The 144,179-nt window shown below is 37.1% G+C and overlaps 7 protein-coding genes across 13 annotated transcripts in view; 4 read left to right on the plus strand and 3 right to left on the minus strand.

Moving 5' to 3' along the window:
- Positions 1 to 547: 547 nt before the first annotated feature.
- On the plus strand, positions 548 to 38,425 carry LOC128007472 (protein FAM102A-like). Of its 2 annotated transcripts, none has more exons than XM_052592811.1 (12): positions 548 to 1,019; positions 1,390 to 1,680; positions 27,237 to 27,357; positions 28,104 to 28,133; positions 31,858 to 31,974; positions 32,475 to 32,521; positions 33,444 to 33,598; positions 33,796 to 33,936; positions 34,436 to 34,637; positions 34,791 to 34,912; positions 35,067 to 35,136; positions 35,689 to 38,425. In XM_052592811.1, exons 2-12 carry the CDS (start codon positions 1,535 to 1,537, stop codon positions 35,732 to 35,734), a joined length of 1,197 nt encoding a protein of 398 aa, XP_052448771.1. In that variant the 5' UTR covers positions 548 to 1,019; positions 1,390 to 1,534; the 3' UTR covers positions 35,735 to 38,425. The 2 variants fall into 2 exon arrangements, with proteins under 2 accessions (XP_052448771.1, XP_052448772.1); XM_052592812.1 differs by having other exon boundaries at positions 549 to 1,019; positions 33,796 to 33,903.
- Positions 38,426 to 38,821: 396 nt separating this feature from the next.
- LOC128007736 (dolichol phosphate-mannose biosynthesis regulatory protein) lies at positions 38,822 to 40,715 on the plus strand. Of its 2 annotated transcripts, none has more exons than XM_052592831.1 (4): positions 38,822 to 38,880; positions 39,414 to 39,503; positions 39,651 to 39,753; positions 40,172 to 40,715. In XM_052592831.1, the coding sequence occupies exons 1-4, from the start codon at positions 38,878 to 38,880 to the stop codon at positions 40,225 to 40,227; spliced, it is 252 nt and encodes an 83-aa protein (XP_052448791.1). In that variant the 5' UTR covers positions 38,822 to 38,877; the 3' UTR covers positions 40,228 to 40,715. The 2 variants fall into 2 exon arrangements, with proteins under 2 accessions (XP_052448791.1, XP_052448790.1); XM_052592830.1 differs by lacking the exon at positions 38,822 to 38,880 and adding an exon at positions 39,225 to 39,279.
- A 43-nt stretch (positions 40,716 to 40,758) lies between these two features.
- Positions 40,759 to 49,024, plus strand: LOC128007384 (phosphatidylinositol 4-phosphate 5-kinase-like protein 1). Its single transcript, XM_052592804.1, has 10 exons — positions 40,759 to 41,385; positions 42,271 to 42,465; positions 44,602 to 44,652; positions 44,830 to 44,984; positions 45,664 to 45,788; positions 45,948 to 45,982; positions 46,081 to 46,136; positions 46,441 to 46,553; positions 46,632 to 46,794; positions 48,252 to 49,024. Exons 2-10 carry the CDS (start codon positions 42,271 to 42,273, stop codon positions 48,709 to 48,711), a joined length of 1,353 nt encoding a protein of 450 aa, XP_052448764.1. The 5' UTR covers positions 40,759 to 41,385; the 3' UTR covers positions 48,712 to 49,024.
- A 688-nt stretch (positions 49,025 to 49,712) lies between these two features.
- LOC128007416 (endophilin-B2) lies at positions 49,713 to 79,586 on the plus strand. Of its 5 annotated transcripts, XM_052592806.1 has the most exons (13): positions 49,713 to 49,880; positions 51,969 to 52,110; positions 53,652 to 53,780; positions 54,827 to 54,960; positions 56,426 to 56,518; positions 61,158 to 61,220; positions 61,619 to 61,663; positions 62,773 to 62,796; positions 76,624 to 76,713; positions 77,122 to 77,222; positions 77,505 to 77,519; positions 77,728 to 77,974; positions 78,619 to 79,586. In XM_052592806.1, exons 1-13 carry the CDS (start codon positions 49,818 to 49,820, stop codon positions 78,724 to 78,726), a joined length of 1,254 nt encoding a protein of 417 aa, XP_052448766.1. In that variant the 5' UTR covers positions 49,713 to 49,817; the 3' UTR covers positions 78,727 to 79,586. The 5 variants fall into 5 exon arrangements, with proteins under 5 accessions (XP_052448766.1, XP_052448767.1, XP_052448768.1 ...); XM_052592807.1 differs by lacking the exon at positions 61,619 to 61,663 and having other exon boundaries at positions 49,714 to 49,880; XM_052592808.1 differs by lacking the exons at positions 61,619 to 61,663; positions 62,773 to 62,796 and having other exon boundaries at positions 49,714 to 49,880.
- A 7,876-nt stretch (positions 79,587 to 87,462) lies between these two features.
- LOC128007603 (uncharacterized) lies at positions 87,463 to 89,491 on the minus strand. Its single transcript, XM_052592821.1, has 3 exons — positions 89,082 to 89,491; positions 88,845 to 88,920; positions 87,463 to 88,635 (listed from the first exon to the last, which is right to left on the minus strand). The coding sequence occupies exons 1-3, from the start codon at positions 89,259 to 89,261 to the stop codon at positions 88,196 to 88,198; spliced, it is 696 nt and encodes a 231-aa protein (XP_052448781.1). The 5' UTR covers positions 89,262 to 89,491; the 3' UTR covers positions 87,463 to 88,195.
- An 18,698-nt stretch (positions 89,492 to 108,189) lies between these two features.
- On the minus strand, positions 108,190 to 112,798 carry LOC128007687 (uncharacterized). The gene is made up of 4 exons (XM_052592827.1): positions 112,205 to 112,798; positions 111,726 to 111,759; positions 110,105 to 110,167; positions 108,190 to 109,972 (listed from the first exon to the last, which is right to left on the minus strand). The coding sequence occupies exons 1-4, from the start codon at positions 112,304 to 112,306 to the stop codon at positions 109,542 to 109,544; spliced, it is 630 nt and encodes a 209-aa protein (XP_052448787.1). The 5' UTR covers positions 112,307 to 112,798; the 3' UTR covers positions 108,190 to 109,541.
- Positions 112,799 to 117,780: 4,982 nt separating this feature from the next.
- LOC128007270 (multiple epidermal growth factor-like domains protein 9) overlaps positions 117,781 to 144,179 on the minus strand; it is a 58,603-nt gene continuing 32,204 nt past the window's right edge. The window contains exons 3-6 of the mRNA XM_052592795.1: positions 138,499 to 138,638; positions 128,832 to 128,981; positions 122,914 to 123,183; positions 117,781 to 119,894 (exon numbers count right to left, since the gene is read on the minus strand). Coding sequence (XP_052448755.1) covers positions 119,446 to 119,894; positions 122,914 to 123,183; positions 128,832 to 128,981; positions 138,499 to 138,638 — 1,009 coding nt within the window. The 3' untranslated portion in view covers positions 117,781 to 119,445. The remainder of the gene's footprint in view (positions 119,895 to 122,913; positions 123,184 to 128,831; positions 128,982 to 138,498; positions 138,639 to 144,179) is intronic.

Consider the following 144,179-nt stretch of genomic DNA (forward strand, 5'->3'; position numbering starts at 1 on the left):
GCACATGTGCACATAAGTTAAACGTAACAAATTTGTCACTTTTAAAGACACTGTTAAATTGTAAATATACAAAAAATAATATTCTAATAATAATGTGTTAGTTATGAGGTTTACTACAATAATAATAGAAGTTTCTTAATATTTTTTTTTTTAGATTAATATATATATATATTATTGTATGAATAAGAAGTCTTTAACATTGGTTAAAGTATACTAATGATTTACCTTATTATATTCTACTTCTGGGGCCAGTTGCATTAGCTTAACTATTTATGTATTTATTTAATTATTTGGATTCAACTAATTCGACTAATCGACATTTTTATGTAAACGAATTTAAAGTCTTAAAGAAAAAAAAATAGATGACTAACTGTTAAGACTAATCTAAAATTGTATGCAACTGGGCCCTGAACACCATGCATTAAATGCTTTTCGAATATGCTTGGCAGTATCTGGCCACGAGATGACGCTAAAGTCTTTTTTAGAACAAATCTCAAGCATCGATTCTTCTGCAAGTTCTCCACATTCGCGCGAAATCCTCCTGATTACTGTCTACTTTAGAGATTCTCCTTGACAGCAGGAGCGTTTGTTTTCTGCCTCTGTTGAAACCGTGGTTTGTATTTATGGTGTTGATGAGTATCTCAATATAGTATCATAATAACCTACATATTAGTAAACCTTAACGACACGTCTGCGCTCGGAATGTCACGGTTTTTGTCGGCGTTTAAGTCTGAAGTACTGTTGCGCTCTTCTTGTGGTTGTAACGGAGTTTCAGACACTCTCTCGGTGAACTGCTCGGCTGAATCCACGCGTCCGTGGAGGCGGCGCTTACCGGAGTTCACTAAAGAGCAAACGTTACGTTAGTAAGCTTCAGTCCCGAGCAGTCAGTCCACCTTTGACTCAACGCCAAACAGTTGATACGATTTACATCTAGTTACTAATTCTATTATGGTTCGCTTTCTAATTGGTTCCGTCCAGTGATTTCTGTCCTGGCTGTCATGTGAAAACTGTTCGCCGTCGTAAGTATTCAACTGTCTCTATTCAAATTTTCAGTTACGACACTGAAAACAACGGGCTACTACTTTAGATTATTAGAGAGAAACTATGATGCAAATTTTGCTAGAAATTGTCATTAATTCTCAAAAAACATGCATGTTTCCTTGGTTTTATGCCAGAGTGGAGTAACTTAAGTTACCAGGGATCTTCACATCTGAATATAATGGACGTCTTCAAGCTAAACTAACTCTCCAGGGAACGTTTGCTTTTCTGTAGAGAATGTAACCATCCCACGATACCTTTGAGTGTTTACTTGATGTAGTTTCTTTAAGTTTATATTATGTCATAATTATTATTTTTCTCTCCCCTGTCACTCGGTGTTCCTCTGGACAGTCTCAATCTTCAGAGATGCTGAGCTTTCAAAGCACTTACATTGAGATTGAGAAGGACTTCCAAGCACCAGATTAAAAAACAGCAACATCTCCCTGTCTCCATCTACCTCTGCCTTCAGACATCCAGAGTCCGGTCTCAAAAGAGTATGGCGTTTTTAATTAAAAAGAAGAAGTTCAAGTTTCAGATACACTTCACCCTGGAGGAGCTCACGGCTGTGCCGTTTGTCAATGGGATGCTCTTCTGCAAAATCAGACTGTTGGATGGTGGAGACTTTTCCATTTCTTCATCCAGGTAAGATTTGGGATTCTCTCTGACTGTATTGGGTCATGGTAACTATGGTTTCTGCTAAATAAAATAGTTGCTAGGGCAGTAACGCTGTGGTAACATTTTCTATTAGACTTCACTTTTATAAAAATGAATTTCAAATTACTGTAAATCCTGAATTCACACTCATTTCACTAACTGTGGCAACTGGTGTTATTTTAGATTAACTGTGAATAGAAATTGGTCTGATTGTTGATGAATGATGGTAGGCATTGAAAAATGTTCTGCAGAGCTCTAGGATGGGTGGAAAGTCATTATTTGTGTATTTTATTATAGGTGTTGATGTTGTCTTTGACATAGGTTTCATTAAGAGCACTTGCTCAGCCCTTCAGTTTTTGCTCAGCCCGGCCTGTGGCTCTGCACAATTTTTCAGTCCATTTAAAATGCACTTAGAAGACCACACAGGTTGCTTCAGGGGTGTCATCACAAGTTAAGACATATTTTAAGGGTCAGGGTCAAACCACTGCCATTCTTTAAACTCTGTACCAAGGTGAAGGATTTGCTCTTTTAATCATTGCACACAGATGGCCTGAATTGCTCAATCAAGTCCATTTTCATGATTTCTGCGCATGGACTGTGGTTTAAGATATTAGCACACAGATGTCAGCGGTATGGTTGTTTATAAATAGCCCTAATAAGCCCTAAGTTAGACTCACAGTTGGGCAAGTCTGATCAGACTCGGCCCAATAAGAAGAATAAAGGTGCATTAGTAAATCTGAGTGAATCAGCAGTCATATATGTTGACCAGCGGGTTATGATTCCAACATGTGAATATTAAAATGTCTCGGGTGATTGTATGAATCTTGCATCTGATGTGTTCAGTGCAGTGTGTTGTCATTTTTTTATGTTTTACTTTTTTTTGGACTTTGCAGCCATGTGATATAGAATAAGGATGGTCACAATTAGATATAATCTGTTTTATGTTTTTATTTATTTTTATGATTTTTACCAATATTCACACTTTTCAATATCTCTCTTTTGTAAAGCTCTCTTTCTTTCTCTCTATATATTTATCATGGATGCATTCTGTTGATCAAAACTGACAGTAAAAAAAAATTTATTGTAGAAAAGTTTTCTGTTTGAACTTTGAACTTTCTATTTTCAGTTTCCACAGAAATATTAAACGGTACAACTATTTTCAAATTTGATAATAAAAAGAAATGTTTCTTGAGCAGCAAATCAGCATGTTAGAATGTTTTTTAAAGGATAATGTAACACTGAAAACTGGAGTAATGGCTCCTGAAAATTCAGCTTTGCCATCACAGGATTTGCAACATTTCACAATATTGCAGTTAAAATAAATTCAGGCTAAATCACAGAGAGCACGAGAAATAGCAGTTGTTTTAGTGGCACATGACTAGTGGTGCCAGACACAGAGAGAGCCCTCGTTCTGTTTCAGTGAGACGACCTCCGCATTCATTCTGCACAATGCCTTGTGTATCATACATGAGGAGGTAGAAGAGGGCCTTGTCATGAATTTCCCAACACCACACTTTCTCAGATGGACCAATAGAGAGATTTGATTGCATCGACAGCAGGGACAGAGTGTGTAGTAACTTCAAAGAATAGAAAGTGACAAAACAAGACAAGAGAAAGATAGGAACCAAAAATGGAATGCAAGATTGATAAGAAGAGTAGTGCACGAAGAAGAAAAAGAGGGTGAGAGAGAATGCGAAAAACAGGACAGAGACTTCAGTGATAGTCCAAACAGAGAACCACTTGTCTGACTAAGCCACGGTCCTGTTTCCCTCTGCCCTACTCCCCTCGCTCTTTCTTATCTCTCTTTCTCTCACGTTTCTTCATCCTTCTGTCCTCTTTATCAGTGTGGACTGAGTTCATGCAGTACTTCATTGACAAGAGTAAACTCATGGCAGACCAAGGATACCCCATGTTATTACTAGAATCTATCAGTAGCATCAGTATCATTAAGATCTTGCATCTTAAAGCTGATCTCAGACTTGTTCTGCAGCTTCAGTTCCACAGTTCAGTTTTTCATAAGGTATAGATGAAATTGGATCAACGTGATGATGATAAAACTTTGTGAGCTGGTTGATGAGGATGTGGACACAGAAGTCATTAGTTTCCAGGGGCTGTCCAGAGGGCAATGAAGCTTGAAAGAAGAGAGAGTGCTGATAGGGCTGCTCTTTAATAGTTTGTCTGCGTGGAGGTAGTAGGCACATGCAGTTATAGATCCCATTCAGACATTCACAGTCATGATACATGAAATACATCAACTTATGTAAACCATTATCATCTTATTATCATAACCATCTTTTCTTTTCTTTTTTGTGCTCCCTGTTTGTGATTAGCATTCAGACCCTGAAGGATCTCGCTGAAAGATTGTAGACTTAGTTATATATCATTCTTGTCACAGATTTTCCTAAGGTGTATCATTATTGTGGTAGAGATTATACAGAAGCAGTAGTTGCTAAGGCAACAGTGGTGTGTGTGCACACATGCCCTCGCCTCAGTTCAGTTGTTCATGAAATTTCTCTGTAAGTGTAATCATGGATGCTCATCTCTCTTCCATCCTGTTCTGTTCGTCTGCTTCCACAGACGATAAATACTAAGAAGCCGAGTGCTTTTGATTCACAAAATTTCTGCACAAGCTTTAAGCCCTGTTCACACCAAAGCTAAATAACTATAATGATAACTGCAGCTACAAAGTTTAAGTAATCATTCTACTTTTGTGAGAATGGGGAAGGCCTCATCACCAGACCATTCATCCAATGATAACCACACCTGTCTGACCAGTTAAAGGAAGTTGTCTAGTTTCCTTAATTGATAATAGATATTTCACTTTTTTTTTGAATGAATATTATGTAGAATATTGCAAAAATTCTGAAATTAAGTGCTGAACAAAATATGTACTCAAAATGTTATCAAATAAAATCTGCATGATTCCATATCCATAATGGAAATCAATACAAATTCTGTCCAGTAGTAGTACTCCATATTTATAAAGTGTTACAAACGATTTCAAATAAATGATGTTCTTTTGAAGAATCTTGGGGAAAATCCTAGTTTCTACAGAGATGTTAAATAGCACAATTGTTTTCAACACTGATGATAAATGAGTTTTTCTTGAACACCAGATAAGCATATCATATCAGAATGATTTATGAAGGTTGTGACACTGAGGACTGGAGTGGTTGGATTTTCAGCGGCTGCTGAAAATGCAGCTTTAAAAATATTTTCAAAACTTTTGAATAGTAGTATACACATGCTGGATATATGTAGACTTTGACAGTGTAGATATTAGCATAATTCACTGAAAAAGTCAATATCATTGACCACTATTCTAAAGCTGTTTTTATTCTATATTGAATCTTTTTGGTGCTGTTCTTAAAGAAACAAAGAGAAAGCTGAAGGAAGAAAGAGGATCCAGTTTCTCTCTGCTCACTGTGTGTTATTGGGACCATGTCGGCTTTGACAAATCGAGCAGAACCTCATTCTTGAGATTCCACTGGAAGAGTTACACCCCGGAACCGACACACAGACTATGCTAAAGGACAATGTGAGATTAGGAAAATAAATCATTCCCTACAACCTATTCATGTGATTTACGGCTGTTTGTGTTCAGTATCTTAGCAACCAGAGATCAAACGAAACCTTTGAAAATACAGCACTCACAAAAACACAGCCACGAGGATCGTACAAGTACCTTGCACAAGTTTAATGGGCATGTAAGTTGAGATGAGCATCTTATATGGTTAAATTAAAACTAGAGCCCAATAAACAGAGGATATAGGCTGGGATATGGTTATTATGCATTTATTATTGTTAGTAAATGATTGATAAATCTTTTTATGGCTGTTTTTCTAGCTTTCTCATACAGTCAGAGATACATTAATGTCAATTCTATTTAGTGTTGACAATCTACACAATAGTGCACTCATAGCCGAAAGTGATTAATCTGCAATTATGAATGCGATATTGTGTATCTTGTCAGTGAATTTTGGCTCCGAGTATTAAATGTTGCTCCATCTGAATGCATGTGATGGAGATTTACTACTAATTACAGCTTTACTGATGAGATGAGCATGACAATCACATGCAATTTATCGTGCAGCCCAATTCATGTCATATATTATACATCTTATCTGAAACTCCAGATGCAGTCCATTCATACACATATGGCATAATGTTGAAATGAGGTTCTTATCTCTCTCCCACTATGCATGCACAATAATTTATGTCTTTGGTCCCTGGGCTTATTACGATCACAAATGGTGATTTTTTTTTTTCCTCACCTGCTTGCCTTATTTCTTTTTTTCACAGACATAAATAAGATCAGTATCAGGGTGTCTCAGAGTTCAGGAGTTCAATTCTTCTGGTGACTGTGCACACCATAAGGTTGCTAGTTCAGATCATGGCATGTGCCGTTGGATTGCTAATGCAGCAAAAGCGGGCAGAGGGACAAGGGTCTCATCCCATTCTGGCCGTCATGTTTTTGTCTCAATGAGATTAGCAGCTGAGTCTCAGCAGTGCACCTGTTCTCAGCGTGGACAGACTGAGGCTCCTAAACCGCCTTCTGTAAACACTTCATGAAACAGATTGCTGTGAAGTAAACAGATGTTGGTAAACAGTTGGGGTGTCTTGCATGTACAGTAAACAACTGGACTTTGCACCGTCTGACCTTTTGACATCAGCTACTGTTTCCCAGAGTTCCATTGGTAAATTATTACTGGTGCTTGCTGTGACACATCCAAACTTTGGCACATGAGTCATCCCTAATCTCATCTGCTTCTAATTTAAATTATACCCTAAAATTGTGCTACAACTTGGATTTATGATTCACATGACAGATGATAAAACTGGCAAAAAATCACTTCAGATTACATTGTGTGTTTACACATACAACAATACAGTGATAACTGTAAAAAAATGCTTATTATAAAAATGAAAGAATATCAGGTGAATAGGTGTAATAAGAAATGCATAATAAGATCCCTCTTGCCATACCAGTACTCCTTACAATCTCTAACAGAAAAATTCCACTTCTGTTTTCATGATTTTAAAATAAGAAAATGATTATATTAGTACTAGAGAATTTTTTTTGTTACAGTTGCAACACTTTATCACTCCTGTTGCTCAAACAGTAGAGCATGAAGCTAGTCACAGCAAGAGTTCGATTTCCAGAGAATGCATGAACCTTTATATGTGCAATGTGAGTCACTTTGGAGAAAAACATCAGCCAAATGCATTAATGTAAGTTCACATTTTAAGGCCCTATTCTCACTGTTAACAAGTTGCTTATTAGCATGCATATTACTACAGCATAGTGACTGTTTATTAGTATTTCTAAATTATTCCTGCATGACCATATTTTAGATCCCTTAAACCTACTACCTGAAAAGAAATGCATTGAGGGGGAAATCATAGTTAATAGTGAATATGTGTTCCCTATTCTAAAGTGTTTAGATAGCAAAAATACATTTTCATCCGCCATTACTCCAGTCTTCTGCATCACATGATCTCTTTGTGTTATGGTGGTTTGTCAACATTATAGGAATAGTTCACCCAAAACAAAAAATACTTTCAGCTGTCTGTCAATCAATTTTATTTTTATACCATCATTCACTAACTCAAAACTGAATGAGTTTCTTTTTTCTTTTGACCATTAATGCTATTTTGAGGAACAGTTGCTGGTCCACAGTGACTTCTGTGACCACAGTATTTTTTGCTACTATCAAATTCAGTGTGGACCAGCAACTGTTTGGTTACCCACATTCTTCAAAATATCTTCTTTTTGTGTTCAGCACAAGGAAGAAATTAATATAGGTTTGGGAAAACGTGACAGTGAGTAAATAATGACAGAAATGCAATTTTAGGATGATCTATCCCTTGACAGTAATGACTGTAGGCTGCATGTTTAATAGGCCTACTGCACGCATCTTATATACAGGCACACATATGTTTTTCTCTCCACTGTTTACTTTAATTTTAAGCATAACCAACTGAGTCTTCATGTAAACATTGTGTGTTTTCACAGTATTAGAATGTCATGGAAAAGTTCATTATGTTTCAGGAATTTAACTCAAATTGTGAAACGTGTATTAATTAAATTCAATACACACAGACTGAAGTAGTTTAAGTCTTTGGTTCTATTAATTGCGATGAGTTTGCATCATATTTAACAAAATAAAAAAACATTCTAATTTATTGAGATGCACCTGTACTAGGGTAGAAAATTGAACAGAGATAGCTAAGTGTCATTAATGTAGATGTATTAAACACTGCATATAAATCATGCTCTCATAGAGTAATGGCAGTGGGAAGAAAGGAGTTTCTGTGGCTCTCAGTGGTGCACCAAAACATAAGTCAAGAACTAGCTCTCACTTTCTCATGAATTCATATGTCTGTGGGCATATTGTGGGAAAATATGGAGAAAGTGGAGGACGGATAAAAAGTGAGCTCCATCTGGAAGTGAGTTTCACACAGAAGTAGGTTAAATGAAGTCCTGGGGGAACAGAAGGGTGGAGGGACAGAGAACGAGGACAAGCGTTACTTCTCAAAACATGACTTTTCCTTTTGCTTCTGTCACAAGAAATAGTTTTAGATTAGTTTCGTTTTTTAGGTTTTTGCTTGTTTTGCGGCAGACCTTATTTCTAATATTGTGTATATTGTTGAAGTGTATATGTGAGAGTTAATCTCTCGCAGCTCTTTCACAGCTGTGTCTTATGTGCCCTGGTTTTGCTTAGTCACAGGTTTGCAGGGGTCAAAGATCAGTTGCCGGATGTGTCGCAGGGTTTCACAGACAACATAGCTGGGAATGTACACTTAATTTACCTCCCTTCCCTTCATGCCATACTCCTTTCCTCACACCTCTATGTGCAAACACTCCAGTGCAGTGTCTTGACGGCTTAAATCTTCAGTCAGCCTGTTTAAAACCCACTAAAAACTGTATTCTGTATTCAAGTATGTCCACACTTGTTAAAAAGTAACCTTATATAAATCACAAGCCTTGATATTGTATAGCCTGTTATTATGAAAATACAGCTACACCAACCAACTGCTTTGTATTTTTGTAAGCTTGGGGCAAAACTCATACAATACGTACAGTTCCAACTTCCAAAACAGGGCGAAACATGATATTGTTACCATTCTAGTGATTCTAGTACATTCTTCAATCATTTGAGTGTCAGATTCTTTATATCACTGTACATTTATGGCTATTTTGTTGCTGTACAGTGTGGGAGTTATACTGTCTGATAGATTTGGGGTTATATTAAATTAACATGTTTTGGTACACTTGCACCATCAAAGCCCAGCACTTACATCTGGATACATAATTACACACTCCAAGCCTAAATCAACGCCTTTGTTCAGAGACAACTTGCCACAGAAAGAAAGAAAACTCCCCGGGTGAATAATGACTGAAATTAAGCTTGCTGTAATGTTCCACCAGTACTTTATCATTGCTGTTTCTGTTGGCTTGAAGTGCCCATTTAAAGGGGTCATATGACGTTGCTAAAAAATAAAAATTTGTATTTGGTGTAATGCAATGTTTTTACACTTTTTAAGGTTCAAAAAACATTATTTTCCACATACTGTACTTTATTGTTTCTCCTGTATGGCCCGCCTTTCTGAAACGAGTCGATTTTTACAAAGCTAATTGTTCTGAAAAGCGAGGTGTGCTCTAATTTGCAAGCTATCCAGTGATTTGTAATTGGCCGAATACCTCAAGTGTATAATGGAAATGTCACGCCCCTTAACATACTTTGATGCCGTGCCCTGGTGCAGTGAGGCAAAAATAATAAAAACCCATTACAAACTAGGCATTTGTTGCCTCCAGTGGGGACGTAATTACTGATTATAATGACTTATAGTGACTTTTCATGCGCTGGGTTGCATCGTACCATGTAAACATAAAACCATGTCTGCATTTGTGATCAGAGAAACGACAACCAACAAGTGGTACTCTACACTGCTCAAAACTCGCGTTTGAATCATCAGTGGCAAATTCTTTGAATTTGAAAACATACTTACATGCTGTGAGTCAAAACAGCCAGCATTGTAGTCTACTCTATCAGGATCAGGAAATATTCTTCTGTAAAATGTGTTGCACACCCACAAATATTTGGTTTGAACTGTTCTGGAACAGTGTTGTAAATACAGCTTAACCACAACTTAACCATGCAATTAGCATGCTGACTGCAGGAATGTCCCCCAGAGCTGTTGCCTGTGAATTGAATGTTAATTACTCTACCATAAGCCGTCTCTAAAGGCATTTCAGAGAATTTGGCAGGACATCCAACCAGCCTCACAACCACAGACCACATGTAACCACACCTGCCCAGGATCTCCACATCCAGCATCATCACCTCCAAGATCGTCTGAGACCAGCCACCCGCACAGCTGTTTCAACAGCCTGTCAGTGCAACAATTTCTGTGCGAACTTTCAGAAAGCCATGAGAACCGTCTCAGCGAAGCTCATCTGCATATCATCTGCAGGGCAGATGGCAGACAGCGTGTATGGCAACATGTGGGTGAGTGGTTTGCTGATGTCAACGTTGTGGATCGAGTGGCCCATGGTGGCGGTGGGGTTATAGTATGGGCAGGTGTATGTTATGGACAACAAACACAGGTGCATTTTACTGATGGCATTTTGAATGCACAGAGATACCGTGACGAGATGCTGAGGCCCATTGTTGTGCCATTCATCCAAGACCATCACCCCATTTTTCTCATTGTGATGTATATACGAGGGAAGCTTCTCAAATGAGAAGGGCAGGACTTGATTTTGTCCGTCTGAAATCTCCCTCGTCTTTCATGCTAAATGTTAAGCATCCTTGCGATTTAGAGATAGTGATATGCTGTTCAGAATTCCTGATAACACACAGATTTCTAAATGAATCTAATCACTAAATTGCGTAGCCCCTTGTCTACATGGAGAATGTTACTGCTAGAGTACAGGTAAGTTTACTCTCTAAATAGGTTTGGGCTGACAAGTGGCAAAAACACACTTGGATTTTATCTCTTGGTCAGTAACAACAACAGTGTCTTCTGTCCTACAGAAAGCTCCACAATTCCCCAGAACTATTAAGATCAGTTGAGAATAATCAACCAGTGGCTTAAAGTACAAAATAGTTTGCATCTGTCAATCCCACAGCAGCACTCTTCTCTCCACACCTTCATTTTCTTGCTTGTTTTCTTTTTGGGTCTCTCCCTCTATGTCAGCTGAGAGAACCTGAGTCAGACTGTCAATTGTACAGCTCCTCCAAACACAAACACATGAGAGAAAGAAGAAAAGGAAAAATAGGTATAGGGTGATATAAATCAAATGTGACTAGCATCAGGAAATAGTGTACATGCTGGAATCTAGGGCTGGGCGATATGGCCTAAAAAAAAAATATTCCGATGACAAAGAAATTTTTTAGAAGAAGTTTTAACTATTTTGTTTTGATTTTACCTTCTGGTATTTGATCAGGATTTCCCCCGTGGGGTTAAAGTGCAATTTAGAAAGCCAAAAAACAAGATGACAAGCGCTGCCATTGTAAACAGCAAAGTATCAAAAGTTTGAGCTAGTCACCAATAGCATGTCTTTTTATCAATCTGTTATCCCTGATATGCAATGCAATACAAAAGGGGGATATCATTCTTTATCATTTACCAGTTAAATTTATAAGTGAGACGAGATGATAAAAAAAAAGAAACAGTATTACCTTAATGCTGGAAAGACCTTAATTTTTTTTTTTTTTTTATACTAGCCCATCATGTATCTAACCATCCAAATGCAAACTTGGCGGTAAGAGCTGTTCAGATTAAAACTGATAACTCCGCAGTGAGTCGTAGGACAGAGCAAGTGTAAACATATTTTCTAGTCTATATTTCCATCTTGTAATACCGCTGGTTTAGGTTTTTATTATTATTATTATTATTAAATATAAATTATTTGTAAATAGAGCAGACAGTGTTTAACTGTGTCTCCACCGGACGCGTGAGTTGTCGTGCTGCGCCTGCTGCGCTAAAAGTCTGTCTAAACTTTGACACCACACTACAGTTGCAAATCATCTGATGATGAAGTAGCACTGTAAGATTACATTCGTTTGAATGCATTATTGTGAAAACGATTGCATGTGAATGTGCGGTATCTGTTAAAATCATTCTTTAACCCAAAAATATTGAGTGGAGCATCGGCAGATGTTAAAAAGAAAACCAATTTTAATTCAAACAAATCGATTGTAGATGTAATCTACAAAAAATCGATTTATCGCCCAGTCCTACTAGAATCTCTGGGTGAAATAAAGATTTGAAGTTGATTTCAAACTGTATCAAAGATATCAGTTGTGTTTCCTTCAGTTTTGATATCGTTGTTGTTTTAAGTTGATCTTATATTTGTTTTCATGCAACCAGAGCTCCCACAGCAGCAGCGTTTCATATCGTTTGGCTCTTCATGTAATAGTTATTGGCAATATGCCACTCTCACAAAGAGTGAACTAGATTTTCTCATCTACATTGGTCTGTGTGTTGTTTTGGCTCTTTCTCTTATGGGCTGGCCTCTCCCATGTGTTCTGATCCATTCCAGTGGAAAGAGAGCCTGGAGCCTCTGAAAACAGTTCTCCATTTTGACCTCCAGATTTCAGCTCAAAGTTGAGAGAGCAATGTTCAACTGATTACTGATTGAGAGTGTTTAATCATGCTCTTTAATGGCAATTTGTGTCTCTCTGTCACCAGACCTCCTCCACACCAGCCATTCCAATAACTCTGACCTTCTGGACGCTTTCAATCAGTAATCAATTAAAGTGAGGTTTTGTTGGGAAATGCAGTCCACAGGGTCCACTTACAGCTTTAAAGAGGCTCTGACCTCAAAACCTATTGATTAGTGCCTCTGTTCCATAGATATCAAGAGTTAGTCGTACTGCAAGGTTGGCTACATGTCTATAAATAATTTAGGACTGGTCTCCAGGTTACATAAGAGCTAACATTGATATATTATCAAAATGGCCCCTGGTTGTTATTTGCATGATTTATCAGAGAGGAAAAATGTTATGATCCAGATTTTAGTGTGTCAGGGATAGGGTCTTTGTGGCTATTTCTGTTGTTTCTGTGGTAGTGATTCTGAAGATCTCACATCTGTAGTCTGTAGATGTAACCAAGTGAGATCTCTGCAACACCAAAATGGACCGATACACAATGCTGCATGCTGCATTACATCTAATATTTAGCTTGTCTATAGAAGATTTTGGACAAGTCATCTCTTTAAGAGAGCTCAAAAAGAGAATATTTGAATACCTGTTGAGCTGCATGGAGATTTTTAAGGCAGCATAGGAGCATCCCTATATACATTGTTTCTATCCCAAAATGCACTGATAAAAATAATTAAATATCAGATGGTGTGCAAAGTGACAGAAATGTTGACTGTACAAAACTTAAATGCCTACCCATTGAATCACCAATAATCGAAAAAATATAATTTCAAACATACTGATAAACTATCATTAACTATACAAATACTGTATTTAAAACAGCTAGTTCATATGTTGTCATACGCAGCTGTCATATCCCGCTACCTGTGACAGCGGGATATGACATCTGTGCACAGAAGTTATCAGTCTACATGTTCTGCAAGTCAGTCAAAGGTGAAAATCAATAGTAGATTTCATTTAAAGTCTAACAGTTTAACACTAATATTGGACATAAACGAACAAGCAAAATATAAAGTATTCAATACAGATAAGTTCATATATTTGGAGTAAAGTTAAATTGAACTGATGCTTCAGTCATACATCGCTCTGGACCGCGCACCTCATGACGAGACCGACGCACCGCCAAAGAAACAAGAATGAGATGCGTTTGTATTTTGGCATTAAACTCCATTAGTGAGGGCTCGTTTAAAATATTGCACATATATAGGCCATTCAGATTACTTGTTAAAGTGCAATGAAATAGCTTATATCTGCATGGGGTGGGCGATATCTCGATATTTAAAATATATCGAGATATTTATTAAACATATATTGACATATTGTATATATCGATATATTGTTTATATTTAATTCTGATTCCACCACTCCTTGCTTTTGTCCACCCTCCCCTCGCGTGTACAGAACTAGTCTAAAAAAAAAGTAAAAAAAAAAAAAAGGAGAACTGGGTCCATTATATGGAGATACTTTGGGTTTTAAGGCGTCGGGCAAACAGCAGGCAGATGTTTACTGTAGGGCCCTATGATTTCCGCGATGCAGAAAACCGCATTCAAATTTTGAATGAATTAATAAGAAGTAAATCACAAATTTGTTACAAAAGATTTCAATTTAAAATAAATGCTGTTCTTTTGAGCTTCCTATTCATAAAATAATGTGTTATGTGTATTAAGGTTTCTTCAAAAATATTAAGCACAAGTTTGGCATTATGGAAAAAATTACCTCTTATTTTTCAGTTAACTCTGGGTTCTTCAGAGAAATGCAAATCTGTTGAGTAGCGATGTCTGTGATTGTTACATAGGCCTACAGTTTTCCCTCCTACAAAATGCTTCTCATTAAATTTGACCTTTGTCAAATACTCTCACTAAAGGTAAAAGATAAAGCTAAAGGCCTAAAGACTGTCTAAAAGATAAAGACTGTCTGTCTAAATGGGCTCAGATTAGTTCCAGGGCTGGAATTTAGGCTACAGCTGAGTCTGCAGAAAGTACACAACAAATATGCATTATTTGGATGAATTTCAAAAGTATTTGATTTGTTTAAACTACAAAAATGTACAGACATTTGAGAGATTTCAGAACAAACACTCATTTTAAAAAACACTGGAATATGCTCCATACTGAATCAATGTTTTATTCAATCTGCCAGCAAGCAACAACAGCAATGCTCTTCTGACCCAACAGAGTGTTTGCGGAGAGAGGTGAAGAGTCACAATGTTTGCGAGGGATGAACTTGCATCTAGCATGGCAGTCTTTGCTCTGGGAGAAGATTAATCTCTCACTGGAAGCTCTGGAATGCTGTTATTGTGTTTACGCCAAGACAACATCATACCTCACCCTTACTAACAATTTGAGGTTTATACCTTTTTTTATGAGGGCATGTAGAAAAATGTAAAGAATTATGAATAGGTGCCAAAAGGGGCTCTTTACGAAATACATTTTTATGTGTTATATTCAACCCTTGACCACAAAAGCAATCATAAGGGTACATTTTTCAAAATTGAGATAGGTACTGTACATCATATGAAGGCTGAATAAATAAGCTTTCCACTGATGTATGGTTTGTTAGCATATGATAATATTTGCCCAAGATACATGTACCTATTTGAAAATTTGGAATCCGAGGTTGCCTTTTAAAGTTGTCCATATTAAGTTCTTAGCAACACATATTACTAACCAAATTAGGTTTTGATATATTTACAGTAGGAAACGTACAAAATATCTTCATGGAACATAATCTCTAGAACTCAGAATTCGTGCTCTGCATTTAACTCATACAAAGTGCACACACACAGTAGTGAACACACACCTGGAGCAGTGGACAGCCGTTTATGCTGCGGTGCCCAGGGAGCAGTTGGGGGTTCGGTGCCTTGCTCAAGGACACCTCAGTTGTGGTATTGCTGGCCCAAGACTCGAACCCACAGCCCTAGGGTTAGGAGTCGAACTCTCTAACCCCTAGGCTACGACTTCCCCAAACATTTTTGGCATTAAAGAAAAATCTATAATTTTGACCCAAACACTGTATTTTTGGCTATTGCTATAAATATAACCCAGCGACTTAAAGGGATAGTTCACTCAAAAATGAAAATTAGATGTTTTTCTGCTTACCCCCAGGGCATCCAAGATGTAGGTGACTTTGTTTCTTCAGTAGAACACAAAATTGAGATTTTTAACTCAAACTGTTGCAGACTATCACTCTTATAATGGACTTGGATGGCAATCATGGCTAAAACGTACAAAAAAAAAACATAAACAAAATCAAACTAAACCTTGTAGCTTGTGACGATACATTGATGTGTAAAGACGTAAAACAATCGGTCTGTGCAGGAAACTGAAAAGTATTTATATAGTTCTTTTACCAATTTCGGAACTGTTAGAACTGTCCTGAGGACGTTCTAAGCAGCAGACGCATGAGGTGTCATCTTCTTCTTACTTTACAATGGATACAGACCTATAAGTGCATTACCGCCACCTATCGCTCAAGTGGATCATTGACACTCCTAATTGAGATTGTCAATGTTTTTTTACTTGAAACTTTTCCCTTTAATCATCCTGGCTGTGTGTTTGACAGTGCTGCACTATATGCTCCACTAATATAATGAGCTCTTCAGAGATATCAGATATCAGCCTTTCCAGTTCCTCACATTGCTTTCTCTTTCAGTTTTAAAACATGATGGAAAGAACTGTGAATAATTCATTAGGGTTGATTATGAGTTAGTCACATGTTAAGGTGCAGCGGTTGTCTGTATCCCACAAGCTGCCATTAAACTCACTGTTTTTGGATGTTGTGCTAAAGTGTCAGTGTGCAGTGTACCCCAGCCACAGCTAATAAAGCAGGTAGAGCCTCATTGACCTGTGGCCGGAAAACTTTACACAAAAACTGACACGTCTAAATCCTGGAAATTTCTTTTCACCTCATTAAATCTCAAGCCAACTCCTAACCATGTGTGACTGGATTAAAAAGACAAGTGATAAAAGTTACATCTTTTCCATGTAATTGCAAGCTTTAGACAAGTCAGTGTACCATACCAAGTAGCCCTGGCCAACTGTGAAGTCTCATTGGTCCATATTCCAGCTCCTCCTGTAAATTAAACAGTAGCTTCTAGGTTGTGCTAGTGTTACGTTGCACTCCGTGTTATTACCCAGAGCGCTGTGCTTCCATGTATGGAGAGTGTGTTTCTTCTCAATAAATCCATCTATTGTGCTCAGTATAGATCCTAGTGAGCTCACCTTGTAAGTGATCGCCTCACATCCACGTCACATCCATTGTTCTTTTTCAGCAGCCAGCATGACTTCAGTACAACTTAATGTGGTGTATATCACTGAAGTAGGTCATGTGGTTTATTTTCCTTTAAATTCATGTTACAATATTCTCATCCCAAAAGATCTGCGTTTCATTTGTGCGTACATGTGCATGTGACTCTTTGTTCTGTATGACTCATATTTTCATTCCTCTCTCCAACTTGAATCCCTCCTTCATCATTCCTGTTCTCCCCGATCCAGATGAGGAATGTGATCTGTTACAGATTTTACACAGATGTGAATGATGAGTGTGAATGTTCTTTGCATTCAGTTAAATGGGACATATCATGGAAAGAAGGATTATTCTGGCTGTTTTATATAGATAAAAAAAGTGATAAATGTACACTATTAAACTTTTAGAACTCCCTGCTAAGTCACTTCGATGATTCATTGAAAATTAAAGCCTAATTACGAAATCTTCATGACAATCATGAACTCCGTATAATTTTTTAACCTTGGAAAAAATTTGAGATAGAAGGAAAAGTTGCATTTCAGTGCTTGTGTGTTTGCTCCGAAATTGTTTGCATTCTTCAAGAAGCGATAAAATTGTTTGCTCGTTGTTGTTTGTTTTACTGTTTTTTGTTGTTGTTTGTTTTTTTTTTCTAGATCCTTTGCTTTTGATCTCAAACATTTGCATTGCCTTAAGAAACTGCGTTTGTACACAAAAGTTTTGTGTTTCTCTGAGAAACGTTGTGTTGTCTTAAACAACTTTTGTTTAAGCATTTCTACTTTGCGTTTGTTTGCAAAATTTTTGTTTTCCTTAAAACTCCTTTGTGTCCAATTGCTAAGATTTTATGTTCCTCTGGAATTTTGCGTTTGCTCGCAAAAGTTTTGCGTTCCTCCATTTGCCAAAGTTTTCTGTTCTTTGGAGATACTTTTCATCTGCTTCAAAGAATGCTAATTTTTGTTTTATTTTTTTATTTTTTTTATCATGTCCCTTTGGGGACTGTTAGCATATCAACATTTATTTATTATTCAGAAATGTATTTCTTATTGCAAAGAGATAATCTAGTCTTGTCACTATTACTGGAAAACAGCCTATGTAATTCTAGTGGTCAGAGAGGGTGGGAAAACAAAATACTTACTGATTTTTGCTGCTGAAAATTTTGACTCATTTTATAATTGGACTCCAGGGAAACACAAAATGCTGAAACTGTAGATGGCTCATTTTACCACTCTGTTATGAAAGCAAAAACTTCTAGAGTTTACTGAATAAGGATGCACAAAACTAAGGTTTCAAAACTGACATACCAGAATGACTAATCAACCAATCCTCCTTTGGGAGCCCTATGTAGGACTAATTGTTGGGTTTCAGGTTCACCTAACCCAAATCAGATGTATTTCTTACGGGGTTTCTTTGCACATGATGTGTTCAAACACAACTAAACAGGGACCACAGGGGTTCAAAAGTTTGTGTGTTAAAAATGCAAACCTTGTGGTACAAGAGCCTGTAATAGCTGCAAGGTTTTATTTACATTTTGTTTACATTCACATGCTCTTCACATGCATGTGTCTTTGACTTCCTCTGTCTTGTCTCCTCATGTCATCAGAGCTTGTTTGCACCTGTCAGCATGCTTTGAATTTTTTTTACAAGTTTGACATGCAAGAGAGGCTGAGTTTCTGTTTGCTTTCAGTTGAATGTCTTTCACTGGCACACACACGAGAGAGCTTTAGTATAATGAGCTATCCCTCATGAGCAACAGGTGAGTTGTTTGACAGAGGAACCAGAAGTCCAGGTTATGTAAGACTGGCTCTTCCTGCAGTGCACACCCGTGGGATGGGCCTTATGTAACAGTGGAGACTAACTGGACATTTACTGCATGTTAGAGAGAGGGAGCAGCAAAGCAAACAAGGATAAAACTGAATGGAGATGTAGGCGATTTCATTAAATCACTTTATCTTGAAGAATTGGTTTCCTGTTTTACAGTAACCAGCCAGTCAGCTGCTGTTTGCACCATTGTTTTCTCAAGCAAAAGTGGTTGCAAAAAGTCTTACTGGAGCTGCTTTTTTTGTATGTGTGTGTGTGTGTAATATGAGCCTGACTGTTTTTTTTTTCCTTTGTTTTTTGCGTCTAAAGAGTGTGATTTATTTTAGCCAGTGTATTAGCTCGTGCTAATTCCTAGTTCAGTCAGGACCACTTTTGAAAATAATACATTTATTGGCAATTCTTGAATTTGGTGAATGCTTAGGCTTTAAGGGGTTCATCTACCAAACAAGACCGTTTAAGATACATCCTTAAGTCATAAATCCCCCAACCTGGCAATAACCAGTCATAATAGTTCTAAAGAACATGATTTGAATGTAGTAAATATGGTTGGTGATTAGAGTAGGTGGCTCTATGTGTTCTCAGTGACTTTAATGTAATGCTGTGCAACAACTAAGATGTTCAGTGTTGTTTCTAGGCCATTGAGTCTGTTTGAATAAATCTGTCTGTTTATGTATTTATCATACCCCACTGGGAAATTCCTGCCACTCTAAAAGAGCATCTTCTCATCTGCACAATTTGAGTTATCATTCAAGCAAGTTAATTGGCACACATTTAATAACACATTTTTACTTCAAACTCGCTCCATAACGTCACTCTAGTGTTTGAAATTTTTGTTTAGTTTGAACTTCCTTATGTGATCTGATGTGGGTTCTTACCATATAATCGTTATTTCATAGTACTTATAAAGTTTATCTCTATTACCATTGCATTATAAATAGACTTACTTATATTGTTGCGGTTGTGTTTTTGTTGTCTTCATGTTCGGTATCTGATTAGACCGTTAGCATCTCGCTCAAAAATGAGCAGAGTTTCTATATATATATATATATATATATATATATATATATATATATATATATATATATTATTTTTTTTATTTTTTTTGTGAGATGCTAACCGTCTAATGAGATGCAATGATCTCTGCTAAGCTAAGCTAAAAGTGCTACTGCCAGACCCGGAGATCGGCTGAATGAATTTGAAAACAGTAAAACTCAACTGTTTAAGTTGGAAAAGTTATACATTGCAGTAAAGTTTTTGGGGAAACACTGTCCCTAACACCAAATTTGAGCAATAGTTATGTCAAAAATTTTAATTTCCATTGGTAGCCAGCATTAAAATCCTCATCGGTTTTTAGAAAACCCATAGAAAGTGGTAGACCAAGTAACCACAAGTGTTTAACTTAAAGGGTCAGCAGCTAAACAAAAGCCGTGATACCAGATCTTTACCACCACATTAAACACCAATGATGATTCACATTCTCATAACAAGAGAAACCTAATCATTGATTTGATATTGAGATGTGAGGCCAGAGAGGACCCATCATTGTTTAATAACCTCCTATTTGGTCTATGAGGTTTTACAATTTAATGAGCTTGCTATCATTTGATACAGTTATGACTGATGAGTGACACGTCTCATGATATTATAGCAGTCATCAACCATGATATGAAGTCCGTTGTTAATCTTTATACCACAGTCTCACATGACATGGGAATTGGGAAGATCAATCATATAGTAGAACCTTTTATCCACATTTACTTGTGTCAACTGTCCCCTTGGAGCATCCCAGGGTTCGTTGCCTTCCTCAAGAGCACAGCAGTAATAGCTCATGAGTCACCTCTCATGTGATTCAAACCTACTTGTTGTGATGTTTAACCACTATGTCACACCAAAGTTTTCCAAGTTTTTCTTTTTGGTTTATTTACTTATTTTCAAAGTAGTGAATAAAAAGAAATTGCTTCGTACAGGAAAAGTACTTACTTTGTCTCTTAAATATGAAAGAATTGGAGTTTTATCGGCTTTGTTCATGTCACAGATATCATTAAGTTGTTATAGTAAAGTTAGATGTTTTCATTGCAGCACAAGTGATTTAGGAGGCATTTATTGCTTGCCAGGTTGTTCAGACAACAGATTATCTCTCGCATGCAATGTGTGGTCAGTGACAACAGCTTTGTAGTAGCTTTTTTTCAGAAGGGTGTGAGTTTAATGGATTCATTACCTCCAGTCTTCATTTGTTTTGTGAATCAAGGTTGTTCTGAGTCACCCTGAGTGCATATCATCTGAGAATATGTAGGACACCACTTTAACAGTGAATATTTTGTGTATTTTGGCTTCATGTGAATATGAGTTTACTACCATTGAGTCATTCAACCGAGTGGTTGATTGTTATGTCTTTTAGAAACTTTAGTTTGTACACAGCAGTTTTAGAATTCAAGTTTGAGTTATGACTGTGTGTAATTAGTCTTTTCTGGGAATAATAACCACCGACTTTGCTACATATTAATGTAAAACAGCTTTTATAAAAACCCATTAAGACTTTCTGTGGAAGCCCATGCCCTTCTGCATTTCCTTACAACCTAATGTGATGAGTGAATAACCCTATAGGTTTGTTTAGTCATGCTGTGCCACAGGGGTTTTGTGGACTGCTATTTGGACTTGAAGGAACAGAACTTAAAATAAAATGTCAAGAAGGTTGTTATGTATTCAGCGAATCTATATGAACCCTTTGAGATTCACCGTACTATTTTTTAATTTTTTTACAAAGGTCATGTTTGATTATTCTGTTCTCCTCTAATCTTCATACCACCATAGTACCCTATGATATCTTTATTTTTCCCAAATTCCAATTTTTTTTTTTTCAAATTCCATATTTCCCGTATACATTTTTCTGCATTCCGTTTTATTCCATTAAAAAATTTTCTCGACTCCTTTTTAATGGTTAAATCAAATTATATTAATCAAAAAGCATGTCTAATTCATTAAAATCATAAAACTTAAAATTTTCACATCAATTTATTAAAAGTTTTACAAAAATTACATTTAGGGCCCTATGAAATGTTTTTTTTCCCTTCACCATATGTTTCAGTGTTACCTAATTCTGTATTTTTAGCATGTTTAATTATTTACTAATTATTTCACTTTGGATGGTATAATATCACGCGCTTCCATATGTGTGTAATAAGCGGCTTCTGCTCCATTCATTAACAGAGACACGCAGAACATGCAGGATTCATATTTAAACTTTTCCAGCTTAATATTTACAGTTATTAATCCATATCACGATGTGATTTAATTGTAATGCCCTACCTATTGAATAATTTATTCAAAATTTGACAAATACGGTGACATTCTGCGTTAAGGTTGATATACTACTTCGTAGACTATGCATAAACGAACTCCTTTACGCCGTAGCCTGACTTGCATCTCTCCAAAAATCAAACAGCGCTTCAATTCTACGCATACAGCAAGCGCTGTGATTGGTCTGCTAGAATCCCTCCCTCCTCTTGAGTTTTGTGTTTTGTGTTTTTATACAGTCTATGGTATTTAAGTGCACTAAATAAATAATAAAACAAAGCAAAGAACAAGTGCACGACAAACAATGTTGATCTGCCATGGTACAAGTCCTTGTGGAGATGGAAAGAATGTAATCATCTCCGTTGTTGTCTCCTTTTGTAGTTTTAAATTCTAATTTAAAGATTTGATACTTATCACGGCTATAATGCTTCTCTGACGAGCTGCTTCTTCTTCGGCTTTTGTCGTGGTCTGCAGGTTACACCAGTAACATGCCCGTGGACAGTGCAGATTAGCGGTTTGCATGTGTACTGTATGTCGACGTGGACAACTACGCAGAACTATAAATGAAAACTGACAGATAGCCTACGCATAAAGACTACAGCGTAGGTCTGACACAGAAGTATAAGTCAGACTTTAAACTATAAATTCTGTTGTTATGACTTGATTCCATGATTCCGTCTACGTTTTCTGCATCACGTAAATCATAGGGCCCTAATACCAACGGGAAGTCTTGATTTGATCTTTATGATTCATCCTCCATCTGTGAGCTGACAGGTGCTTGAGTGTTTCAAAAGAACTTGTGAATGTCTGATGTTGCTTCGAGAACAGGAAGGAAACATTTTCTCACTCCAGTTAACAAAGCAATGGGATGTTCTTCAGACTCTGGAAGAACTGCAAGCCAGGGGCTGTAGCTCCAGACGTGTGTGTGTCATGTGGAGTAAGTTTGGAAGTCTTCCTCAGCTTTAACTGTGTATTATGAACCTGAGTAGTTTTGGTTGACAATTAGCTTTGAAATGGAAATTATTTTTTAGTTTGCTAAATAACTGTTTAGCCTGGGATGCTAAGTCTTATCTTTGTTATCAGTCATATCTAGTTCAGTCAAACGTGACCTGTAGCCCATCAGCAGTTTGTGTGTGTGTGGTACTAGTGGAGGGCCAGTCTGTTCAGGGTCACTCTCGGGTAATGCATGTGCTGTTATCCGTACTCATTTTCCCTGGCAGGCCAGCGGATATCAGGGACAGATGCCTTGGCAATATGCCCAGGGTAAATAAAGGACAGGAGGAGGCCATCAAATCTGCCTCCAGACACCATACAATATGAAGGCTAACAGTGTGGAAACAAGCGGGTAATATCTAGTGAGACAGATACAACATCACTTGGTTTTGTGATTGCAGTCTCTATATTAGGGGCCGGATAATGTTCCTAAAGAATTGTCACTTGTGTCTGGATATAAAAATGACTTTGAATTTCATAATGACCCCGGGAGAGATGTAAAAATTGGCGGGGAACATGCCCTACCTTAGAACATTTAGTACTAAATTGTACGATATTTAGAGATCTTTGTGTTTGCATGTATAGTATGATTATGTGTGATCCAGTATATTATAGTTAGGGCTGTAGTACTCGAGTCCGGTCTTGGACTCGAGTCCGGACTCGAGACATTTTTCTGTCGTCTCGGACTTGTCTCGGACTCGTTGCATTTGCACTCGGACTTGGCCATTGGACTCGCCAAGTCTTCTAGTTGGTCTCGACCGAGTTCAGCAAAAAAAAAAAAAAAAAAAAAATGTATCCTTCAAAACAAAACCACATTTGCATGATGTCGCGACTGAAAACATGTGGAAAACGCTAGGCGCGCCGCTCTCCTTATTTCCAAAGCACTCTGTAATCAGCGCTTGCGCTCCAGTGGCGTCTGCTGTTGCTGGGCAACCATGACCCGCTCTCCATGAAGATGAAGTTTCAGCAAATAATAAATGGATTTCCAGCTCTGATAATAGATTCATTTAAAAAATGTCTATCCTTGATCATCTGTTTCTCCATCTCAGCTTTCAGTATTGTTCCGGGAAAGGATGTGCATGACCAGTGGTGCACTTGCTGCGACCTGAAAAGTTTATATGTTTCTAATTTAATTTTCTATGTTAGATTGTGTTTTATTTACGTCTACACCTAGATCGCCTCAAACGTCCCCTTTACAATAATGAAATACTAATTGTTGTACAGTATAGGGGTTGCAAGACTTCTGATTTCTACTAGCCGATTTTTTTATTAAAAAAATGCTTGAGTTACTCGGCTACACGTGGTTCATGCTATTGCAAATGAAAACACTAAATCTTTTTTTTTAATTGATAAACGCTTATTAATGTATAGCCTTATGCAACAGTTACATATATAAATTTTAAAAACTTTATAATTATGACATTACATATTTAAATTGTCATGTAACAGCCAGTATTTGTATCTGTAACAATCACAAAATTTTTCCTGTCTGCATTCGGATACAACATCGTACAGTTACTTGATAAGACTGTTATGACTTTTTATATTTTTTTCGTAGTTATCACTGAACAAGTATGTCGTGTTAAACTAAAATAATTATTAATTTCTAAAATAATATTTATCATGCAAGCAGAGAGATGTCATGACAAATGTTTAGTGATCATTTGAACACGACTGAATCCATTCAATGCGCACATTTTCAGTACGCAGAACACTTTAAGCGATACTATAATGTTTAGTGAACTTCACTAAACAAATGTGTGTGTGCCGCGCAAACCAGCAAAAGGTAAAGATGCAAACATGTAGGACAAGTAGACAATGTATCCGTATCTAAGCTGATTATTAGCCTACTCCTGAGAGAGAACTTTGGAGAGTTTGGTTTTTGAGAGACTGAGACGCGCAGCGCTGCTGTTTGATTGGTGAGCGCGCTGTGCTTATTCCATTCATTCGAATCATACCATAGCCTAAGCTTTAAATCATTGCCTTTTAAATATATACAAATACTATAACGTGTATGATGTAGCCTATTATTATAGGTAAAATTACTCATGCAACGCTCTGATTTCTGAGAGATGCGCATGCAGAGAGGCGACAACAATGCGGTGTTTGATTTGCGCTCTTTTCACTCATAAAGTTTACATTCATTCACTTCTGGCGCTGATGCCCTGGCTCACCTGTTATCTAGCAAACACCAGACTGTGTCAGCTTCAGCCGAGTATTCAGGCAGAATTATTCCTTGTGCGTTATTCGTTTTTTAAGCCATTATCCTTGCCATTCCGAATAAGGAATTCGGCTTCAGGCACAACCCTAATTATTACATTACATATTTTATTTTTACATGCAACATAGATAAGGCCATATAGTAACAGCTCCACGCAATATTGTAATTCTGAAATTCATGTCGTACTTGCAAACACTTTGTGTGAATTATGCTTAATGCATGCTGGAGTAGTTGATTGTTTCCGACAGCGCAGAGTAGTCTATGCAAGCACTAAGTACAGTGTGACAAAAATGTCGCTGTATTTATGTGCGCATGCCCAGTAGAGCCAAACGTATCCCTTCCTTGCTGTGCGCATTTGTCATATCCCGAGCTTTGCGTGTGTCTGTGCACTGTGTCGCTGTGCGTGTGCGTGTGTCTGGGCATCAGTCATTTTAATTTTTGACCACAGACATAATGTCAGCAAAAGCAGCATTATTAAGTAAATAAAATGAAAATAAAGTACATAAAAATAATTTGTCCTTACAGCTCCGAACTCTGTTCTAGAGGGCCAGTGTCCTTTATAGTTTAGCTCCCAGGATCGGACTGGGGGTAAAACCAGTACTGATTACCAGGGCCCCAAAGGAAGAGAGGGCCCTTGAAAAGTAGGAATCTGAAATATATTTTATTTTACCTGGATATTTTCATGGGTGGGGGGCATGGGCTCCCATCAGGACTGCCTATGCATAGGGCCCAGGATCTTGTGTAACGCCCCTGTTAACTTTAACCCTAATTATACACACTTGAACCATCTAATCAAGCTCTTACTAGACACATTAATCTTCCAGGTGTGTTAAGGCCAGTTGGAGATAAACTTTTCAGGACATTGGCCCTCCAGGATGTAGTTTGGAGACCCCTGTCCTACAGAGTTTTCACATGCTTTTTGATCATCACAAATAATAATGTACAATTATTTTCTTAGAATAGGAGATATGCTTTCTCTCGCATCACAAACATTATCAGTAGTTAAGTATGTGGTCTTGAAGAGGACCCTTTTTTCTCTCATTTGGACTCGGACTTGACTTGGACTCGAAACTTTTGGACTCGGTCTTGACTCGGTCTCGACTAGTCCTGGACTTGGACTTGACTTGGACTCGACAAAGCTGGACTTGACTACAGCTCTAGTATATAAGAAAAAAATAAATTTAACTGGTATAGCACAAAAGTGAAAATCATAAAAAGGACCCTATCACTTTAAAAAAAAAAAAACACTGATAAAGGTACAAAAGGTTGATCTTCTCATTTTTGTAGAATATATGAAATATGTCTAATATACATTTTAATTATGTAATAATAATTTACAGATTTATGTAAAACTTAATACTAAAAATAGTTGATAGTCTGGTCAAAATTGACCCAGGACACACACACGAAATAACAATAGAAGGATTAATGTATCTATGCATTTTGACAGTTTTGTTTCTGTGAATTATATAAAGGCATATATATTTTTAAGGGCTGACAACAGGCTATAGAATGATTCTACTCAGTTAAGCTGTGTTTAACTGAATGATGACAATTTTGATATTACATTTAATATTAAATAATAATATCTCCAATAAATAAAATACAGCAAGAACACATCACTGGCCTTAAGCTTTTCACTTCAAAATTAACACAATATTTCTTACTGTATAAACTGAAATTAATCTTTTTAAGTGAACTAACAAATAGATATAAGTTTTACCATCCATCAAGAGTTTATGAATGTGGTTGGGGATGTAAGAGAGCGGTGCAGTGCTAAAGTGCTGTAGGAATGAAGGATGATGAAAAGGAACATAACAGAAAGCGAAGGGAGAACATATTGACCCACTTTCATCAAAGAGGTCTGCAGAGATGAAAGAATGAGAATGGTTCCTTTGGCATTTCGTACTGTACAGTCTCTTTTACATCTTCTGCTGCCACTGTCTAGCTTCATTTGTGCCTGAAAGCTCAGCTGTGTTCCAGTCTGTTTCTTAATGTTCTCATTTCCTGTGCACAGTTCTGTTGTTTCACAAAGATGGACTGTTGTGGTGAAGAGCGATTAGTCCCAGTGAATAGACTGCACAAAAGTGTTCAGCATCTCTGGCCAGACTTTCTCACTGATATGCAACCCTGTGAACATCTATCATCCTAAATGATGATATTGGCCATTTGTTAATCAACACAGAGTTCATTCATTCTTTTGTTTGTTTTGTCTGTGGTCTCCTCAGTAATGTTTCACTGGCCGCCTCATAAAGATTTGTAATAATGCTGATAACTTCTTCTCTCTCTGTTTCTCTCCACAGACAGGAGGTTCAGGAGAACTGTGTTCGCTGGCGGAAAAAGTTCTCCTTTGTGTGTAAGATGAGTGCCATTCCTGCCACTGGGGTCTTGGACCCCTGCATTTGCCGAGTGTCTGTGCGTAAGGTTAGTCTTACTCACTCACACGCACATAGATTTCATCTTAATCTCAACAACACAACCATTATAATATATCGAAGAGCTCTTTTCAGACCTGCAAAAATAAAATGAATAGCTTGTTTTAATCTGAAGTGACAAATAATATTTTCAAAGCATTTTTAAAGGGTGTAACTATGGACACCTTTGCCCCGTCTATGCCTTCTATGTCTTGCTATAGTTAACTTCAGAACTATTTGATGTATTATAAATATACAAAGTTAAATAACATTTTCACACTTCTTGCACAAAAATTGAAGACACACAATAAAAATATTGTGTTACCTTGATATTTTTTCATTTTCACATCAGTTGGGTTGTATTGTATTCACTGACACTGACACTTTCACTGAGTCTAGGAAAAGGGTAAAACAATAGGATTGAACAAAGACAATAAAGATTAACTGTTGGATTTAGTTTCCAAACTATTTGAATATAACCTTCTTAGAATTTAAATCTGTTATTTTAAATAAAAATGAAAATGCCCCTGTGACATAAAAGTGCCCATGGTTGAAAAAACACCCTTATCCATCTTAACGGTCAGATTATGGAGGTATGGAGTTCATGTTTGGTTTACTCCATACAGGATATCTGCCGTCTCATGATTTCCTTTACTCATTACCCTTTACTTCTTTTGCTACGTAGCATCACCACAACAACAGAAAACATTGCATAACAATTAATCTTTCTCTCTCTCTCTCTCTTTTTCCCTGCAGGAACTTAAAGGTGGAAAGGCTTTTTCAAAGGTAAGAGCTCATCCCCTTATCCCTTTCTTCATGGAGTGGGTGATATAGCCTCAAAATTATATCACAATATTTCAAGAATATTTGCAATAACAATATTTATGATCAATATATGAAAAAAATCCCAAAGAACATGGAACAACATTTTATTGGAGGTTGCAGATGGCAGGCAGCAGCATTAATTAGTGCAAACAAAATGAAAGACATTTTCAATCTTTTTCCTATGAGCTACTGTCATCGACTACAGACTACCTAATTTGAAGTGTAAATCTATTGTCATAAGGTGGCAGCCACAGCTGTGTGTTTGACTTGAAGCAGGCCAAGCGGTGTACAGGGCCACAGCTGAGATTTGGTGTGGATCCGGGGCAGGTTTTAGTGGTGGGCCCTGTTTGAAATGGTGTAAATAGCACAAATAAACAAATTAAACAATGTTTAAGATTTTTCCACGTTTGTAGGTGTCTAGGTACAGAAAATGAATAATCAAATGTAAATAGCATTGCATGGGTTTTACTGTGTACATTAAATATAGATTAATTCTTTTTAAAATTACAAAGTAATTCAGTAAAGAGCAGTGAGTGTTTTTCTCCTATTTAATTTCTTGGATTAACATTAAGGACACTGACAGCAGCTAGTAAATTAACACTCGTCATGCAAACTCTTAGTTGAGTTTTTCCACGTCTTCTGTTTAAATGTTTTAAACTATTTTGAATGTTTAAATTGTCAAGGCTTTGAACACTTCAATTGATAAGCTTTCATGACGAGGTGCAGGCCGTCTTTTTACGGTAGCCTCAGGCAGTCGGTTGAAATCACCGGTTCCCTCCCCTCTCTTTCCGCCGCTTTACTAAAGATATGCTCCTCCCCTATTTTTGAAGGCAATAGTCTGCGCTCGAATATAGGGGCTCTAGAACCCCTCTTGCGATACTTTGTTGTTATACACCGATCAGTCAGTGCAGCACTTCTTCAAGTCGAACACACCTATTGGGTTTGTGGTGTTGTTGTTGAGGGCGCTAGGGAAATAGATATATTCACCATATGTCATTGCGTCTCTGTGACACTTTTTGATCATGTAAAAATTTATACCGGTATTATCTTGGATGGTATGATATAGCACATTTTCTTCCTCACGTACTGTCTCTATTACACATTTTTTCTCACGCTCTGTTATTGCAAAAGGTCTGTTTTTTTCCCCTTGGGGCATTATATGATTACAAACACAAATGTCTTGTGAGTCACATGCTGATACTCAAGTATTCATACTGTACTACATGACACGCAGGGCACCACATGTGCAGGAAGTACTGCATAAATAAAAAGGGTGTAATGCAGTGGGAGGTTAGAGTTAGGGATTCAGTCATCTGGTCTGGGCCTGTTGTAGACATGTGTTTCCACACCTTGAGAATCTCTAAATCAAAACCATTGCTTGTACCACCCAACGTTAATTGTACAGTAAATTCAAGCAATACCTGATAAAAGACAAAAAGCTGAACACATATTTTCGGTAATACAGGAAAGCCTGACACAGGCCATCGATCCCCTCATATACAGTAGCTGAAGACTAGAGTAATGGCTGCTGAAAATTTATTTATTTAAATTAATTTTTATTGTGAAATGTGTAATATTTCACTAGTATGCATATATATGTGTGTGTGTGTGTGTGAATAAGTATGACACTCATAGGTGCCAATCAGACAGAGAATGTTTTTTTTTTCAAAGAGGCACATTTTAAAAATAGTTTTCTATTGGTAGTGACTAGTGAGTGTCTTGCACACCGTTTATAGGCAGATTATAGGCGTTTTAGTCGCCTGCTGTGCCTCGCGTTTTTGTAGGAATTCTGTTTGTTCCTGAAGTTGAAAAAAAAAAACTCTATGCAGAAAAGCGCCCGACTTCATTCGTGTTTTGTTTTTTTCTTCAATTGTCCAATCGAATTAATGGAGAGGCATGCCTTTTACGGTTTATGGTTGCTTGGAACATCCGGACACTGCTATGATGGTCGTGGGTTATCTGGAGCTGTATTTATTCTGTTAAGTTTCTGCTAATTTGACAGTTTACTTAACAGCAAACCAAAGATTCTAGAGCGCTCAAGCTATAATCTTTGATTAGACTGACAGGACAGCTGATTCGTTGGTTTCCTAGCTTCATAAAAAAATTGCAGCACACTGCTCTTTTCTAAATTAAAACAAAAAAGAGTGCGGTGCAGTGTGGTGCACCTCGCGTTTTCATCCCCATGATTGTGATGCTGCTGGTTCAGGTCATCATGGTTGTGTTTGTAATGAGTTACAGGAGGATGTTTTGTTTGGGAGTGTACATCTATGTCCTTTTCTCTTCATTTACTGATCCCTTACGTCCTGAACGGGAGCACCGTGTCAGAACTGTGTGCTGGCGCAGCAGGAGCAGGGAACGAGGGAGGTCAAATCTATGGACTGTAACCAGGAAGAAGTGAGAAACGCAGGAAGAAGTGGGTGCATGTGACGGAATTAAAGGGAGCCTTTGCTGTTGCAAATATTTGAATGCTACAGTACATTGACAGTAATCTTATCAGTTAATACGACGTGTCACAGAGGAAATGGTTTGTGCTAAAGGCAACAGTGGAAAAACAAATATAGATAAGGAAGGCCACAGACGCATGCACAGATCTGTGAGAAGATGTGAAAATAACCTAATGTTTCAGTCTGTCCTTTATTGTCTCTTTTTCAGGCAGGTGTATAGTTTTCAGGTTAAAGAACAGAGACTTAACTGTAGAGCCAGCATCCCACTCTACAGCACTAAATACTGCACTAAATGATTTAAAATGAGCAAACTATTGGTCATTTAGCTTATTAGAAACTAACAGAGTAGCAAGAAGAATAGGCTTGCCCTAACTTTTTAGATTTTACATGAGAAATGTAAATATAGAAGCATTTGTATTCCTCCAGAGGTTTATTTGATGACATGCATGTGAATCATTACTTGCATTAATCCATGGAAATTAATAAATGTTTTTTAAAGGATAATATATGAAGGTATTGTATTCTTATGGGTACACAAAAATGTCTTAAAATTAAAAAATATTTTTCAAAAATATTTATGGTGGGTTCTTCGTTCTCTCACTGAGGTGAGATAAAACATATTATTCTGTGTGTGTCTGTGCATTTGTCCCTTTATCTCTCTTTGTAATATCACACATCAATGATTTTTAAAGGAAAGCTGGTCACGTGCATTAGTGCTGGCTGTACAGGGTATTCATCCAATAAAGGAAATGGAAAGAATTATATCAGCTACCTTTATATCATCAACCAAGGCTAATTTAAATTTTGGAGCAAGCACACTGCTGAGAAAGAAGAGTGAGAGAGGAAGATTTTAGATAAATGTATGAGAAAAGCACCAAGAATGCTCACTGGTATGAGGTTTCATGCATGACTGACTGCCAACTTCACACGCCTGTCGTTATATAAGAGTTAACCCTTACTTTTCCTTTTCCCTAGACTAGCTTTCCTGATTCTATAGCTTGACAGACTTCTGTTTTTATATTTCTCTTCTTTTTTTATTTACCTTGAATAAATAAGACTAGATGTAAAAAAAAAAGATAAAAAAGAAAAAAAATAATGAAAATAAAGATTGTTTTCAAGACTTATTCCTGGTGTCTTGCTCATAAAGCTAGAGAAATCAATCAAAAACCTGTTGGGAAGAGTTTCGAGCTATAAATTTTTGTATGTCTGACTGATGATAAAGTCTTTTTTTTAATCTCCAGCTGGGCTTTGCTGACCTCAACTTGGCGGAGTTTGCTGGTTCAGGCTCCACTGTTCGCTGCTGTATACTAGAGGGCTACGACACCAAGAACACTCGGCAGGACAACTCCATTCTCAAGGTGAGTGTGTCCCTGTGTAAATGCTTGTGCATATAGAGGTAGGTCCTGTCCATTTCTCAATATTATTTTTGGACTGACAGTACACATGTCCGTTTTGATCGGCATCGGTCAGTCCAATCAAAAGCTGAAACACTGTCTTTTTCATCTGTAAAGGCCAGTAACCTATTTCTCTGCATTAATCCTAGCACCTTCTATTAGACTATTTGTCATGTAGAGTTTGTACACTGTGTGGGTGACATGTGACTGGTCAAACCCTCTCATCAACACACAGTCAGTCCCTGTAATGACTGACTGACTCACTGTCTTGTAGACATACCAGGAGGAAAAATGTGAAGGGAAAAAGAACAGACAACATTTAATCATAGATATTTTAGTCATTTTGAATCATTTTAATATAGATTTCATGTGTAGGTTCCCACAAGCAGTTGCATTATGTTATGAGACAGATTTGGTTTCATATTTCACCTTTTATTTTGTAATATTTTCATGTTTCTTCCCAGGTTACTATTGGTATGACCCTTCTCTCTGGAGATCCCTGCTTTAAAACGTGAGTGTGTCACTGAATTTAATATTTCTTAAAGGAGTCATCAGATGCCCATTTTCCACAGTTTGGTATGATTTAGGGGCTTCATGAAATGTCTGCAAAATACTTTGGTTCAAATTTCTCATTGGTCATGTAAACCAACCCCCTTTTTACCTTGTGGAAAACAGCTCTGTTCACAGCGACCCGTTTCGGTGCACGTCTCTTTAAATGATAATGAACTACTGCACCTTACCATCAAAAACAAAACGAATCCATTGTGTCCTCAGTGGCTCATATCAAGACAACTCTTATGTTTACTTTTACATCCAACTACAAAACACCAGCATTGCTTATGAGACATTGTTGTCGCTACAGCTGCTCAAGTGCAGAGACAGCATACAACTGGCTGAAGGGAGAAATATGCCAATTATTTATATGCAAACACCATGTAAAAGTGAATTTTGCATCTGACGTCCCCTTTAAAAAATTTTTAATGGTTTTCCACTAGGGCCCCTCAGCAAATGTGGCCTCAAAATGTTTTAAAATAAGAAAAAACAAGATTAGAAATAAGCTAAAACAACTAAATATAATTTATTTTCCAGCCCCTCAACACCTAATTTTTTCTTTGAAGAACCAGAAATTTTAAATGGGCGACAATATCATGGACATTCTTTGTGAAAATCAGTGGGATTCAGCTATTCAAAAGTCTAGTCTGGAGTTCTAGTTTCTGTACATTAAAATAAATGTGGTAGTGGACAATGAGGGGCCTTGGCGTAAAGAAAGTGCACTGTGCTTAGAAAATATTGTTTAGTTATCTTGATCCATACTCAGTATAACTCCCCTCTTGTTTATATTTGTAGTCAATGTGTAAGTATAAATTATTGAGAAAACACATCCTCTTATTGCTCCCTGGTGACATATAAACTTGCTTTCTCCACTTCCTCAGGCCAGTGAGCACAGCTAAAAACATTGCCATGGCTGGTCAGGACCCCTCTCTGCAGCTGGACCGCAAGGGAGAGGGCACCGCTCACCACTCTGCACCGTCCCTCGGTGGCAGCACTCGTCGATCAGTCAAGAGCAGACCCTGTGTGAACAACTCTGGTATGACCAACACACCTACAGTAGATCATCTCTGAAATGAGGAAATTTGGAGAATGTTAACAAGTAGATAAATGCTATACACATTTACAGTTGTATTAAAAATGCACTGTATTTTATGATGACTTGGTATATTGTTTTTGTTATATATTTTGGGCTTTCTAAATGAATGGTGCTTAACTGAGGTTGTTTGTTCTCAGGAGGACTTCAGGAGGGATTGGAGGAGAACCTGTCCAGTCCAGATGAAGTGTTTCCCACGGGACACTCTCGCAACTCTAGCTTTGCCAGCCAACAGAGCAAAATCTCAGGTGGGACTCAGGGCACGATCAAAAGAGCATCAGGTACAGATTATAGCTGATTACAGTATAAAAAACAACATCTTCAAACTACACTTCTATCTTAATCATATTTTTTTTCTTAAATCAAATTTACATATAATCATTTAAATTTAAAATTTACAATATAATACAGGAGACAATCAAATATTTAATTTCACTTCAGAAAAGTGGGTGTACTTTTTCATTTGCATACACTACCATTCAATATTACTGTTTTTACTACTTAAATTACTACTTACATGTTATTTTAATTAGAAATATTTTGTAACATTTTATGAATATCTTTACTGTCACTTTGTTCAAATTAATTAGATGCATGCCTGTCTGAACATTCTTTTTTTTTCAAAAACCTTTGAACTGTATTGTATTTATTGATCAAAACTTAAGAAGTTAAAAAGTTTAAAGTGCAAATGAAATTCTTACATCCCATTGAACAATTTAGTTTCTCTTTCACAATACTGCAGATATTAGATACTCACTCTTAGTCTTGTCCTCCACGCAGGCTACAGTACGGAGCACTCTCACTCCTCCAGCCTGACAGATCTGTCCCAGCACCGGCGGAACACCTCCACCAGCAGCAGCAACACATCAGGAGGGACGTCCACAACTATTGAGAGCCCCGTAGAGCCAGAGAAAGAGGTGGTAAAACCAGAGAGACCACCGCGTCCTCCACGACCTGCTCTGCCCCCAAACAGAACCTCAAGGTGCGCAGTCACTGCCAACATCAAGATACTAAATGACTTTGTTGTCTAATGTTAATCTGCACAAGAAGAAATGGCATGTATTTAAAACCCGAAGTATAACATGACGGAGTTGATTTGAAAGACAAGAAGTATCTATTCTGTATATCTACACAGGAGAAAGACGGACTCTGTGGAAAACCATCCCACATGGGTGGACGACACGCGCATTGATGCAGATGATATCGTGGAGAAGATTGTGCAGAGTCAGAACTTTGCGGATTTTAGCAACATTGAAGGTGTGCTGAGAAAACATTGGGTCTTATTAACTATTTAGCGCCATTGGTTCCTCTGAAGTTAATTTTAATTCAACACTTTGATTACTGATACATATATGTGAGGGTTTTACCCACTTCTCTGAAGCTGATCATTCTGACACTCTTTCTCTCACAGACAGCAATTTAACACTGTTTGTCAGTAGAGATGGGACCACAGCATTAAGTGGCATCCAGCTTGTCAACAGGTAAACTGGTGCTCTCTTTTATGTGCCTTTTAATTTAGTGTTCCGGTTATAAATGTAAGAAGTATGAATTTAATTAAGCATTTGTGTAGTACATAAAAAAAAAAAAAAAAGTTGATGTAGAAACAATTTTCATTTAAAAATTGCTAGTAAATATCACAAACAATTACAAAGAAACGGCAAGTAACATTGAATTAAAAGTGACAATTTGAAGTATTTTCTGTGAAACATACACCAATAATCTTTGTTTTATTTATAACTTATACTAAGAATTATATACTGTATTTCTTTACAGTGTACTTTTATTACCATTCAAAAGTTTGGGGTCTGTAAGATTTAGAAACATCTGTTTTCATCTTATGCACACCAAGGAGGACTCTATTTAATAAAAAACGCAGTAAATACAGTTATATTCTGAAATATTCTTGCAATTAAAAAAAAATGTGTTCTATTTCAACTTGTTTTAAATGCAATTCATTCCTGAGTTGGCAAAGCTGAAATTTTAGTAGTGTATTTTGCTGTTATAATACGATGTGTTCTTTTGTTCTTTGGCAGGGTGTCTGCGGGTGTTTTTGAACCCGTGGTGATTGAGAGCCATTAGATCTCCGAGGCCACAGCAGTCACTCTCTCACACAGCCACTCTTTATTTGTAAATGATGGCGAGAGCAAGACAGGGACTGGATGTCCGAGTGGGCACCTGACTTCACAACTTGCTCCTCTTATGGGCCTAACATATTACTCGCCTATTACAATTGTAACACCCTAATCATGCATTACATTTGCTGAAAAAACAGTGGTGGGTACGTTCATTGTTATATGATTAGGAATGAATTAATCATAATTATTTTACAGCGGATTCTGAAAATACAAACTACTTGAAATGAGGCAAGATGGGAGCTTCAGTCTAACACTGTGAAAGATGAGGGCAGTCCAAAGGTTTTAGAAAGAAAATTCAGTTCTATGTTATACTCAAATTTTAGCAGCTTTTCAGATATCATTTAAAGTTTTGAAGTGGGATTATTTAATGTCTTATATTTCTTTGTGATGCATTTACACCCCTGGGTACTGTCTAATAATGCAGTTTAGTCGGTAACCAGCCCATTAGCCTGTGATAAAGATGGAATAATATTCATGAAGTCATGTATGGCTGGCCATACAAATACGTCCGAGGCAAAGAAAACAGTTAAGCCATTCCACCATATAACCAATTTCAGTATCTCTACACTTGTGCTTGTTTCTCAGAGGTGGGCAGTAGTTTGCTTACATATGTTCCAGCTGGCCTGGTCAACATGAAATACAAAAATATACTGTACTGCCCCCTCTCTTCCTTTCTCTTTCTCTTTTGTAAGTAAAATTCCCAGTGTATTTCTAACTTTGTCTGTCAGAACTTCTGTTTCACTCTTCAAATCTTTCACTTTGCTGCTGATTTCGGCTTTGAATATTCATGTGACTATGAGTTTTGGCTCTGAAAGCACTGCCAAGTCATTTGTGGCATTCTGTCACTAATGACTTGTCGGTATCTACAGTAAATGTCATAGCCCAGTGAGATCCTACAAGGTGCAGCTTAAATATCAAGAGCAATTGTTGTAAAATGCAGCTGAATAATTGCATTGTCTGCAGGGCGAGATCAGAGACTGTGACTCATTGTCACACGTCTGTCCTTGGCAGAGTTTCTGGTGTGCAATAGGAAACATGTACAACAGGCATGACAGTGAAACAGAGTCTGTCATGCACTGCTTGTTTGTCATCTAATTAGCTATTCATGATCCATGTCATGGAGATGAATCTTTCTCAGTTGATCTGAGAACATTCACCACGTTCAAGACTGACGTAGTGGGTTTTATTCCCTTTTTTGTGTCAGTTGAGAGAAAAGTGCAATGTGGGCCTGTTGTTTTGTTAAAGCCCATTTTAATGAGTTCTTTCAGGGAATTTAGCCCTAAAATATTTCACCTGTCCAGTGGCTTAAAATGAAACGTTTAAACAATCACTGTTCACTAGTATACTGCACAGGTGAGGGTATTTGTGTTTTAAATATATATATATATATATATATATATATATATATATATATATATATATATATATATATATATATATATATATATATATATATATATATAATTTTCTTATTATTCATGCCATTTAAAGTAAAAAAAAAAACGAGTCTGTGGGATCATCCAGCTGTTTCTCTGCAGGATTAGTCCACATGTGAATCAAAAGTAACACTAACTTTTAAACGGCAAACTATACAGTATAATAGTTATGTGGCCTGATGAAGCCCAGTGTTCTGGATGTTTCTGCTTAGCTAGTTTAAAGGGATTCTCTGAAGACACTGAAAAACATATCTAAGTGTTCTCGTTGTTTACTCTTGGCTTTCTTCTACTCTTACACAAAAAAGCTATTAGCAACTAAGAACAATAACTTTATCCTGTCATTTTTATATTTTCGAGCCAGCAGGCTGGTTCACTGGAATCTGTTTCAGGGGGATTTTTTCCCCTTGACCTTGGTGTTAAGTAATTCTTTAAATTTGTGATGAAATAATGTCCATCTGTGGTTCTTGTTCTTTCTTCTGTCTTTCTCGGACAAACACATTTGATTTAAGATGCTGTTGCAGGGAGCAGACTGGGGTCTGTATGCAAAAGATGGAAGCAATGTAATTTATAGTTTTTGTACATTTCAGTAATCTGGAGCTCATGTTCTCTTTAAAAATAAGGTTTAATCAATGCACGCACATTCTGAGGATTAACAGTGTTGAGCAGCACAGGCTCCAGGATACTGAAACCTGGGATGATAAATATGTAAAGTTCACTACAGCAGCACTTAAATTATGAAGACTAGCTAATGTCACACACACATTCTCCAGAATCTTTATCTTCATCTCTCCTTTACTATCATAAATGATGAAAGCTATGCACTTACAGAAAGCTTTCCATGATAACATCCATATTAATGACAGCAACATTCAGGAAGTAAAATATATTCTGGAGATTTGTTTAAAAATATATAAATGCATATACCACTAAAGTACTATGGAAATGAATGTATTTTTCTGATCGTGACAAATATTTATATATTAAGATCACACATAAGCAATGTGCTGTTGTTCCAAAGTTTTCTCTGTCTTATGTTTGGTTTCATGCATCGAGAGGATACTTTTGAATGATAAACCAGCAGAACTATATTTCTACACTCAAATGTGAATGTTTCTTTCTTTAATGAAACTGTCAGGTCAGATTATCTGTATGTATTATTTGGGGGAAATAAAGATCATGTTGGGTATCATGAATAATAATCTTTGTTGTGTGATTTATTTAACAACATCCAGCTATTAACTCACCATAATAAATTATTTACTTTAGAATTATGTTTTTTTTATTTTTTTTTATTGCTAGTACATGGTATATCTGCTAGTATTTAATAAAATAAATGTTTAATAAATAATAGTTTAAAACATGACAATTGGGCATAATAATAACAACAATAAATGAATACATTGTCTGTAGTAATGACGCTGAGACTAAATATAACAGGAGGAGTGTGCTCTTTTATGAGCTCAATGCTGTAACTCAGCTATCCCAGCTTTCTGCTACAAAAAAATATCATATTTTTATATGAGATGTGCATTTAGCACGTCTTTGAGCGCCCTCGTGTGCTGAAACATTCAGAGAATAAAAAAAAACTACAATTCCTAGCACGACTTCCGTTGTTAGTCGGAAGTACACTAGCGGAAGTAACACGGTCAAAATGGTAAGATGATCTGACATATACGTGGAAGTGTTTTTTTGTTGTTTGTTTGCATGTATATGTATTAATATGATGCTTATTTGTAGGTCGCCGCGTTGTTCCAAGTTGTTAACTGTTTATCGATATGATTAATTAGCTGTTTTAGCGAGTTTCACACTGTACAGTCCGTAGTAAGACGACATACTTCACTAATACAAAAATATTTCTGATGTGATTATTTAAATGTATTTCTAAAAAAGTATTTATTTGTTCACTATAGCTAATGAATAAGTTGACCTCCCACGGAGATCTAGACATAAAGACCCTTCGTAAACACACCATTTGTCTGTAGGTTTGCAAGATAAACTTGCCTTAAAAAACACGTCATTTGTTTATTTCAGACAACATATGATTTCCTCAGAAGTAAATGTTTATTTTATTTGTTTTAAAATATTATGTTTATTATTGTATGTTTACATTTTATTTTAAGTGAGACATTAAATGTAATTTGCACTTATGTTTGTTTGAGATAAACCCTAGAAACTATTTCCTTTCAGGCAACCGGAGCAGATCAAGCTGTTGGTTTTGGACTTGTTGGTTTTAGTCTGTTGCTGTTTACGTATTACACCATTTGGGTCATAGTGTTGGTAAGTGTGTGTGTTTAATGCTTTAACTTGAAAAACATTTAAATCATAGAAATTTGTTTTACAGTTTTCCAAATCAATACGACACCCATAACATGCTTTGTTTGATATGGTACTGAAAAAAATCTTGAAATTCTGCCCTTTTCCCAGCCTTTCGTGGACAGTGACCATGTGATCCACAGTTATTTTCTTCCACGAGAATATTCAGTAATACTTCCTGGAGTTGCAGCATTGATCCTCTTACTTTTTGTTGGTAAGCAATCAATCCATCAACATAAAAATGTTAGTAGTATGTCAAGTTTAAAATGTTATTAGTTATATCCAAACCCTTCTGAATGGCTTAGACAAATGCATTTTTCCTGAAGCAGCAGAAGACACACTTCTTCCTCAAACTCTTGACAGCCCACACCATTAAACCAATGCACTTACACACTAAAAACACTTTTTTAAATCTTCTCTAGCTTGCTTTCTAATCTAGTTGTAAACCTTGCATTGTATATTGTAAATATTGGTGTTTCCTTGATATATTTGCTTTGTTCAACTTGTATAAGTCTCTTATAACTAAGTCATCATAAATACATTAATGTGATGTTAATCCAACAATACATCCATATTATTTACAGTTTCTGTCAGCTCTAGTGACCACATTCTTCTTCATTGTTTTTTTTCAGGCACCTTCATAGGGGTGGTAACATGGAAGAATCGGAAACCTAAGAAAGTTGATTAAGGCTCTCCAGGCTGTTGTGATTCATCTGGTCACAAGAACGAACAGTGTTGATTTTGCTCTGTACACAGCCACGTGAAGATCAACTCTAAAGCTGCTCGCCTGGATTCCAGTCATTAGACATGTTTAGGTGGTTCTTAGAATAACAACAAAAAAGATTTCATTTCTAGCCAGAGCAGTACCGAACATATAGCTGCACGGTAGTCTGTTTGAACTTTGTGCATCCAATGGCCACGACCTTAGAAGACCACGCTATCTGTGACATGTTTAGCTTTGGAGAATTCTTTCCATAGTCCAGGAGATAAAAGCAAATAATTCATGAGAACACAATTTCTGCACCTAAGAGATAGTGCAGATAAATGGATCTGGAAGACCTTGAAATGGAATATGGGATTTTTCTTTTTGCTTAGTTATAATTTAAATTAAGGAGTTTCAACAGTTCATACCATAAACAGTCCCACATTAAAATGAATAAAAATGTTTTTATAATGTTTTTGTTTCTGATTTTATCTATCTATATCTATCTATCTATCTATCTATCATGTACTTTTCATATACTCTTAAATGTTCCGAAGGGTGGTTTCTGCAGTGATTCCATTCAAGAATCATATTTTTCTTAGTGTAAAATATATTGAAAATAATCTAAACAACCTTTTCCCATTACATTTGTGCAATGGAACGTTTCCATGGAAGTGAAAGGTTCTTTATGGAACCAAACTTTTAAAGAGTGTATATCATCATATATCGCTTGAAAATGTTAGTGTATGTATAACAACTATTGTGTTTATTTGTATACATATATAAATAAATATGAATAGAGAGATAATTTACTATGTATAAAAATATAACTCAAAGGTTGTAATACGTGTAAAATACCAATCTACTCTAAGCACTAATAGTTCTGTGTCCGCGTATTTGGTGATTGGTCGTTCAGGTCCGTGTTTTCGGTAACTAAGCGCGCGTGTGTGTGTGTGTGTGGGCCGCTGCAGTCACGCTCGTTTGTTCTGATGAGAGACTGAAAGAGCTCGAGCTGCTCATCCACACGCTGCTCGTGTCGTGTCATGTCACGCGAGGACAGAAAGAATGCGCTGATCTCTCCATCCACGACCCGGAGGACGGACCTGGACATATATTAGAGGATCCAGATTGAATCGCGCTGAGGTAAGTGCATATCTGTTATTATTATTAGACAGAAAGACCTTGTTTCTGTTATTTTTGTCAAACTGAAGGGAAACTCAAGTTCTCCTGTCAGTTCGACTGGCTCGTCCTGTTTTAATATTTGTTGGTTTGTTTAAATGTTCACCAAAAACTGTCTTTGTCTCAATCAGAATAATAAAAGTATACATTACTGTGGACTTGTACTTTCTCTTAATTCTGCGGTTCATACGAGGATCTGATGACAAGAGGTCTTTTAAAATCTCAGGCTGCGTTTAGAGAGGGAAAAGATGAAGACTGATATTGAAAAAAAATGAATTCCTTAATGCAGAACAGCTGATTACCATCACTGAAACAAATAAACTTATTTCTGATTAAATATTTCTCTGGCACTCTGTACAGTGCTGAAAAACCCATTTAGGTACATGCCACTTAGGATGACGAGCTAAATGGGTTTTGGCTAAACTATGAGCTAGTATTTTTTGAAACTATGATTTCCTCGTGCAAACAACGCACAAATGTCTTAAAAGGAGCAGCGCATTTATTACAGCTGATGGCATGTCAGATGTGTGCTATGACCTGCTGCAGGTGCTCTGCATCCACTAGAAATAAAGCATAACAAATAATTCATTGTTATTCTCTGAGAATACACTTGAACAGATACAGATTTTGTTCTGTTGTCAGGAAGACCTTAACCAGATTCAGCATTATGACCCTCCGTCATTAAAACATGACTAGAGGGCAGTAAAATATATTAATATCTCACATAGTATATTAATATCTCATAAGCACACAAACACTCCCAAAATACTGATAAAAATATGTGGGAATGCATGTCATTTTACGAAGGCTTGTTGGAGTACTGTATATAAGCTTATGTCTATTATGTAGATGGAGATGTCAGGGCCAAGTGTGAGCCGCCGCAGACGCACAGTGAAGAAGAGATGGTGGGGAAGACTGAGGCAGCAATGGAAACTGCTGGGTCTGTTTGAGATCGACCAGCAGCATGAGTTTTACAGCCTCACCTGTATGATGAAGGAAGGGCTGTATGCCGCTGTGCAGAACACCATTGACAACCCTTTACCTGTGAGTATACACATGTTTATGAACCATCCAGTCCCTACTGAATACTACTTCCGTCTTAAAGGAAATATTACAGTGGGAAAGATGTAGTTAGAGCTAGAGTTTTTGACCCGTTTAAGGACTCCTAGGGGTGTTTGGTGAAAATATATAAAACATATACAATTTTCTTTAATCAGTACCAGAATCAGAATGAGCTTTATTGCCAAGAAGAATATGAGAAAACAGGAGCTTACAGATCAAATAAGGTACATACATAATAAAGGCAATAAAATAGAATATAACACAATAATTATAAATAGGCAAATATAGTTCAGTACAGTGATACATATAGAATACAACTCAGATACACAATAGAGAGAATTAAAATATGCTTAATGTAGTCTTGTATGTAGAACAGATATGCTATCTGCAGATGTATAGTTATCATAAATGCCATTAAAAAAAGTGAGCCACCAATATCCTTTTGGACAGTTGTTTTGACATAAACTGCCCCAGTATGCTGTTTCCCCCAGACATCACTTCTATCAACTAGTGTTAACATCTGCCACTCAAACTGATATGAACAAAGTCACAGATCATTGCAATCAAACAGGTTTGGAATTATGAAAACAAAACCAAAATAGAATCACAAGGACATAAACAGTCCAGCTCACATTGCATTTTCAATGTTTAATTCCATATTGAAATAAAAGGTGAGAGAGACAAAAGCTTTGGCATCGGAGACCTCTAAGGAGACAGGCTTGTTCCATTTACCATTAATTAGTCTGAGTGCAAGCTCCACAGAGACGACCATAGTTAGTCTGAACTTTCCATGGAGACTGTGTGTTTGTGGCACCATATTACAATGATTTAGCTTAATTTGAGCTGTTTTATACTGGTAATTTGCTCAAGAGTAACAGAGCAGAGGGTGTTAAAGAATATCTAAGTGTTTCAGTAACAAACACCACCATTGTATTGCACACATTCGGGTGGAGGGCCAGAATTCAAACAATGCAACAGTCCTCAGTGCATGGTAGCGCCACAAGAGAGGGGAGAAATGTCAAAGCAGACACCAGTGCATTTTTTTAACCATGAAAAAGAGTGTAGAATGAAGTTGGGTAAATGGAATAAGTAAATAATAACCAGAAGCCTGATGCACAATGTATATCTTAACTTAAGTGTGTTATAGAGGAACAAGACAGTACTATTCATCTCTGAACATGGTACTGTATGTGCATGACTCATTTTTTTCCACATAGGCCTGTCACATTTGTGGTGTTTCGTAGATTATTCATGTAGCATTGCAATGCTTTCTGTAGTTCTCTTTTCTTATTGAGATGATAGAATATTGAAACCACAGTTTCTGTGGCATTGACTGATGCCTAAGAAATACAGGGCCACCTTCAAACCAGGACAAGACAAGGACTCTCCTAGCTGACACCCCTGACTACATTTTATAGTATGGTAAAACCATACATCATAGAATTAGATAGTTCTGGTCCTGGATGCTGTCAATATGTTGGAACAGCCATGCTTAAATACATATTTACATATAAGGGAACTTAAGTAATTAATTAAATTTGTCAAATAATATGCCTTTTTGTTTTGTAAACCATTTTATGAAACCAGTAAGACAATCAATCTCCTACTATGTTGTGAATATAGTAATGATTAAAGGCTTTTTAAAAACAAGTATGCACATTAAAATGTACTCGGATATAATAAACTTGATTTCACCAGAATGTAAATGAATGGTGTTAAAACACATGAATAGACTTCAAACATTGTTCTCTTGCCCCTCTTTTGAATATAGCTTTCTGTTGCCATTTTCAGTGCTCCACACAGACTTGTGAATGAGGCAAACACATCCCTCGATCATTATCCACTCAACCTATTTTACATTGTGGTTGTTGCACTCATGGTCATGTGCTTGTTCACTAACAAACACACACATAGATGATGTTGCAGACCCCTGATTCTATTGAATCCAGTCTGCTTAGGCAGCAGTATGACGCATGAATGTGCTGCCTGTTGTCTGGGGGTCAAAGCTCTCTCACACACTTTAACAACAAAAAGAGAAACATTACCTGCAAAAGCATGCTATCAACAGGACAATGCTGAATACTTTTCATTATTGATCATATGTTTTATGTTTTTTAGGATGAGTTGTCTGAGGATGACTACAATCTTGAGGTTACTCAAATCTATAAGGTATGTTAAAGGAAAAAGCCAACACTGCTTACTATATTTTTTGCATACTTTTTTTTTTTGCTGTACCGGACAAAATGTGACATAATTACTAAGCAGTTGTTGAGCATGAGTTTGTTTTGCTTGAATTATGCTTAAGATGTTTAAATGGAATTTTGTTGTGTTTGTGACTGCGTGAAGGACTTCAGGATGGAGACGTACGCTGGGCCGGTGTTTGCCAGTCTGCGGCGCTCCCTGGGGATGACAGAGAAGGAATATCAGCAGTCTCTCTCCTCTGAAGGCAGCTACCTGCAATTCATCAGCAATTCCAAGAGCAAGGCAGACTTCTTCCTAACGTGAGTCAGCACAAATGCTTCACATGCAGGAGCATATGCACCAGATTCAGCATAAGGATGAAGAGACAGACCACTCATAGAGAAATAAATGGGAGAAGTCACATAGTTCAATATGACGTATAAGAAGGGCTGTACTCCATTTTAAAGAGCATTTTTGATTTTTATACCTAGATCTCAGTCACATTTATACCTAATTATACTTAATTTATTTAATATTTTCTCTCTCTCTCTCTCTCTCTCTCTCTCTCTCTCTCTTTATATATATATATATATATATACACACACACACACACACACACACCATTTAATATTTTTATTTAGCCAGGATGGATTAAATTCAGCACATTAGAATGATTTCTGAAGGATCATGTGACACTGAAGACTTACGCTAAATTCGTTTTGCCATACAGGACACGTTACATTTTAAAATCTAATAGAAGACAATTATTTTAAATAGTGAAAATGTTACATAATGTATATTTTATTGATTTCTGATCAAATAAATATAGTCTTGGTAGTCTTGGAAGATACTTCTTTCAAAAGCATAAAAACAAACCTCACTGACCAAACCTTTTAACAATATAGTTTATATCAGATACGTATCTAGAAGTAAACTTTGTAATATCATCATGATTGTTTGATGTCAAACCTATAACACCGTTCTCTGTCCTCTGTTTAGTAATGACAAGCGGTTCTTCTTAAAGACACAGAGTAAAAGAGAAGTGCGATTTCTCTTGTCTAACTTGAGAATCTACATGGAACATCTGGAGAAGTACCCACACTCTCTGCTCGTCAAATTTTTAGGTGAGAACCAGGACGCTATTAAATTAACATGACTTATCAACAAATGTTACTGGACAGTTTTTTTTATCCACTAATTTTAAAATTAGAAGGCCTTAAAATCCTAAATGCTTATCTTTATTGCCTCCATTTAAGAGATTGTCATGCTTTATTCATGGACAGGTGTTCACAGGATCAAAATGGCACATCAGAGGATGGTAATTATTTCATTTAACATTGCCAGTTACCTGTTAATATTATTCTTTTATGAACTCTGAAGGAAAACGTTATAAAACTACTGGTTTTCTGTGTGCAGAAGTACTTTATTGTGATGCAAAGTGTGTTTTACCCTGATGACAGAATCACAGCAAGGTAAGACTCACTGCATGTTAGAAATGGAAATGAAGTGTTATCGATTTGTCTATTATCAGTGATATGAATATTTAATGTTTCTAATCTCTCCATCACTTATTTGGGAGTACACCTCAGAAGATGTCATCTTGACTTACTATAATCCACAGCCTTGTAATTATTGGTTATTAAATTGCTTTGCCTTTTAGCTGTTACTTTTGGCTTGCACTAATGGTAAGAATAATGATCCAATCCTCCACTCCCACCTCCTTCCCCATTACTCTTCCCCTAGTTTTACATTCTCCCTTTTCTCTCAATGTTTAAGGTATGATATAAAGGGCTGTGAGATGAGCCGGTGGACCGACCCAGCCCCTGAAGGGAGCCAGATCATTGTCGTTTTGAAGGATCTTAATTTTGAAGGACAGTACATTAAGTTAGGTAAGCTCAGTTCATAGGTGAATGAGGATATTAAGACAACACTACCGTCAATCTCATGGCTCCTTGTTTATATGACAGATCAGCAATGCCCTTGGTTCCTGCGTCAGGTGGAGATTGACACTGCCTTTCTTCAAACGCTCAATGTGTTGGACTACAGTCTCCTGCTGGCCCATCAGCCCCTGCACCAGGATGAACTCAGCCAGACTCTCTCTTTCGCAACACTCATCATGCGTGCCAAAAAGTGAGCATAAGTTTAGTATTTCATGCATTTAGTAATCCACAAAAAACTAGACATTTACAAATATGTTTTAATGAAGGTCTGGAATGGGTTTGAAGACTATTATTTATAAAATGATGTTGATTCGAAAACAGTGGAGAGTGCTTGACTGCTGAGGTGCACGCAGAAGAAAGTGATGAATTGTATTTGATTAGATGCAGAATACTGATGATTGGTCATGCTTTCATATTTCTCGTGATTCAGAGACAATTTTTTTTATTTCAAGTCATTTACTTTCTACTGCATCTTTATCTATAGTTTAGTTCAGTGTTTAAGGATAACAGGCTTTATTTACCCTGACTGTGAATGTTCATGTTCACAACTGTTTCCAGATCCTTCTCCTTCTTCTCCAAATGGCCATTGGCAGGCAGGCATGTAGCTATCATATCTAGCTTCAATGTAATTTTCTCAAAGAAATAACAAAAAAGTAAATTACTAAACAATAATAATAACTATGCGAATCCTTGCTACTACCATTCCATTATTCATTGAACATCAACTCATATACTGTATTTTCCGGACTATATGTCACACTTTTTTCATAGTTTGGCTGGTCCTGCGGCTTATAGTCAGGTGCGACTTATTTATCAAAATTAATTTGACATGAACCCAGAGAAATGAACCAAGAGAAAACATTACCATCTACAGCCGGGAGAGGGCTTCTATGCTGCTCCAAAGTGCTCCTGTAGTCTACACTGAGCAGCGTAGAGCGCCCTCTCGCGGCTGTAGACGGTAATGTTTTCTCTTGGTTCTTGGTTCTAAATAAATGCAAATTACAGTCCAGTGCGACTTATGTTTTTTTCCTCGTCATGACGTATTTTTGGACTGATGTGACTTAAAATTAGGTGCGGCTTATAGTCCGAAAAATACGGTACTGCATTTATCCATGATTTAACAAAAAATAAATAAATACAAAATTATTGAAACCTGTATGACTGTCTTTTCCGTAGAACACAAAAGGACATGTAGCAGAATGTCCAAGCTGCTCTTTTCCACACAGTGAAAGGAAATAATAACTGTCAAGCTTTTTAATGAACAATAACTTCATTTTCAGTCTGTTCCTCACACAAAGTTAATAAATGACTTCATTATGGTCTACAGTCTTTGGTCACCATGACTTTTTATTGTGTGGAGAAGACGCATGAACATTCTCCAAAACATCTCTTTTCATGTTCCCCACAAAAAAGAAAGTCATATGGGTTTGGAAGGACATAAGGATGAGTAAATGATGCAAGATGTTTAAGGTATAGTTCACCCTCAAATTTAATAGCATGGAAAGTTCAGGTGAAATAATCTGCTGCAGAAAAAACAGAGCTTCAACCCAGAAACAAGCAAAACCACACATTCTCATTAGATGGTGATCATTCAGTTGGTGAAGGTTCTTTGTTCTGTTTCTATGTTCCTCTCTGACTGGCTGTTAGGTCAGTAAATGCAACATCCAGTCCTACACATGCCACTTTGCCATCTGTTCCCGGGGTGGTGGCAGAGGAAGACTCCACACCCCTCTCCTCAGAATTATATTCAACACAGAGTCACATAACAGACATGCACTGTGGCAATGATGGAACAGACATCGCAAGTCTTGAGGAAGACGAAATTGAGCAAACCGCTAGGGTGGGAGCAGAGTCAGCGGATCTACAAATGTTCCAGGCCCAAAACCGGAGACTACTTCCCAACTTCAAGAACCCGCTTCATGTCATTGATGGACCAGAGCAGCGGTACTTCATCGGGATAATTGACATCTTCACTGTTTATGGTTTCAAAAAGAGGCTTGAGCACCTGTGGAAAAGACTGAGATACCCACGACAAACATTCTCCACAGTCAGTCCTCCAGCTTACTGTCACAGACTGTGCCAGTGGGTTCACGACCACACCAAATAAAATAAGAGCTCCTGGAAGATGGATGGACGCACTGTTCACACATCTGGCTCAAACATACCTCTTTATGTGGAAATGATCTGAATGTACATTTGAGGGCAAACATTTTTATAGCTTTTTGTTTAAACAAAGACAAGGCTAATGCAAGTACATTTTGGAACACTGTAGTTGATGAAAAAAGTTGTATTAATTTAAACATGTAAGAGCAAAGGAGAGTGTAACTTTTGTTTTACGCATGTTTTCAAATGATAAATGAATTATGTAATGCTGGTTACGTATATGCCATTTCCTATTAAAGAACAATGCTACCATTTGATTACCAGCTGCCCAGACACCTTTTCAACAACAGCAGGGTCCATTCCTTCCTGCTGTCTGTCATGCTCAGAAACACTTATGTGGAGCTGCATTTAAATGTTTTCAGAAATATTTATGCAGTATAATAAATATATAATGTTTAATAGCCTATCTGCATCTTCTTTAATGCTAAATAATTTTCAGGCCTCAAACTGTTTTTGTATTGCGCTATATGTAATTTATCATTGTGTTTCTGGAGCCTGAATTTTTTGAACACATTTTATTAAAATAAAGACGTGCTTAGGATATACATTAAAATAATGGAGACAAGTAAGGGAAATGTTTGCATTTATCTTGCTGTAATGTTTATATAATGGAAATAATTGAATATTCAAGAAATTATTTATGTGAAAAGAAACCACCATGAGGCCTTTAGATCCAGAGAAGTATGAATGAGTGAGTATATATATAAAAAAATAACTACTGAAACCTAACGTCCTGAAAGGGTCGGTTTACCTGTACAGATCACAGAGGATACTTTTAGAAATTGTTGTTTTTCATTAAAAGTACTTTATTTAAAAAAAGTAAATTGTTACAATTCCCAAAAACCAATGTGTTTACAATAACAGAGTGGTTAAAGTAAGCATCCCGCTCTAAACTAGGCTGAGTAGAGGATGGCTTATGTAACTGATGGTAAGCTCATTAAACTCCAGGGAGCGCTGTCGATCCGGCCTCGTCCTGCACAATCGATCCTGTTGCAGACACAACCAACAAGCTGATGTTGCTGAAACGCACACAGTGAAAACGCTGACACGATGGATTTTAATGTCAAGAAACTAGCTTCGGATGCAGGTGTCTTCTTCACTCGTGCTGTTCAGGTATGAAATGGCCCTGTGTTTCTGGTTACTTTACGGTAGTTGCGTTCAGCCATAAGTGCCGTGCGTGAAATGAGAGGGATGGATGTAACGTTACGCAGCAGCAGCAGCGGGCTCGAGTCGATGAATGAACCGCTTCGCTCTTTCGGCCTTACAGATCCAAACGTCGCTTTCTTCAGCCTAAATCTTAATGTATCTGTCATTGTTCAAGCGAGCAATTCTTATTTGTCATGTTGCGATGATCTGTATTTTCATCTCTATTGTAAGCCGATAGACGCAAGCCCAACCCGTGTCTATTATTAATGAGTGTTCATGTGACAGTCACCAGCTGAAGTCTCGCTCACAGACGAAGCCCTGTTTACTACAGAACAGTCAATTATTTTTCTTTTTTAAAATGCTGATGCACATGTTATCGTTTGTCAAAGCTAAGTCTACTGAAATATAACTGAGTATAAAAATATACTTAGTTATAAAGCCTACTGTATAACAAAGACATTAGACAGTAAACGGGTTGATCATCACTGACCAAATTTCAAAGGGTAAGATCAGCTCAACATGTCATAATCTCACCCGTGTTATTCTGAACCCATAGGACTTTGGTTCGAGCACGACAGAAGATGCTCTGCTACTGTTTATGGTTTGCAAATTGTTATTTTTGGAGCTTGGTCACCATTACCTTCAATTTTATGGCAAACAAGTGGTGCGCAACATTGCTGTGAAGAAAATCACAATGGCTTTGGAACAGCACGAGAGCGAGCATTTTCATTTTAATAGACCTTCTAATGCAAAACACTGAAATATGTCTGGCCAGCTGTTGTGTATCTGTGTGACGCTGAATGCCCATCTGTTTCCATGTAGGTGGTTTGCATTTAAGCATAAAGGTTATTTTCTATTAATTGCAATATTTGTAATTTCTTAACTAGGCTAGGCATATCCTTGAAACTGCAAGTTGGGAGTGACAAATATGTTCTATAAAATGTAAAAAAGGAAGATTATTTCTGAAGGATAAACATTTTGTATATATATAAAAAAAGAGAATAAAAATCCAACAGTGTAATTGTTTTGATAATTAACTACTGTATAAACAGAAACTATGTAATGGTCTAAACTTCAAACTGAGGGGTTTTAAAGTGAAAATCCTTAGAAAGTACAACATCAGGTTTAGCATTTAATAATTTAAAAATAAAATATTTTTTTAAATGCATAAGTAACATTGAAATACGGATATTTATGTAGTAATTTTCTTCAGCACATTTTCTATACTCTGTATGTATACTACAGTATTTACACAGTGTGCCCGGCAGTATATTGTCAAAACATTATGCGTCATATTCATATTTATGCCACATCCCTGGATATCACAAGATACTGTGCAGACCCCTCTGTCAGTGTGAAGACCACCCATATTCTGGCTCATGGATGACCCATTCAAAGCTGCTGATGTGGAGGGAATCCTTCATGCTGAGTCGCAGTGTGTGAATGTGATTTATATGTCTTTTCCCTCTTTCACCTCAGGCCTGAATTTAATGTGCTGTCAGCAGGGGTCTTTCCTGTGTGTGAGTGACATATTAGACACCAGCACCATTTTTTTTTCACATTGTCGGAGGAAATCTTTGCTGCAGGTCCACCAGCTTGCCAGAAGCTTCCTGTTTATCAATGAGACTCATAGGGCACTTGTTCAGCTGTTAGCTACTGATCTTTAGCAATGGCTGACATTTTAGCCTGCATGTTTGGATATCAAGTGCATACCAACTGCAAAGGCACGCTTTTTGGATTAAAATCTACCATGTCCTGACATTGTCTTTTTTAGAAGATGTCTTTATATTTGTGTTGCACTCAAAATTGACGTGTCTGATTTATAGCATTATTATCTGCTTGATGTGAACTGTGAAACATTGTCTAAACAATAATACAACCTAAAAGGGAATAGTATAATGCCAGCGAATCATGTGAATCGCTTTAAGAGTATGTCTCCTTGTCTTGCTGAGAATGTTGAGTCTTTCAAGAGTACAAGATTACTGCTCATTCATTATTACGGTTAAATATTTTCCATTACATCTTGAATTGTATATATTTTTTTATGGTCTCCAGTACACAGAGGAGAAGCTTGGCCAGGCAGAAAAGACTGAGCTAGATGCCCACCTGGAGAACCTGATTGCTCGAGCAGACTGCACCAAAAACTGGACCGAAAAGATCTTCAGACAGACCGAGGTGCTGCTTCAACCCAACCCAAGTACGAATCGACTAGACGTTTAAAATTTTCCTTTCTTCTGCGTCTACCTAAACCTCTGAATTATATTTTGGTATTAGACATCGTTTGAAATGTGTGGTCTTGTTTTCTAAATGTTGAGCCCAACCAGAGGTCCTGTATGTTGAAAAATGTCTCATGTTGTTGACATTTACCATAAACATGATGAACAGGAACATCCCTTGACTCTTTGTTGATATCAGTCTGCTCTATTGCACAGGCCGCCAGGGAAATATGATGCCTAACAACCATCTTAAAACAGTGGTGCTCAAGTGTCACTATGTCAGGTATCACATTATATGAATGGACTGTTTTGTCTTTGCACCCTTGATTTTTATTTTCTCTCTTCTTATTGGTAGTTTCACTAATTCTAAGAGTAAACAAATGTTTTACAAGGGTGCTGAGATAAACAGTTCAAATCTGAGCTATAAATCGTTACTGTGCCTTTGAGCAGGACACTGTACTGTAAGGCACTTCCATTACTGTTCAAATGCTTTATATTAAATATATTCTAATAATTATATCAGAATAATTTCTGAAGGATCATGTGACGCTGAAGACTGGAGTAATGGCTGCTGATGATTAAGCTTTGTCATCCCAGGAAATATTACAAATGTACTGTATTTTTAATCAAATAAATGCAGCCTTGTTGAGCATAAGAGACTTCTTTCAAAACATTACAAAAAATCGTACTAACTCCAAATGTTTGAACGGTAGTGTATATCCCGACTCAAAAATCTGCATTTGCATTTTAAGTTGGCAGTTCACAGTTGAATAAACAACATGAAACATTTTATTTTAGTACTCGTTCAGTTATAATGTCTGAACCATTGATAAGGCCACAGGTTTGAGATACTTTAGGGCTCATCTTTGATGGCAGTACCTTTCATGTACTGTACGTATTTAAGCGTTTCATGTACAGTAATTGCAAGAGGTACTTGTGGCCTAGTGATTGTGTACTAGTAAGAACACTAACCTGTTCTTTCTAACTTTCTCCATGCTCCAGTTGACCAAACTGGTAAGTGTGCCTCTACTCCCCATGCCCTGTGCTTTAGGTCTTCAGTTTAATTTATGTTTAGTGTTAGACCCAGCTTGTGGACTGTTTTTGTTATGGACACAAGTTTAAAAACCTGTTCTTCAATCATCTGATAATCTAAACCAGATCTGGTTATCAGATAAGTGAGGCCTCTTCAATTGGATAAGTAAACATGATGGGACAACAGTATTGTTAGTTAGTATTAGTAAACATGATGGGACAGCAGTATTATTAGTTAGTATTAGTAAACATGATGGGACAACAGTATTGTTAGTTAGTATTAGTAAACATGATGGGACAGCAGTATTATTAGTTAGTATTAGTAAACATGATGGGACAACAGTATTATTAGTTAGTATTAGTAAACATGATGGGACAACAGTATTATTAGTTAGTATTAGTAAACACGATGGGCTGTACTTGATTGCGTTTACTAGAGTAAACCTTGAATAAGGCATTATGTCTTTCTTTGACGTGAATCTTTGTTTAGGTGCCCGTATCGAAGAGTTCTTCTATGAGAAATTGGACAGAAAGCTCCCATCCAGAACCACCAATGCAGAGCTGCTGGGACAGTATATGCAGGATGCGGCAAAGGAATTTGGGCCAGGAACTCCATATGGTTTGTAAAAGCAACCAGAACAAAATTAATATAATGCAGCTTTTTTTAAATATATATTTTTTTAAATTGGAAAACACACAGAAAAGGGAAAAAGTTATTTTGTTCAGATAAAACGGCTACATATATCCTAACTTAGAAATAATAATAATAAGCAGTTTGCTCATAATGAAAAACTATCTTTTCCCATTAGAAGCCAGTGCACATCAATTTACTGAATTCACAAATTCTATAAACAAATTCTCATCCTTTTTATTGTTTATTTATTTATTTAATACTCCATATGAGGCAGGATTGCCACTGCCCATTCTCCCTTTTTCCTGTTTGCACTGTTTGGCTTCCGACGTGACAGATGAAAAATGAAGCATTCCCTTTGTATTATTTTTGACCAGTGATTATGTTCAAGTTAATGTTTAGCTGCATGGTGAATGTCATTAGATGGCGCACTTTCCTTTTCGAAACGGGTGGAACATAAGGTTTGTTGGCAAATAGCTCTTCTTGAATGCTTTTAGGTTAGAATTTACTGAGAGAAAGTGTATTAGATCCTGTGTTTTTTTTTTCTCTCTCCGTTATTACCAGGTCATAATATTTGCTTGTAATATTATAAGCATAAGAATGCTGGTTGAAAAAGATTTATGACAATCAAGTCGCACTCTTAGATATGTCAACATACCTGAAATCACAATCATAAATCACAATCATTACCAGGGTAATTATGACATCATGAATGTAAAATTAATTTACAGAGAATCGAAGCAGCATCAAAGCATCTGTCTAAACATGCCTTGTGTGAGACAGTGTTTCATTCTGTGAGTTTAGGTCTCTGATTGATAAAGATACCTACATCACAAACTAGTTGAGATGAGTCTATAATCTTATATTCTTAATGTTCCACTTCCATCTGAATGAGTTTAAAGTGTGCAAACCAAATTATTTGATGCAGTCAGTAATTCATGGGATGATTTTGGTTAGTTAATCATGTTTGAAAATGATTTGACAGAAAAAGATTGTAATATAATGTTTTGTTAATGGCATGTTTGTGATTTCAGGTAGTACTTTGATCACTGTTGGAGAGTATCAGAGGAGATTGGGTGGAGCAGAGCGGGAATTCTTACAGACGTCAGCCATCAACTTCCTCACGCCTCTGAGGAACTTTCTAGAGGGGGACTGGAAAACCATTTCTGTGAGTGAAATTTACAATCTCTGTCTCAAGTGTTGATAACAATTCGACTCATTCCCACAGGTTCTACACTTATAACGCGATGACGGATGAAGAAATGGTTGCCGTGATTTTGCCAAGATATGTTCCTGGATCAACATCTTTTGATTATCCTTTATTAATCCAATCCCTAAACCTAACCTTACCCATAAATTATTCCTAAAATCAGTGGGAAATGATATCTGATTAACAAGGGTGTAGAACAACCTAACCCTGATTTTGAGCCTAAAACAGATATTTCCTGAAAAGTTATATCTCTATTCTGATTGGTTGATTGGGCTTTTGTTCCAACAAGGATGTTGATCCAGGAACATGTTGTACTTGGTGAAATCATGCTTACCATGAAGGAATGTATCATTTGCATGTGCTTTTGAGTCTTGAGTCTTTTAAAATCACTTGCGCGCTCTCAGTTTCTGTCTGTCCACAGATCGCGATAAGGAGAGTGACCGCTTTTAATAGTTAAAGGAGTTTGCAAATGTGATATTGTACAATACAATACAATACAATAGTTCAGTTAACAAGTACTACCTGATTTGGATCTATTTCTTCAATGAAAAAAGTTCAAAATAACAGCTCAGCCTCTTCAGATCTCTAAAAGAAAACACATCCGAGTTTCATTCAATTAAGTGATAAATATACACAGTACATATATATATATATATCAGTACAGAACAAAAGTTTGGACACACCTTCTCATTCAAAGAGTTTTCTTTATTTTCATGACTATGAAAATTGTAGAGTCACACTGAAGGCATCAAAACTATGAATTAACACGTGGAATTATATACATAACAAAAAAAGTGTGAAACAACTGAAAATATGTCATATTCTAGGTTCTTCAAAGTAGCCACCTTTTACTTTGATTACTGCTTTGCACACTCTTGGCTTTCTCTTGATGAGCTTCAAGAGGTAGTCACCTGAAATGGTCTTCAACAGTCTTGAAGGAGTTCCCTGAGAGATGCTTAGCACTTGTTGGCCCTTTTGCCTTCTGTCTGCGGTCCAGTTCACCCCTAAACCATCTCGATTGGGTTCAGGTCCGGTTACTGTGGAGGGCCAGGTCACCTGGCGCAGCACCCCATCACTCTCCTTCTTGGTCAAATAGCCCTTGATGCCTTCAGTGTGACTCTACAATTTTCAGTCATGAAAATAAAGAAAACTCTTTGAATGAGAAGGTGTGTCCAAACTTTTGGTCTGTACTGTGTGTGTGTGTGTGTTTGTGTGTGTGTGTGTGTATATATATGACAATTTGATTTTAAATGTACTTTTGTACTTATGAGTGTTAAGAAACATCATCATGAATGTGTATTCTCTTGTCATAGGCTGAAGTGGTCTTTTAGTTCATTAATATTATATTATCTTTTTAAAAATAAGATAGTACAAGTGCAATTAAGTACACTTCCTCTCTCACAAAAGTCTGTTCTGTTATCAGAAAGAGAGAAGGCTACTTGAGAACCGGCGTCTTGATCTGGATGTTTGCAAAGCTCGGCTCAAGAAAGCAAAGTTAGCAGAGGCCAAGGCTGCTGTAAGTTTTATTTTCACTTTATTTCTTCATCATCATTACATGTCTTCCTCCTCTCATATTCTTTCATTTCCTCCACCATCCTCTCATCAACAACTAAAGCACTATAATAATTGTTTAATAATAGGTTTTCTCGATTCTTAATTATAGATTCAGTCTCTATAAGGTCCTCCTTTCTGTGAGCCTACTTTACTCTGATTGGTCAGATGGCCCAGTCTGTTGTGATTGGTCTACCATGTACACTGTGTGTCGCAATGATACAATGCCATAGTTCTGTATTTTGAAGCAAGTGTCCTGCATTGAACTCTGCAATATTAGAGAAGCAGTCGTCAGTAAACTGAAGGGACAAAAAGATTAGGGTTGTACTGCTGTGGTACAGTGGAAAAACTTTGCAGCCTCGTCTTTCGGAAATTAAAATTAAACTAATATACTATCACTGTATAGGACACAGCGTCTTCACGACATGAACAAGCTACAGTGTTTGAGGATGGGGTCAAGTTGTTCACAGCCGGCCAACGTAGAACATACATTATGCAAATGTTTTACCCTGTGACGTGCATCCATCATGGAAGTGGGATTCGAGTTCCTGATGATTCCTTTAGGCTGTTCAGAGTCAATTCTTTATTTTAGGGAGACAATAACTATATTTATTGCGAACATTCGGCTTTACAACTTTGCAAATCGTTTACATTCACATACGAGTACGACTACATTGCATACTGCATGAAAGGATTGCCTTGGAAATGGCATAGGAGTACTTTAACCACAAAATGGACTGATTCCTTAACAAACAAAGTATTTCTGAATGCTTCATTGGTGTGTAAATAAAATTCACATGCTTAAATTAACTTTGACTAACTTATTCTGGACAATGAAAAAGATTTAAAAAAAAACCAATGGACAAACTCGTAGGGTTTTGATGCTTGAGGTGGCAAAATAGGAGGTTCCTGTTTGATATCACCATTATTGGTTAACGCCAATCTGTTATTTGTAACACTTTATTTAGGTCTCACTGACTTAACCTTAATTAAGATATTCATGAAGCAGATTTGAAGTTCTGTCTGGGAATTCAATTCAATTCAAGTTTATTTGTATAGCGCTTTTTACAATACAAATCGTTACAAAGCAACTTTACAGAAAATAATGTTTCTACAATATTTAGTAGTAGCTTATAAGTGGTGACTGTCAGTTTGTGCACATATGACAGGATTTTTAGAATAATTAATACAAGACATAGTCAGCCAGACGATGAACATTATTAATATTATTAATAATAATTATATTAATAATATTAATAATTAATAATAATTATATGATGCAGTCACACTTGTAGCAATACTTGTTAGTTCTGTTTGTTGATTCAGGGTTAGCATCATCTGAGGTCCTCTGATGGTCAGCATCACCTCTTCTCAGGTGTTCTGGACTCTAGGTGTCTAAAGACTCCTTTAGTGGACTTTGCTATCCTAGGAACTACCCAAAAGTCCAGCGTTTTGTGATCTTAGGGAGCGTGATGGATTGTAACGTGGTTGAAGGCTAGTTAGGTATGCAGGAGCTAAACCATTTAGGGCCTTATAGATAAGTTATGATAATTTGTAACTGATACGGAACGTAATAGGTAGCCAGTGCAGCGACTGTAAAATTGGGGTTATATGATCATATTTTCTTGACCTGGTAAGGAATCTAGCTGCTGCATTTTGGACTACCTGTAGCTTGTTTATTGAATAAGCAGGACAACCACCTAGAAGTGCATTACAATAGTCCAGTCTAGAGGTCATGAATGCATGAACTAGCTTTTCTGCATCAGAAACAGATAACATGTTTCGTAGCTTGGCAATGTTTTAAGATGGAAGAATGCAGTTTTTGTAACATGGGAAATATAATTTTCAAAAGACAAGTTGCTGTCTAATATAACACACAGATTTTTGACTGTAGAGGAAGTAACAGTTCATCCGTCTAGTTGCAAATTGTAATCTACAAAATTCTGTGTAGTGTTTTTTGGTCTAATAATTAATATCTCTGTCTTATCCGAATTTAATTGGATAAAATTATTGGTCATCCAATCTTTTAAATTTTTAACACACTCCGTTAGCTTAGATAATTGGGAAGTTTCATCTGGCTTTGTTGAGATATATAGCTGAGCATCATCAGCATAACAGTGGAAGCTAATTCCGTTTTTTCTAATAATATTACCAAGGGGCAACATGTATATTGAAAATAGAAGGGGACCTAGGATGGATCCTTGTGGCACTCCATATTTTACTGGTGATAAATGAGATGACTCTCCATTTAAATAAACTAAATTGTAGCGATCGGACAGGTAGGATCTAAACCATCTTAGAGCCTGCCCTTTAATACCTGTATAGGTTTGTAATCGATTATGAGTATGTCATGATCTATGGTGTCGAACGCAGCACTAAGATCAAGTAAAACTAGAAATCAGATGCAGCCTTGATCTGACACAAGAAGCAGGTCATTTGTCATTTTAACAAGTCCAGTTTCTGGGCTATGGAAATCTTGAAAATCTTCGTACAGATCATTTTTATGCAGGAAGGTGCTCAATTGAGCAGACACAACTTTTTCTAAAATTTTAGATATAAATGGAAGATTTGAAATAAGCCTATAATTTACATTTACATTTATTCATTTAGCTGACGCCTTTATCCAAAGCGACTTACAATTGCTATATATGTCAGAGGTCGCACACCTCTGGAGCAACTAGAGGTTAAGTGTCTTGCTCAGGGACACATTGGTGTCAACCAGTGGATTCGAACCCAGGTCTCTCCGACCAATGGCATGCATCTTATCCACTGCGCCAACACCACCCCTTGCCAGTAACCGCCAGCTTGAATGGTTTTGGGACTTGACCTAAAGATAATGTTGAGTTAATGATATTGAGAAGCGGTTCTTCGGCTACAGGTAACAACTCTTTCAGTAATTTAGTGGGTACAGGATCTAATAAACATGTTGTTGGTTTAGATACAGTTATAAGTTTATTTATTTATCCTGTCCTATATTTGTAAAGCACTGCAGTTTATCTTTGGTTGCGATGGATGAAACTGAAGTGTTAGACGCTGTAGAATCTACATTCGCTATTGTATTTCTAATGTTATCTATTTTATCAGTGAGAAAATTTATAAAGTCATTACTTTGCCCTCTGAGTCAGGGGGCAAAAGCACACATCTTGATGATAAAAATGTCCCTTTGCTTCTTCCTTTTATGCCTTTCAGTGATTCAAGATTTTGTTAGTTAACGGAGAGGGCTGAGTCACATGCTGTTTTATCATGTTTTCTTTTCTTCTTTTCCGGCATGGTTGATATTGTATGCTTATACACCCATTTAGGTGTGATTTCCGTCCTGACACTTATCAAGTATTACAGGGGTAATTTAATGTCAGCGGTGCATAACAAGACTAATGTTACCTTTTTTCTAATCTCCAAGAGGAACCTGGTCGTTTATTTGTCTGAGTGTGTGTGTATGTACAAGGAAACACAATTATGACTCCATCATCATATTTGCCCTGTGTCTGATATTTTCCATTTCCATGTATTCACTAACTCGTCTCTCTGTTGTCATTTGCGCAGTGTGAGGGAGATGTGAGTATATGTGTTTGCGTGATTTAATGCTTTTCATCCTTTGCTGCTTTCTGCAAGCAGTTACTTGTACAGGCCTGAAAGCTGACCTACTGTATCAGCCACCTCTACCTATATTTAGGAAAAAAAATAAAATAAATCTGTCTTTTTGAAAAACTTTCAACGTACTGTATATTATAGATCAGGATTTCCCAACCGGATGTCCTCAAAATCCATGATGAAAGTGGAGGGGATTTGTGAAGTTCAAATTATAAAAATGTAAAAAAATAAATAGAAGAAAAAAAAAAAATAGCTAAGCTATAAGATAAAATAGCCTAATTTAACTGAATAGCGTGTATGTTTTTAAAGTGCATAATATATACACATGCACACATATACAGTTATACTGTATATTTGATTGTATGTATATGTATATATAATATTAATGACTTATTTTATGAGTCTCTGTTATGTATTGTATAAGAATCTGGTCCACTTTGGCTAATTTCAACAGCATTTGGAGACCAGAGCATTGTACTCTTCACAATACACAGTAGTGCAAAGGGTACCACGAAACAAAACCTGCTCTTGTGCTATTTCAAACAGTACAACTGTACTTAAATAAAACATTACTGTATATATATTCCCTCAAAACAGTGACAAATGACAATTAAATTGTGATTTTTATTTTTTATGGGAAGTAGTTCCTTTCTTTAACCCTTAAGCACTAAAACAAGATTATCCAAGTATAAAAACGACTTAAAAAATCTAATGAAAATTAAGAGTAAAAACATCTTAATAAATGATTAATCCTTTTATTTTATTACATTTTTATATTTTATCATTTTATTTATTTTGGTTTGGAGTGCAAAGAAGTGATTCAAAAGATCTACTGCTACAGTCCTAATTTGCCTGTTTTTTTTGTGTGTGTGTGGGAGAGCTTACAGGCTGGTTTGTCAAATGTTTTTGTTGTTGTTTTTATGTGATAATATGAAAATAGTGTTGTCTGCTGGGTTAGTTCATGTACGCACATGATTCTTTGTAAAACTCTGTTTCCCCCCCTCCACCTGTAGGCTGCGCCTGACTTTCAGGAGACTAGGCCACGCAATTATGTTCTGTCGGCCAGTGCATCTGCGGTAAGAAGGCTGCAGACCCTTAGCATTAGAACTCTTCCCCCACACACTCTTTCTTTCTATCTCTCTCTCTCTTTCTACATGACCTTTATTTGTACTTGCGATATTTCCCCACCAATATTTGTACCAACCCTTGTAAATTTAGATTAACATAATGTCCTCCTACAGTCCGTTCTCTTTGGGAGTGGTACAGAAGTATGCACTTATTGTGGATTAAAAGCATCAGCTAAAGCACAAATTAATAAATAAACAAGTACCCATTATTACACCCAAGAGCTTTTGGACCAGGTGTCATCCTCTACCCTTTGACATTACCTGGAATCTCAGATGGCTGAAATGTGCAGGTAGCCTCACTAAAACTGTTCCATCGTCCCACCCTCTTACTTTTTCATTCCACGCAGTGGGTTAGTGAAGTTGACGATTCATCTCTGAGTGACAGAGAAAAGGTTGTATGAACTTGAATCTGAAGTGAAGCCTTAATATAAAGCCCTACAAGAGTAGTAGACTTATAGACATGCAATATTTATTGTGTGTGTTTTGTTAGCACAGCTCAGTGATTGACGATTGCATCTCCTTTCAAGATTTGTCTGTGTTGTCAACCCATTATTTAAATCTAGTCTTGCTTTCCTCTCTATGTTTGTTAGCAGGGATGGGCAGTATTTCAAATACATGTATTTGAAAGACAAAATACTATTTTGTATTTCAAATACATTTAATCTTAGTATTTTTGTAGTTTCAAAATACATAAAATACTTTTTGCCAAACTCCTTTTAGTATTTTAGTATGTAGTATTTTGTATTTCAAATACATGTACCGTATTTGAAATGCTGCCCATCCCTGGTTGTGAGTTTACTACAGTAACACTGTGTTATTTCCATCTCCCGTCTTGCAGTGTTGTGTGCCTGTGTGCCTTTCCCTGTGTGTTTGAATAATGTTTTGGTAAAAACGGATGCAATACATGTGCATTTAGTTGATTAGTCCCAGTAGTACATGATGCTGGTTTGTTGTTTGTGTGTTATATACAGTAAAGTTCAAAAGTTTGGACACCGCTATTTTATTAAACAACATTCTGGAATGCTCAATTCTGAAAATAGATTTTAAGCTTGTCCAAATTTTTTCCTGGTTCTGTAATATAGTTGATATTATGATATTGACATGTCATTGCACAAGTCAAAACATGAAAATCCTCTGTGATGAACATTTGCAGTGGAATGCAGGGGGTGGAAAACTTTGCTTTTATCCCTTCACTTTAATTTAAAATATGTGTGTGTGTGTGTGTGTGATCACTTATTTTTCATTGTCGTTGTTGTGTCACCGTACATTTAAAAAGGGTCTTGACATTACAGAGGCTTCAGGAGCCTGTGCTGCCCATGTGTCTGATTACATCAGAATGTCCCTTTCATTCATAAGATCCCATGATCCAGTGATGTCATTTCCTTTAACTTACATGTGAAATTTAGTGTGTGGGTTTTATTTGGGTCTTTATTTGTAAAGAGAGGGTTTGTGTTATGTTGTCATCACTGTTCTTCTCTTGTCGTTATGCTACATGTTCCAGCTGTGGAGTGAGGAAGTGGATAAAGTGAGTATCTGGCAAGATCCACTTCCTTTGCTGCTGTATGAACACATCAGAAAAAGCAGTAATAATTTAGCAATGTGTATTATTTTGCGTAATAAATGTTTGCCTAATAACAGATGTAATATATATGACCAATTATATATTTTTTTGCTCCCACTACTTGAATTTTTATCTGTAAGGATTTCCATCTGTCAATATTTAAGAAGAAAATCAGGTTTAACAGGTCTAACCAACAATACAGATTTCTTCAACTCTTAAACTGTTCTTGCATTATAATGACTACAACGCTGAGAATGTTGGATAGAAATCGAACATCATAATATCTGACTGTCCAGACATATAGAAATATAAAGCAGTAACAATGTGCTCTGAATTTTTTTTTAAGAAAGGTATTTTTAAAAAATCAAGGCAACATGGTCATGATTTATGAGTGGATACATTTACCTTTAGCCAAAAGAGACATTTTTGTTACAGCATGCTATAAAACCCAGATATTTTTTTTTTTTGTTTTTGTTAAATAGAGCTTGGTTAGTGCTGGAAACGCTGCTTTCATCATTTCATCCTTATTATAAATGTTATAATAAATGTTATGAATTTGAGAATATTTACAAATGACATGCAATATAGAGAAACATTGAAACGTTTATGATCTCAAACAGCTCATTTAGCCCACTATAAACGGTTCTGGTGTCTGCCTGTCAGTAAGTTTACATGTGCACCAATAATGTGATTGTTTCCAATTAGTGCCGGGGTGATATAACTAACGATATGATCATGCGCATGTAGTCAGTAAATCTGGTTCAGTGATCACCGCTAAATCACCATCACCTGCTTTCAAATGGAGCGGCATTTAATAGACCGAGCCGTAGATCATTGACAAGCTACGCAATATCGCGTTCATTATCGAAGGCACTATTTCCAATTATCAGAGAAAGGACTTTTTCGCTGTGAGATGTTTACATGACATGAGCAAACCTCACTCCAGTTAACATGCAATTTTAATTATTCTGAATACTTGCTAAGAAGTATGATAATTTTTACCATCATTCGCGTTTGTTTAGAAGGGGACACTAATAGTTAAACACCTCTGATGGACCATTGCATTTAAGAAATGACCAGATATGTTTGTGATTGGCTATTTACATGTAAAGGAATTACGTTATTAATTAAAAAACAAATGTTATTGTAATTGTAATGTAGAAAAAAACGTGTAATTAAATTACAGTTACTTATGAAAATATTAATGATTAATGATGAAAGGGGTCACTTTCTTTTTTCTTTTTTTTTACACCCACAACCACATACAGATTGCAGTGACTGCTTTAAAATATGAGACCCCAATGTTTCAGGATATAATATAATATAATATATATATATATAATACAATATATATTTAATTTTAATTTCTTTATATTATTATTTTTATTTTTTACTGTTCCAAGGCATTGTTACATTCCAATGTTTCCTGTCATAGCTTTCAAGTATTTGAATCTATATATCTATCTTAATATTATCATAGCTATTAAACTATTTCTATAATTTCCAATCTGTATTTACCCTCAGAATGACCAGAATGAAGTAATTATGATTTTGTGGTAGCTGTGCTTTAAATTAGTTTAATCTTAATTCAATGATGAAGGATTTTGAAAGTCTGACAGTAATTATTTCCAGAAAATATTAATTCCAGAAAAGTTGGGACGTTATGTGAAATGCCATAAAATGAAGAATGTTATTTGTTCATTCTCTTTAACCTTTATTTAATTGACTAAAGTACAAAGAAAAAGTGTTTTCACTGGCCAACTTAACTTTATTTTGTAAATATAAACAAATTTTGATTGCTGCAACACACTTCAAAAACTCAGCTTTCAACATAAACGTTCTTTTTTTACAGTGTTTTAATTGTGTAAAAGTGCTTAAACCTTTCGTCCAAATCTCACTTGATACAAGACTTCAGACGCTCAGCAGTCTGTGATCGTCTGATCGTCACTGTCTGATTCTTCTTTTCATAACTGGTCGTGCATTTTCAATAGGAGACAGATCGTTTAGCACATTCACTCTGTGTCTACAAGACCACGCTGTTGTAGCACATGCAGAATGAGACCTAGCATTGTCTTGATCTAATAACCATGGACTTTCAGTGAAGGATGTCATCTTGATGGCAGTATATGCTTCCATGTCAATGGTACCTTCACACATATTCCACCATGCTGTTTGCTCTGCTTCACCCCCATACCATGACAGACGTTTGCTTTTGCATCTGTCGCTGGTGAAAGTCTGGATGGTCCCTTCGGTCTTTGGGACTGAGAACTTGACGTCCATTTTTCTCAGAAACCAGTTGAATTGTGGACTCATCTGAGCAGTCTTTTTTAATGTCTGAGATGAGCTTGGGCCCAGAGAACCCTGCAGCATCACTGCAAATATCTGATTCATAGTTTTCTCCTAAAGGAACAGAGATTGAAGTTGCATTTATTGTTAAGTCAGCAGACTTTAAGTGACAGCGGTTTTACTGAAGTACTGTGGCTATATTTTACACCGCAGCATGCGTGACTGATCACACACATTTACTGGGGGTTTTCTAGCCTTTTCCTACAAAGACTGAGATTTCTCTGGATTCTCTGAATCTTTTCACCATATTATGTATGATAGTTGGTGAAATACCTACATTCTTTGTGATTTTGCATTTAGAAATTAGATTTTTAATTAGTTTGACACTTCTCTCATGAAATTTGGCACAAAGTGTGATGAGCCACGATAAAGACTGAGAGGCTCATTTTATACCCAAACATGACACCCTTACCGATTACCAGTTCACCAGCTTACTGTAAACCGTTTCAAAACTGTTTAATTAGGATACTCTATAAACTTTTCACTTTTATTTTTGCCTCACAATGTTTTTGGCAGTGTTGTAGCCATCAAAATAAAAATTTGTTTATGTTGGTAATAGAAGACTGGAAGTCTTTTCCACATTAAATAAAAGTTAAACAGAAATAACAATTTACAGATTCTTGATTTTACTGCATTTTCAAAACTTCCCATTATAGGTATGTTCATTTTAGTTAAATGGTTTAAAAAGACATTTATTTATTTTTCAATAATTTATCAAAATATTGAAAAAGAACGTTCCCCTAATGTTAGCTTTTGGTTCCCATTCGGTTATTTTTTTTAGAGAACCAAATACTAACGCTAACAGAAAACATACATTTGGATGGAGTGAGTAGCAGAGAATGGGAGCTCCTCGTATAAATAAGTGATAATTGCTCAATAGACTAGCCAGTCGTGTAAAACTTTATCATTTTTGTTAATGAGTCTTTGCTGCGTATATTTTAACATGAAACCGAGCTCGTGCAAAAAAGTTACATCGACGATTCAGCGTAATACGAAGACGGAAAGCGGCGAAAGAAAAATGGACGAACAGGTACAAGACGATGACTCTCCTATCTCACTGAGAGCACTTAGAACGGAACTGCATACACACAGAGAAGCTGTGATTAAGGACATTAAGTCACAAATTGAAAACCTACATCTGGAAGTGCAAAACAATCGAGAAGAGATGAAAGAAGACATGCGCGCGCTACGAGTGGAAATCTTTCCTAAGCTGGCTGCCTTACACAAAGCGCAGGCCGAATCGGCGAGTGAGTGCACGGAGATGGGGAAAGCGCTGAGTGACGCGATGGACAGGGTGGCAGCACTAGAACAGTCCCACGAAGTTATGACCAAAGAACACAAGAAAATGCACGAAAAATGTATGGATTTGGACAATCGGAGTCGGAGACAGAATTTGCGTTTCGTTGGGGTTCCAGAAGGAGTGGAGGCGGGAAACCCGATTCGTTTCATTAAAGACTTGCTGTTGGAGTTATTCGGAGCCGATGACTTGGGGGATTCCAGTATGATTGTAGACCGTGCGCACAGGACTCTCGCACCAAAACCGAAGCCGGGAGAGAGGCCCCGAGCAATAATTGCTCATTTTCACTATTATTCTGACAAGGAAAAAATTCTGAAATTGTCGAGAAATAAAGGCCGTCTTTACTACAAGGGATCACCGGTACACATCTTCCCCGATGTAAGTCCAGAGGTTGGCAAACTGCGCGCCGCGTTCAATCCAGTGAAGGCCAAGCTGCGAGCCGCCGGGATAAACTACAGTTTGTTCTATCCAGCCAAACTGGCAATCACCGTGGACGGAATCAGGTACACGTTTGAACACCCTAGAGAAGCCGAGAAATTCATCGAGAAGAAAATTCAAGCCTGATAGCCGAACTGTAAGTTACTATTTGATAGGCTGATGTGCCGCATCTGTTATCATTTACAGCACGTAAGCAAAGACTCTTATCATTTAAACACATCTCTGAACTCTTACAGTGGCTAAGTATATATCGGCCAAGTTCACCAGGAAAAGAACTGTAACTTAACCACTGACTATGTTAAAGTGAAAAAAACACAAGAGTGTAAATAGGTCTATGGAGCATTTTTTTTTTCTTTATTGTTTCTAGAAAGGAGCTAAGTGGTAAGTCAGATTGATTGCTAACCTTTTTGTTGGAATGATGGGTAAAAAGGAATTTCTAAACTTGCTCTATTTTTTTTGTATAACTCTCAATCAGAGAAAAGTGAATGGAGCTATTGTTCAAACTGTTCATGTTGTTCGAAGTTAAGGAAAACGAATTGGCACTTTTTTTTTTCTTTTTTTCTTTCTCCTCTCCCATTTCCACCCTTCTCTACAAAAACCACACTTTACAGTTTCAAGTTTACCTTTCTAGTTTCTTAGCCTGAAATGAAAGTAAATGCTGCTAGGAAAAATTCAGTTCAGTTTGTGTCATGGAATTGTAAGGGGCTTAATGGGGCTATTAAACGGGGTAATGTATTATCTCATCTTGGAAGACTGGGGGCTGATATCATGTTTTTACAGGAAACGCATATAAGGAAGCAAGACCATGGCCGATTAAGAGGAAAGTGGGTGGGACAAATCTTTCATTCAAATTTTAGTTTTAAGTCTAGAGGTACAGCAATACTCATAAAGAAAAATGTACAATTTACTGCAACAAAAGTTATTTCTGACTCCAATGGCCGTTATGTTATAGTAGCAGGAAAACTCTATAACACATTAATATTGTTAGTTAATATATATGCTCCTAATATAGATGATGAATAATTTATATCATCCGTTTTAAACATTTTGCCCAACCTAGATACTCATCAATTGATAATGGGGGGTGACTTTAACTTTGTATTAGACCCATTCTTGGACAGATCTTCAAGTAGAGCGATACCCCTTGCTAAATCAGCCAAATTGTTACAAACGTTTATGAAAAACTTTAAAATTATAGATCCATGGAGATTTACTTTCCCAAACCAACGAAAATATTCTTTTTTCTCACCCGTCCATCACTTTTTTTTTTTTTATTGATTATAAACTTTTGTCAGCGGTTTTACATTGTGATTATGAAGCAATGGTATTATCTGACCATAGCCCCCTAAGTCTTCAGATATTATTTGAAACCAAATATGATGCTATTAAATGGAGGTTTAATAATAATTTATTGGCTGATAAGGTATTTGTAGAACAAACCAAAGCTCAAATTGGATTGTATTTAGAGACAAACTGTACGACTGATGTTTCTAAATCCACAATTTGGGAGGCATTTAAAGCATATATGCGCGGACAAATTATCTCTCATAGTATCTCGATCAAGAAACAGCATAAAGAACAAAAAAATAAATTAATGGACAGAATACTAGAAATAGATCGCGAGTATGCAAATTCCCCCTCACCAGAATTGTATAAGAAGAGGCTCTCTCTCCAGTCAGAATTTCAGTTACTTTCCACCTCAGAGACTACTAATCGGTTGAGGCGGGCAAAAGCCACATATTATGAGCATGGAGAGAGAGCAGGTAAACTCCTGTCTCGGCAAATTAAAGAAACAACAGCATCAAGACTGATAACGGAAATTAGGAAAGATACAGGACAAAGTACATTTGACCCACAGGAAATAAATAATATTTTTAAGAGATTTTATGTCAAATTATACTCCTCAGAATCTATTAATGACCCAGCATGTATAGAGCAATTTTTTGAACCACTTGACATTCCATCTTTAAGTATGGAAGACAGAGATATCTTGGAACAACGGCTAACTATTAATGAAATAAAACAAGCAATATCCAATATGCAAAGTTCAAAGGCCCCAGGTCCGGACGGTTTCACAACCGAGTTTTATAAATCTTTTAGTGACCAAATCTCTCCGTTACTTTTAGAGGTCTTGATTTGGACTTGACTTGAGGACATTTTATCAGGCAAATATTTCTTTAATACACAAGGTAGATAAAGACCCTTTAGACCCTGGTTCATATAGACCTATCAGTCTTCTTGATGTTGACAATAAAATACTGGCCAAGGTTTTGGCCACTCGTCTTGAAAAAGCTCTTCCAACTGTGATCTCCACAGATCAAACAGGATTCATCAGAAATCGTCTTTTATTTTTTAATATTAGAAGATTATTAAATATTATATACACACCTAGTCCCAATCCCTCCCAACCCGAGGTACTTATTTCTATGGATGCAGAAAAAGCGTTCGATAGGGTTGAGTGGGATTACCTCTTCGCCACTCTGGAAAAATTTGGGTTTGGTTCTAATTTTATTTCATTTATTAAATTGTTATATGCCCACCCCCAAGCTTCTATACAAACAAACAATAATAACTCTAGTTATTTTCAATTAAATCGCTCTACAAGACAGGGATGTCCTCTTTCACCCCTGCTATTTGCTTTAGCAATAGAACCCTTAGCAATTTCTTTACGTGCATCTACAACCTACAGTGGAATAATGAGAGGGGGAAAAGAACACAAAGTTTCATTATATGCTGACGACTTGTTAGTTTACATCTCCAACCCCTTACAATCAGTGCCAACCATTATGTCAATCTTAGATAAATTTGGGAAAATCTCAGGATATAAGATTAATTTTTCAAAAAGTGTTATGTTTCCGATGAACCCTAAGGACCAACTTGATGCAATTTCCTCCTTTCCTTTTAAAATAGTGAACTCATTTAAATACCTAGGAATTACCATAACTAAATGCTTTTCTATGCTTTATAAAGAAAATATTCTGAAGTTGTATGAGTACACACAACAGATTTTTAAGAAATGGTCTAAACTTTTTATTTCTTCGTATTAATATGGTGAAAATGAGCATTTTGCCCAAATATTTATTTGTTTTTCAGTGTATCCCAGTTTACATTACTAAATCATTTTTTAGAAATTTGGATAGAATAATCACCCAATTTATTTGGAATAACAAAACCCCCAGACTCGAGAAGATATATTTACAGAGGATCAAACTGAAAGGAGGGATGGGTCTGCCACATTTCCAATTGTATTATTGGGCGTGTAATATAAGAGCACTCTCATTTGGCTTACAGGAGGGGTCAACAGAGTGGTGTGATATGGAAAATAAATCATGCTCACCTTCCTCTTGGCCAGCTTTAATTTATTCAGCTTTGTCTGCCCCCACTCTAACTCGACTAAATAATCCGGTGGTTTCCAACTCTCTCAAAATTTGGAACCAGATAAGAAAACACTTTAAATGGCCGATGTGCTCTATTTTAAGTCCTTTAACGGCTAATCATTCATTTCCCCCTTCCCAAATTGATTCAATATTTCAGACCTGGTTCAGAAAAGGAATATGTTCCTTTCAAAATTTGTTTATTAATAAATGCTTTCCAACATTTCAACAGTTACAACAGATATTCCATCTACCTAATTCACATTTTTTTAAATATCTACAAGCTCGCAGTTTTGCTCAAAATAATTTCTCATCATTTCCTAATGAGCCATTAGCCTCTCAGATGGACTCACTGTTTTTACAGGATCCATTTGTTAAAGGAGGAATATCCATCATATATAATAAATTGTCACAGTTGGAATGCGATGTTTCATTAGAGCATTTAAGAACAGCATGGCAAGATGATCTTGGAATAGACATTGCAGACTGGCAATGGGAAAAAGCACAGGAACGGGTTCACTCTTCTTCTTTGTGCATTAGACATGGTTTGATACAATTCAAGATCTTACATAGACTTCACCTGTCTAAACTAAAGTTTTCAAAGATGTTTTCTTCGGTGGACCCAATATGTGACCGATGCAGTCAAACACTAGCTTCAATAGGACATATGTTCTGGAATTGTCCTAATATTCATAATTATTGGATTTCAGTTTTTCAATTACTATCAAAGGTACTGGAAAAACCACTAGATCCAGACCCAATTCTGGCTATTTTCGGTGCCAGTAGTGACTCTAAAAATCAGTGTATTGTGCTTGGAGTTATTACGCTCTTGGCACACGTAGATTGATTTTGCTTAACTGGAAACAAAAAAATCCACCTCACTGCTCTGTCCTGATTAAAGATATTATGCACCACCTTCAGCTTGAAAAGATTAGATTTTCTTTAAAGAACAAGACTGATCAGTTTTATGCAGTATGGAAACCTTTTATTATTTATTTTAATAAGACAGCAATAATTGAGCCCTAATCTCACAACCGCCCCCCCCCCCCCGTGTTTTGTTATTTATTTTATTTATTTATTTATTTATTTATTTTTTATTTTTTCCTCTCTTCTTTCCTTTTTTCCCTTCTATATCATTTCCTGAGTTCAAACATAAATCATTTACATATGGAAGAATATTATTGGACATTGTATTAGCAAAGTGATTTTTGTTGGATTTTTTTGTTCTCTTTGTGCCAATGTTAAAAAAACCAATAAAGAGAATGTTCAAAAAAAAAAAGAAAACATACATTTGTTGGTTTGTTTAATCCTCATTTACTGCGTACTTATTTAACCTTACATATGATGGATGATGTGCTCAGATTATTAGGGTGGATTAGGGTAATGTGGGACACTTTTAGCCATTTTGACTTTTGCATCATATTTCCATATGAAGACAAAAAGATACATCAAAATGTTATATCATTATGAAATCCCCAAGATGTTCCCTATCCAAATCAAAAGAATTTTTTATAAATAATATAATATATTTTTATTATAAATAATAAAAAAATATATAAAGTAAACTTTTTTTTCTTTTTTTCCCAAAAGCTTGTGCTAATCAAACTGTAATGGTAAACACTCCATAACAGATGGACTCATCATGGTCCAGGATGCCACTGTCCTGTAGTTGCTAAATTGTGAATCTGGATCTTAAAACAAATAATATTGCTGCATTATAACCCCAAAACTACATGTATGGCATTTAACCTTCTTAATGCACATTTTATCAGTCGAATAACATGGTATATTTGACTGTCCCACATTAGTCAAAACATGCTGTCCCACTTTTGAAACATCCTTTTCTAAAGTGGGACAACAAAGATTTCTTTAAATAGAAAATATTCTTAACACATTTTAAGAATATTATTGCAAAATCTGATGTCTAAATTCATCACATATATTGATAAAAATTGATTACAATTTAGAACATTGTTTTATTTATAAGAGATTTATATCCTTAACGTTAATTTAGTCTAAGTCAATGTCATTTCAGTGAACTTTACAAGAGGGACTTCCTGTTTGTTGATTTTCTTGGCCACATTTCTTATGTAATTTCCAGAAAGTCAAGTGATTTCAATAACTTGACAACCCTGCTTGAATTCAACACCAATCATGTTCAGTTTAATGTTATCAAAGAAGAGATAAACGCACTGAAGCTTAGGTATCCCACATTACACTAATCACCCCTACTTAAACATTAGATAGAAACAATGTGTTTTTTATAATACTAATTAGGCGTCCATACATATAATTTCCATGTCACTTATCACGAGTGTGCTGGATGAAAACTGACATACAGCGGGGTGATCATATCGGAGAGGTTAGGAGAATGTTAATAGGCCTAACATTCTGAGAACTAAAAAAATAATGTTACGGGAATGTTAGAACAACGTTCTGGGAATGTTAAGAAAACTTTCCAAGCTAACCAAAAACAAACCATAAAAATAACGTTCTAGGAACCCAAAACATAACATTCCGGGAACCAAAAACTAACGTTAGGGGAATGTTATGGGAACCAAAAACTGTTGGCTGGGTAATAAGTTGCATTTTAATTTTTTCATTCAGAAATGGGCCTAATGCCAACTTGAAATGTTTACAAAAATTAGAATAAACACTGTAAACATGGCTGTGCTTTTCCCCTCACTCCACAATAAATAATTTCAATTAACAGTAGCCTATTTAAAAAAAGAACAAGAATAAAAAATACCATAAGAAGTTATCGCAAACATGCAACATCGCAACCAAAATGAATTAATTTAAGCTAAAATGAAACTGAAAACAACGCTGGGTCTCTCAAAATGTTTCCGTATCCGCTCGCATTCAAGTATCCATGTAAAACAAAATTTTTTGCATAAAATCATGGCAGTATAGTGTTAACACTTAACAGTACTGATTTTATGTCATATTTAAACTGAGCAGTGTGTTTTTTTTTTCTTCATATATTTGCCTAACTGTATTTTATTATAATAAAGAACAGGCTACATTGTCAAAAAAGCAAAGCTCAACTGTGAGCACGGATACAGCATCAGCACAATCACTTGAGTTTTTTCCTTCTAACAGTGGAAGCAACTACCCTATTCCTTTTAGTAGTAAAGATAATTGGAATTGTAAACTGTTTGCCTTTTGTGTACATTCACAATAAAAACAAATCTTTGTGCGTAAAATAAGCCGAAAGAAAAATTTATCGAAACTCATTAATTTTCGTAATGTATTTCTCATGTAAAAATATATTTCACATATAGGCCTATTTATTCGCTACATATAGCCTAGCTTTATTATGTTTCTCCCCTCGCAGAAGTTCTGCAGGTGCGTGATGTGATATGAAGACCATGTGAATCCTCATGTTCTGTTGTTTGCTGCTTTTTTGTCAGGGAAACACAGGATACACATGCATGTAACGGAAAAGTTTATTATGCCCTCACTGAGCAAATAGGGAAAACAGGAACACAAATGAAGGATCACCCCAAGTCCACAGGGCCAAGGAAAAACCTCTCAGCAGGGACTGATCCTAGCATCATCCATGACGCAATGTCAAATTCACACCAACCAGAGCGTCATTGGGGACGCAGCGTCAAAGGCCCATTGTTGTATGTCCACTGTGAAACACCAGTGTGTCCCTGAGCGAGACACTTAACCCCTAGTTGCTCCAGAGGCATGCGACCTCTGACATATATAGCAATTGTAAGTCACTTTGGATAAAATCGTCAGCTAAATGAATAAATGAATTTAAGTCTCCTTGGTGGATGGGGAGTTTGGGTAAAGGGATAAAATAAATAGATAAATAGTGACGTGACATTCAGCCAAGTATGGTGACCCATACTCAAGGGAACCTAAGTCGTCAAACTCTCTAACCACTAGGCCACGACTTCCCCAATAAAATGGGCCGCCTTGGAGAAGCGGTACACCACCATCAGACTAATGATGTTACCTCTCGACGGGGGAAGGCCAGTGACAAAATCAAGTGCCAGATGTGACCTAGAGGGAATGGATAAAGGCTGTAACAGACCAACAGGAGACTAGTTAGATGTCTTATTTTGAGCACAAACGGAGCAAAGCAACACACACTGTCTGACATCTTGGATCAAGGATGGCCACGAAAATCGCTGACTGATGGAGGCCAGCGATCTCTGAACCCCCGGATGACAGGTTACTCTGGACTCATGACCCTACCGAAGGACCTCAGGACGCAAGGTAGCCTGCACAAACAACCGACACCCTGTACACCTCCTTGGGACCCCCCCCCCCCCCCCCCACACCTGGCCTCCCCAACCCATCGCTCGACATCCCAAAAAAGGGACCCCACCACCATCTCTATGGTTTTGGGACCCACCTCCTTTCCAGGATCCTTGAACAAAGAAAGGCCGTCAGGTTTAACTTTCTTGGAGCCTGGCCGGGTAACACTTTAGAATAAGGTTCCATTAGTTAATGTTATTTAACTACTTTCGTTAACATGAACTAAGCATGAACAATCCTTCTACAGCGTTTATAAGTCTTAGTTCATGTTAATTGCAACATTTACTAATGCATTATTTAAATCAAAAGTTGTGCTTGTTAACATTAACAATGAATAACTGTATTTTCATTAACTAACATTAACGAAGATGAATAAATACAGTAATAAATGTATTATTCATTGTTTGTTCATGTTAATTAATACATTAACTAACATTAACTAATGGAACCTTATTCTAAAGTGTTACCGCCTGGCCGATATGAGAGGAAAAAGTTACCCCCCCCCCCTCCCCCCCAAAAAATAAAAAACCCAGCGGGCCTGCTGAGCTTTTAACCCCTTGGCAGAATGGGCAAATAGGGATAACAGGAACACAAATGAAGCATCACACCAAGTCCACAGGGCCAAGAAAAACATTTCAGCAGGAACCGATCCTAGCGCCATCAGTGACGCAACGTCAAAGTCACACCAACCAGAGCATCATTGGGGATGCAGCGTTGAAGGCCCACCGAACTCCCCAAATGAGAATGTGCAGAGAGGAGCTGGAGTAATGTATCTGGGTCCCAACAGAAATGAGATAGGGCCAGGGCCGGAAGCAGATCCAGTAAAGTCTGGCAGGATGAGAAGGAACGGTTCAAGATAGAAACAAAAAAATAAAAAACGAACTTGGAGCCTAAAACAACATAAGGCAGGACTAGGCAAACAAGACAAGATGGTCACCAGCGAAGCATTGCATGACATACAACAATGGTCTGATAAAAGACTGAGCACGAGAGGAACTAAAATAGGGGAGAAATGAAGAAGCTAATGAAGAGCTAATGAAGAAAGAGTGGCTTCAGTTGTGACAGAACACAGAATTAATGATAACAAGTGGGAGGGGGAAGACACCGCACTGACAGCAGAACACATGAGCTACCAAAACAAAACCAATGTGCTCAGAGACAAGGCACACAGACACCAAGACAAAAACACTGCAAATCAGACCCAAGTCACAACATTTTTGGCATGTAAAATTTATCCCCGGGAAACTAATTTTTGTATTTTTAACAGGTCACAGACATTTATCCTTTCTAATTTAATTCAATTCTAATTTAAAATAATCTTGTTAACGGTTAATAATCGGTTAACGAGCGTCAGTTGTCGGTTACGAAAAATAACTAAAATGAACATCCCTACTTCCCAACTTTTTTGTAATTGGGGTTGTGGCGTTGAGCACTGCTGTAAGGTTAACCTTAAATGTTTGAAAATGACTAACATCAAATCATATGTAATCAATCACTTTATTAAAGTAATTGAAAAGTTATACTACTTATGACATTTTAAATAGGATAACTTGTAATCGGTAACCTTTTGCATTTCCAAAATAATCTTACCAAGGCTGAGTAATTTTAACTATGTTTCATCTCCTTCATAAATGGATTACAATAAGCACCAGTTGTGTTAATGGGGGAGTGGTGAGCAGTTAGAGCACATGTTGAGCCACGCGAGTCATGTGACGTGGTTTGAGGTTAAGGAATCTGGCCTTTTTTGTTCTGTTCATTTGTTTTCCCCTTTCTCTCCACATGGTTTCCTGTCCTTTCTTGAACTGTACCTTTCAAAAAGCGGGGAAAAGTTTAATAAAGATGATATGATGGCAAATAAAAAAATTTATTGTGTTGCTGAGAACTCTCTTACTAGAAAACAAGAAAAAACAAGGTCATGTTTTCAAGACGTTCTTCATTTGCTTTAACAAGAATGTCTTTATTGGTTAACAGAGACTGTTCCAAGTTGGCTACACAAAATAGTTGAGCTATGTGGATGATGTGTCTTGTGGGTTTTCTTCTTTTTTTTTGTTGCACCACCAGGCAGAACACGAGTTGCGTGTGGCTCAGACGGAGTTTGACCGACAGGCAGAGGTCACGCGCCTCCTTTTGGAGGGGATCAGCAGCACACATGTGAGTTCCTGCACTTCCCACACTCCGACTGCTCCTCTCTGACATTACACAAGCAAAATCAGTTGCAGTGCCACTGTTTAAAAGTTAGGGGTCTGTATGATTTACATTTTTTTTTTAAGTAATACTTAATGAAAACTGTTTATTATTCAGAAAACGCACATTAAATTGATCAAAAGTGGCAGGAACAACATTTAGAATGTTATGAATTTTTTTGTTTCAAACAAATTCTGTTCTGTCTATTCATCAAAGAATCCTGAAATGTATTGACAGCTTATTTATTGTATTATTATTTTTATTTTTTCATTGAAAACATCTGTGACCTCAATCTTTTGAACGGTTGACTAGTATACCTTTATCTGAATAAGGAAATAAGGAAAGAGACTTTCAAATTCTGCGATTCCATTGCAGGTGAACCACTTGCGCTGCCTGCATGAGTTTGTGGAGGCCCAGGCTGCTTATTACACACAGTGTCACAAGCACATGCAGGATCTTCAGAAAGAGCTGAGCAGGTGAGGTGCTGCAAACACCCAAATCAGCATAAACAACAAATTGTTCTTCAATCCTAGAGCGACTGCAGTCAAATACAACCATGTTCTACTGGAGATGACAGTTTAGTAACTTTAGTCTATTTTGATATAGTGGCAAAAAGAGATGTGAGTAACAAGAGGGTTGCATAACACATTCCCCTTTATGGCAGCTGCTTTTCTAGTGAAGAAAATCACAAGACCTCTTGAGATAAATTTTGAGCTGATGTTTTTTTTTTTCTTCTACTTTTTCTTTCCTGTTCTTAGTGCAAACGGAGATACGTGAGTAACTTTTTCCATCACACTGAAAAAGGAACAAAGTTTGCCCACAAATTTTAAACAATTACATTCATGTGACAGGGATTTGAATTCTTTCACTTTTCTTGTAATATCTGTGTCATGAGCGAGCAACAGCCAGATATTTATAATTATTTTTATATTTCTTCAGACACACTGTGTCCATGGTTTTGAATATATGAATCTGTTCCAGGTTTCCTAACGCTTTTGCTGTGAACGCCTCCACGTCAGGGGTGTCAGCAGACCCTTCTCCTGTTTCCACTGCCACCCTTCCTGGGGCTTCTCCACCTAGTCGTTCGCCAAACCCCTCCAATGCCCTCGAGTCCAGCACGCTGAAGATTGAGGAGGTGAAGCCTTCCGCCACTGGCACTCGCAAGGCCAAAGTGCTGTATGACTATGATGCTGCGGATACAAGTGAACTTTCACTTCTCGCTGATGAGGTAGGACATGAGGAAGTCTGTTTTCCTCTTTTACAGTCAGTTACATTCATTATATCAGTGTTGGTGATTTTAGTGTGTACTGTAACGAGAATGTATTTGATTTTAAGCTGAACTACTTTTTGGGAAATGTTTACCTGTAGTGTAATTATGAAATCTGTGTAACTTTTTAATTTTAAATAAATGTTATTAAAGAGTATTGTTTTCATTATAAGTATTTATAATGTTATGATTCAAAAAAAAAATGCGTTTCTTGTCTATCATGGTCAGTTTAAGCTGCAGTTGACCTGCAGTCTCTGTGACATTGCCTTTTGTTTAATTAAATGGGCTTGTAACTTAAAGGTTTTAATTTTGAACCTTGTTTAAACCTTTGCCATTGTCCCCATAGACAATCTCATATGATTCATCCTCACAGACCTGCATCTGTAAAACACGCCTATAAAACTAAATCCTGAAAAGACGTCAAAGGGGTGCCTGCAGATGTGTATTTGTTAATACACGTCTGTAAACCACTGTTTATACATGTCTACCATTACAGTATATCTGTAGTGAATGATTTTTGGAAGACTGTGCCCATTGCAACACAATCAGTCCACATCAAAATGTCTACTTCACAATTTTTTATTTCTCTCTGTTTCTTTCTGTAGCTTATTACTGTGTACACAGTGCCTGGCATGGACCCGGACTGGCTTGTTGGAGAGCGAGGCAACCAGAAAGGCAAAGTGCCTGTCACATACCTGGAGCTCCTAAGCTAGACGCAGCCTCCTCTTCACAAATACAGTGTCACACTGAATTATGCATGAACACTCAGTGAATTTACCTGGTTTCTGTCTATTTAGTTTTTCTTCCCCCCGTAATACCTAGATTCACTTCTAGGTCTGTCCATGTTATTGTGCAGAAATATGTATTATTGTTTTTTAGGCCCTAGTTATGTTCTGGGTGTATGTTGTTTCATTTAAAGACTATCTAAGGCTAAGGCTTTTCTTTAAGTAACTGTTTTTTTTGCCGTTATGATCCTGTGACTGCTAGATTTTTCTGAAGTCTTTCTTACCCTCCAAGTGAAGACAACAAACTGAAAAGCTTTCGTGTTGGAGCTGGATCTGAGTTTGTGTGTGTGTGTGTGTGTGTGTGTATGCGTGCGTGCGTGCATGTGTGATCATGAAGACACTAAATATTTAGGCTTTGCTTGTTTGCGTGTCGCCTCGCTCGTCATGCTTGTTTGTTTATATGGTGGTTTTGGATTGATATCAGCGTGTTTTAATCCAAATGAGGCATTTGCCGTATTAAGTGCGGTTAGGATGTACATTATGTGGTTAACTGTGATCTGTTCATATTCAAAAGACCTCCAGTGGTACTTATTCACATTCATATCCATTTAGTCAGCACCTTCCCATTTTTGTCTTTGTGTTCTGTGCTTGTTCCAAATAGCGAAGCATATCGAATGAATACAATATAAATATATAATAAAGATTTACTGGATCTTGATCTAGACGTTGTCTTTCTAATGAGGGTTGTCATCTAAAGTACTTAGTGGTGATACGTCAATGACTTGCTTATGCCATTCTGTATATTACGAATAAGGAAAAAAATAATAATAAAGAAAAGTCCAATGGCATTTGGGAGTAATGTATTTTATAAAACCCGTTTGTGCAAAGGAAACTTGTTAAAGGACACTTGTGTAAACACAGTCACACACACAAAATGACAATTTTACTCCCTTCAGTTATAATTCAATAACTACTGTTATTATGCTGTTATGAAAAAGAATATATATATATTCTGGTACATTTTGGCACCTAGTGCTATCAAGCAATATAAGTTGAAGATAAAGCAAATAGAACCTGAACAACAGACTTAAAAAAAAAAAAAAAAAAAAATCAACAAGTGGCTATTTTTTTTTGTGTGTTTATGATATTCGAAATATTTATAATGTAATTTATGAAGAAATATCTGATTTCGTATTTCAAGTTTTCTATAACGCATTTTTTTCATTTCCTACAGTGCATGTGTGTAGGGTAAACATTTAAATTTGGGTCTATGTCAAATCCAGACGGAAACCCCCTAAATGAGCCAAGTGCTTAAGGGGTTAATTCTGACTCAGGAAGAGTTTGCTAACAGAGTTTGGTTTGATTTATGACTGCACTATGAGGGTCATGCATGGAACTTGACACTACTACTGCACTGACAAGTTGGTGTGTGAAAAACATTGCAGTAATTGTGCAAGATGGGTCAAGTTTATTTTTTCCCCCACTGTTAATCAGAAAGAATTTTTGAATCTTCTCCACACGATTCCTAACATGATTTTCACATACAGCATTGTGTGCAGTGTATAAAAAAAAAAAAAGATTTGATGAGAACTGAAACTTTGTGTGCATCATTTAAAATTGTACCTCTGCTTCAAATGTCAATGTTCAAAATATATAACCCTAACAATAAAAGTTTGTATAGTGGTACAGAGCTTTTAAAAGTATGGTTGTTGAAAGCAATTAATTCACAATAAGATGATTTAGTTTTGCAATTGGGAGGTTTGTTAAATGAGAGGTTGTTGGGAAAAAAAATATTGGTTTAATTTATACCCCAATTGATAATTTGTTACAGTGCGCAGTGCTGAGCATTGAATGAGTGTGTTCATTGTCATTCATTCAGTGATTGCTTCATGTTATGCAGTTGCATTAGCTGTTGCTTAATATCAGTAAACCCCGTAGGAAGTTGCAAGGTTGTTGTTGTTATATAGTTATATTCAGCATACAATTTATATGTCTGTTCCTGCAGCCATGTTGACGTAAATGTTCTTTCCTTGGGACTGAGAATTTCAGCTGGCAGCATTGTGATCCACATTTTGCAATCGGTCTAAAAAAATATCAGTCTCAGACCGGTAAATTGCGTCACAGATTTCCCTGACTCATCTATGTATTTATGTTCATTTGAGCAAGACCAATTCTAGTGCAATATTATCACTGAACTTTCTCTTCATGTGATTATACTGAATGTAGTCTCGGGCTCAGACGGCACGCCCACGGACCGTTGACTAATAGTCTGATTCCTATGGGACACAAAAGTGGAAACACTTCAGGAATGTCGAAGTTGTTATCAGATTGGTATTTGTTGAATTCTACAGGATTTTCGGGAGACGTGTGTGACGCGTTCTTTAACATTTCGCCTGGAAACAAAGATACCGCGACGCCAAACACCCTCACGAAAGAAAAAATCCACGAGACTACAGGTCCTTCTAAAAAAAATTAGCATATTGTGAAAAAGTTCATTATTTTCCATAATGTAATGATAAAAATTAAACTTTCATATATTTTAGATTCATTGCACACCAACTGAAATATTTCAGGTCTTTTATTGTTTTAATACTGAGGATTTTGACATACAGCTCATGAAAACCCAAAATTCCCACCTCAAAAAATTAGCATATTTCATCCGACCAATAAAAGAAAAGTGTTTTTAATACAAAAAAGTCAATTAGTCAAATAATTATGTTCAGTTATGCACTCAATTCTTGGTCGGGAATCCTTTTGCAGAAATGACTGCTTCAATGCGGCGTGGCATGGAGGCAATCAGCCTGTGGCACTGCTGAGGTGTTATGGAGGCCCAGGATGCTTGATCCAGAGTGTTGGGTCTTGCGTCTCTCAACTTTCTCTTCACAATATCCCACAGTTTCTCTATGGGGTTCAGGTCAGGAGAGTTGGCAGGCCAATTGAGCACAGTAATACCATGGTCAGTAAACCATTTACCAGTGGTCTTGGCACTGTGAGCAGGTGCCAGGTCATGCTGAAAAACGAAATCTTCATCTCCATAAAGCTTTTCAGCAGATGGAAGCATGAAGTGCTCCAAAATCTCCTGATAGCTAGCTGCATTGACCCTGCCCTTGATAAAACACAGTGGACCAACACCAGCAGATGACATGGCACCCCAGACCAAAAACGAAATCTTCTTCTCCATAAAGCTTTTCAGCAGATGGAAGCATGAAGTGCTCCAAAATCTCCTGATAGCTAGCTGCATTGACCCTGCTCTTGATAAAACACAGTGGACCAACACCAGCAGATGACATGGCACCCCAGACCAAAAACGAAATCTTCATCTCCATAAAGCTTTTCAGCAGATTGAAGCATGAAGTGCTCCAAAATCTCCTGATAACTAGCTGCACTGATCCTGCCCTTGATAAAACACAGTGGACCAACACCAGCAGCTGACATGGCACCCCAGACCATCACTGACTGTGGGTACTTGACACTGGACTTCAGGCATTTTGGCATTTCCTTCTCCCCAGTCTTCCTCCAGACTCTGGCACCTTGATTTCCGAATGACATGCAAAATTTGCTTTCATCCGAAAAAAGTACTTTGGACCACCGAGCAACAGTCCAGTGCTGCTTCTCTGTAGCCCATTTCCTGCACACGCCTGTGCACGGTGGCTCTGGATGTTTCTACTCCAGACTCAGTCCACTGCTTCCGCAGGTCCCCCAAGGTCTGGAATCGGTCATTCTCCACAATCTTCCTCAGGGTCCGGTCACCTCTTCTCGTTGTGCAGCATTTTTTGACACACTTTTTCCTTCCCACAGGCTTCCCACTGAGGTGCCTTGATACAGCACTCTGGGAACAGCCTATTCGTTCAGAAATTTATTTCTGTGTCTTACCCTCTCGCTTGAGGGTGTCAATGATGGCCTTCTGGACAGCAGTCAGGTCGGCAGTCTTAACCATGATTGCGGTTTTGAGTAATGAACCAGGCTGGGAGTTTTTAAAAGCCTCAGGAATCTTTTGCAGGTGTTTAGAGTAGTGATGGGAAGTTCGGATCATTCTACCGACTCGGACTTTTGAGTCTCGTTCAACAAAATGAACGAATCTTTTTTCGAGTCATTTCGTTCATTTCGTTCATTTTAGCAAAATGTTATTAAAATATTAAGTGCTACCTCCCCAACACATCTAGTACTTACGCAAACGTTGATCACACTACAAACAATACAAAACTAAAATGCTATGAGATAAAGAAAAAAATACTCATTCTTTACCTGGGTCTTCAGTCTGTGATTAGCTCATCTCACCTCTTATCTGACAAGAAGTCTTCGGGTTTAAGTCATTCCTTAATCACGTGACAGCCCCATACGCAAAACTAACGCGGTCTTGAGCCGGAAAGAGAATTGATTAGTTCATCTCACGAGTCTTTCGGGTCGAGTTTGACTCGTTCCTTAATCACGTGACAGCCCCATACGCAAAACTAACGCGGTCTTGAGCCGGAAAGAGAATTGATTAGTTAATCTCATGAGTCTTTCGGGTCTCGGGTCGAGTTTGACTCGTTCCTTAATCACGTGACAGCCCCATACGCGAAACCAACGTGGTCTTGAGCCGGAAAGAGAATTGATTCGTTAATCTCATGAGTCTTTCGGGTCTCGGGTCGAGTTTGACTCGTTCCTTAATCACGTGACAGCCCCATACGCGAAACCAACGCGGTCTCGAGCCGGAAAGAGAATTGATTAGTTCATCTCATGAGTCTTTCGGGTCGAGTTTGACTCGTTCCTTAATCACGTGACAGCCCCATACGCAAAACTAACGCGGTCTTGAGCCGGAAAGAGAATTGATTAGTTCATCTCATGAGTCTTTCGGGTCGAGTTTGACTCGTTCCTTAATCACGTGACAGCCCCATACGCGAAACCAACGCGGTCTCGAGCCGGAAAGAGAATTGATTAGTTCATCTCATGAGTCTTTCGGGTCGAGTTTGACTCGTTCCTTAATCACGTGACAGCCCCATACGCGAAACCAACGCGGTCTCGAGCCGGAAAGAGAATTGATTCGTTAATCTCATGAGTCTTTCGGGTCTCGGGTCGAGTTTGACTCATTCCTTAATCACGTGACAGCCCCATACGCAAAACTAACGCAGTCTTGAGCCGGAAAGAGAATTGATTAGTTCATCTCATGAGTCTTTCGGGTCGAGTTTGACTCGTTCCTTAATCACGTGACAGCCCCATGCGCTATTTCTGACATTTCTGTCACTGTGTTTTTGTTACTGTTTGTTGAGGATCTGTGGTTTGTTATTATTTTATAAATAAATAAAACCCTGTTATAAATAAAATTTTGATTAATTTGTCTTCTTGACTGTCTATCAGTAAATAAACACTAGGCTATATAATAATATAATAATACAAGCTTACAATAAAAAGTATTTATAGACTAGTTTGTTCATTTTTACTCCAATTTTGAGTTTGCTGGTATAATAATTGCTTTTCCTAGGCAGACTTGACATATTGGTGTAATATATGTATAAGAAGATTGCTCAAAAAAGGACATAATGACATACATTAAAAGCAAATAACATTTTGAATTTGAATTATTAATGTTAGTTTAAGACATTAAGGTTATGATAATTTCAGCTTTAACAGTTTTAACCCAGCTCAGAGTGAGGCGTTTCAGATCCTGGTGCGACTGCCAATGCAGGGGCCATGTTTTGGGAAGACTTTGACGAAAGGGTAGCAAGTTTGAGGCCTTCTGCTACCTCTTCTGAGACCTCAGATGCTATGATGGAGATGCGGGCCAACCTTGCAGAGCCACTCTTACCCCGCACATCAGACCCTCTGGCCTGGTGGAGGAGATGTTCACCAGTATACAAAAGCCTTTCTGAAGTCACAAAGACAAGACTTTGCATTGTGGCCACATCCGTGCCATCTGAAAATTTTTTTTCTAAAACTGGGCAGATTATCTCAGATAGAAGAACTCACAGACTCAGCCCATCCAAGGTCAGGGAGCTTGTTTTTTTTATTAAAATGCAAACATGAATAAAAAGCAAGTCCTAAAAATATAACCACAGTGTGTTTTTTATTTTAAAGCTTATTTATTTTTATTTATTTAGAAAAAGACTAGCTTGTTGTGCAATATTTTTGTTGTTGTGATTTTAAAAGGTAATTTGTTATTGTTATAAGGCTCCGTAGCTTTAGTATCTCTTAATTTTCATTTATTTTTTATTCAAATGGTTTAAAATTATTTTGGGAATAGCTTGTTGTGCAATATTTAGTTTTTCTTTTTTTTTATATTGTACTTTTAAAGTTCATTTGTTAAGGTTATTAGACCCTGTGGCTTTATTATCTTTTAATTTTAATTTCATTTTTAATTATTTACATTTTTATTATTTTAATTTATTTTGGAATAGTTGTCCTCTTTGTTACAAAGCTTTTCTGTAATAAACAATAAACAACTATTCAAAAGTATGTACAGTGTTTTTAATGTTTATAAAGTGTCATATGTTACAAAAGTATGGTTTACACAGACAATCTGATTTAATAACTGCACAACTAAACAAAAACAAACAAACAGACAGAAAAAAAGATCAACATTTTAAGCATACCCAACTCTTTATTTCCACATTCAGTGTTATGGAAAAGTACCACCATGACAGAAATTAAAAACAACAATTTGAAACCAGAAATGCATCACCTTACTGTAAGAGTAAATAATACTAATAATAAATAAGTACTACGCACCCATTTTGTAAGGAAAGTTGTAAATTAACTAATTACTCTAGCCAATGTTGTCACATCACAGTACAAAAGAACGAAAAACCCGAAGAACCGAAAGATGAACTATTCAATTCTCTGCGTTCTTTTACTGTCAGTGTCTATTGGTTTTAGCGTATGGGTCTATCACGTGATTAAGGAACGACTCGACCCGAAGACTCATGAGATGAACTAATCAATTCTCTTTCCGGCTCATATTGCATTGGGTGTAACGTATTGGGCTGTCACGTGATTGAGGAACGAGTCAAAAACCCGATAGACTCGAACTATGAACTAATCAATTCTCTTTCCGGCTCATGCTGCATTGGGTTTAATGTATTGGGCTGTCACGTGATTGAGGAACGAGTCAAAAACCCGATAGACCCGAACTATGAACTAATCAATTCTCTTTCCGGCTCAGACTGCATTGGGTAAGCGTATGGGGCTGTCACGTGATCAAGGAACGAGTCAAAAACCCGATAGACCCGAACTATGAACTAATCAATTCTCTTTTCGGCTCAAGACTGCATTGAATGACAGGTGAATTACTACTACTAGAACAGAACCCATAGAATAATGCGCATGCGCGACTGAACGAATCACTCCCCGAGACGACTCGTTCTTCCCGAGTCACATTAAAGATTCGTTCAAAATGAACGAATCGTTCAAGAACGACACATCACTAGTTTAGAGTTAATTAGTTGATTCAGATGATTAGGTTAATAGCTCGTTTAGAGAACCTTTTCATGATATGCTAATTTTTTGAGATAAGAATTTTGGGTTTTCATGAGCTGTATGCCCAAATCATCAGTATTAAAACAATAAAAGACCTGAAATATTAGAGTTGGTGTGCAATGAATCTAAAATATATGAAAGTTTAGTTTTTATCATTACATTATGGAAAATAATGAACTTTTTCACAATATGCTAATTTTTTGAGAAGGACCTGTATATTGAATATGTCAATGCAGAACATTTATCTGAGACTAATTGTGCAACTGCTTATGTTTTGCGGTTTTCTCATGTAATACAAAACTTTACAATTTAATTACAGATTAGAAATTTAATTATTAGCGTGATGATATAAATTATTTATAGATTGATAAAGTGAATAGTTTTTTATTATTTGGTTTGGTTTAATAAAAGCTGCACTTGAGCTGCAGTTTGTGTCAGACCTGATGATCATGCACTCTAGCATAATTAAATAAAAGATTTAAAGAGCATCTTGAGCTCCAAAGGAAGAACATCTGATCATCTATACAAATAGTCACTCGATGAATTTCAGTCATTTGACTATAAGTGACCTTGTCTCAATCTCAAAACAAATTACAAGTTTTTTTTTCATTGCGCATCTTGTGATTTATACAAATATTTGTATATAGTTGCTATACATTCATTTTACTATTACTGATTTTGGTGAAAATCTAAATATTTTAACAAATGTATTCTTGCCACTGAATCTCAAATGCATTCATGCAATGATTTCACAGTTTTATTGGTATGTGCATTAAGTAATTAATTTCTTTGTTTTGGAATCTTTATGCTGACACTTATCAATCTGCATGTGGTATACAATTTCAATATCACCATATATTGACAGGATGCTTAGGAATTTATTCCACAAACCCAAGTCTGTTGAGTGGTAAAAACCTACTGGAAGCTTGAAAGGTGTCAAACACAGATACCACAATGTTTAACAATAGGTTCTTTGCCTTGGCGGTGTGCTAGATGAACTGTGGACTTTCACTCCGCATTATCTTTCATGTGCAGAAGTCATTCATATTTACTTTTCCCCCCACAGTATGTGGTTAGTATTTTTTTTCTGACACATATAATAAATTTTATCTTTACACTTTTCAGGATCACTGGAAGCAATATGGTTTTATTCTGTAAAACAAAATCACTATTCCAAACAGGTTTTGGCCTGCAAATAGACAACTTACTGCTTTTATTCAATGCTAAACAGCCTGTCAGAACATCTTCAGTGAATAAAAGCAGAGACAAAGATTCTTACTACAAGCTCTTTATTCATTCAGTACAGAGAAAATGCAGCATGTTTCCTGATCCAGTAATCAAGGAGACTGAGAATCACGAGAAAACTACAGCAAGCTAAACTACGCTATATACAAGGTGTTTCTTGTATCCTGTATTGTTTTTGCATTTTTGTATAACTTTAAATCATTGTGTATGAAAGTGACTTTATAAATCGCAGCTTTGACACAAATATTTGTAAATAAATCTTTGAATTGCAGATTTATGAGTGAACCACAAAAACATGTTACATTCTGAAATGCAGAGACATTTAGTTTAGCTTAACGTAAAACAGGAAAGGGTTCCAGCTTAGTTCCCACAGATTTTTTTTTTTAATCAAATGATGAGCAACTCTTAATGAATAAGTTTGTCAATGCATATTAATAAAGTTTTAACATAAAACACATACATGATTTCACATGCTACCAACATTTTGCTGTCGGAAGAACACTTAATTATTAACTATATTCAAAATCTGCTTCTTTTGTGGATAGTACATGTGTAGTCATGTTATTTAATAACAATTTTAGCATAATAAATGAGAGTTAACCTCTCATTAAACATGAAAATATAAACCAATTAAAGTGGCTAAACATTTGCATATAATTAAGCACACAAATAATAGGTCATTTATCAATTAAACACACCTGCTTAATGCGGTTTAAAAAAAATCTCAAATGTGCAGTAATGCCAGGTAGTAAAATTAATGTTAAAAAGCAGCCAACACTAAAGATGAGACATCCAAATGACTGTTTTTAACCCAGCTGACAAACTTACAACTTTCCTTGTTAATTCTCACCCTCAGACTAGTGCCAGCTTCTAACATGATTGCTCGATTCAACGTGATTGACTGCAGCCAATAATCTCTACAAATCATAGACTCTTTAGCACTTATAATCGCTCTCTCTATTTCATAGTTTCTATGCTGCTGTGTGACATTGACCACTAAAGACAAATGCTCTGTACTAGGCTTACACTGACCATGGGCTATACGGTAAGAGATCCTCAGATTGATCAAGTAGAGGCCCTTTGTGGAGATGTGCAGGACTGTTTGGTTTTCCAGCTTGAAATTCTGCGAGTCATAGCCATCACTCACATCCACCCACTCAATGGGATGTTGTTCGGAACAAGCATCAGTGTGTCTTACAGCTGTTTTAAGAGAGAGAGAAAGTCAAAAGATAAATCCACACTGTAATTGTAAAATGTTCCTACAGTATTTCTGAAGAAACATAGCCTAGCTTTAATAAATGCAGGGGGTCTTATGTATATACTGTGAGGCATTATTACTCTTTTGATAGTAAAATGAAACTTATATATATTAAGTTATTTTTGACTAATTTAGCACTTATTGAACCTACGTTCAAGATGAACAGAGTGTGCTAGTGGTGATTCTTCCGTTTTCAAATCCTTTTGATGGGCAGTTGAAAATGCCTCCTGAGATGCAGAGAAAAACAGAGAGAGTTTTCAATTCTTCCCCTTTTAAATATTTGGCTAATTATACAATATTTAATTATTATAGTTAATGAATCTGAATGATAGCGTTTGATAGTGTGACTGTTAAAATCAATGAATGATTCTGTAAGTTTAGATATTACCGTATTATTATGACGGGGATACTGAAGCCACACTAAAGTCGCGAAGAACGTTGCAAGCAGCACCGCAGTGGCCAGGCGCAGTCGTGTCTCCTGACGCTTCATGGTCTGACAGTGCCGCATAAAGACTTGCAGCATCTGTCCCTGCTCCACGCCAAACTCCAACATCTCAGTTTGAGCCATGTGCACGAATAAAGCAACCAATTTGTAAGGCTGTAAGTGACGTTCTTAAATTTATAGTTAAGCTCTTCATATGACGCTGTGCACAGACCGCCCTCTCTCCACACGTCGGGAGACACCGTTGATTATCGCACGTCTGCAGGTCCGGACGCGCTGGATATCCGGCTGCAGCTTAGAAATAAAATTGAGGCAACGCTTCAACCCAGAGGAAAACGCTATTGCTCAGAGTTTCTCTTCCACACTTAAAGACGGCGACTCTCAGTTCGTCATTTGTATAAACTTTGTTCCAGATATTTCCTTTACAAAATATGGAGGCTAGAGAAGAATTCACTATTTTGTTGTAGACTATAAGGGGCCGGAGACTATGCGAAGGTGCATTAAAAATTCGTTCAAAAGTGTGAGTTAATCAATCCAACAGAAAACATTCTAATTATATATATATATATATATATATATATATATATATATATATATATATATATATATATATATACAGTACAGACCAAAAGTTTGGACACACCTTCTCATTCAAAGAGTTTTCTTTATTTTCATGACTATGACAATTGTAGATTCACACTGAAGGCATCAAAACTATGAATTAACACGTGGAATTATATACATAACAAAAAAGTGTGAAACAACTGAAAATATGTAATATTCTAGGTTCTTCAAAGTAGCCACCTTTTACTTTGATTACTGCTTTGCACACTCTTGGCATTCTCTTGATGAGCTTCAAGAGGTAGTCACCTTAAATGGTCTTCAACAGTCTTGAAGGAGTTCCCCAAGAGATGCTTAGCACTTGTTGGCCCTTTTGCCTTCTGTCTGCGGTCCAGTTCACCCCTAAACCATCTCGATTGGGTTCAGGTCTGGTGACTGTGGAGGCCAGGTCATCTGCAGCACCCCATCACTCTCCTTCTTGGTCAAATAGCCCTTGATGCCTTCAGTGTGACTACAATTTTCAGTCATGAAAATAAAGATAACTCTTTGAATGAGAAGGTGTGTCCAAACTTTTGGTGTGTACTGTATATATATATATATATATATATATATATATATATATATATATATATATATATATATATATATATATATACGTACATATATATATATATACATATATATATATATATATATATATATATATATATATACATATATATATATATACACATATATATATATATATATATATATATATATATATATATATATATATATATATATATACATACATATGGTAAACTCGTTGGTTACAGTGTAATTCCACAAGTAGTATTGGTAATATAACCCTAATAAACACCATATGGTTTAGGCAAGGTTGTTTATTTAGCCTAACACATTTCCAATGTGATCTCATGAGAATTTGTAAATATAATTTATATACAATTGTGGTTCTACAAAACGTAGCTACATTTACTTATCCTTCGTTTGCACAGACACTGAAATGTAGGCTATGAAACTCGCCCTGTCCCAAATAGCACCCTAAACCCTCACGGTCTTCCTCAGCGGCATTATGTCATGAAAGTGCAGCCTCAATGACTGTCGGGTAGAAATCTGCTGAGTACTCAGCAGAAGTGCAGATTTAGGGCGATAACGGCTGCAAAGGGGGCATTTGCGAGCACCCTTTTGAACGCTAAAATGACGAATGGGACACCCCTATGGTCTCATAGACTCAAGGGTCATGCGCACACGGTGGCCACTGTGAAGGCCAAAGTAAACTTTGGCCGTCCATGTTCGCACACCATCTGCATGTAATTTTTGTCATCAGGAGGGCTCGCGTGCAGGCAATTTTTTTGAGGCAGCGCGGACAGTGCTGTACAACAGGGCATGTGTGAGGTGATTGTTGAGACCATAGAATGTATAAAAACATGGACATAGTCTCCGTGACGTCACCCTTAGATTTCGGCAAGAGCGTATTTGAGGACACAAAGCGGAATGGGCCGTCACCATCCTGGCAGCACGTCACTCCCGGATAATAGAAAACTGGCAAAAAGGGGGGAGATTGCTAAAGCCATGTCCACCTAGGTTGATGGCAGTGGCAATCCACATATCACTCAAGTGGCCACACCCTTAATTATGCAGAACTTTAAGGTTTAATATAATTTAAATGCATGAGTTATAAAAAAAAATTCACCCCCCTCACAGTGACCTGTCTGTGAGGTCACCAATAGATCTCTGAAGATCGTACTTGAAGCACAAAGTGTGCAGAACGGGCTGTTGCCATCTTGGCAGTGTGTCACTCCCCGATAATTGAAAATGGGCAAAAAGGAGGGAGCTGGTTGCTGAAACCACACCCACCTAGCTCGACAGCAGTGACAGCAGCGGCGATCCATCTGTCAAGTGGTCATGCCCTTAATTATGCAAAACTTTAAGGCATAATATAATTCAAACGCATGAATTATAAAGAAAATTCACTTTAGTTTACTCATTTACTGAAAAGATAATTAATCTTTCCTTAGATTTCTGCTGTCAACTCATTTCAAAGAATAAATAATGTTCAACAAGACTATAAACCCTTAAAATGAATGACATTTCTGTAATCATTTAACCATTGATGGACCAAGTTTGGGCACCCCTGGTCTAAACAAAGAGCAGAAGGGTTTATTGAAAAATGCAAATTCATTTTCTGCCAGCAGGTGCACTTTCCGCCATGAATATTCCCCCTTAACCACAGTAAACAAAGCAGCGCACCACCTGCCTTTGAAACTTGCAGTGCTCATATTTAGGCTGCATCTGGAAACTGGTAGCTGACTTGCTGCCGTACAAGGCAATGACTTTGCCTCATGAAACTAATATTTAATTACTATAATACTGATTTCTCACTAGAAATAACATCAAAAGTGCAAAAAGTTAGCCAGAAATATACATTACAAAACAAACTGACTACCAGACGCAACTTTCAGATGCCATCTTTATTTTTTAGCTCAACCATCATAGAATGGACGCACGGGATTGTGGGATATCAAAGGCATCTATGCAGCCTTCAAAATTCGATCAGAAGAAGGTACCTCCGGAGACAGGAAGTAAAGCAGAATTTGGATTCGGACGTGCTTGGTGCCTTCCTGCCTCCGAAGGCAGCATTTTAGAGTTTTCCGATGCATCCTTAATTAATTAGATAGCCTTTTGAACTGTAAGCTATATCTCATTATACATGTCAAGTCAAGTCAAGTCAATTTTATTTATATAGCACTTTAAATACATTCATTAGGAAAACACTGTGTCAATTATGCAAAATGACTGTTAAAGGCAGTCCATCAATGAATTCAGTAATGTGATCTCTGTTCAGTTTAAATAGTCTCTGTGCATTCATTTGCACCAAGTCAACAATATCGCTGTAGATCAAGTGACCCCCACTAAGCAAGCCAGAGGCAACAGCGCCAAGGAACCAAAACTCCATTGGTGACAGAATGGAGAAAAAGTTGGGGGGACAGTTCTCCTCTGACCAGACGAAACCCGCAATTCAATTCAAGGCTGCAACAAAGTCAGATTGTGCAGAAGAATCATCTATTTCCTGTGGTCTTGTCCTGGTGGTTGTCTGAGACAAGGTCTTTACAGGGGATCTGTATCTGGGGCTCTAGTTGTCCTGGTCTCCGCTGTCTTTCAGGGATGTAGAGGTCCTATGTAGGTGCCGATCCACCATCTGGTCTGGATATGTACTGGATCCGGATGACTGCAGTGACCCTCTGATCTGGATACAGACTGGATCTGGTGGCTACGGTGACCTCGGAATAAGAGAGAAACAGACAAATATTAGCGTAGATGCCATTCTTCTAATGATGTAGCAAGTACATTGGGTGTTATGGGAAGTGTTTCCGGTTCCGGTTTAACTAATTAATGCAGCCTAAGAATCCTTTAACTTATTTTTATATTAAAAGCATATTAGTACGTTATGTGTAAGCCAGGTTAAAGAGATGGGTCTTCAATCTAGATTTTAACTGCAATAGTGTGTCTGCCTCCCGAACAATGTTAGGTAGGTTATTCCAGAGTAGTACTGCACTTGTGATCGATATGACATCTCTTCATTTACTGCTACGAATTGATGGCGGTCATATAAGTATGATTTAAACCATGCTAATGCACTTCCATTAATGCCAACAAAGTGTTCAAGTCTATGCAAAAGAATGTTTTCATCAATAGTGTCAAACGCAGAACTAAGATCCAATAGAACTAATAGAGAGATACAGCCACGATCAGATGATAAGAACAGGTCATTTGTAACTCTAAGGAGAGCAGTCTCAGTACTATGATACGGTCTAAATCCTGACTGGAAATCCTCACAGATACCATTTTTCTCTAAGAGGGAATATAATTGTGAGGATACTACCTTTTCTAGTATCTTGGACAGAAAAGGGAGATTCGAGATCGGTCTATAATTAACTAGTTCTTTGGGGTCAAGTTGTGGTTTTTTGATGAGAGGCTTAATAACAGCCAATTTGAAGGTTTTGGGGACATATCCTAATGATAATGAGGGATAAATAATAGTCAGAAGAGGATCTATGACTTCTGGAAGCAGCTCTTTTAGGAGCTTAGATGGTATAAGGTCCAACATACATGTTATTGGTTTAGATGTATATTTAGTTTTTTTCACAGGAGCACAGAGTCTTCTTCTCCCATTTCTACCACTGATCAATGTTTTATTACATTACTACTAGTACTGTTACTTCTACTAAAACAGATCTCTGGGGGCCACAAAAGCTGCATAGGCGCTTAGAATCATTCTAACCCCATTCTAACCCCCCCCCCCCCCCCCCCCCCCCACACACACACACACACTTAGTGGTCAGTATATTACATCCAATCAGTATTAAAGGAGCGGCTTAACTAAATACCCGTCTTATTATTTTATTATAAAACAACAAAAGATGTTAAATAAAGTTAAACCTACAAAAAATTGAACATTTTTATTTTTTTAAGGAAATAATTTTGTGTTCATTGTAAATAACTTATCAGTGCACTTCATTATTTTTTTTTAATTCATGTGTCCTAGTAATCTTTAAAGGTGCTGTAGGGAACTTTTGTAAAACAATATTTTTTACATACTTATTTAGGGCTGCAACTAACGATTATTTTGATAATCGATTAATCTGTCGATTATTTTTACGATTAATCGATTAATCGGTTTATGTACTTATATTTTAGTTTTTTCCATTTTTTCCCCAAGTAAATTATTAATAAAGGGTCTTTATCATTCAGCATAGATTTTTAAGAGATTTTAACCAATTGTAAACAATCCTTCGAAAAAAAGTGCCAATGGCATGAAACCTGAATGGAACTCACAATTTAAAGTAAAATCCATCAGAAGGTTGTCCAGAAAAAAAAAAATTGGGACACACACAAAAAACCTGCTGTGTGTAAAAGAGCAGTGAATACTTAGAAAAGAAGTGCATTTTAAATATACTCAAACATTTACCTCTCTCATTCAGTCATAATTAGGCTGCAAGTCTGAATTATGAACTGGTAAACGACAAACTGATCACATAACATGTTTGTAAAGCTTTAAATGTTAACTGTTAAAAAGCAATGTTATCAGCTTTTACGACTAAACATTTGCAAACAACCTTGTACTGGAGAATCTGCACAAATAAAATTCTTAGGGGCCGTTCACATATCGCACCTAAAAACGCGTGGAAAACGCTAGTCGCGCCGCTTTCTCCTTCTTTCCAAAGCGCTCGGGCAGAAGCGCCCCTGAGGCGTCTGCCTTTGCTAAGCAACCATGACGTGCTCTCTCCATGACGTGCCCTCTCCATGAAGACCCGGAAATTTCAGCAAAGGATAAATGGATGCGGTGTGGACGCGCCTGGAAAAACGGGCGCATCGCACCGCGTGCGTGTCGCGACCGCGTCGCTTCCATTATGAGAGTGCATACTGCGCGCCTACATAGGAAATAACGAACTTGAGCACAGTTCAGTAGTGCAGAGTTTACAGGTTACTCTTCATTTTGAAGGCTCAAAGTAAAGTACTCCCACTTCCCACTGAATGCTGCAGAGACGCTGTTCGGGAAGCACGTGACATAAAACGAGGCCAGCTATTGGCTATTCGCTACTTCACCTGCTGTACTGGCTGAGTAAAACCTCCGGTGGCTCATTACTGCCACACTTTGGTCACCGCAGATTTGAAATATGCACGAAATGAGCCGCTTATGGCAAATAAAATTTATGTAGCGACGAATCGATTACTAAATTAGTTTACAACTATTTTAATAATCGATTTTAATCGATTAAATCTATTCGTTGTTTCAGCTCTATACTTATTAAACCTGTCATTATGTCCTGACAGTAGAATATGAGACAGATAATCTGTGAAAAAAATCAAGCTCCTCTGGCTCCTCCCAGTGGTCCTATTGCCATTTGCAGAAACTCCATCGCTCCCGGTAAGAAAACAACCAATCAGAGTTGCGGTTCGTAACTTTGTTTGTGTTCAAAATGTAGAAAAATGTATATAATAAGCGAGTACACCATGAATCCATTTTCCAAACCGTGTTTTTGGCTTGTCCTGAATCACTAGGGTGCACCTATAATAAGTGTTTATATTCGGACTATTTTAGATTGCTTCGGGCGTACCACGGCGGAGTAACCCAGTACCTTTGTGATTCTTCATAGACATAAACAGAGAGTAGTAGTTCCGGCTACGATGTTCTTCCGCAAGACGCAAGCAGTTCTGTTCATTAACCGCTAGAGCGTCAAAAGTTCCCTACCACAGCTTTAATGAAAAACGTCTATGTTACATATGTAACCCTCATTCCCTGAAGGAGGGAACAGAGATGTTACGTCAGAAAGAGACTGACGAATTGGGTCTCGTCCAAGAGCCCAATCACCTTTGAGTGGTAACAAAATGAGCCAATGGTACACAGTGTACCTTGATCTGCTGGATTTGCATCGCGAGCTCCGCTATTTGGGTATATAAGGCAACTCACATTCAAGTCTTTGCTTAGGAGCCGAGCCCAGTGACCCGGGCGTTCAGCGGAACAGCGATGTGGCAAAGGGACATAACGTCTCTGTTCACTTAATCAGGGAATGAGGGTTACATACTGAACCTAGAAGTTCCCTTTCAGTCGGTTACGTTCAACGTTTACATCAGAAAGAGACTGATGAATGGTGTCCCTTACAAAATGCCACATGGTTGTCTTCCAGTGACCCATGTGAGTGATAGCACCCTGTTGTGAGGTCAGCAAGAGTGAGGGACTATACCTAACACAGAATGCACTGAGTAGCATATTCCAGCTGGACATATGCTAGCAGGTAGCCTGCTCATATGAGGACTAACAAAGGCAGGTATTAACCATGTGACGGTGATACACATGAAACTCTGAGGTACCCAGCATGCAGGGTGGAACTTTCAACGACTGAGCTGGAGGCACAACACATGGAGGCACCTAGTTCAACACAGGGCTGACCGATGGGGCATGTACGCAAGTGGTGGACATCAACAGTGCTGGAGGAACCCAGGGTTCTGAACTGAGGAACTGACCTGAGGGGAATAGCGTACGCATCCAGTCCGTGGAGTGGAATGGCACAGCCAATGGATTGACAGATCCTTACTAGGGATGGGTATCGTTAAGGTTTTAACGGTATTACTACTCTTACCGGTACTGCTTAATGGTCCGGTATTCTTATCGGTACTTTGAGTTGTGTGTTTTTTAAGAACAAGTTGAGAACAGAATTAACTTTTTTTTTATGTAAAATTAATAATGGGCTTGTCTTGGACCAGAGGTTTTAGGAGGAGTTGGTTGGTTCATAGTAGCTGCAGCTTAAAATTTAATTATATATATATATATATATATATATATATATAAAATAAAAAGGTTGCAAAATGTGGCAATTGGCTATTTTGTAAATAGTGACATTGGCTATTTTGTGATTTTTCCTTATTTTAAATTTTAAAAACAAGTAGAAAACATGTTGTTTTCATTCTCATTTTTACCAAAAGAAATCAACAGAATTTCTATGTAAGGTTAGCAAACTAGGGAGATTTTACATTTATTTTAAATGACGTGAACAACGTTGATTCAACATGATTTTAGCATACATACCTGACGTAGATGGGGCGACAACCAGAGACGAGCTAGCTAGGCAGTCTATTCACATAATGCACTTTTGAAAGATGCTTTGACAGATTGATTGTGTTTCCGGCCTTACATGCAAATATTGTTTTGCACTTATGACAACGAGGGTTGTCAGCATTAACTCTAGTGAAGTATAACCACACTTTGGAACGTTTTGCTCTCTCCGCCATCATCACTCTTTGTATTAAGCGGGAGTTTTCGTACTGTTATGCGTGTACCGCGCTCGTTCTTGTTGTGTGTGTGTGTGTGTGACTGACAGACAGCCTCTGCGGCGCACATGCAAGTTCTTGCAGATCTCACAGACAAACGTCTTAATAATATCGCAAATTAGAAATGTTTGGTAAGATAAAATGTGCATGATAACATTAAGGAAATCTCTTCGCCATCGTCAGTCTTTATTATTAAGCAGGAGTTTACGTACAGTTAATGCATGTGCGTGCGCTCGTAGTGGTATGTGTGTGTGTGTGACTGACAGACAGCCACCACGGCGTGCATGCGAGTTCATGCAGATCTCATGGACAAACGTCTTAATATGATCGCACATTAGAAATGTTTGGCGAGATTAAATGTGCACGACAACATTATTAAGCAAAAATACATACTACATATTTTTTTTTCCCCTCCAGTACCGAAAGCAGAACCGATACCGTCCGATCTTACTGATACTACGGTCTTTCATAATTTAGTCCCGGGGCCAGTTTAATACCAGGTTTCGGTACCCATCCCTAATCCTTACTGGCCCGAAGGGGCAAGGACCCGGAAGGACAAGGGTTCTACCCTGAGATTATAAAATCTTGCAAAAGTGTTAAGTGTCGCCCAGCCCACGGCTCTACAGATGTCTGTTAGCGAGGCACCATGTGCCAGTGCCCAGGAAGAGGCTGCACTCCTAGTTGAGTGAGCTCTCACCCCTATGGGCCTTGGCAAGTCTTTAACCTTCATAAGCCAGAACAATAGCATCCACTATTCAGTGGGATAACCTCTGCTTGGAGACAGCCTTTCCCTGCTGCTGGCCTCTGTAACAAACAAGAGCTGGTCTGTGTTCCTGAGGCACTAAGTTCTGTCTATGTAAGTGCAGAGTACTGGACAGAGCAGTGCCAGGGCTGGGTCTGCCTCCTCTGGGGGCAGCGCTTGCAAGTTCACCACCTGATCTCTAAAAGGAGTGTTGGGAACTTTGGGCAAGTATCCAGGCAGAGGTCTCAAGATAACTTGAGAGTTGACTGGCCCAAATTCCAGGCATGCTTCATTAACTGAAAATGCCCCAACACAGTTTTCAATGATAAAAAACTTAAGCTGTACTGAGACTTACCATCAACAGGGTCATGGGGAAATGCATACTTGCGCAGGCCTAGCAGCCAGCTGTGCACCAGAGCGCCCGTGCCAAGGGTGCCCTCGGTCAAGGAGTAAAACAACTGGCAGTGGGAATTCTCTGGAGAGGCAACAGGTGCACATTCCCAAATCAGCTGAACCGGGGTGAGACTGCTGATGTGAAAGCTCATCAGCTGCACGAATGACCATGCCCGGGATGTCAATGACACGAAGCGACCTCAGATGTTTATGACTCCACAAGAGGAGATAGTGAGCAAGTTGCGACATGCGACTGGAGCGTAGACCGCCCTGACAGTTGATGTACTCTACAGTCACAGTGTCGTCTGTATGGACCAGAACGTGCTTGTCCCTAAGCAGGGCCTTGAAGCGGTGCAGAGCAAGACGCACTGTTAGCAACTCAAGGCAATTGACATGCCACTGTAGTCGGGTCCTGTCCAGGAACCTGACCTGTTGCCAGGCCCTTCTCTGGACTCGGTCGTGAAGCCAGTGCTGAAGCGGTCTCATATGAAGAAACCCGAGCAGTATGACTGCCGCTGCGGATGCCATATGCCCCAGGAGCATCTGAAATAGTTTCAGTGGAACCACTCTCTTGTCCTTGAACGGGCAATTCAGCAGTGACTGCACACACTCGTTTGTAAGCTGCGCATACTGAGAAAAGAGATCCTCTGCAGTTTTGAATTTGCTCTTTTCCCAGTTGACCCAAAGACCCAGACGGTCGAGGTGTCTGAGCACCAGATCCCTGTGCTTGCACAACCGCTCTCGAGACGGAGCAAGAATCAGCCAGTCATCAAGGTAGTTGAGGATGCAGACACCTCGTTCCCTGAGAGGAGCCAGGGCATGCATAAAAACACGGGGATACAGGGCCAACCCAACTAGTAGAATCTTGTACTGATGTGCCTGCCCATCATAAGCAAACCGAAGAAACGGTCTGTGACGAGGAAGAATGGAGATATGAAAGTATGTGTCCTTCAGGTCGATTGCTGCAAATCAAAAATGCATTTGGGCTTTAACATCTTGAACGGAAGTCTTTGAAGAGCTTGGTTCAAGGCACGCAAGTCCAGGATTGGCTGTAACCCACCTGTTTTCTTGGGTACTATGAAGTAGGTGCTGTCGGCTGGAGGGACTGGCTCTATCTCGCCCTTTCCCAGCAGGGTCATGACGTCCGTGCACGTGACAGGAGCATCCTTGCCCACCATCATTGCGCAAACATCCCAAAACCTGGGGGGATGCCGGGCGAACTGAATCGCGCAGCACTTTGGATCCTTACAGTTTCACTTTCACCGTGACTAAGATGTGGTGTTTACATGGAATAATTGTAATATTAATATATCTGCATCAGATAAAATGTCTGAAGACTTGTGTTGCATTTCAGGGCAATACAAAAAAAGCATATTCGGCCCACAATTTGAAATGCGAAAAACTATTAATTGGTTATTCTACAATTAATGAACAAATTATACTACAACTGGAAAGTACTAGAAATTGATAAACTGTTTGGCGTGATTACGCTGTCTCCTACAGTGCCTGTAATCCCATTTAGCAACTTGTTTGATGTAACTGGTGTTTTTGTCACAGCATTAAACCTGAAGGTATCTTGAGCCTGTGTGAGCTACTGACTTTATTTTAGGGATTTTACCAAAATCCCATTAAAAAAACTCAATTAGTGCGTTTACAGTACATGCACGTTTTTAAAGCCCAATTTATACTTCTGCGTCAAGGCTATGTGTAGTACGGCGTAACCTGACATGCACCTGTCCAAAAATCTTACAGTGGGTTAATTCTACACGGACCGCTAGCACTGAGATTGGTCTGCTAGAACCCCTTCCTCCATAAGTATTTAAGTTTTGTGTGATTATGTGCACTTTAATATATTTTAATGTTACAACTTCTTATATAAAATAAAACTAAGCAAAGGACAAGGGTCTTATCCTTTATTATACTACATCCCAGCATTTCAAAGTTGAATTACCTTTCAATTTTGCTAACTGAATCAACATTAATATTGTGACATTGATTTACCATTGAAATTGTGATTGTTTCACCGTCTTACCTTCATCATGGGTGAATTATGGTCATAGACGTTGGATTAATGTTGAATTAGGTTTTGATTTTGCAAAGTGAATCAACGTTGATAACGTCACGCTGTTTCAACGTCGTACCTTTCAACATGGGTGAATCAAGCGGCAACCTCCTGCTCTCTCTCATGAAGCCAACAAAGAAGTGACTAAAACTAACTAAAGCAATTAATCGACTGGCCGCTTTAGGCTGGCTGAAAAAAGGGAGTCAATCCCATACAATCCCCATGTTAAAACACCCAACTTTACAGCAGAAAAAAAAAAAAACATTTTTACAGCCTGGTTCAAAAAATGATTTTGGTCTATATAGCAAATTTTGCCCTTCATGACAACTGTGAGAGGAGTGAATTTATTTTTATCCGTTTAAATTCTATAAAGCTTTAAAATTCTGCATAATTAAAGGCGTGGCCACTTGAGTGACAGGTGGATCGCCTGCTGACACTGCTGTTGAACTAGGTGGACGTGGCTTCAGCAACCAGCTCCCGCCTTTTGCTTTTTGTTCAAAAATGATGCAGTTTTATTCCTAATAATAATATTTATTGTCAGCCACTTTAACATTGTAAATACAGAGTTTGAACATTAACATTGCACTGTGCTTACATACAGGTAAATTAAAATCTTAAACAAAAATTAAATTATTTTGTAACAAAAGTTACATAACTGTACTTGTACCTGAATGTGTAAAAAAAAAAACTTACTCAAAGATTAAATTAAAACGTATTAACATTAATTTATATATAATTTAGTGATTCCTCTGCGTACAACTAGAGAGAGCCCACTGCTTAAACTGTACCAACATTTGCAATTATATATTTTCAGAAAACATATATGTTATCTTTGTTAGAGACTATTATAAAATTAAAATAAAATATATATAACACACCTAATGCATGAGATTCATTTTAGGAAAATGTCGAAAAATATCTAAAATACAGACATTACCACGTCAGCTACACAGCAACATCAGATGAGTAAGTTATCTAACTTGAGCGTCTGTGATAATGCAATACTAAATACACACACAGGTAGGCCTATTTATCTTCTGCAGGTTACATGTCCTTTACCCATTCTTAATCTCTGGTAACGTTATACTTTACTGTTTTGGAAAGAATATAAACATAGCGATTTTCTTACCTCATTTAGCCAGTATGTTTGCAGGGCAGGACCTCGCAGAACACATCTGACCCTTCTTATGTTCACATTACAATTGTTGTTCTCCAATGACATGTCACGACTCAAATTCGCTCAAAATAAATAAAAATAAATAAATAAACAGGCAAATATTAAATAATTCGGGACCGACCAAGCAGTTACAACGAGCAGCAGCTTACAGTCAGCCTCCTTACTCACAGAAAGACGATAATAACGGTCATATTTTCAAATGTAGAAAGGCGCGAACCGTTTAATTGTCCAGTTTACTGGATGACAGCCAGATTAACCAATCATGATCAAAGCAATAAAGTAAAACAACCAATAGGAATTGTTTCAGTGTGATGCAGCGAAATGTATATTGTTAATAATGATATTACTTATCATATACCTTTAGATTTTAGAATAGGTATCACGATTCAAATATTGTAAAATGCAATTAAAATAATAACAATAATCTAATATTTATAATTTAAAAAGCAGACTTTTTTTTTACATTTTATTTATATTGCACTTTTCTTATACCCAAAGCGCTACAACAAGCACAGAACAAAAGTAAATACATTTTTTTTAAATACAAAAAAGAAGAAAAAAAAGATTAATAAAACAAAATTAAGAATGCAACAAGAGGTAGAATACAATGTGCATCCATTGTCACCAATCAAGACTAAAACACCAACTTAAAAGGATGGGATTTTAACTGTTTCTTAAAACTTGTAAATGTTGGGGCATTCCTAACAGTTAAGGGAAGTGAATTCCACAACCTGGGGGCTGCCACAGAGAAGGCTCTTTCACCCATCATTTTTAGATGAAAGAAGGCTGTTTAAGGAGGAAAGATTGATATATAGCGTAATTAAATCACATATGATGTGGGCAGCTGAGTTGCAGTTGCTTAATAGACTTTGCAGGTAGGCCAAGATAAAGGGATATTGCAATAATCATCCCTAGAGATAACGAGTGCATGGAAAAGCCTTTCTCATACCTGTCAAGTATCCCGTTTTGGCCGGGAAAGTCACGTATTTTACCCTTCTTTCCCGCCGTCCTCCCGTATTAGTATTTTCCCGTAAATCTCCCGTATTTTTTTTTTTTTTTTTTTACCTGCGTTATTAATAAAATAATAATAATAAAAACATTCCCAATCTGAGCTCTGTCACTAGTCTCGCGATAACTCCCACCTGTAGTAGCCTGTCGCGAGGGGTGTGTGAGGTCAGGTGACATGAGTTATAACGTGGGAAAAACAACAACAACAACAAAAGAAAAAACAGAGACGGATAATGGATGCTACGATAGAGAGTGAAGGCACACCTGCCAAAAAACCAAAACCCATGTGTAAATACCAGGATAAATGGGACAGCTAATTTACTTTTTTAAAGAATGCAAAGTCTGCAACAAATTGGTACAACAACTCACTAAAAGAGTCAAAGAAAAGTTGTGAAATGAAAAGAAAAACTGTAAAAGAAAAGCAATATGAAATGAAAAGAATGTATGGAATTAAAATAAAATGTAAATTAACAGAAATTAACAATGTTAAATTAACAGAAAATATGCAAATAAGCCTTTAAATAAATGCTCTTCATATATACCCTTTTGTGTTTTCATTTGGGCTATAACACCTGTCTTAAAATGTAAGGGATACTGGAGCTTTGTTGGGGTGGTGGGACCAGTGGCGGCTCCAGACAATTTTGATTGGGGGGGCAATGGGGGGGTCCTGGTCTTTTCAAGGGGGGTCTCATGAAAACCAACAAAAAATACAGTGGACATGGCTAATAACTGCATATTTCTGGTACTAAACAACAAAAACACCTTTGCAATGTAAACAAATGACAAGCTACATTTGTTATTCATATCCTTCACACTGCACTTTCATGTCAGGTATATTATGCATTTTTATTGACATTGATATTTTTACATTTATTTCTAGATAGATATTATTGAGTTTACAGGCTAAAGTGACCTTGCTGTTGTAAACACTGTTGCTTTTGTAGAAAAAATATTTGCATCACATTTAAAATATAATTATATTTTAATTCATTTCTGAATTGTTTTTATTTTTATAATGATAATTCAGAGAATGAGAAAATCTGAATAAGCCTTACCAGTGTTGTGATAATTATTTTTACGTGTTAAAAATAAATAAGTACTGTAATATAATAAAAGTTTATTCAAATAACATAAAAAAGACCAGACCCCTCGATGCCTGCAGTGGCGGTTCTACATTGAAATACACCCTGGGCGAGACCCCTTTCGAGCGCCCCCCCCCCCCCACACTGTGAGGGCCAGTTAGCAGGGTCGGTTGACAGAGGCTCATCCTCACCAGTGGGGCTCAGTGGGGGCTCAGCTCCAGGCATTTCTATCAGACAGCATATTGGCATATTACTCAAAACACATAGCAGTGAAAAAACATAGTCCTACTCATAAATTATCAGAAATATTAAAGTTACATTAAATTGCAGTTGTACAGTTGTCTTGTAGCCCACACACACACACACACACACACACACACACACAAGCAAACATGATATGCACACCTGAAAGCTCATGCTGGGGAGAAGTAGAGGAAAAGAGGTCTTCATCCTCAATATCAGATATTTGTGGAGACATATGTGTAGCGGAGGAGGTGGTTGGCTCATCCTGACCAGTGGTAGAGGATGCTCCAAAATATTTTACAAGTGCCCCTGAAATTGCAATTGAACTGCATTTGAAATCAAAAGACCATAGGATAATGTTTTATAAAGCTAAAACAGCCTGGGGTCAAATTGACTCAAAACATAATAGAAGGGTTACATAAACATGCTCTTACACACTAACTGGCTGTCATTACACGCTATATCCTCCTAGACCTGGAAAAAAACATTTATTTATTTTATTTCCCCCCCCCCATGTCATCACATTGTTTAGAGCATAGAAACAAGTAGTAAAAAAATATGTATATATTGAAAAATTCTATTTTATTAATGTTATGCTATGGGCACTGGGACTCAGTTGTTTAAAAAAATAAAATGACTTTAAATTATATGTGTAGGCAAAAACAATGGGATTTTATTTTTTAATCACCAAAAACTTTTTGGGTTTCAGGATATTTTTCAACCAAAATTTGTATGTTAATCTAACTTTCATGGAGGTACCATTAGCCATTAGGTTACTGCCTCAAATTATACGCATGACACACTTTTAGTTATGACTTGTAAAACTATATTTAGGAAACTATAATTTGCATACTGTGTAGCAAATAAATAGCAAATGTTCATCTTTAACCTACAGATTTTAAAATGTCGTTGGTTATTTACATGGGCTAACATTAAAAAATGATGGAAATGATAACTGAACTTGTAACAGTTTTATTGCAAAGCACAATATTATAAATTAGATCTCGTGATTGAGTTGAAACCAAATTATTGTTGTATAAGCATATCAAGCATCATAGCAAAAAGGATAAACAAAGAGTTATACCCACCACCAATTAACATTAGCCCTTCATTCATGAAATGGATACTGTAATGATAAAGAGACAATAGTTGAATACCTTTATCTTTTGTTCGTTTCTCCTCTTCTTCTTTTCGAAACTGGGCACCTGATGGCTCTGATCTTTTCTTCTCCATCTCTGTTTATTTGGCACTCGACAATCAACAGATTTCTCATCCCCCCAACTGTCACTCAGGACCAGAAGTCAAGACTAAACCAATTCACCTTGATGACCGCATAATCGTTTTGTATTACCTAGTTTCATTTGCAGGAACTATAGGCCTGTATTATAACATTATGAATGAAATGTGCGTTATTTGGAAGAAAGTCGAGGTGCGTGACTGACTTTAGCCTATTATTAATTATATTACTAGTGTGTTAGTTATATTAGTTATATTACTATCCCCCGTCCCCGTCCACCCCCGCCCTGTCCGTTCCATTTGAGAGAGACCCAGAGGTGAAATGTCGCACGCGCCTCTCGCCCCACCCCCTTACACTTCTCTCACAACACAAAACTTCTGTTTGCATTTTCAGTGTACATTTTCAGCAAGCAGGGGCGCCGGCAGCTGCAGGGAGCGCCAATTTGCCAATTCCACACACAGTGAAATTATATAAATGATGAAAAACCGCTTCGCGACACAGAGGATTTTTTGTTTATCTGCTCGTGCTGCCGCCCCCCAATGTGTCACGAAAAAATGACGCCCCGGGCGGCTGCCCGGTTCGCCCGTGCCTAAAACCGCTACTGGATGCCTGTGAACCTTTTCTCCCTCAAACAGCACGCTAGTGTTACTTCTACACTACAGGCTACACACAGCAATATAAACAACGTATCTGCATGTTCTCACATCACATCGTTCTTGTAAAATAATAATAAGTAAATAAACACCAAAATCACTTCGCTGAGAATGAAACACCACTTACCAGCTGCCACGATGTTGAAAATATCCTCTAGCAATTAAAAAATGCGCCTGCAGCATGAGGAATCTTCCCGGTTGGATGAGGTCGTAGTCAGGTGAACGGTCATCATGTTGGTCATTTTATTTACGGCTAAATTATTATTAATAAATTGTACTAATATTATGATTGGGCGTGGGCAGGCATTCACAAAAGTTTATGTTATTACAAAAAAAAATTGAGGAAATTTTGCTTTGACAAAAGGGCACTTAAGGGGCAAAGGAGCAGGTGCTCAAGTGAACCGGTTCTTTCGGACAATTCGATCAAATAAACCAGTTGAAAAAAAAAAATGGTTCACCGGTTCTTTTGCGCTCGATGTAATGCCGTCATTGGCGATGATTGCCCTTCATTCAAGCCTTTGGTTTACCCGCGCTTATAACATTAGCACAGAATCAGTTCAGAATCAATCACCAAAAGAATCAGTTCGGTTCAGATGCGCTCTGTGTCAGTCTGCTTCACGCTGAATCACGCATGCGCAGTTATCATCAGCTCATCGGTTCTCGAATCCCGACAGAAACGGTTCTCGGTTCAGTGTATGAATAAATGTCGAAATAATTATTATTTATTATTGTTCTGCGTAGTTTGAAGAGAAACATTTTTGGATCTTTATCCCGAATATATATATTGTTTAATCAGGAAGAGGCTGGGGGGTCAAATGGGGGGTCAAGGCATTTTTTGGCAGGGTCTTGAGACCCCCCAAGACCCCCCCTGGCGCTGCCGGTGGGTGGGACTGCTCGCAATGGGCGCTGGAAAATTTCCCTTATTTTCAAATCCAAAACTTGACAGGTATGCTTTCTGCATCAGGTAATGAAAGAAAAGGCCTAATCCTGGCAATATTTCTTAGATGGAAAAAAAAGCTGATTTTGAAATGCTCTTGATATGTGCTTCAAGTTACAAATGTGTATCAAAAATTACACCAAATTACATACATTTAACCCTTTTCAACCATTTAGCACTAAAGAATTTCAGAATGATGAACTGGAATTCGTGGCAGCTTTCATTGGCCAAGGCCCGCCCATAAGACCGTTTGACCGTTCCCTACAAAGTGACATGATCAGTAACTAGTGTGTGCCACACCTGGTAATGTTTGTTTAGATTTTTGTATTCTTTAATAAAGCGATTGTCTTTATTCTTATGGTCCTTGTCTCCATGCTTTTGTAAACGAAACTGAGTGCCTTTGTGCAAGGTAAGTTTATTTATTTACTCAGTCAGGGCAGTTACAAAAACGTGATTTTTTCATTCACAATTTCCTCTTTAGCAACACTTTGAAGATTAAATTCACAACATGACTCAACTGAAACCCTGTAACTTCCGACTTGACTCACCGTTTTCCGTCAGATTTAAATCTCTGCCACAAGGGGGCAGTACGTACCGCTACATCTAGACCTACGTCAACTAAATCAGCCCTTCTCAGACGCTTTACTTCAGGACCTAAAGTATAATACGCCTCCTCGTTCAGCATACAAGTTACAATGAGAATCACCCAACTAAACGTTTCTGGTTCCCAGGACATTCTAGGAATGTCAGTTGATGGCTGTAAACAAATAAAAATAAACTAATTACAGCCATTAGATATTCTGTACATTTTCATTAGGTTGTCACACAAAAAATCTCCTACAATGTAATGTTGGTTTATGGTTATGCTGTTCTGGTTCTGCAAGGAACACAACACTAACAGTTTGACAGACGTCAACCATTTTCTCTCTCTCTCTCTCTCTCTCAATAAATAGTCTATACATTTTATTAAAGGTATGTTTATATATAAAGCTTAAAGAACAGATAACATTAACATAAATCATTTTGTTTGTGATATTACATTGTCTGGTTGGGACATTTTTGTAACCATCCATTTATTAAACATTTATCACAAACAACTTTCTACTGAAGTGTGATGTTTGGTTAATATAAAGAAATTAACTTACTGAAAATGAGGCATGCAAAGGGAAAACAGATTGCTTTATTTATAATTATTAGTTTAAATAAAAATATTAAAATGACATAAATATATTTTTGCATATTTGAGAACAGTAAAAAAAAAAGTAGTAAATTGAAATCACTCAGCATTAACAATTACCTTTTTAGATATAATATGTATAAGGGCTTAGCTGTGAAAGAACAAAAATTTCATACAAAAGGAAAGAAAGAAAGAAAAAGCAGTACATTTACTCTCTTGTTTTAAATATCTTCTTTAGATTTGGCCAGCTGGTTTGGGTCATCTGAATACAAAAAAAGTATGAATCATCAGAAAAGGTATTTTCCTGACAGAAAAAAATACTGGGTTTGGAAAAGAAACTTTCCCACTCGCTGGAAAAGAAAAGCACTCCGTTGTCTCATTAAAACAGCTGATGTTGTTCAGATTCCTATGGCTTGCTTGACTGATTGCATTAGTGTAACTAGTGGTATTTTTTTATGTGAGGAAAAAGAACAAAAAAACATCACCACCACCACCACCAGAAAACACTTCCATGACATTCATGAAAAAATAATCTTTCCAGCTTCTGTGGCTGGATGAATCTGCTCACAGATAAAAATTGGCACCACATTTCAAGAACTTTGACAAATAAAAATGCAGATTTCTTGTCTTAAAAAAGGAAGCACATATTTACACAAAATATTGCTCCATATCATTAGCTTTTGTTTTGACACAATGAGCATTCATATCAAACACTGATGCTGGACAAAGATAGGGTATTAAGAAGTGTTTACATTCAACTGTCGATGATTAAAATACTGCGTGATTAAATATATACAGGAAGATGCACTTCACTAAAGAGAATTAGCTTACTACTGTTTTGTAAAACAAATGTTTGCAGGCAGTTATGACATCTTTTATGTAAGTAATACATGAGAATCTTCAAAGTCGGTGCTCATAAACAGTATATCATGCCCTTTTTGATCTTGACTCATAAAAAAACTGAAACAAAACAAACCTAACTCATATATCTGTTGAGAGGAAAATGTGTCATGCTTCTGAGAAGATCATGAGATGTGATCTTCATATTTCGAAAGGAAGAAGAAAAAACACCAAGAAAGTATCACAACCCCCCACGCAATCCTTGTTAATGTCAGCGAGCATTTCCTAGTACAATAGCTGGAAAATCTCAGGTGTTCTAGCAGCTGATCTTGAGACCGCGTCCACTCAGAATGTCACATATAAAGCTAACAAGAAGATAAGAACAACCGTCATTGTAAAAATTGGACATGGATATGGTTTTCACCGGGAAAGCCAATCACTTCTGCAACATATGCGAGAGTCTACCAGTTGTCTGCCAGTTTTATGATAGTGATAAAGGTGGAGAAGGGTCTGGGTTGGTAGTTCACCAAGTGACTTGGAAATACTCTCACTGATAACTGGCTTGTTGACTGCATTTTCATCAGAAGGAAAGTGTTGAGCTTCGCATCTGGAGACGAGTTGACACTCACCACCTGAGTGTCATGTGCGGCTGAAAAAATCTCCTTCTGCCCACCATAACTGAAATCCACTAAAATTTTCAGTTCTACAGTAGAACCATTATTCTTCCGTGGGTTTAGAATGAAGTTAGCTTGTATATAGACCAGGTAGACACCTTTCTCTCGAATGACCATCCACATGTTAGTCTGGTCCAGAATACTCTCACTCTCGTTCCTGTATCCCAGCCACTCATCCTCCCAGATCAAACGATGATCTGCCGCACTGTAGTTCTGAGCTTGAAGAAGATAAACATGTAGCAAGAATTCTCATTATAGAATCCCAGAGGTTTATATTAAGTTATGTAATTTAATATGGTTTTAAATTTAACAAATTTGACAAAAAAAAAAAAAAAATTGTGGCTAATCACCTTTCAGAAGCCAGTGTTCATGAGAGACCTCATGTCTGAACATACTTGCTGTAAATTCAGCGACTGTCGGATAGAAAAAAGGAAAGAAAAACATCTGTAAACATCTCCCAAGTTTTGCCCCACTGAACAAATGTTGATTAAAAATGACAACAACAAAAACTGCTGTATGACTAAATTTGCAATACACAGCTGTACAGGAAAATGCGATGAAGCAGACCACAAACATGCATTTGGGCTACACAAAAACACAGCGAGACTCACCCAAAACATTCTCACAGCAGACTCCCACAAACACGCACAACAAAAATTGTCTGGGTTATACGGAATGTTACATTATAGTGTGTTACCTGTACAGTAACCACAGTTATTATACTACAGTTAAACTGCAGTCAATTAGAATGAAGATTCTTCAAATACTAAGAGCCATCAGAACCTTATTACCATCTACAGTAGGCTAGCCTTTTTTAATTGACTACAAAACACACAATAAATCATGATCAGTTATTTTTAAATTACTTAAATTAAAAACTAATTGTTTAAGTCAGTGGTTTTCAACCTGTGGGCCGCGATGGTATTGCAGGTGGGCCGCCAAATAATAATATTGTTCATATATGTAAAAATGTCTAGGTCATAACATAATTACATAACTTCATATACATAATTAAAAAAGAAAAAAAATACAAATTAAACTGTTACTATGGTTCCACTATTCGAGCTCGCTGATTGGTTTAAGAATAAACCGCCAATTTATCTTAGATATTTTTGCTGCGTATGCTACAGAACAACAGCATTTGTGCCAAGCGGTGCCAGCCTGACTTATTTTCTGTTCACTGCCAGTTCATTCAATAAAGACAGTTAACAATCTAGCTTCTGAGTAATAAGTTATTAACTCGACAATAGCGGGGTCAGTTAATTTTTGCAGTGGGCCGCGCAAACATATGTGTTTGGTTGTGTGGGCCGCGAGTAGAAAAAGTTTGGGGACCACTGGTTTAAGTGCTTGTGGGTGATTATTGGCGTCAAACCAAAGGGACGGAGTCTTAATATATAGCCTACACGTTATATAATGTTCTAACAGGTGTTTCGAAGGCTTTATTTAGTAACGACACAATTCAAATGAAAAGTCAATCAGAGCGTAGTTTTAACTACGAAAAGAGGCTCGCGAACAGGAGTCGCATTCGCGGAGGAGGTTACCATAGAAACAGCATTCTTCAAGTATCATTTTGTAGCTCTCTTTTTAAATAAAATTATTAACAAAATTCTAAAGTGTTCTTAAGTTTAGATCATTCGTTTCGCGCCAAATGACTGTTACCACTTGCACCCTCAACAGATCGCGCCCTCCACAGGAACCTTCTAATACGCTTAACGCGATTTAAAGGACTAATATAGTGACATAAATGAAACAAACTCTATATATAGCCAACCTTACTAATGATGCACACTATATACAGGCTAAAAGATACACTTAGAACGCGGAGCTTTTCTCTCTCTCTCAAAAAAAAAAAGCTTAAGCAGCAATACAAATTAGTAAAAAAAAGACAAAGAAACTCCGCCAATAGTACGTTAGCAGACAGAATACACAATAAGTACTGCAATCATGAGGAAGTATTTAGGTATAACTTACCATTCACGATGTTTGTTATTTGGCATTTGGGCACCTGTTGAAGTTACAGAAAGACATGTCACTGTCATGCAAAGATTATTTCTAGAGTAGCTAGCCTAGCTCGCACAGAAGCAGAGCCTACGTAAAGACGCATAAATCCATCCATTCGCTGTTTACATACACGCCCTCTGCAACTTGATCCATGAATTAGCTATAAAATGCTGGAGAAAGCTCCAAGATGGAAAACAAGGAAGTGTGTAACTTATGTAAACTGAGGATCGGACCTTTTCCCCCTCTCTCTTCATAAAAATATTAAAACTGCATGCTTGCTTGAATGGAGAACTATTTTACTAGACATTCATTCAACGAAATCAATCTCCGAGTTATTCTTCAAAGTGTCCCACAGAATCCTGAACACGGGGTAATTTTATTCTGCAAAATAATAACTAGCAAGATAAAGAATAAAAAAATTCTAAGGCTGTAGATCCAATTATATTTACCTTTGACACGAAGACATATGCCAAGCACGATGCGATTAAAATAAAGATCAAAGCTATCGATGTCCAGATGATATGCGTCCTAGCAGACCGCGCTGTATCCATGCCTGCTCCTCAACAAGTTGAAATAACTACAGTCTCAAACAAGAAATGACTCTTGTACCGGATGAAGTTGTCGAATGTAATGAGATAGGAGTCTCTCCCACGCGCTCAACAGTGCGCTTTTACTCCGCTTCACCTGTGGGTGAGATGAGGGTGGATGCGATTATGGTAACAGAAAACTCATAGCTTTCACTATGTAAAGCATGCTTTCATGCATTTCACTGATTTCTTGTTGCAATCTAAGCCAGCATCTTTGTTTCATTTGAGTTATTAGCACTGTTTGTAATTTCACTCTTTTATCAGATCACCGATCTGGAGAGTCAATAAAACCTGAATCTGCCTAAATGAAGTGACATAGTTGGTGGATGGAGGACACTGAAACTTTCCCTTATGTCAGTTCTGAAATGGTATCATTTTTGTAAAACACAGAAATTCAAATCTTTAATCGTAAAAGGTCATGACAAGTGACAGTGAGAAATAACTCTAAATGCACAGTTCACCCACACTCTGGCTTAAAAACAACCCAGTTTGGCTTGTTTTTAACCCAAGGACTGGGTAAATGTTGGGCTCATTTTACCCAGCAAATTGGGTTGTTTATTTAATCCAGCATAATGGGTTGATTCATACTTTTTGTTTTACTAAAGGACTGCCACAATGCGTTTCACTCATAGCTGAAACATGCTGTGAGTGCCTCTATAACCTGCCCATAACAAACAATAAAAACAGCTCTGAGGACATATTTTACGATCTAAAGTAGGCATTCTGCATCTTTATGAATGAAATCTATTTGTTTTATGCAAAGCATCAGACTATTCCATCAAGCGAAAAGACGCGCCTCGCGTTTAGATGATTCATACCGCGCGCCTGTATGATGCTTTGCATCAAATGGAACGATATACAGCACAGTAACGATTTTATAGATAAAATAAAAAACAAACCTGTATTCTACCGAAAAATGCATAAATTCAATGGCGTTTAGAACTGCTCTCTCATAAAGAGGACGCAAAATCCCTGAGAATGAATAACTTAACCGCTGGGTTACATCTGACCCAGGACCCAGGAGTAACACTTAAACTAGCCAAACATTGGGTTGTTACATATGACCCAGGAGCTGGGCAACAACACCCCCCACCCTCAGAATCTTGATCATTACAAACCTATATAAATATCAAAAGGAGAAATTATCCCTTTGAGGGTGAATAAATAAATTAATTCTCAAAAGGCTGTAATAATCAATGTAAAAGTAACAAAGTATTTTTTTTTTTTTGCAATAAATGTCACATCCTCCAGAACAGCCATCTGGTAGCACTTGTGTGTGAAGATTGTTGAAGATGTAGCTGGTTTTTGAAATAATAATTTATTTGAATATTTTTTTAAACAAACTGTCCTAAATGATTCATTCATGATTAATTCATGAATTTAAACTCAATGAATCATTGAATTATTTAATATATGAACTGACTCTAGCTGGAAAAAATGACTCTTTGTTATCGTCTTCATGTATTAATGACAAACTATTTTCCTTTTTGACACTGTAAATCTGCTTTGACACATTGTACATTATAAAGCGCTATACAAATAAAGGTAAATAATCAGAGATTATGCAACGGCTGCTATTGTAATGGTAACTTGAAATTAAGTAGTTCACTTCCAGAATTAAGTTTGTCATAATTTACTTGCCCTCCACTTGTTCCAAAACATTTATCAGTTTATTTCTTCTCTTGAACACAAAAGAAGATATTTTGATATTTTTATTTTTATTTTTTTTGTATCTGAACAGTTGATGGGCAACATTGAATTCATTTGTATTTTTTTCCTACTGTGGTAGCCAATGAGGCCAATCAACTGTTTTTCAAAATATCTATATAAGAAAGAAGCTCATACAGGTTTTGAATAAGTGGAGGACAAGTAAGTGATCACAGAATTTTTATTCTGCAAGTGAACTATATAACTATATTTAATAGAACATTTTGCAGAATGATGTTGCCATTCTATCAGCTACTGTTTAAAGTCCCTATTTTTAGTCAATAACTAATCACTTGAACTGTTCTCCACACAAAAGCCATCACATGCCTTTAGAATAACTAAAAAGTGATTTTGCATCCTTTTTCATCACTACTGTCATTGGACAAAAAACACTGACCAAGACATTCCTCAGAATTTCTCCTTTTGTATTCTGCAGAATGAAGTGTGACACGGGTTTGAAACAACATAAATGGGGACAGGATTTGATATTTTAGGTGAACTATGCCTTTAAGATCACATATAGATCACAAGTTCTTTAGAGACCACCCATCTGGTATTTTCCCGCAATGTTGACTGGAAGTCATAAGAAATATCTGTAATCAATCATGCAAACAAGGTCACCACATGTATATACGTGTGCTCCCATTGGGTGTGGGTGTTAGCAGAAGCATCAGCAAAAATCTTCACGCACTGTGCATGTTTAGAGTTTGCTGGGCGCTTTAGGGACATTCAGTCTGTTTGTGAGCATCTCACTGTTGATTCAGACACAGATTGTGTTTTTCCAGTTATATATACATATATATATTTATATGACTCATTTTTATCGGTTACTCTATTTACAGAACTCACAAGTTTCCCAGATGATATCAAAGTAAGTAAAAGAAAATGCCCGCAAATGTCTTCCATTTCGAAGGCCTACATGGCTCAGTGATGCCACAATGACATCAGATTCCACTTGTCAGCACTCGATTGGCTAAAGTGCTGTTGATTTCCGGCATCATGTGCTCAGATTAATTTAAATGTCTCTGGATTTTTGATATGCAGTGAATCACATCACTGAAAACTGCGAAGCAACTGACTTATTTGATTTTAAAGAACAATCTGAGGATGATGATCCTTATTTATTAACTAGGACTAATAAAGCTCAGAATTAGAGCAAGGATGCTGTGTTGTCTAGCTTTGCATTACTCTGGATCTGAGTAAGATATTCAAATAATTCTCATAAACATTTTATTTCCAATGTCACTGCAGGGTTTGTGGGATTGAGGGATGATCTTAACAAGAACCTCAACATCTCTGTGTCATAGCAACAGTATTTCCAGGTAGGCAAGACATATGAAAGACTATCACTACTACAACAGTTAGTTTCCACTTGAAATGTTCTCCATTAGCAAAATGGAAAAATGCAGTGTTAAATGGGACGTGAGATAAGTGAAAATCAGTCGTGTTTTGAATAACTCCCACAGCAAGTCTGCATTGTGTTTACAATATCACAAACAAAATCAACATAATCATCATATTTCTGTATGACACTTCATGTCCTTTTTAGATGAGGCAGCAGGTGACAAATGCAGGGGTGGAGTAATTTGTACAATAACACCTTTTTTAAGGTTTCAAAAGTAAATTCTCCATTAAACATGGTTTCTTTGAAAAATGGATAACAATAATGAGGTCAGGGTTTAAGAATGTGCTAAAAGCTACTTACATTTAAAATGCTTTATCTGTTAGTATTTAACAACATTAATTTATAATAGTCAAAGCTTAATCTTTTTGCTCTCGTCCTATATCAGGTAGTGTTTTGCTGTAATCAAAACGTGGACACTGAACAGTGAGGACTAGCCAATGAGATTACAATTTTGCACATTAGTCCCGCCCACTGCCGAGCTCTCAGAGGCCTTTGCCTGGTCTTGACCAGGTTTTATGTGAATGGTTATAATATTTCTTGGTTCTATTTTTTTTTTTTTTATTATTATTCATGGCAAGAGTAGATAAATAAGCCAACAAAGTATAAAAAGGGAAAGACAATTAAGCTGATTTACTTTTTTCTTATTTATAGATCTTCAATTATTTCAGGGGGATGCTTTTTGGCATTTCTGAATGAAAGTAAAAATTAATTAAATGAAAGTAGGTGCTTAGTATGACTTAAAGTGACTTGTATGACCCCTTAATGGATACCCAGAAGGTGTGGGCGCTTGCAGGAATAGTCCCCAGCTATCTACCTCGACCTTTAAGAAGGGTACAAATTAAAGATGAGAACATTTAAGTGGGTGGGGGGCTTTTGTAGCTATTCTCCACTGGATTGTTTTTAAGGATCAAGCAAAGTAAATTGTTCGCCTCAGTTCTCAAAATCAACAGCAGCCAGAAGAAAAGTTTCGATATGGAAAATGTGTCATCCAGTGTTTGTGAACAAATATTCACTCTGTACATAAGAACGATAAAAGATTTTTGGTATGACTCAATGAATGTTAGGAAATCTAGGACTTGTGGGTAGGCTTCTACATTCAAAAATCCCTCTGTGCCACTTATTACTAACCATCTTTTGCTCAATAGGAATGGGCAGATTTCTACAATAACAGTTCATATGGTTCAGCCATGGAAAGTATTTCACACATCAGCATATTACTCAAACACACAATAATTGCCACAAGCAGCTTCATGTGCTATATGTAAGGGAGGAGGGCTAGAAATATTTGAAATGATGAGTTGCAACATGTTTAAAACGTTATAAAAAAGCTAAACATTTGAAGTCAGGCACTTACTTGATTTATCCAACCATCACAATTCTTACACAGATGATGCCAGCAGAACCACATGGTCTGTAGATGAAAGTGATGATTAAAATGAACAGAAAAAAAGAAACCGATCTGAGCGATATAGTTGACTGTACATGTATATAAAAATACGGAGTCATGTTTTAACCTTAGTTTGATATTTGCAGTGTCACTAAAGGAACACTGAAAACTGAAGTAAACATACTGACGTACATAAGAATAGAGTTTATGCTAAATTGTAACATAGAGATGACTTTGGGATGTATGTCATGTTAGTTTTGCAGAATGTGTGAAATTAATCTGGTATCATTTTATAATTTATTTTATTTAAGTTGTATCAACTTAATGGCTAATGGCTTAATTGATATAAATACTTATGCTCATGCATTTGGACAACAGAATAATATGCTAATGAACAATAAACATATGTTTAGTCAAATAGATACAGCTGAATTACCCAATATAATTATACAAATGTATTTTTAGTTGAAGGGATGTCTAGGAATAGACTAGGAGTTCAGTCAATCTGTCCAAAAAGAGTTTGGACAATTAGACTTTAGGTTATGGTGAATAATGAAGATGTCCAAAATGTACACCTAATTCTCGGAATTATTAAACAATAGCTCCATGAATTATAACTATTTTTAAATCAAATAATAAAAACATCACGCCCTCTGGCCCGAATCTGAAGTGTGTCTGACCCTATAGCTCTAACTATTCATTTCAAAATAAAACAGTACTTTACAAATGAAATTGGTAACTGTGTCCACAATTTACCTAGTAACAAATAGATATTAAACATGTGGGCATCCAACATAAAATATATTTACAGTGCCTCAAATACAACTTAATACTTTTTCATTATTTTCATTCGTGCTTTTGTGTGCAGTATAACCAGACGGTCAGGAAACGGATGCATGAAATACAATGATATAATAATAATAATAATGAAATCACATATTATAGGAAAAGTGACTTTTATTGAAATCTTACAGAGTTAGTTGTGAATATGGTGCACAATGCATACTGCACGATGCATAAAATGTGAGATTAAGACACCATTACGACGTAAGCCTCACCAGTATATGCTGGTCCCAGAAACAAGACTCATCCCCATATGTACCAATACAACAGCAGCCTCCTCATCACAACCATTCTGTACATCTAATATTTACATTGTTTTGTACCAACACACCTCAGATAAAGACAGCTTCAGGATGGAGGAAGTGGGGAGGGAGCTAAAAGTAGATTTCCCAGGAGATACAATCACAGATGAACTATTGCTCTTGTTGTCAAGTTCAGGCCATAGTCTATAAAAAAAGACTCATTCATACACACCCTATTAAATGTGTTTTACTGACTAACATTGCATTTTATTCTCTTTTACCCAACTCCAGTAAGGACAATATATTAGATTACCACACTCAGCACCCATGCACTCAGACATGTGCACTTATTCATCACCTAACCATTTGCTCAACTTGTTTTAGCCTGTGCTACACAAATGGCAGTGATTAATTACTGTCCAATATGGCTGTTAGTTCCAACAGGCATTATTGCTCATCTGATCATATTTGTTCCCCTAAACTGACCCTAAAGCCATCAGCGAGAGAGGTTCATTAAAATAAATTAACCAAAACTTAAATTCTCCCAGTCAGACAAGTCAAGTCCAAGTCCAAGTACCATTGAACCGATGGCCGGTGATAAGTCACGAAGGTAAAGCGAATTGAGGAGAACATTTCTAAAAAAATAAATAAAATGAGTATAATTCCATACACCATGAAATGGTCTTGAAAATCCACTTTACCGTTGTAAAATTGTGACAAGAATTAGTCAGGCTCTGTCCATCTGAGACTGACACACAGATCCTCTTTGGCCCGATAAAAACAAATCATTCCTTCTTGCAATTTGATTTGGCAAGAAAGTGTCTGCCAAAAATAAATGCAATTTAATGCAGAAGTCATTCAGCATCTGCCATTGAGTATTAGATATTTCCACTGCATGATACACAGGCCTGCTCTGTATGCCAGGTCAGTGTTACGGTGCCCTCTAAAGTCCTGCACATGTAATAGCATGTAAGAAGCGACACTAAAACGGTGTGAACATACAAAGAAAACAACAAAATTATATTCATCCTGAGTTTGATAAAAAAAAAAAGAATGTCCTCTCTGTCCATTTAAAACAGCATTAACAAAAGAAAAGTGTGTAATGGCAATTATACAAATAATGTTAGATGCATTTGACTGATCTATCCGTGTGTGATGACACATCAGTCACTGTATTAACACTCAATCAGACATGCTTCATTGTCTGTCCCACATTAGTGATTAGTCTCTGCATCTCTTCTCCTCCTTCAAAGCAAGACATGTTTCAGCTGTGAGTTGGCCAAGGCCTTCAACAAGGCAGGATGTTTAACTTGGCTTTTCAGTTCGATGCACTGCTCATGTTCCTCATTCATTAATTTGTCTTCTTGCTCTGGAGTGCTTGTGCAAGTGTTTGCATTATGTCCAATGAGCCATGTCAATATTCCTTTGTTCATTAGCATAAAATGGGCTCAATATATCCACAGGTCCACAATCTGCCCAGTGTCGATGTAGCAGCCCAGTTTCTGTGACGGAACATCAGTTACACCTTATACAAACTACCAGGACCGGTTAAAGCAAGTTGTCCATTTTCCATGTCACTAACTTCATCTTCTAAAAGCCCTGATACATCTGCGTTCGGAATGCAGTCATGATAGCTGGTGAAGCTAATGTTGTCCTCCTTCAGCTCGATGGTCCAGAATGGGGCATTCAGCTTGCGGTTCTGATATTTTCTGTAAGTGTACACGCCACCTACCACTGCCAAGAGAGCAATGACAACTATGATGATGGCTGCCAGGATAATGATGTTGAACTGGTTCCACGGGACCGGAGTCACTGTGGTGGTGGTGGCGGTGTTGTTGAGGGTGGAGCTGCCCAGGCTGCTCAGCAAAGTTGTGGAGAAGGTGGTGAACTGTGCTGTAGCATTGGGGCTGGAGTTCATGGTGGTGTAGTGAAACCAGTGGGTAGTGGTTGAAGGAGTAGTGTGGACGACTAGAGTGAAAGAAGGACAGTTTACAAGTCTAATAAAATACAACATATCCAATTGAATTATGCATTAAACTCCAGTGATTTTTCAGCGATATTCCTGTACAGCTGCTGAATATGAGTTGTGATGTGATGTGAGTTTAAAGTGTTTATTGAATGCAATGAGAAAAAGGCTGTGTACCATGACATAGTAAGAAAATGAAATGTGTTTGTAGACTGCATGCAAAAAAACTAAATTCTAGTTTTTGAATCAGTCGGAACGTCTGACTCATTCACCGAACTGACATTTATCACTGAACTGCAAGTTATCATGATCTCGAAACAAAGCAAATTTTATGAACCTAAGGTTTGTCAAAAAAAGTGAGTCATAACTGACTAAATTCCACTTGATGTTTAATTAAATACATTTGTTTCACACATATGTATATATAATTTAATATGATGTTTATTTAAATACATTTATTTTACACACACACACACACACAATTTAAATTGATTGGAAATAGGAAAAAAGATTGGAAATATAAGTATATTTATAATGTTACAAAAGATTTATATTTAACATAAATGCTGTTCTTTTGGACTTTCTATTTATCAAACAATCCCAGGGGGAAAAAATATTTAAAGCATTGTAAAAAATAGAGAGAGTAAAAAAGAGATAAGGAGTGGGAATGAAAAGTGAGAGTGGCACGAGGAGCCCTGATCCTGTGTGCTGTAGAGAACAGATGCTGCACACTGGTAGAAGGTTCACAGGCAGGAGCCATTCCATCTGTTCAGTACAACAGCCAATGTCAGACCATACACAGTGTACATAAAGACTGAAAACATACCTCAGAAAACATGGAAGGTTCATCATGAAGTGCTATCTTTATTTTTTATTATTTATATACTATTACAGTATTTATTCATATTTCAATTTTAGTTCATGTTTTAATAACTGTATGTGCTTTTGAAATTTATGTGAGTTATATTCAATAATTTCTATATAGATTTGTTTTTAGTTAAAATTTTGGTCATTTTAGTACATTTAGTACTTTTGGTTATTTCAGTTTATTTGCAAAAGCAACATTTCAAATTAATTTTTTTAAATAAGTTTTTCATATGATATTTAGATTTTAATTTTATTACAGCTGGTATTTAATTACCAAAAACTGAAAAACTTTTTTTAATGTTAACTTTAACAACACAATTGCAACTCTGTCATTATGGGAGACACTTTGTAAGAGATACTTCAGCCATTTTTGGAAAGTCAATATTGAAAGTCAGTGTTGCCTTTTGGAGCACCATTAGTGTACCTCTATAATGGGATGTCATCAGTGAGCGGCAACATAGTTGTTCTGTCGCAACAGAGCTCAGAAAGGCAGAACGAGAAAGATTTATTATTGTTGGTTGAGTGGAAAGCTTGTCGAAAAGAGAGTGTGGATTTGGCTGACTAAATGGAGTGATAAATCACTCTTTTTTTTTTCTTCCTCTCTCTTTCATACATTCACCTTGGGGTCCAAGCTCACTGTTTGTTGCCTGCCTGTGAGAATGTATGATCTGTCCTCATTACAGTATGCCACTGATATAATCAGCAGTGTATAGACGGATGTTGTGAGTCAGAACATCTGGGTTTAGTCATTTTAACACACACCCTCTCTTCCCCTCTCTGAAAACCACAGTCAAAAAACACGCAAGCACTTTTAAATACCTCTTAAAATAGTTGTTTAAGTATATTAATATCAAAAGTTCAGGTCCTTCCTGTTCACACAATCTACACTCTGGATAACGTGGTGCATTTAATATGTTGCAATATAAGTAAATCACAACTGAAACTACATCAAATGCATGAGAAAGAGATTCAGGGTATCCACCATAGACTGTAAAAAATATGGACGTAGTGTCCGTGACGTCACCCTAAGACTCCTCATTAGCGGTTTTGAAGCCTAAAGTGTGCAGAGCGTGCCGTCGCCATCTTGGCAGCGCGTCACCGCGCCACTCTCCCGGATAATCGAAAATGGGCAAAAAGGCGGGAGCTGATTGCTGAAGCCACGCCCACCTAATGCGACGGCATTGTCAGCGGCGGCAATCCACCTGTCACTCAAGTGGCCACGCCCTTAATTATGCAGAACTGTAAGTCTTAATATAATTTAAACGGATGAGTTTTAAAAAAATTCACCCCCCTCACAGTTGTCATGAAGGGCAAAATTAGCAATATAGACCAAAATCATTTTTTGAACCAGGCTGTAAACATGTTTTTTTTCTGCTGTAAAGTTGGGCATTTTAACATGGGACTGTCAGTCTATGGGACTGACTCCCTTCTGCAGCCAGCCTCAAGCGGCCAGTCGATGAATTGCAGTTTTAGTTACTTCCTTATTGGCCTCACGAGAGAGAGCGGGAGGTTGCCGCTCGGTGTCCACGAGAAAGCGTTAACCTGTGGGCTCAGTTTCAACCTCTTTCAACTGATGGACCCTTTTCACAAGACTGTGTTCACAATGACGCGTTTATTGGGGATCAGCATCGTAAATCCTCGAAAGTTTTTCATTTTTCTATATTTTTTAAAAATGCATGTACATTTATAACACTATTCTTTGCATTACATCACCTTTGCAAATAAAATAAAAATACAGTTAATGCTATTGGGAGGGTGTTTCTAAAACAGTGTCTATGGGAGTTTTTCTTTCGCTATTTGAGCACATGGGAATGCAAAACATATATTTGTGCTATTCTCCCATTCACTACTCTTCAGGTTAACACAACTATGATGACTTCCACTGCTGAGAAATGTGAAAAGGGTCTATTCACTTCACTTTTCTTTAGTACCGATGCCGCTCTGCAAAGACAAATTATGGTTTCAGAGTTACAGCTCTAACTGAACTGCTGAAAATGGTATGAATGGGCATAATAAAAAAAAGAATGTGAAATACAGATGCAATAATGTGAACAAAAAATAAATATATCAATAAAATTATTGTATCAGCAAAGCCCTAAATTTACCCGACTGCAGCCAAAAATCACTAGAGGTTTTCGTACTGCAGGCTCTCACCTGTAGGAGTGCAGTTCCTGGCGAGTGCGTCCCCTGTAAAGCCCTCCGCACAGTGCTCACAGTGTGGCCCTGTAGTGTTGTTGATGCAGCTCAGGCAGTGGCCCGTGTCCGGGAGACAAATCCGGGGAGATTTGTGGGGGTCTGCATTCCCACTGCAGTTACAGGGAAGGCAGATGCTGTCGGCATTGTAGAAGCCATCACTACACTGCTCACAGTTGGGACCCCTGTACTCTGGCTTGCACTTGACACAGAAAGGCTGGCCGCTTGAGTCTAAACACATATAGACAAAAAGAAAGTTTAAGGTTATAGACTAGATTCACTCTGTCAAAACAGGATGAATAAGTAACCAGACAGAGCTTACTAAAATATCTTAGTAGCACAGTAGAGGATATTTTCACTGAAATAACAAAGGGCTTCTGCATTTGTGCAATCCTGCAAAGGCATTTAAAGACCCAGACTATGTTTCATTTGGCCACCAGATGGCAGAATCTTTTAAGGATGTTGAGTAAAGCAAGATGGGGAATTTAGGTCTTTGTTTATATTAGGCTATATTCAGCTGTCAGATGAACTTTTAACCTCCAATCATTTTGTAAATGTGTTATCAAAAAGATTTTCTTTCTTTTGCATTTGTTTGCAGATGAGGTAATCAAACAACAGGCAAATCCGGCTTATGAAAAGGGCTGATGTTTTCTTGAGCTTAAATTAAAGAAATGTGAATACACTTCCCCATGCACACGCAAACACACACACACACACACACACAACTACTGCCAAAACTACTGCCACTACAGTCAAAAGCACATTTGCTTCAAAACCTGCTTCTCTTGAGGCTGACGCATACTGCAGATAAACATCTTTCTTTTGCTTGAAAACATAACTGATGTTTGTCACATCAAAGAGTGAAAAAAACAATATAAAATATTCTACAAATTTCACATTTGCCAGTTGGCCAACAGATAGTGTGATACCTGCATAGTGTAAATGTAATTTCTCAATTTCTAGTGCATTTAAGAGCACAAAAATGTTAAAGAGCTTTTGACTGTTTTACAGAAATGACGCGTGAAGGGGGGTACTGAAAGTAGACATACCTTGCAACCCGCTACTGCAATTAAACTGCTTGCAACTAAATAACTCATAAAATCAACATGATGATTATATGACTGCTGGGAAAGTACTGAGAAATCAAGGAAATTAGTTGTCATCTACAGCTCATATAAAGTGATTATTTTCTGTGGGGGAAAAAAAAGAGGCACTTTTTAAAATCCTTTAATGAGCACAGCAGCCTCAACCAAATGTGTTTTTCTCTCCCTCTTTCTTTTGGCAGAACTAATTGGCAGGCCCAGACACAATCTGTAAACTTTTTTGCATTTTCTTCACTGAATTTTTGGGATATTTGGAGGTTGCTCTTTTAGAGCATTTTTTCTCAGGATTTTTTGATAAATAGAAAGTTTAAAAGAACAGCATTTTCGTTGATCATATTTTGAAAATTACAAAGGATCAATTCACAATAACCCATATGGACATCAATACAAAAGTCATCAAAGGCAATCTTTTCTTTCCCTCTATAAAAAGCTTCAAAAAAAAAACAAACAATAAAAACATACTGAGCTCATCCCAATATAAATGGGAAAATGCATTAGTTCAAAACTAGAAGAAAGAATCGATTTTATAACCAGGCCTTAGCACAGGTAAAATAAAAGTAAATTGATGAACAGAGGAGGAGGAAAGAATAAAGGCACAGTTAAAGCACAATCCATGTTGAGCCATACAAGAAGCTAGCGAGCGAGCGAGTGAGAGAGAGAGAGAGAGAGACCTGCTGTGATTCAAATATATCTAGCAGAAAGGCAATTTTTATGTGACGTTTACCTAGTTGCTTTTTCAGCGTCACAAGCATACACACACACATACACACACACACAGACACAACGTTTGACGCACAAGCTCAAACAGGTACAGACATGCTCATGCACTACAGTCATTCCAAGAGTTTTCACACTCTCTGACCACCAAGAACAAAAACCCGCAAATGAAACAAATACCGGAGATGAAGAAAAAAAGTACATAATGTACCATAATATAATATACAATGTTTAAAGTACATTTAACAGACTTAAATGCACAATAAACATAATGCAGAGTAAGGGGTCAAATTACTCATCTGCTCTCTATTTTAGACATGTATATATCTAGGAAGATTTTTTCTCTTATATTTCCATGTTTTAATACTCTGCTCATTTGAACCGCTCACTGAATGTTTCACACTCTCACCCTTTGTCTATCACAAGGGTGGCCATAAAGAAAACAGCAGTGGCAAATAGCAGACTTGCTGAATCAAAGCTGAAGCTCTGGTGGAATAAAGCAGGCGACTTCATCAAATTTATAGCAACTGACACTGCATGGGAGATAACAAGCCAACCAGTGCTAGGTCATTTCCAATGCAAATTCAGCCAGCATATGCAAATCAAACATGCATTTCATGGCAAGCATTGGCAGGGAGAGCAGAGAGATTCTGTTCAAAAGGTACCATTTGTAAAGTAAAAAGAAATTACAAATTACTGAAGAAATAATGATGATGATGAATTCATAATGGCATATGTGAGTGCTTCATCTGCACTCAATTTTGCTCCACTTACAGGGTCTCACCAAAACATGTGTGTGTTTTTGATTTAACAATTCAAAACAGAAAAAAAAGTGTCAAAGCCATGTCACAGTAACAATAGGAGGTACTAATAATGACTTGTTCATTGTTCAGGACAATTTATTTCACTCAATTGAGAAAGCATTTGTTAATTCAGACAGAGCTTCATGGACAAACAAAGACTTACTGAAGCGAAGCAAATTCAGCCATTATCCATATTTTCTATGTTCAGGTGCTATACAATGAAAATGTGTCCTTAAATCATTTATTTATTTATTATTGAGTCATTACGTAGTAGCCATTTTAAAGAAAGATTAGGGCACTTGGGGTCATACTGTATTGTTAATAAAGTTATGGCCTAAATGTAAGAGGACAGCAAAGAAATAAGAGTAAAAAATGTCTGAAGCGTTAAAAGAATTTAGTCTAAAGATGGAGCTTACTTTACTAATAGAGCGAACATAAATATACACACACAAGATTAAATTAGTTTTCTATTTGATTATATTTTAAAATGCAATTTATTCCTGTGATGCAAAGTTGAATTTTCAGCAGCCAGTCTGTCTTCAGTATCACATGATCCTTCAGAAACCATTCTAATATTCTGATTTGATGTTCAACATTTCTTGTAATCACAGTTAAGTTAGTTGACCTACTCATTTTCATCAAAACAGTGATCGATTTAATCCAGGATTTCTTGAAAAAAAACAAAAAAAAAAACAGCATTTATTTGAAATAATTATACATTTCTTCTCTTTCTGAGGATGCTGTTAATTCTGCATCTATGCACGGTATTTTCTGTGGCAGACTACCTTACACACAAAAAACTGTACTTTTAATACTATATTTTATGCGGTACAATGGGAATGAAACAAACTAGTGTATTTACACACAACACTTAACATTGTTCGAGTTTGCTGTTAGATCTAAGCAAAGAGCTTCTGGCTGTGAGTGCTGAAGGATGCCTCCAGACTGTAGATGAACACAGACACAATGAGAGGAAGAGAGAAAAAGAGTCCCTGAGCACCAGTCGGACGGTGACTAAAACTGGACTACATAAGTCAAACAGGAGTTGTGTTATGAGCACTCTGCTGCTTCCACGCTCTCACTAATACTGAATATTGGGTGTTATATTTCATGACTGTGATATCACACCATCCAAGACCAAAAATATGTAGTGTTAATTACACTGAGGCTAAGGGCACATCTTTTGTGTTCAGAGCAATTAAAATGTCAGATATAAACTTGATAAAGAACCATTCTGGCTTTAATCCTAAAAGAGCAGTGTAAGGCTCGCCAAGCTACGGGTTAAAAGCTTTATCTTTTATTTGAGTTATGGTACTGGATCTAAGGGGTTATACAGTATCAGTTTCTTATTTTAAAACACAGCTTCAGTAGGACAGGAAGCGTGCAAACGGGTGCAACCTGCCACCCACCTAGAGCTACATCATTCTCTCAGATGCTGAGACTTGAACCAGCAACCTTTCAATCACAGCAGCAGAGCTAATGCCTCCCATGGTGCAGTGCAGGATGTAAAGTAATGATCTAAGCAATGTGCTCTGCTCTTGTGCTGAGTGACCTTTACTGCAGCACATGTGTGAATTAATCACTTCCATCCTCTTGTTGGTGCTTTGACATTATGATATATTTCCATTGTTTAGATCCCAGTAAAACACAGCTTCCCCAGTTAGCTCTATAGAGACGTCCTGTGAGCCTGCAGTGTAATCTAGAGGCCAGCTGACGGTACATTTAGCTATTCAGGGAGTTTCGTTAATAAAAGTGTGGCCTTGATGAGTAAATGTGAAATTCATTTAACAGTCATGTGCTCCCCTGTACCTCATCGGGCTGCATCAGGGATTTAGGGGCAGAATAAAATAAGGTCTGTCGTCTAATCAGCCGCTGTCCTGACTGTGCTGGTTATTAGCATACCATTAACATAATCACTAATCCTCAAAGGCTGAACCTGTAGTTCCCATTTCAGTGTGGGCCGCTTTCAAATACAGGCATGATGATCAACACTCTCTCTTTTACGCAGACTTTTCTCATTAAATGCCATGTCAGGAGTCCTTACTTTTCAACTGAGGAGTCAAGCCACATTAATAATTCATTAGCTAAATTTTAGAAGGCTATGCATAATCTCAAAATGCTGTCTTATCAGTTGTTCCGCCAAATCAGCAGTAGAAATGCCGGATCAAGGGGAGAGATAGAAAGAACTCCAGTCAGGCATGTTTACTTTCTCTTAAATCACATATAAAGAGCCTAATACAGCTTCAGTTATAAAGATGTGCCTCGAGTTATGCTGATGTGCCTCAGATGCCAGTATTTGCATAAATATAAATGGCAACCAACAGACAATTATAAAACATATATGCATTTTGAAGTGTATCACTTGATTAAGAAAGCTTCAAGACAAATATATGTGCTCTCCGATTGCAAGCGGCTCAAATGCAGATGCAATGCTAAACACACACTAAGAAATAAGATGAAAGTGTTTACACATAGGATTTATATAGTCACTTCTGATTTAGAAACAGTGGCTAATCGACATTAACAAACAATATAAATAATACATAAAAAAAGATATAATTCTTATAGTGAATGTTGTAATGTAATCTCCTGTTACACAAAAAACAGCAGCTACACTGTGTGGCTGCATTTGTGATGTACCCTACTGTAAAATCTGGAAACACTGAACACACACCTGCCCTTCTGCTGGTCTATGTGGTATTTATCCATTGTCAGGTCCTACCTTACATCAGCTTGCAAGGCTTCAAGAGCATTGCTGCTGTCAGTAAATCCAGAAATCCCTACACAAAACATTATCACGCAATTCCGCACAAACACATGGTGAATAAGCCATGAGACAGAGAGGCAGAGCACTGTGGGACCGATCAAAACACTTCTGAATAAGAAATAAGAAACACTCCCATCCGTTCTTGCCTTTACAGTATTTCATAAACATATCCTGTGGGTTTTGTTCAGAGTGGAGGCCCAGAGAGGAGAGAAAAAAAAAAGTTTCCAGTTTCACTTTCACTTAAAATAAACCTCTCTTCTCTTTAAAGTCTCAGTCCACCCACCCAGAAAATCAGACAGCAGGCGCTTGGCCAGAATGATGCAAGAGACATAATCCAAAACAGATGAGAGGGGGTACTCCGCATATCCCAGATGTGGAAATCTCCTCTGAATTTACTACAGCAGTGGCCAATAAGAGCTCAATAATAAAGTTAGCAGACTACGCTAACGTCAGCTACACTAGCCTGGCATGCATGTGGGAAGGACTCACCGAGCTTACAGCTGCCTGTGGAGGTGACACTGGAGCAGGGGCAGGGTACACAGGACTCTGTTACGGGAGAACTGGGACTTCGGTAGAAATTATACCTGCACTTCTCACAGCTGGGTCCTTCGGTGTTGCCTTGGCAGTTCGTGCAGTTGCCTGAAAGAACAAGGGGAGGGAGAGAGGGTTGAGTAAACAGACCCACAGCTGTGACTGACAGGACTTTGGTCCACTGAGACAAACGGAGTTCACTGGCGCAAAGGTAGACATAAAAAAATCCGAAGACAGAAAACCTATAGGTAGCGTGCAAAACTGCAACACATGAAAACAAGGAAGGAACTTCCTCACATCCTGCCAGAGCAAGTGCAACTCTACTAAAAAAAATGCTAACAGAGAGTTGCAAAACTAAATAAAACACATTAAAAACTTGATTGAGCTCTTTTTGTGTGCCAGTAACATTCAAGTGAACTCTTTACAGGTTAAATGTGATTTGAATAACTTATTTTATTGATTTGAAATGGTATTTGAAAGTAAAGTGAAAACAGAACCCTTGAACAAGTGATTGCATAATTCACAAAGGAAGTACGAGAAACCACGCACACACGCACTGAATGGCATTCCTCTGATTATTATGTAACAAGCCCAACCTGACATGTGCATCAATAGTGAGTTTTCTATTTGGGAAAAAGTGATCAGCTAATAGACATGTAAGTGATAAATGAGTCATGATTTCCTTTGAGCCTGAGAGAAGAAGTAAATACAGTGAACAACAGTAATGAATGAGTGGAAGGAAACAGCAGAAGGAAGGACTGAGTGAGGATTGAGGTGTTGTTTAGAGCTGGAACAGGATCTGACAGTGTTTTCACATGTGACAATGATCCTCTGATTCACATGATGAAGAACACCTGTGCTACTGATGTCCAAAAGAGATTTCTCTGTTGAACATCAGCCTTCTTGTTTTTGCTGTTCTTTTATCCTTTTAAAACTCCTGTACACAAAGTATGTATAAATGTCACTGTATTAGATAGCAAACTATCAAACCAAGGAATACAACAGAAAGGTTTGGAATGAAATGAGTGAATAATAACAGAATTTTAATTTTTGGATAAATTATCCCTTTGAAATGATTTAGTGGTGGACGAAACAGACTGGATAAATGCATGTACTAATTATTCAGCATCTTTTGGGTTGAGATAGGGACAGAGTTTGCCAATACAGCAGAGTTGAAGGAATGCATCTTTAGAGAGTTTAATAATATAAGTGTCTAATATAAAGCCAAGAGTGACACCTAAGCTGTTGACAGTGGCAGATGGAATAACTGATGTGCATGATTGTCTGTGTTTTCAGATTGTGGACACTATTTTTGTGCATGGCTGCCAGATGAGGAACATTAAATAAACACCAGGTGGAAAATGTATCTATTCATGGAGAAAACTTTAGACTCTTGACATCTGGTAACAATAAAACCTAGCCTTGTTAAAGATAATGTAAATGTCACAAAAAAATGTTTTTGAGGATAAATAATCAGCAGAGCAATATTGCAATGATTATGCTTAATCAAGAGAAGCAGAAATCGGCATCGTGATTAAAATATGATTGCAGCCCATACATTTTTCATACATTTGGCAGATGGTTTTATCCAAAGTGATGTACAATAGAGGAACATAAGCAATTCATCACATTCATACATTTTTAATTGTGGCATCAATGTCCAAATACATTTTGGGACCACTGCAGCCCTCAGTGAGCAATTACCTCATACAAAGAAAGATTAATGACACAAATGAACAAAGCAACAGTCACAATTGATGAACAATTACATCGCACAGGTATAAGCAGCATCACTAGTAATTATCTACGAGAAGACTACGAGTTTCTGTACAGCTGTCTTATGAGACGACCTTAAGTGGAACTAGAACCCGGGTCTCTGGTGTAGAAGGTGTGATGTGCTTCCTACTGAGCTAGCAGAAGAGTCATGAGTCCGGGGACTTGAGCCTTCCAAACAAAAATCTTTAATAGAGAAACCAGGGTTACAAGGAACAAATAAACTAGGATAGCCAAGCTTCCACAAAACAGAGAAATGATAATAGACACAAGGGTCAAAAAAGGTGGCATAAGGTACAGACTTAACTGAAAGTACATAGGCTCAAGACTGAACACAATAGCAGAGAACTAGCACCCTTATAAAGGGTAAAACACAGGTTAAGGGAATCCGGACTAATGAGGAGAGTACTAAGCAAGATTAAGTACAATATTGCCCTCTGCAGGGGTGGAGAGCACTAGGCTTGGGGGTAAACATGCAATCTGAAGGCCTGAAGGGAGCATAACCAAGAAGCTTTTAGAAAGGCGTCCCCTGCAGGCTGGGAGCGGAACAGCAGTGCATTGATGAGATCTTTACAAGCTGTCATCAACACAAACATTTACGCTTGTTTGATCCTCTCTGTATTATGAGAATGCAGCCTTTGTGTTTTTGTAATTCATAACATTACCTGAATTTATCTCAAAATACAAATATGGGATAAAATTACAATATCATGGATCAGTTGATGACTTCAAGCATCTGTCCATCAATTGACATAAGGCAAGAGTCTGAATATATTTAGGAATGAAACAGAAACATATATTTTTTAAAGCAAGACAAAAGCAAACACTAGAGAGAACCAACTCAGGGCCAAAAGCACACAGATCAAAGATGCTATGTATGCGTGTTTCAAAAGATGGGCGGCTGTCAGATCCACTTGAATGTGCGTACGTGTGTGTTTTTCCATTGGGTCTCCAGGGCCAGACAGTAAAGCAGGATGATGATCATTAGTGTTCAAACTCTATTCCCCCGTATAGAAGACAGATGAGTGTCCACAGATGAAGCCTTGTGCAAACACTCCCCCTGGTCGAGCTCTAACTCTACTCTCATTTCATAGCAGGAGACTGACAGAGGTCAGAGGGAAGCAAAATCAGTAATCAGAAAAACAATCAATGATGATGTATTTATGTGAACACGAGGCAGTAGACAAAACAAGTATCTAAATCTAGCCGAATCAGATGGACTGTCATGAATTAAATATATGCAATGTCTCCTACAGTGTATTGCAGCCTCCATATACCAACAACACTATATTAAAGTTTTAATTAAAATAAAATGTATTATAATAAAACCTATTTGTGAATGTGTGTCTGTTACTAAAAAACACACACATTTAGTCTGAGTCAGATGTTAATTAGTAAGTGCTCTGATTCAAAGTCTTTTGTTTTGTCTTTTTGTTTCTCATCACATTCAATTAAGCCTAAAAACTGTCAACTTAGCTAAAAATGTAATTTCTTTGGCAGTTGCAAGGCTGTGACTGAATAGAGAGACAAGATACACTGGTGAAAGAACTCCAAGCGCTGTTGATTCTGCAAGACTTTACAGTGTAGGGAAAGCTTATAGATCAGCAGCTGCTAGTGTACAATGTGAGTCCACAAATCACTATTCTGACAGTTGCCAGGAAATCACTGAACTGGGAGGAGAAATAATGAGCCAAATTAATGAGTGCGAGTGTCTGTGTATGTATGAGCATAATTACGAAGACAGGAGTGAGAAGATCAAACACATGCATAGCCAGTAAATTAGTAAAAGTCCAAAGAGAGGCTCATTGTCTGGTTGAAAATTGCTAGGCAGTCGCCCAGTGTCAGTAAATGAAAAAGGTTTATAAAAAAATAAAATAAAAAAAAAACCCACATGCCTAGACGGAACACTTTTAACTGGTAAGATTAAAGAAATTTGAAACATGGAGAAAAAGCAATGCACATGTAAAATTAGTTGGCCAACGGAACCTGGCAACAAATGCAGCATCTTGTTCCCTATTTAGATAACCTTGGTTACACGTGTAACCCGAGACATTCTCTTTTGTTTCAACACTGTGTAGCTATGATGCAATGGGAACGATTTACCACACCCACCAAGCTAAGCGCTACCATATCTGGCCCGATGCATTTAAATGCATGCTATATGTGGACCGCTATAGCCAATGAAACAAGTTCTCCCATTTGTTGGTATGTTTTGGTGCTGGCCTCAGAGGGCTCACCACATCAAAACATAGGATTTCTCATTGGGTAAGGGAATTCGAGCTGTGGGATTTACAACATGCAAATTCATCCTCTCCTCCTGAGACACGTTAAAGTAGGTCTCCGGTAAACTGGGAGAAGAGCAGAGTAAACTTTATAGTTGCCTTCACAATCTGTATATGATATCAATAAAAATATAGTCAAATTATATTTGTAAAGATCATTATTGCTGTTTCCGTAGACATCAGTGTGTATTTTACAAACTGTAAATGTATGGTTTTGCTAGTACTTATGTGTATTTAAATGTCTGAAACCTAAAATAAGCATTATATGGTTGAGAACACTGAATATTTTTGATAATATGACAAGCTCTCAGCACGTCCGATCTGTCTCTGCATCAGCCAAAGCAAACAGTTGATGACTTGACGCACTGAAAGTACTAATCACACCGCTGTGATCGTACGCTTCAGGGTACACCAGCCAAGACTGATCACACTGGTGTGATCGTACACGTTAAATAGTTCATTGTAACCTAAGAGTAACATAAAAGGGTTCCCATAGTTTAGAGCATAAACTGAAGTAGATTTTTATCCCCAAGAAAATTTTCATTATAATTTCTAGGAAATTAGCACCAGGTGCCAGATTAACATCAAGAACTTGGAGGTATCTGCAAGTGTTCTTTTTCAAATATCTAGTTTAAGTTTGTATACTGTGCTTTAGAGTATAGCCCAATTAATTTATGAAATATGCTTAAGAAACTGTCCTTCCTGTTATGATAACTTGAAATAGGACTAAGCAGTGACCTTTAAAGCACTTACACAGACCAAAGAGAAAAAGTTATCTATAGACAGGATTTAAACAAATCAATAGTAATGTTGGGCAAAATACTCTGAAAGGCTTCACAGCCCTGGAGCGACCAGAGAGCAGAACGCACACAACCACCCTTCAAGTCTGACTGGGATTATCTGAAGACCTCAGAGGTGTAATGCTGGATTACTGCAGTGGAGTAAATGAATATCAACCATGAGAAAATGAATTGCATGACTGACTATGTCCAGAAAAGATTTTAGAGTTCACAGACAACAATAAATCATTACATTTTCAGAAGGACAGACTCTGTACTATGACACGTCCTGAAAACGGAACAGGATTTCTTTGTAATATTGTTTGAAAGCAAGGGGAAAATGTGTTTTGGAAACTGGGTAGAAAAAGTTTTCATTTGAAAGGGTCATCACTGTAAACTGTACTGAAGAATTCCACTGATCAGGCAGCTATTTATTGAACTAAACATGGCTTTGTTTGAAAACTTCATAAGAAATGTTCGACCCAAACTGACTGAATTTAGTAACCACGGAAAGGTAAAAAAAAAAAAAAAAAAAGGTCCTCAAAGCCCAAGCTCGACAGTTCCAACTTTCATCTGCTGCAACTTAAATCTACAAAATCTTTCAACAGATAATAAACAGCATTTGTAACAATTTTAAAAGTCTTGTAGTTAATCCCCAGACTTTTCCAGAAGACCAGAGAAATTAAAAAATAATGAATAAAATCATACTTATTTATCTTTCTGTAAAAAGCGCCATAATAACTCAAACTAGCAGTGAAGGTTTTGATGTTTTTTGCATCATAGTGAACAGAAATGTAATTTCTGAAAAGGAAATCTCTGCTGTGAATTATTTCAGGTCTAAAATATACATTAAGATGAAATGTTTAAGCCAAGAATGTTGTGCAGAAAATACCAAAGAGCCACACAAGATACACATCTAGGTTCTCTACAACAGCTCAAATTGTGCTGAACTAATGTAACGATATCTGTTGGTCTCACTGCATGGACTGACGAGATTCACCAGCTCGGAGGCACTGCTTGGGACAGTTTGACTCCTGCTGTGGTATCTGATGTAATGTACATTATTGGCTTTTTGAAAGCAGAGTGCATGCTGACAGGAACATTAAGCACCACTGGAGTGGCACAAATGGATGACGGGGAAAAAAGCCCAGACAGCTATAGGGACAATGCATAAAATAACAAAAAAAGAGAAAAATACAAATATTTGAGATGTCAGGCTTCTGTTCCAATATATCATTATAAAAATATGTTCCCAATTAACAAGAATTGTGGGGGAAAAGCCTATTCTGCAGATGGCACTAGATACTGAAAATTATAACTGCTTGGTAAGGCGAACACTGAACAGCAGAAATATCTGATAGAAAATCAACTGAAGGAAAGAGAGAAAACAATTAGCAACAAATCACTTGATGGATTCATATTCAGCAAGGTTCAAACCTTAAAGTGATACTTCACCCTAAAATGAAAATTTGATGTTTATCTGCTTACCCCCAGGGCATCCAATTAGTTTCTTCAGTAGAACACAAAAAACGATTTTGAACACAAACCGTTGCAGTTTGTCAGTCTTATAGTGGAGATTAATGGGAATCATGACTAAAGCATATAATAAAACAAACAAAAAAAAAACATACTCCGACAAAACCAAATTCAACCCTGCAGCTCGTGACAATACATTGATATGTAAAGAAACAAAAAAATCGGTCTGTGCAAGAAATTGAACAGTACTTATATAGTTTTTAACCTTTGATGCACTGCAATGTGCAAACTGTTCAAACTTTCCTAAGCGCGTTCTCAAGCAGGAGCTTGAGGCATCTTCTTTTTCTTGCTTTATTGCAGATCACAGACTTATAAGTGCATTAATGCCATCTATCTCTCAAATGTACCATTGACACTCTATCTACAATCTCAATAAGGAGTGTCAATGGTCCACTGTAACAAGAGCCACATGTATTACTTTTCTGATGCAGTAAACATGCTTGGTGGCTCACCTGGTACAGAACTGCTGCACTCAGCTACGAGTCCCACGAAACATGAGTCAAAATAAAAGAGCTCAAAGCCTTGTAAGCAAGCTAAAATGGCGTGGTTGCTTGAGCAAACACATTTTTATCTCACTTTTGTGTTTGTAACACTAACACGATTGGTGAGGTTTAAAGTAGGGTTTAAGTGTAGTGTAGGTGGCAGACATTTAATTTCCAAACGTCCGTGACCAATAAAGAAGCAATATAAGAAAATATTGGACCACTCGTTGAACATTTCACTTTGAAAGAACATGCAAGAAGGCATGTAATATTTTGTAGAAAATATGCCACGAGAAAATATTTCTAATGATCCAAGGTTGAAAAATATGCATTTAGATTTTAGATACGAGGTACCCTTTTGCAAGTTTGAAAATACCTGTCTGTTTGAAAAATGGACAGCCTGTGTGGTGAGAGAGATACAGTATTGGTTAAAGCCCTGCAGTGCTACTGTGCATACAGCAGCAGAAAGTGCTTATGTGCGGTTGTTGAGTTACAGTGATGACAATGCTCCTGCGCATCAGCATCAACACCACCAGTCTTTGGTTACTGCAGTGAACTGACACAACAAAAGCCTATTTAAGTTACACTGTTGCAATGCCATCCTTTCTCTAATGCTGTGGTTCTTAATCCCTATTATAATGGAATAGGAGGCTTGTTAAATTGTTGCACTGCTCTTTTTCTCAAACTTTATATATAGAAAATTATTTGTGCAAATATTTGTACATTCATTTTTGTATATTATTTTGAACTATTAAAGCTTTTGGAGACCTTAAAGATTATTATTTATTTTTTTGACAACAGATTTATAAAACATTTTTGTTAAATTTCGAACCGTGTCTGACATGCTAAGGGTGCCCAGCACACAGCCGCTTGATGGCGCCGCTAGCAATTGCTATCAGAAACAATCCATCCATTAAATACAAATGTTTTTGAAATTACATCATTTTGCAGTTTTATTAATTGTTTAAGGACATATTGCGATTCATATGTGTCATACTTCCCAGGTTGGAAAACATAAATCTGCATAAATACAGCAAAATCTCAGTACTCAGATATGATCATTGTATGTTTTTACACAATCTACAGATCTGCAATCTACACAGAAAATGACCTTAACACTAGAACCGCCACGGGGTAAATTTTACCCATGGATGTTTTTAAAACGTAAAAAAATATTTTTTATAAAACATTCAAGTATCCCAGTCACTGACTTTTACTAAAATTGTGTGATTTACGATCCCCTGTTGTTTAAAACTGTTTAGATAAAACCAGATGGAAAAATGAGGTATTTACACCTATAAGCGCCAGCACAGGTCAAATTTACCCACTGTAAAGGCCTTTATGTACGCATTTTCGTGCTGCTTGTGTTTTAAACCGTACATTGCTTGGCAACGCCTTTCACTCACTGAATTAGCAGTTATCAGTTTCGTAAATAAAGACAAAATAAGTAAAAGAAGGTGATTTATGAATGCTGAAGAAGAAGCACTAAATGCGATGAGCGACGGAGAGTCTGCCCTTACGAAAGGAAAATATATTTACCAATATATTTCTTAAAATATATTGTGATATATTGTAATATATTATTTTCCCTTTTTATTTTCTAATATTTTATATATTTGAATACATTTAATAATATATTGATGATACATATATTATATAATATATTGCGAAATATACAAATGATTGCTGCTTTCAATATATTGGAAAAAATTAATATATATAAGAATATATGCCTAATATATTACATGATATTTTCCAATATACTGCAATATATTTTTGTTTCATAAGGGTGATGGTGGGGAGAAAGTAAAGCGTCCTGTCAGCTCAGCATCTGACGACGATCACTATTTCATATTGAGACATATCCTAATGTTACTCATAATTGTTTTGTTTCGCCATTTCTATCATTTATTGTTTGCTTCTATGTTGCTAGTTACTCTAATCTGCCAGTTTCCTATTGAAAGAAGAAAAATCTGATCTGATGTAATAAATAAAACCTTTCTCTCTCTCTTTTTTTTTAACCCAAAGTTTTTTTGTGTTCTTCTTGTATTATTTAAATTACAAATGATATAACTAAACAAAATAATAATTAATTAGGTGAAGCTGTGCGCTTGTCATGGCATCATCCTATGCAATGTGGTGAATTATTAAAACCTCGTAAGCTATTCTAGTAATTTAAATAACATTGGTTATCTTAATATATTGATTAATGATATTGAATTATAATAACCTATAACACCAGCCAAATATTTATTTACTTCCTTCTAATTCTCGTTGTAAGTGCAGGCTTGTTCAGCTTAATACTGACCGTTATGAAAAGTGAATAGTGTAGCCTGCATAAAAAAGCCTTGAACATAAAACAACAGGACAAAAATATAGTTAATGACTAGACATAATCATTTCATGACCCTAGACACTTCTTTGTGAAGACAGTAGCATAATACAGTGAAATAATAGGTTCTTTAGCCATATAAAAACAGCTGGTATGTGCGACGGTAAAATTTACCCCCTGGCACTTTTAGGTAAACAGTGACGATTAAAGCAGCTGATAACGCTGATCTATACAACTACAGATTCAATCCCAGCAAGGGGCTAACCGTGAACTATCATTATTAATTTCACATTTAATCTCAATTAGCTCCAATGGTTTGGGGGTTTGTCACTGTAATAAACGTACTTTGGTAAAAGCATCAGTTAAATGACTAATTAGATAGATTGCATTAAGTTTCTAGAGATTGAGGTTCTTTATGTTGTGTGCATGTGGGTGGCTCACCTGACTGTGGGTGGCAGTAGCTGCTATGATTATTGCATTGGCAAGGTTGGCACCCTGTGCTGCTGAAGTTCGAGAAGCCTGGGCGGCAGTCATCACACTTGTCCCCGTGCACTCCAATCTTGCAGATGCACATGCCTGAACTGCCAGAAAAATACAGAGTAACAGTAATGGAGTTAGAAAGCACACTGGTTAATACAGAAGCATACATTATCCTTCAAAAGCCAGACACAGAGAGGTTAAAACCTCTGTCCACATCAAACACCAGGTTTCCTCTGAACTGCCAGAATAGCTGATCCTTCCTATCCATCACAAGTTAATAGACCCGCTCTATGAAAGCTGAAGCAACATCTGTTAGAAATAATGCCGTTAAACTAAAGGCATAAAAACAATTTATCTTTGATAGAAATCCAAATTGATCAATTGATCAAATTCAGGCATAAAAAATATGAAATGACTAAGGTTTGTGGACAACAAATACCTAAACGTATTAGATTGCATTGGATTTAAAGGGGACCTATTATGCAAAATTCACTTTCACATGTTGCTTGGACATAAATGTGTGTTGGCAGTGTGTGTACATAACCACCCTTAAAACTTCACACACACACACTCTGGGGACATCAAAGACTTATGTTACATCTTGTGAAAAGGGGTTATAATAGGTCCCCTCTAACAGCAGGTAGGATACCCCAGAACTTTTCCTGCCCTGGTTTACATGAGAAATGATTATACACAGGTAGATTAGTCATTAGTGCCTGTGCGTGTAATAAAATCTCTTTGTACTGCTTAGAAGAGAAACAGAGCAAGGTAAATGCTCTACATGAGAAATTAAAGTGTAACAATATCAAACAACAATAAACAATATCAGAGCATTTAAAATGAAAAGGAACAGAAATTCCCAGAGATTAAAAAAACTTCTGATTACACACTTCAGTCTTTGAATGAGAAAAGCAGAAGTATGATTTCTTCTGAGAGGCTTGTGAAATCTATGAAAAATATCTGCAATTATTTATTTCAAGCACATGCACACACATGTTAACCCACAACACGTCACTTGCTTACTGTGGCACCGACCCCCACCGTCGTTTTGATTTTTTTATAGTAATAAAAATCATTTAGTACAGTAAAAGAACAGACACTAGAATTAAACACTGAAAACGGCTGCTCAATGAAGCATGCCCAACGACAGCCGCATCACAGATCAGATTTCATTTATCCAGTGAGGAGAGTGAGTCCAGCTGACAGACAAGCGTGAGGTGAGACAGACAAACAAAGGCTGATGATTTAGTTTCGTAACGAAATGCAAAGCGTCTGTTTGGCAATATTTTGGATTTTGAAAAACTTGTTGACTTTTGCCATTTATCTAAGGTGATTTTGGAAGTTTCTTTAAACATTAGTTTCTTATTTAATTGGTTCCAAATGGCTGATTTTTACTTTATTTAAACTTTGTGTCATTTATTTACTTTATTTGACATAAAGGTTTATGCTGTCCCTCCAAGCTTTCTTATTCTTTTTGCTAATAAACGTTCTACTTTTCTTATTTATTTGGTTATATAGGTTATTATACATGTTTAATTAGTCTATTTCCAGTTTTGTATACCTATTTAAACTTCATTTAAGCTATCTGTTATTTTATATTATACAAAGCCTGCCCTATAGAATAGGGCATTTTTATTTATTTATTTTTGTTAATAAAAGTACAATGTTTTATATACAGGCTAAATTGAGTTTGATGTTTTATTTTGTTGTTGCATTCAAGCAATTGACACAGAACTGCTGCTAATTCGAAAGTGGAAGTAAAATGCCTATGGCACTTTTAAACTATTTAAAAGTGAAAGAAAGTGTGGGAAAGAGGGAAGATTCAAACAAACTAAAAACAAACAATTGCTTTATAAGTGTCGCTATTTGAAAGTGAAAGTAAAATGCAAGCTATTTAAGATCGAAGAAAAGCCAGGAAAAGAGGAAATTACCAGTGTTGTCACACGTCGATTAACTGGTGGGAAATTTTCCATTTTCTTCTCAACCCTAACACACACATACATTCTTCACAACCCTAACACACACATACACAAAAACACACACTCTCAGAGTGAATTTACTCTTCACATGTACAATCAGAAGCTCTCTGCCTTTGCCTATACTCAAAAGCAGGGGTCTCCAACACGTTGCTAGCAAGCTACCAGTAGTTATGTATTTTAATTAATTAAACCCGTATTTGATTATCGCGATAAAAAAAAAAAACTCACAGTAAATACAGTTCAGCTTTAATCAAAGTTATTAAGAGTCTCACGCAAGCGCAAGACACAATAGGGTAGTTTTGTTTGTGTGAAAAAATTAAGGCAGACTGCTGAGGGAAATTACATGAAAGAATATATGATTTCATTATTTGTGTGAATGCATAATAGGAAACTGAATGTCTTCAGAAAAGTTTTGTTTTCATTTGCTTTCCATTTTCCCGTGGCAGATTTGTTTACAGAGGTTACCGTGGAAACAGCTCTGTTCTGCAGTTCATAAGCGCCCTCTGCTGGCAAACTGTGGATTTACAAATGTATTCAGTCTGGCACATTTATGTTCAGACCAATGCAAAATCAGACCAGATGTCGATCTTAAAAGGTTGATGGAAAATAGCCTACCTCGTTATCACAAGTGATGAGATTTTTAGAATGCACATTAGCTTATGTAGAACTGTTTATGGACCAGATCATTTCAGAAAAGTAATTTCAAATAAAAGTGACATGACATACAGCCAAGTATGGTTACCCATTGTAACAGAGACAGTGGTGTGCCAACTGCTACAAGGTGTTCAAGCAGTGGCGGCACCCCTGCTCTGAATGTACCGGCCCATGGAAACCTGAAAAAATGAAGTGACGTGCTGATGAAGTCAAAAAGTTGGTGTTTATTCCAAAATGTGAAAAACAAAGATTTTCCAAAAGAATGCATATGATATTTACAGTGTAACTCAAAAAGTATAAAAAATAAAAATACAAAAAAATAAAAAATAAACTGTACAATATTTAAATGTACAAACAAAACTTTTGGCTATGTCAATAATTTGACCCAAAAATCAAGCAAGCAACTTCTCCAACTTACGAGTTCCCCTTACCAGACTGAGAGAAAAACTTAAAAAGTATAAGCCCCTCCCACTAGGACTAAACCATGAAATAATTGATGGTAACAAATAAGTTCAAGAAAGACAAAACAATTAAACAGTGACTTAATTGTAACAAAGGCATAACTATTACAACCAAAAAATATGCAGAAATATACAACCATTTCAAACAACACAAACTAAATTCATTATTATGGTTTACCAAAGCATCAAACAAACACCAATCTCCCCCTCCGGCATGAGACCAATTAAGTGTGCCTTCTATTGGCGGGAAACAGGTATTTAAAAATGGTGGCAATGTGGTGCCCGGGTTTCTTCTGTTTTTTTTATGAGAAAATGTGAAAACAATAAACATTTAACATGCCAACCGGTCTTGTTTGTATTCTCAACAATACCCAAATTAACACAATAAAATTATTGACTCACAAAGTGTTAACCTAAACAAAAATGGTGAGAACAGGATCAACACTTAAACAATACACAATCAATTACACACACACACATACCTGGTGTTAACTGGTGTTATATTGCGCAAAACAAATATGTGTCGTTGTATGAAAAGTCTATGCATGCCTAGTGTGTTGTGTTCTAAGTCCAGTGCCACAGTCTCTAGTCACAGTGCCCCACTGTGACACCCATACTCAGAATTCATGCTCTGCTTTTAACTTATACAAAGTGCACACATACAGCAGTGAACACACACATACACCGTGAACACACACCTGGAGCAGTGGGCAGCCATTTATGCTGCTGCGCCCAGGGAGCAGTTGGGTGTCTGATGCCTTGCTCAAGGACACCTCAGTCGTGGTATTGCCGGCCAGAGACTCAAACCCACAAACCTAGGGTTAGGAGTCAAACTCTCTAACCACTAGGCCACAACTTCCCAAAAGTGTTTTGTGCTACTAATTGTATTTGTTGGCTTTTGTCATAAAACTTGGTTAAGTTATTTCAGTGTGTATCAGTACTTTTTCAGCACATTTTCCCAGCACATTTTAACAACACCGTGTATAACAGCTTGGATTGATACATTAAGAGATTTAAGTACTGTATAATGTTGGTAGCTCTCAGCCAGCTTTCATTTTTAAAAAGTAGCTCCCGAATGAAATGAGGTTGGAGACCCCTGCTCAAGAGTAAATAGACTACTTTCTATTCTAACTGATGCTGAACTCACAGTTCAGGAGAAAAATAACCCTGACATGCTGGATCAGTTGAACTCAACCTCTCAAATCATGTCAGTGTTCCTACTGCTTTCATTAGGATACATAATATTTAAATAATTCAAAGTAGGGGTGTGCGATATTGACAAAATATGATTTCTCAATATTTTATGGGATTTCATCAATATTGATAATAATGACTGTTTGGGAAGTGATCGTTTATTAAAATGTAAAATAGTAGTATTTTTCTCACGCAAATTTATTTTCACTTCAGATGACATTGATTTATCCCCCGGGGTTGTGTGGATTACCATTTTTTTATTGCGCGGAAAGTGATTTAAAACTTTTGGGGACAGCATGAGAGTTAGAAGTGATGAGTGAATTTTCATTTTTTTATTTATCTATTATACTTATTGGATGAAATCTGTTAGGAGGAAGAGGAAGAGCATCTCAAAGTCCTTTCAGTCCATGTCTTTGAGCTATAAGCTGACACCATGATCCTCCACAGCACAAGTCAATAACTTTGATGTTTGGCCACACAGAACTGAGCCATGACTGTATCCCATCCATTGTCTATAAAAAATAGAGACTCTTTTGAGCAGCACACTTCTGTCATGAGCTGGTTTATGTTCTGTGAATTTCAATGAATTTCAAAGTCTTTCCAAATATTACAATTTAATTGTGAGTAGCTACGAATTACAGCTGCAGTGTTTAATTTAAAAAAAAAACATTTTGTTTTAATGCAAGCTTAATTTGCAGAATAAACTAATATTTAATAAGTAAATGTTAAATGAGTTGAGCAATGTCTATTTTTTTGCTGGGCAGTTGGGTATAATGCATTACACAGTAACATACATACAAGTCTAATACATCTTTTGAATCTGTGAAGGGTCTTTTATTTGTGTACGCTCACGATATCAACAAAAGAAAATATATAAATAAGAAAATAGCAAAATGAATCAAAACTCTGAGAATACTTCACACACAGACATAAGAAACATATATATGGAAAGTCAGAAGTGTGTGCATTTAGTCTTATAAAGTAATCCATGTGAAACCAACATGACACAATCGCCTCAGTAAACTGATGCCTAGTTCTATTTATGACGAAATACAGTATACTGTACTGTAATGTAGGCTATTTTTTTAAATTTGATTTCAAAGTAACTTAAAAGTAAAGTAATTAGTAATCTGATTACTTTTTAAATGCAGTAATCAGTACTGCAATCAAAATTAAAATTTTCAAGTAGTAATCAGTAATTTGCAATCTATTACTTTTTTGAGTAACTTACCCAATGCTGTTGCTAGGTAAATGAGTTAGGGGCAGGACTATCTGCTCTGCTCGGCCAAAGAATGAAAGATGGAGAGGATATTTCAGAAACCTACTTGGAAACAATCATTACATGCACACTGCA

Source organism: Carassius gibelio, chromosome A5 (assembly GCF_023724105.1).
Source record: "Carassius gibelio isolate Cgi1373 ecotype wild population from Czech Republic chromosome A5, carGib1.2-hapl.c, whole genome shotgun sequence".
Classification (NCBI taxonomy): Eukaryota; Metazoa; Chordata; class Actinopteri; order Cypriniformes; family Cyprinidae; genus Carassius; species Carassius gibelio.

What these genes read in the sequence shown, in the direction of transcription:
- LOC128007472 (XM_052592811.1), top strand. Translation starts at nt 1,535, where the DNA reads ATGGCGTTTTTAATTAAAAAGAAGAAGTTCAAGTTTCAGATACACTTC. An exon ending in GTGGAAAGGCTTTTTCAAAG is followed by an intron (nt 28,134 to 31,857) that starts GTAAGAGCTCAT and finishes TTTAATCTCCAG; the next exon opens with CTGGGCTTTGCTGACCTCAA. An exon ending in AGGACAACTCCATTCTCAAG is followed by an intron (nt 31,975 to 32,474) that starts GTGAGTGTGTCC and finishes GTTTCTTCCCAG; the next exon opens with GTTACTATTGGTATGACCCT.
- LOC128007736 (XM_052592830.1), top strand. An exon ending in CCATTTGGGTCATAGTGTTG is followed by an intron (nt 39,504 to 39,650) that starts GTAAGTGTGTGT and finishes CCCTTTTCCCAG; the next exon opens with CCTTTCGTGGACAGTGACCA. An exon ending in GATCCTCTTACTTTTTGTTG is followed by an intron (nt 39,754 to 40,171) that starts GTAAGCAATCAA and finishes GTTTTTTTTCAG; the next exon opens with GCACCTTCATAGGGGTGGTA.
- LOC128007384 (XM_052592804.1), top strand. Translation starts at nt 42,271, where the DNA reads ATGGAGATGTCAGGGCCAAGTGTGAGCCGCCGCAGACGCACAGTGAAG. An exon ending in CCATTGACAACCCTTTACCT is followed by an intron (nt 42,466 to 44,601) that starts GTGAGTATACAC and finishes TATGTTTTTTAG; the next exon opens with GATGAGTTGTCTGAGGATGA. An exon ending in TCTGCTCGTCAAATTTTTAG is followed by an intron (nt 45,789 to 45,947) that starts GTGAGAACCAGG and finishes ATTCATGGACAG; the next exon opens with GTGTTCACAGGATCAAAATG.
- LOC128007416 (XM_052592806.1), top strand. Translation starts at nt 49,818, where the DNA reads ATGGATTTTAATGTCAAGAAACTAGCTTCGGATGCAGGTGTCTTCTTC. An exon ending in GGGACTGGAAAACCATTTCT is followed by an intron (nt 54,961 to 56,425) that starts GTGAGTGAAATT and finishes TTCTGTTATCAG; the next exon opens with AAAGAGAGAAGGCTACTTGA. An exon ending in TTTCACTTCTCGCTGATGAG is followed by an intron (nt 77,975 to 78,618) that starts GTAGGACATGAG and finishes TTCTTTCTGTAG; the next exon opens with CTTATTACTGTGTACACAGT.
- LOC128007603 (XM_052592821.1), bottom strand. Translation starts at nt 89,261, where the DNA reads ATGGCTCAAACTGAGATGTTGGAGTTTGGCGTGGAGCAGGGACAGATG. An exon ending in ATCCCCGTCATAATAATACG is followed by an intron (nt 88,921 to 89,081) that starts GTAATATCTAAA and finishes TCTGCATCTCAG; the next exon opens with GAGGCATTTTCAACTGCCCA. An exon ending in ACACTCTGTTCATCTTGAAC is followed by an intron (nt 88,636 to 88,844) that starts GTAGGTTCAATA and finishes CTCTTAAAACAG; the next exon opens with CTGTAAGACACACTGATGCT.
- LOC128007687 (XM_052592827.1), bottom strand. Translation starts at nt 112,306, where the DNA reads ATGGATACAGCGCGGTCTGCTAGGACGCATATCATCTGGACATCGATA. An exon ending in CATATGTCTTCGTGTCAAAG is followed by an intron (nt 111,760 to 112,204) that starts GTAAATATAATT and finishes TAACTTCAACAG; the next exon opens with GTGCCCAAATGCCAAATAAC. An exon ending in TGAACACTGGCTTCTGAAAG is followed by an intron (nt 109,973 to 110,104) that starts GTGATTAGCCAC and finishes ATCTTCTTCAAG; the next exon opens with CTCAGAACTACAGTGCGGCA.